This window comes from Mobula hypostoma, chromosome 13, assembly GCF_963921235.1.
Source record: "Mobula hypostoma chromosome 13, sMobHyp1.1, whole genome shotgun sequence".
Classification (NCBI taxonomy): Eukaryota; Metazoa; Chordata; class Chondrichthyes; order Myliobatiformes; family Myliobatidae; genus Mobula; species Mobula hypostoma.
Genome location: NC_086109.1, coordinates 32,702,479 through 32,843,065, shown reverse-complemented (window position 1 = coordinate 32,843,065; position 140,587 = coordinate 32,702,479). Strand labels below are relative to the sequence as shown.

At 41.4% G+C, this 140,587-nt stretch overlaps 1 protein-coding gene across 3 annotated transcripts; it reads right to left on the bottom strand.

Moving 5' to 3' along the window:
- Positions 1–36,406: 36,406 nt before the first annotated feature.
- Positions 36,407–127,820, bottom strand: inavab (innate immunity activator b). 3 transcript variants are annotated; one of them, XM_063065521.1, is made up of 10 exons: positions 127,676–127,820; positions 93,528–93,621; positions 74,613–74,737; positions 74,171–74,293; positions 72,497–72,722; positions 65,028–65,063; positions 63,542–63,803; positions 53,231–53,383; positions 49,117–49,843; positions 36,407–39,472 (listed from the first exon to the last, which is right to left on the bottom strand). In XM_063065521.1, exons 1-10 carry the CDS (start codon positions 127,709–127,711, stop codon positions 39,389–39,391), a joined length of 1,866 nt encoding a protein of 621 aa, XP_062921591.1. In that variant the 5' UTR covers positions 127,712–127,820; the 3' UTR covers positions 36,407–39,388. The 3 variants fall into 3 exon arrangements, with proteins under 3 accessions (XP_062921591.1, XP_062921593.1, XP_062921592.1); XM_063065523.1 differs by lacking the exon at positions 127,676–127,820 and adding an exon at positions 121,713–121,789; XM_063065522.1 differs by lacking the exon at positions 127,676–127,820 and adding an exon at positions 108,953–109,188.
- Positions 127,821–140,587: the final 12,767 nt, after the last annotated feature.

The following is a 140,587-nucleotide window of genomic DNA, read 5'->3' as shown; positions in this document are numbered from 1 at the left end:
GAAGGAGTCACAAGGGTCTGAAGAAACCACGAGGGCCAACTAGAGATTGAAGTTTGTGTGAATTGGAAAGTTGAGGTCAAACCCACGATCAGCAGCCTGATGTGAAATCGAAGTTGAAACTCAATACCTGCGAGACTGAGAATCTGGGGACAAGGATTGGAGGCCCAGAAAGGGCATGTCTGAGTGTATGAGTAGGTAGGAGGTGAGGGACTGGAAAGGGGCTTGTTTTGCTGTTGTTGTCTTGTTTTGTCGATATTGTTCTTGTTGCTGCTGGTGCTGTTCTGTGGAATATTGTTGGCATGCTATTTTGGCGATGGAATGTGTAGTGAAAATTGTGGGCTGCCCCCAACACATCCATGGGTGCACTGGCTGTTAACACATTTCACTCTGTGTTTTGACAAATAAATTGGAATCTGAATAGAAAGCAGAGAGAAGAGGCAGGAACTACAGTCAAGGAGTTGGGGAGTGAAGGGTCTTTGTGATGGAGAGGGGCTAGAAGGAGAAGAGATAGGTTTCTTGGGTGCTGGATGGGGCCACAAGGAGAAGGGGCAGAGGTACTTTGCAGGGGCCAATAAAAGAAGCGATGCGTAAGTGGAGAGGCTATTGTGTGAGTGGACAGTGTTAGACTGGTCAGGCTTTGGCTCAGCAGGCTGAGGCAAGCACAGGGTGGAGGCTCTAAGTAAGTTTCTAGTAAGTTTTTTTTTCTGATAGTACATAGCTAGCGCACTGAGAACGGGTCCAGAGTTAGTGGTATCTTCCTTGTGTGAGACATGGGAATTTTGGGAGACCTCCAGGCTCCCTGAAAACTACGTATGCATAAAGTGCACCAGGCTGCAGCTCCTTACAGACCATATTAAAGATCTGGAGCTGTAGCTGGATGACTTTTAGCTCGTAAGGGAAAATGAGGAGGTGATAGATAAGAGCTACAGGGAGGTAGTCACTCCTGAGTTGCAGGAGGCAGGTGGCTGGGTGTGACTCTCAGGAGAGGGAAAGAGAATAGGCAGAGAGCACAGAGTAACCCTGTGGCCGTTCTCCTCAATAATAAGTATACCGCCTTGGATACTGTTGGGAGTGGGGAGTGGGCGGTGTGGGGGAAACGAACTATCAGGGAGAAGCAGCAATGACCTGATCTGTCTCTGTGGTTCAAAGTGAAGAGGGAGGGGGAGAAGTGGAGTGCATTAGTAATAGAGGAGGAGTGCATTAGTGATAGGAGATTTCATAAATAGAGGACAAGACAGCAGATTCTGTGAAGGTGAGAGAGATGGCTTGGATGACATGTTGCCTCCCAGATGCTAGGGTCAGGAATGTCTTGGATCAGGCGCTCAGCATTCTAAAGGGGAAGTGTGAACAGCTGAAGATGTGGTAAATTTAATGCTACCAACAACATAGGTAGGAAAAGGGAGGAGGCCCTGAAGAGAGAATATAGGGAATTAGGTAGAAAGCTGAAAAGCAGGACCTCCAGTGTAGTAATCCTTGGATTGCTGCCTATGCTACATGCCAGTGAAGGTAAAAATAGGATGATTTGGCAGACGAATGCATCTACAAATATGTATAGACTTTACAAAGTCAGTCTCTGCATCTTCACTCCCTATCCTTTTACCATTTGCCTACTCATTCCAGCTTCTTCAGTCTGAGTCCTGGCTGATTTCTTTCTTCTCCTTCCTACAACTGTACTCCATTCTTACATTTCCATATTTCCATTCTTGTTATATTCCTTGTCACTTCACTCCCTACAACCTACCTCAAAATGCTCTCACAGTGCAGATTTAGTGGTGCTGTGGAAAAGAAGCTTAATTTTCCTGGCTCTGAGCAAACATTCAAACTAGTTGAAGTTTCACAGTAATCCCTGACAGCCTAAGAAAGCTGATAGCCTTTTATATCTTCTGTAATTTAAGCTGAATGTGCTTCCCTGCAAGTCACAGATTGAAAAAATACACTAAGGGACTGATGAAAACAAATTTCTTGACATGGTCTATTATAATGAATTATTCGGCTTTGTTTAGGTTGACCAGGGGTTAATAGAAAAGAAACATATACTCCAATGAAAGTAAAAGGCTCATGGTTAGCAACTTCAGAGACGATGTTTATGTTACGCCCTTTTCCGCACCATAGGAAATGGCTGCAGTAAAGCATGGAGTCTGCTTTTAGAAGATTTGTGATCATGCTTCATACAAGAGGAACCTATTCCAGATGAAAGGCCTGTGTTTCCAAAGAAATAGAACTGACTAGACTGGGTGTATTAATTTATTTCTGTACGGGACAACTTAAATGAATTTAGAAGGAGGTGAGCACCGGGATGAAACATTTGAGAGGAGCAGCTAGATGCTAGTCAGCTAGCTAATGAGGCCAATACACAAACTGCAGACTCTTTCACAGAAGGGGCAGGAGGTGCCTGAAGAATAGATAGCTTGTGAAGTGGTCAAGTTCACCCGCTGCGTGTGCAAGGGATTTACTGCTGCATAGACCTTCCTGAATGCCCCTTCTCTATTTCGAGCAGCCAAGGCCCAGGGATTCCAGGAGGGTGTTTAACTGAATTTCCTCAATCTGCCTTGTAATCTCGTTCCTTAAATAAAATGTCTATTTAGGAAATCTAGAGCCCAGCATGTCAACAATAGCCTTCAAACTGAGCCTTTAGCACTAAAGATATTGGTAAGGGTGAGAACACCAGCTTAGGTTAATTTATGCCATCAGTGAATATGGAGGATTTTGAAGAGAGAATATTAATTGGTGTTGTGCCTGTGATTGAAGTCTTCAGAGAGACACTGGAGCTTGGATATGAAAGTCTATTTATCATGACACATAGACATTCCTGGTACATGGTAGAGTCCCACAAACTCAAAGGGCACCACATGCTAATACCTTTAAGATCAAAGGTAATGGTAGGTGATTCAATATGATTACAATGACATTGCTTACTTCAATACTTTGGGTTGACAACGCTTCCTTTGAATTGCATATCTACTGTGGGAGAAAATTTTAAATATTCAAATACTAATTTCAGCTTTCTTGTACTTCTTTACGATGGTGCAATCAAACCCTGGATTGATGCAGGTCAATTAACATGACCCCATTGTCTTAACGTTTGGCTGATGCCTATGTGAAGTCTCATGGTCACCATTTTACAAACTATATCTCGTAGTCTCTGCTTCACAGACAGAGGTGTTTATTTGCAAAGCTGTGCTTTTAATTTCAATATACTACTAGCAATTTACAATTTGCATTAAGAACTGAAGACTGTTGTGTCCAGTAATCTGCTAGGGTTGTCTATTGTCTCCCGATGTGGCTTCCTCTGCACTGGTGAGACCCATTGTAAATTGATGGACCACTGTGTCGAGCACCTCCCCTCCATCTGCCAAAAGCGGAACTTCCCAGTGGCCAAATATTTAAATTCTGATTCCCATTCCCATTCTGACATGTCAGTCCATGGCCTTCTCTTGTGCCACGATGAGGCCACCCTCAGTGTGGAGGAGTAACACCCTATATTCCTTCTGGGTAAACTCCAAACTGTTGGCACGAATATCAATTTCTCCTTCTGGTAAAAAAAAAGTTTTTCCCTCCCCCTTGCCTTTTCTATTCTCACTGTGGACTCTTAGCATGTCTCAGTTCTCTATCAACTCTCCCAGGGTCCCCTCCTCCTCCCCTTTTTTATGGTCCACTCTCCTCTCCTATCAGATTCCTTCCTTTCCGCCCTTTATCTTTCCTACCCACCTATCACCTTCTAGTTAGCCCCCTTCCCCTCCCCCCTCCTTATATTGTGGTGTCTTCCCCTTCACTTCCAGTCCTGAAGAAGGGTCAGCCCAAAAAGTCGACTGTTTATTCATTTCCATAGATGCTGCCTGACCTGCTGAGTTCCTCCAGCATTTTGTGTGTGTTACTGAAGACTGGTTCTTGCTTGAATAAATATATGCTATATTCACATATCTCCAAAAGACTCCCAAACAATGGGTACTTCCAGTGCGTTGTTTGCTGTAGGTTGTCTAGGTCTCAGGAGTAGAGCAGTGGATAGGGATCACGGTTGAAAAATGGACTATAAGGCTGTGCTAGCACATTGAACGCGGTGGTGAATTTCATCACTGATGCCTACCTTTGCCAAGTGGTGGCTTGCAAGAAATTGGAAGTGGTCAACGTTATCCAGGGCTTCACGTGAACCTTCATTGTCAGAGACCAGGTGGTACAACAGGAGCAAGTTGGCTGAGGGCTTCTGTTTTGCTGATATCGTGCGGAAAGCCTATTTTCTCAGAGAAGCCTGTATTCTCATTTGAACAAATTGACATTGGCCTGCAGTTTGGGCGCTGAGCATATGCAAATACAAAGTTCTATTCCATGCTGCATCTCAACTATAGAAGCCTGGGTGTAATGAGTGTTAGCTTAACATGCTAATGATAAGTTTCATTCCTCCAGGAAGTTTGTGGAGGTGAGCTGTAACTTTTTGGTGAAAAAAACTGAGAAAAGTATAGGGGCAATGATGCAGCCTGGTTTGAGACTCTTTTTTTAACTGAGATTAGAGATCTCCGAAGATAAAGCCTAAAAATAAAGATAAATTTAAAAAATAGCTTTATGTGTCACATGTGCATGGAAGGATACAGTGAAATGCATCATTGGTGTCAAATCAAATCAGTGAGGTTTGTGCAAGTGTCACCAACAGAGTATACCTACATTTCCAACCGTAACCATACAAATTTGGAATGTGGGAGGAAAACGGAGCACCCGGAAGACATGGGGAGAACATACAAATTCTCTAAAGATAGTGGCAGGAACCAAACCTCGATCTTACAGCTGGCACAGTGAAGCATGGCACTAATCACTATGCTAATGTTTTTTTTATATATAGGCATCCATTAGTCTCATGGGACCACGGATTTGCGCCTTGGAAGGTTTCTAGGGTGCAGGCCTGAGCAAGGTTGTATGGAAGACCAGCAGTTGCCCATGCTGCAATTCTCCCCTCTCCACACCACCGATGTTGTCCAAGGGAAGGGCATTAGGACCCATACAGGCACCGGCATCGTCACAGAGCAATGTGTGGTTAAGTGCCTTGCTCAAGGACACACACGCTGCCTCAACCAAGGCTCAAACTAGCGACCTTCAAATCACTAGACGAACATCTTAACCACTTGGCCACGTGTCAACACATGCTAACGTAGATATCAGAGGAAGCAGATAATGGAATCTCGAGCAAGCTACAAACAGTTGGAGGACTCAATAGGTTAAGTAGTCCCTGCAGAGATTATCCCCTTACCTTCACAAGTTCAGCTTCACCCACTGAGTTCCTCCAGCAGTTTCTTGCTCAATTCTAATGGAGGTGCATTGAGCCAGCTATTCCCCATTCTCACCCAACTGATAGAGTCAAGACTTTAGAAAGGTTAGCAGCCATATGCAAGGCTGCTGCTACTCCCACCATTGAAGGTAGATCTTCCCCTGCATGAGGTGCAAATTATCCACATTGCCTGAGCTGCTCTGAGGTCTACCATAGCTGAATCAGTCCTGCAGGTACCTGAAGGCAGAGGTCCTGCAGAAAACCCGTGATCTGAAGAACAGATGATGGATTGAGAAGGTACAGAATGATCAGCAACTAACCGACAGCCATGACCACTGTGCTGTCAAGATCATTGCAGGCTTCATCCCACTGACAGCAAATAATGGGATAGAGGGAGTCAAATCTTGCTGGAAGGAACAATCCGAAGGCTTCCTCAATCACTCTTGTCCTGGACGTGAACATCTTTGACATCCCACAACAGCCTATCCTGTCCTGAACAATAAGAATTTGAAAATGCCATGTCCTAACTAAAATTTTTTTCCAATGAATTCCAAAATCCTGGCAGTAAGTGCTTCAGTTACAACTTTGCAACCTTATTCCCTGCATCAGGGAAGAAGGGGATACCCCAGATTTGCCATAACCATGTCAATAAGAAAGGGTACAGCTGAAAGTGGTAATTCCTTCTGACTGCTATGTGGGAATTCATCACTAGGGTTCTCTCCTGGATGAAGATCTGCTCCCTGAATAGCAGTGTGGACTTTGTCCTTCTTGAGATATTGTGGACATGATCTTCACTGTTTACCAGACTTCCAAAAGGATCTTGACAACACCTCTTATCGCCAAATTATGTTACGTAGTTACATGTTAAAACATTAGAATTCCATTTTTTTCATAAATAACTGTTCCCACAGACTTTCTTAATGAAGTGCTTGGGCTGCTAAAGTAACTCTATTTGACTAAACAGGTGTTTGAAGTGTTACATACCTCAAGGAGATCTTGTGACTTTCTTGTGAGAATGATGTAATGGTGTTTTGGAGGTCACCTGATGTAATTTTCTGGCAAATGTGAGGTCACGTGATGACATGTTCATCACGGGTATAAAAGGGAAGACCTCTGGTGACGCAGTTAGTTTTCCAGCTAGAATGTTCGTCAGTGTCTCCGTTCCATTGCGTATTTGTTTTATGACCCAGTTTCATTTTTAAAATGGAGTGTTATGTTCTGTTGCAAGGTACAATAGTGCTGAACTGGCAATTTCTGCTAGATTTGTTGATGTACCTTTTCAGTAGTATTGGAGAGTGAAGACTTCATCGAAGTACAGGACCTGAAGGATTAAGAGAAGTTGGTATCGTTCGACAGTTTAATAAAGTTTCGACCTTATTGAGTCTTCGTTGAAGAAGTAGCGACCTGCATCGAAGATAACTCTTGCCGAAAGAGAATGGTAGTTCATGCAGGATTTGCTCTCTAGAAATTAAGGTCAGTTGATTTAAGCCGTTTATTTTCTTCCTCATGAATCCTTTGGACAGAACCAGCAGAGAAGTCGCGTCTATGAAGAAATCCTTCTCCAGAAAAGTCTCTCCCAAATGAATGTATAAATTTGTTGGACTTTCGAATTTACCATTTTAAGAACTGTATTTGACTTTACCGCTTTAAGAACTGATTTTGCATTTATCGCTTTAAGAACCAGTACCGAGTGATGATTTGTTGAACGGTCGCATAGCAGTTAACTTCCGGTTAAGGTTTTTGTTTGTTTTTTATTGTTTATCCATGTTTAATAATTGTTTAGTTGTTTTTATATAACCTGACTGGATTGATATTCATTGTTGCCGGTTATGTAACAGAAGGAAAGCAATTGGGCCTGTGCTATGGTGGTGGGGACATTGGACTGTTGTAGGGTTAGGGGAGCAGACAGCTTGCTGTATCTGAAGCAAGCTGTGAAGATGAGACTGGTGTTGTTTGTGGTCAGTTCAAACTTTTGGAATATCAGTGAGGGGATTACAGGTATAGAAAAGCAAGTCGCTTGGTTTTAGGGCGGCTGGGCTGGTCAGTACAGTCTGATGGGGATGGGAAGTAACTTAATTCTCTTTGGTCAGAGTTCTGATAGAGGGTCGCTAACCTGAAGTGCTAACCCCTTTTCTCTTCCTACAGTTGTGACCTGACCTGCTGAGGATTTCCAAAATTTTCTGTTTTATTATAGATTTCCAGCATCTGCAGTTTTCTTTTCACCTTAACATATTTATCTAGCAAGCATCCCAGTCTGGCACTGTGCTGTTAAGAGCTTGTCTTTGAGGTAGATGTTCGAAATGTACATTTGGAGGAAATATTTTGGAGGTTTACTCGTACTTGGCACTAGATGGTGCCATTGGCTATATATGACAAACAAAGGAATGTTTAATTGTATTCTCACCAATGAAAGACGTAAAGAAGGAGGGACTGCATAATTCAATCATACTTTCAACCTTGTACATGTTGAAATACCCTACAAGCAAATTGTACAGTACAGATAAAAGGGCCGATCGGCCTACCGTGTCACTGCCAAGAGCATTAACAACCCATGTGTAATACACTAATCACATTTTACAACACTTACTCTGTAATCTTCTTGATGAAATAAGTACTTGCCTAGATACTTAAATGTTGTGAGACTTCCTGCCTTTACCTCCCTCACAGGCAGTGCATTCTGTAGAGCGCCACGGTGGCGTAGTGGTTAGCGTGACGCTGTTACAGCTTGGAATGTCAGAGTTCAATTCCGGCACCCTCTGTAAGGAAGTTTGTATGTTCTTCCCTTGTGCGTGTTTGTTTCCTCCAAGTGCTCTGATTTCCTCCCATAGTCCAAAGATGTACCACTTAGCAGGTTAATTGGTCATTGTAAATTGTCTTGTGGTTAACCTAGGGGTGAATTGGTGGGTTATTGGTGGCACAGCTCAGTGGGCTGAAAAGGCCTGTTGTGCACTGTACCTCTAAAAAAAAATTCCAGCTACTCTCTTGGTGAAAAATTTCTTTCTCACATCTTTTACCTATTACCTTAAATTTGTGCTCACTGATTTTATATATCTCCTATCCATAAAGTTTCTTACTATTTCGTCTATCCATACATGCCCTTATACCTCAATCAGTCCCTCTGCTGAAATGAAAACAATCCCTGCTTATCCAAACTCTCTTCATAACTGAAACACTCCTTCCCAGGCCACATCTGAGCAAGTCTGCTCTTCAGTTCAATCACATCCATCTTATGGTGCCGTGACCACAGTATCTAGTTGTGACTTAATCTGTCTTCTAAATTTGTACCATAACCTCCCTGCTCTTATATTCTGCGTCCCAGCTAACGAAGACAAGTATCACCATCTTACCCACCAGTGCAATAACTCTGAGGATCTTTGGATTTATGCACCAAGATTTTTCTGTTCCCGCATACTCTTTAGGATCTTTCTACTTGTTGTATATATCCTGGCCTTGTCATTTCTCACAGAATCATAAGTAAATTCCAACAGCTTTTATTATGCCTAGCTTAACATCTGTTCAATACCTCCCCTGGAACCTAGGACTGCCATCTGTTTTTGTCCTAGTTGCACCCTTCACTCCTTATACCTTGCTAGACATTCATATCATTAATATAAATAACAAACAGTAAGGTAACTAATAGTATAGTATAAATAACAAAGAGCACCGAATCCTGTGGTACACCTCAGATTATATTCTTCCAGTCACAATGATAAAGCTCCACCGTCACCCTTTGTCTTTTACTACAAACCAGTTTTGGACCCATTTTGCCAACTTTCCAGGGATCTTTCCTTTAGACCAGTCTCCCATGTAGGGCTTTCTTATAAAGGTCCTTATGATAGCCATGTTGTATCTCAAAGCAAAGAGTTGACTTGCACTAATGAAAGTAGGAGACAATTTAGGAATAGATTTAGCAGAGACAAAATTGAAAGTAGTATTTCCAGGCACAATGACTGCAGACAGCAGTTTGATGTCTAGTTGTTTGTAATAAGAAAAAAAAAGATTTCAAGTTTTTAGGCTATGCTGCTATTTTGTTGTCAATTTTCTTCTAAATTTTCCCTGATCACTTAATGACCTTGCTTCATAAATCAGTATCTTCTCTATTTCAATACTTCACTTTACTTACTGGACTTCACTTCGAGTAATGTGCCCAACACTATCACACTTCATTTTGTTCTTTTTTTCTGAATTTCCTTCCAATGATCTTAGATTGAACAAGGTAGGTTTAGCTTGTTTGGATTTCCCTATTTGAAGAACGGGTCATTCTTAACAATTCTCTTCAATGATCAGCATACCCCATCATTTCACCTCATAAACCTGACTGCGCATTGCCTCTGCCTGCTCCTGCTTCACTGAACTACTGTCTGCATACCTCCACTCCGTTCTATTCCTCTTAGTTCAGTCCCTTTCCACAAATATCTGCAATATTTCACATGGTCTCTATCTCAACAACTTTCAATTCCCTGGCCCAGACCGCCTCATTTTCAATATGGATGTCCAGAATCTATACACTTCTATCCCCCCATCAAGAAAGCCTTAAAGCTTTCTGCTTCTTTCTCAACAAAAGATCCAACCAGTTCCCCTCCATCACCACCCTCCTCCATCTCAACAATTTCTCCTTCAGCTCCTCCCACTTTCTCATGACTCAAGGGGTAGCCATGTGCACTCGCATGGGCCCCAGATATGCCTGCCTTTTTTTTGGCTCTGTAGAACAGTCCATGTTTCAAGCCTTCCATGGTCGTGCTCCCCAACTCTTCCTGTGCTACACTGTCAACTGCATTAGTGCTGCTTCATTGCTGAGCTCAACAATTTCACCTCCGACTTCTACCCTGCCCTCAAGTTCACTTGGTCCATTTCTGATACCTCCCTCCCCTTTCTCATTTACTGTGTCTCCATCTCAGGAAACAAACTCTTTATTCCTCTTCATTATTGGGCCTGATCTGCTGAATTCCTCCAGCATTTTGAGGTGTACTGCTCTGCATTTCCAGCAGAATCTCTTACGTTCCCATCGGTTCAAACTTTCAGCTCACCTCACATTGCCAGGGAAGTTAATAGAACCTTATCCACTCACTTCCCAGGATCATTCCCAGTATTCTGATAAATCACTTCTGCTCAATTATTGTATATATGCACCCTCCACCCTGCCCCCCCCCATAACAGGTGGAGTCCTTCTATTGAAATTATCAAGAATAATTTCATGAAATCATATGCTAGGAATGCACTTCATATGAGAGCAAACTGCTATTATGTATAGTAGTTCCAGTGATATTTTACTTTTAAATTTATAGAGTGAAAAAGCTTAATTACTACTTAGATATTTGTGCAATTGTGCTATACCTCCTTGTGCAATTGGTTCCTGGACTTCCTCACTTGTAGACCCCAGTCAGTTCAGATTGGCAATAACATCTCCTCCACGATGTCCATCAGCACAGGGCCACCACATCCCTGTGTACATAGCCCACTGCTCTATTCACCTTACACTTACAAGTGTGTAGCTAAGTGCAGCTCCAATGCAAAACAACTGCGCTGCTCCAAAGAGTGCTATATGAGGTCATTCTTACCCTCAGCCATTAGGCTCTATAATGAGTCAACCTATTGCCAGGGAAGTGATGAACCCCTCCCGTTAGACTGTTTTAGGTAACTTATTTTTTATTCTTTTTACTTCTGTTTGTCATAGTCCGGTCCGTGAAGTCCGTGTTCCGGTTCACGGTCCGGTCCATGGTTCCTTGTTCTGGGGTTTCTGGTTTTCCCCAGTTTCTGCTGTGGGCACATGTTTCTCGTTTTGGGGCTGAGACATAAATACCTTGGCAAACCAGGGATTCCCTGCTGGACTGTCTTGTTCCCCTCCCTGTCTTTTCCCCCCTTGCCTGATTCTGTGTCCGGATGCCTCGCCTGAGTGTCTGCCTACTCACCTAGCCTGGATACCCTGCCTGTATACCCCACCTGTATTGCTGAAGTCTTACCGCTGTAGCAAGACTGGAGCCTTGTTAGGTCCAGATAAGGAGCAGTCTTTCGTTGTGTGGAATTTTCTCTCTGTGTCCAAGCCTTTGCTAGGTGGGTCTGGCCGTTTGCTGCCACCTAATGTTGGGATCTGTCTCTGTGTCCATGCCTTTGCTAGGTGGGTTCAGCCATTTGCCGCCACCTTGTGTTGGGATCCGTCTCTTCATGTTCAGTGTTCTGTGTATGAGTTCCAGCCCTACATCCTTTTCCCAAGGGGGGGGTCCTGGCTCTGTGTTATGTGTGTGAGTTCCGGCCCTATGTCCTGTTCCCAAGGAGGGGTCCTGGCTCTGTGTTCCATGCTCCTGAAGGCCCTCGTCCAGTCCATGCCTAGTCCAGTCCTATCTGAGTCCTGTCCATGTGCCTTTACCTGTGCTTGTGTCTCGCCCTACCCAGGAGTTCCTCACTCAAGCCATGTCCAGACCTGTAGCCTCGTCTTGTCCTCGCCTAGTTCTGGAGTCTGAGCCCAAGTCAAGTCCCAGGTTCTGGGTCCTTGCCCAGTGTCTAGCTCGGAGTCCATACCCAAGCCTCAAGCCTCAAGACCAAGACCCCAGCCTGTCTCCAAGCTCAAACCTCAAGACCCCAGCCTGTCTCCAAGCTCAAACCTCAAGACCAAGACCCCAGCCTGTCTCCAAGCTCAAGCCTCAAGACCAAGACCCCAGCCTGTCTCCAAGCTCAAGCCTCAAGTCCAAGATCCCAGCCTCCAGTCCTGCAGTCATGTCAGGTCCATGCCTGATTCTGGGGCCCAAGCCCGGGGGCAAGACCCAGGTTCTGTGTCCTTGTCCAGTCTCTGGCTTGGGGTCCTAGACCAAGTCTGCGTTCTTGTCCCTGCTCCTTGTCTGTATCCTGTCACGTCCCTACTCTAGTCAAGTCCTGTTCCTTGTACTTCAGTGTTTGTGTCTTGCATTTGGGTCCATTCCCAACACCCTGATTGTGACACTCCTCTAATACTTATATCTGTGCACTTGTAATGCTACTGTGACACTGCAATTTTCTTCGGGATCAATGAAATATCTATCTATCTATCATATTCAAATTTGCTGATGAGACCATTGTTGTTGGCCAAATCACAGGTAGAGATGAATCAGCATATAAGAGGGAGATTGAAAATCTGGCTGACTGCTGTCATAACAACAACCTCTCACTCAATGTTAGCAAGACCAAGGAACTGATTATAGACTTCAGGAGAAGGAAACCAGTGGTTCATGAGCCAGTCCACATTGGAGATCAGAGATGCAGAGGATTAACAACTTTAAATTCCTAGATATTATTATTTCATAGGCCTTGTCCTGAGCCTAGCACATAAGTGCAACTGCAAAGAAAGCATGGCAGTGCCTCTGCTTCCTTTGGAGTTTGTGGAGATCTGACATGAGATCTAAAACTTTGACAAACTTCTATAGATGCGTAGTGGAAAGTATATTGACTAGCTGCATCACAGCCTGGTAAGGAAATACCAATGCCCTTGAACGGAAAGTCCTACAAAACGTGGTGAATAAGGCCCAGTCCATCACGATGAATCCCTTCCAACTATTGAGCACATCTAACATGAAATGCTGGTGCAGGAAAGCAACATCAATCACCACGACACCCATCTCTTAGGACGTGCTCTCTTTTCACGGCTTCCATCAGGAATAAGGCAGAAGAGCCTTAGGACGTGCACCATCAGGTTCAGGGGCAGTCACTGCCCCTCCTCCGTCAAGCTCTTGAACAAAAGGGGATAACTTCACTCAACTTCACTTGCCCCCCCCCCATCATTGAAATGTTCCCACAAGCTAGGACTCTTCATCTCATGTTCTCAATATTTATTGTTTATTTATTTATATTATTGTTTCTTCTTTTTTTGCATTTGTACAGTTTTTTTTGTACTTGGGTTGAATGCCCAAGTTGGAACATCTTTCACTGATTCTGTTATAGTTACTATTCTATAGATTTGTTGAGGGTGCCCACAAGAAAATGACTCTCAGGGTTGTATATGGTAACATATATGTACTCTGATAATAAAATTTATTTTGAACTTTGAACTTTGGATGACATTTTACATTTGCAGGAGATCTTTTACTGATGAGCCTTGTTCCCTTTTGGCCATTTAGTCTTCCTATATATTGGGTTTTAATTTCTGTAGGTTCTTTGAAAAATCATTGCACAGAAAGGATGAAAACGAAGCTTGCAGTAAATTTTGTGCATAACGCACAACAGCCACTTTGCATCCTGGTGGGGGGAGTGAATACAGTGACTGATAGATTGCCAATCAAACTGGGCTGATTTGCTGAGTTTCTGCAAGCCATTTAGTACCTCCTGAACCTAATAAAGTGATCACTGAGTGTATACTTGTGGACTTCTGCTGCTGTAGCCCATCCACTTCAAGGTTCAATGTGTTGTGCACACCACCATTGTAACTTGTGGCTATTTGAGTTACGGTCACCTTTCTGTCAACTTGAACCAGTCTGGCCATTCTCCTCTGACCTCCCTCATTAACAAAGTGGTTTTGACCACAGAACTGCCACTCACAGAATGTTTTTCTTTATGGCATAAATTTCTGTAAACTCTGAAGACTGTTGTGTGAGAAAATCCCCAGAGATCAGCAGTTTCTGAGATACCAAAACCATCTAGCGCCAACAATCATTCCACAGTCAAAGTCACTTAGATCACATTCTTTCCCCGTTCTGATGTTGGGTCTGAACAATAACTGAATCTCAACCCTGTCTGCATGCTTTTATGCATGGAGTAGCTGCCATATGATGGGCTCATTAAAATAGCCATGGAGCGTATCTTCGCATTCTTGATCTGTGCCTCGTAAAACATGGAATGACCATAGAGACCCAGGAGGCAAGTATCTCACTGCAAGATATCCAGCCTCTGGTCTGCCCTTGTAGCTGTGGTATCAACAGGAATTCTGCAGATGCTGGAAATTCAAGCAACACACATCAAAGTTGCTGGTGAACGCAGCTGTGGTATCATGTGGCTTGTGTAACGTACAAAACTAGACAAACTCGGCAGATCAGGAGCATCTATGGAGAGGAATAAACAGTCGATGTTTCGTGCCTGGACCCTTCATCAGATCCTGATGCAGGATCTTGGTGCAAAATGTCGACTGTTTATTCCTCTCTATAGCCCTGCTGAGTTCCTCCAGCATTTTGTGTGTTCCTCTGGATTTTGAACATCTCCAGAATCCCTTGTGTTTATGTGGCTGGTGCAGTTGAGTTTCAGGTCAATTATGTGGGTGAGGAGGGGAGGGCTATAATAGAACTGGATATTGACAAGCGATGGTTGGATTTCCTCTTGTTGGCAATGGCCACTGTTTGGCATTTTCATATTGTAAATCTCCCTTGCTGTCTGTCTGTCAGTCCATCCTGAATGTTGTCTAGGCTATTCTGCATACATTGATTGCATAATTTTCAGAGGAGTAGTGAATACAAATGAATAATGTGCAATTGTCAATGAAAATCCCCATTTCTGAAACTGTGTCACAGATGAAGAAGTTGAACTTGGTTGGATTCAAGATGCTGCTCTGAGGAATTGTTGCAGTGATACTTAGAGACTGAGGTGATTATCGTTCGACATGCACCACTCTCATCCTATGTCTCAAGCCATATGCCTCCAGTCTGGTGCCCGCTATCTCTAGTTTTAGCAGGACACCTTGATGCCACAATTGGTAAAAAGCTGCCTTGATGTGAAATGTGGACACTCTCACCTCTTCTCTGGAACCATTCTCTGTTCTATGTTTGGATAAAGCCAACTTGTTCAGACAAAACCCATCTGGGCAAAGGTCAGTGGGTTATCAATGAATATGTGCTGTTTGATGACAGCTTTCATCATCATGCTGATGACTGAGAGTAAGCTGATTAAGCAGTGATTAATCAGCCTGGATTTGTCCTGATTGTTGTGAACAGGAAATACCTGGGCAATGTTCAAATTCTTGGATGGATGCTGATGCTGTAACTGTCTGGAACAACTTGTCTTTGGCACAGCTTTTTGTGGACCACAGGTCACCAGTACTGCCGCTGGAATGTCGTCTAGTACAGTTTTGGGAGGGTGTACAAAGTTTTGAGACGGTGTACAAAGTTTTGAGACATACATGGTGAATGTTGCCTTTGCTCTATCCAGCTCACTGAGCCATTTCTTGATGTCAGGTACGATGAATAAAATTGGTTAGAGACTGGTTTCTGGATGGATGCCAAAGAGAAAACTGATAAGATAGTTAGATACACCAAACAGTCCTTCCAGGTGTATCTGTTGGGGTCATCTACTCTTTCTGATGCTCCCGATGTGGCCTCCTCCACATTGATGAGACCCAAAGTAGACTGAGGGACCACTTTATTGAGCACCTTCACGCCATCCGCAAAAAGCAGGAATTCCTGGTGGCCAACCATTTTGATTCCAATCTCTATGCATATTTTGACATATCAGTCCATGGCATCTCTGCTGCTTCAATGAGGCCACTCTCAGGTTGAAGGAGCAACACTTCATATTCTGATTGGATAGCCTCCAACCTGATGGCATGAATATTCACTTCTCCAACTTCCAGTAATTCTCTCCCTCCCCGTTCCCTTTTCTTTAATACCCACTCTGTCCCCCCACCACTTACCTCTTCTCTTCTCCTCCCTTGCCTATCACATCCCGTGGTGCCCCTTCTTCTCCCCTTTCTCCCATGGTCCACACTCCTGTCCAATCAGATTCCTTCTTCTCCAGTCCTTTACCTTTTCCACCCACCTAGCTTCACCTATCACTTTCTATCTTGGGCACTCTCCCCTCCTCCACCTTCTTAATCTGGCTTCTTCTCCCTTTCTTTCCAGACCAGATCAAGGGTCTCGACCCAAAATATTGACTGTTTATTTAATGCTGCTCATAATCAAATAAATCAAAGTAAAATAACTGGGCTCAGAACACCTGCACTCTTATGACTCAACCACACTTTATTTTACTTCTGCTCATGGAGACAGCAAAAAGTTTCAAAGTTTCAAAGGTTCACTTATTATCGTTGCATTTATCCGTATTCAACTCTGAAATTTGTCTTCTCCAGATAGCCACAAAATAAAGCAGGAACATGAAAGTTTTTCAGAGAGAAACATTAATCCCGCCCCCCCCCCCGGCACATAAAAGTATGGCATCCTGATCATCAACCTCCCCCCGCACAAAACAGATCAGGAACATTGACCCCCAAATAACGACCCCCTCCCTCACACAACAAAAACTATCAAAACATCAGCCCCCAAACACCCTCCCCTTGCACAACAAAACAGAAAAGGAATGGGCGATGAAAAACACAGAATAAAAAAACCACAAGTCTGAAGAAGTCCTCAGTCTATAAACGTAATATTCCAATCTATAAATGCAAAACCACGGTAACACCCTACGATATCACTGACTTTCATCAAAAGAGAGGGACACCATACGAGTGCAGAGGCCTACCCATCTGCCACAGCGAGCCACAGAGCGATAGGCCACTCACAGATTCCTTCTCCGGCAGCGATCGAAAGGAAGGCAGTTGGTGCTGAACTCTCACTCACCTTATACATTTGCCTCTCTTTCTCAATCTTCCTCGATGCTTCACTCGCCGATTAATGGACGTTTTAACCAGTGAAATGGGGTCGTATGTCAGCTCATGCCCTGTCTCGAAGTTTTTTCCGGAATCTTCCTGCATGGTTTCACCATTTGAAACCTGGACAGAAAACTACTATTTTTATACAGAATTGGCTTATCAGTTATGGATATTGACCATATGGTAAAATGTATATGTTTGAATTCCTTGCTTGCAAGATGAACCAATATTCACTATAGAGGAGTTAAAAGTCAATAGAAACTACAACTGCAACTGATGATACTTAGTTGGTGTGTGTGTCTTGCATGGCTTATCTTGTCCCCAGACCAGCAGTGTGCAAAGGAAAGCTATGCTCTTCAAAGAACTTTCTTGCCTGGGCTGTCTGCACTCTATTTTCATCAATCCTTGCATGGACATTATGTTAATCCTTGCCTTACCCCTACTTCCACACTTCCTTATTTTTTGTCCTGTGAAAGACAAAGCAGTCTTACTGAATTTCAATAGCACAGAGTCTGTAACTCTGTGATAGTTTTATTGTTTGATGTCAGGGACGTACGTGCGACACTCATGGAAAATAATGGTATAGTTTTTTTTGTGTGTGCCATACTCTGCCAGAGCCTCGGCGACCACTTTTCAAGTGGTTGTCTTGGAGGAAAGATTCTGTGAGTGGTCCCCCAAGTCCTTCTCACAGCACAGTCTTCTTTTTAACGAGGCTGAGTTGCGAGCTCGACACTCAACCTGGCATGGATGGAAAGCGTGCCTGGGAGCGGCCCGACTGGGTTTGAACTCGGGAACCTTCGCTCCGGAGTCCGGCGCCGGTGTCACTGTGCCACCAGCCAGCTAATGGCATCAGTGCCACCTCTCTTAGACAACTTCTTAAAGATCCAGAGTTCAGTCTATCAGTCCTTACCATCAAAGCCCTTCTGGCCGCTTGTTCCCTGGTCCAGTGGCACAGCTGGATTAATGTGTGAGGTATATATCCACATTGCTTTCCTTGAACCTTTATATGTGGTCAGCAACATTTAGAGTAATGGACCTCCCCAAACAAGGTTTCAGACAGTTTTTCCTTGGCTAGCTCTCACCGGTACCCACTCTCCCTGTACATGCAGACACCTCCCAATCTCCACCCTGCTGATTGGAATCACCTGGCACTCATTCCTAATTCATCACCTGCAGCCTATTTAAACCCACCTATCATCCGCAGTCCTTGTTCACGCATCGAACCAGCAGGTCTCAACCAGTTGCTCATAGACCAGTTACCTTGTTGCCTGTTTTGTTTAATACATGTTCTCTCATATGTTGTGGCCCCTCAAGGCTTGTTATTTTGCAATCTATTATTAAAGTTATTGCTCACAGCTAAATCATCTCCACTGCTCTGCTTTTGGGTCTGACCTCCTCCTCTACATCGCATGACAGAATGAGTGAACCGGCAGAGAATGTTTGCCTGAAGGAACTCATCCGTCAACGTGAGCATACAATCTAGAAGCAACAGGAAAACATTGATCATCTGCTCCCCATTCTCTTCCAACTCCCTGTTTTGATACAGCAACCTCATACCAGTCAACCTCCTCCCTCCGAGTCTCGGATTTCCATGCCTGAACGCTTCAACGGATCCCCAACTCAATCCTGCAACTTCCTGTCACGGCGCATCTTAATCTTCAAGCTCCTGCCATCTTTGTGCTCTACGGACTGAGCCAAGATCGCCTTCCTCATCTCTCTTCTGACTGGGAGAGAGCTGACCAGCGCTGCCACTAAATGGGACAATAAAACTACTACCTGCAACTAATGTGAGGACTTTGCCGCTGAGATACGACAAGTTTTCATCCATTCAGCAAGTGGAAGGGAGGCAGCAGTTCAGATACTTCAACTGTGTCAAGGCTCACGCTACGTGTTGGATTACATGCTAGAATTTAGGGCCCTTGCAGCGGAGTGTGGCTGGAATGCGGAAATGCTGCTGGGTATTTACCATCATGGTCTCTTGGAGTGCTTGAAAGACAAGCTGTCTACCTTGAAGATGCCCACCAACCTCGCAAACCTCATCACTCTGGGCCTCCGTATTCAAAAGATTCTCATGGAATGACCCTCCAGGTCATTAGCTAGAACTCCAGTTCTGTTCCCAGAACCATTTCAGGCTGCAGGACCCTCATCGATGATGCCTCCAGAGCACATACAGGTAGGGAGAGCTCCTTTCACCCTCAAGAGCACGAGTGTTGGTGGAGAAAAAACTTCTGTACTTACTGTGGAGCAGCCAATCACCAATACATCGAATGCCCACCCATGTCCAGGAAACGGTGCCACCAGATCTAGATGAAGGGCCTTCTATCTGGTAAGTTCTCCCCTGCCAACTCACTCTCTCTGACCTGCTCCACTCGCCAATGGCTCTATGTGCACAGCAGGCTCCGGTGAATTCCGGCACAGCAGACAATTTTATGGACCGGACTCTGTGTGTACATCTTGGACTCCCTACGCTTTCTACGCCACAGCCAGTGATGGGCATCCCCTGGGGTCTGGGATAGTCAGAACACGCACGCTGACTGACACACGGGTTCCTTCAGGCACATGAGCATCAGAGCACTGCGGGTCCATCCAGTTCCTCCTGATCGACTCTCCCAACACTGCCCCCATCTTGGGTTACCCCCACCCCCCGCCCACAGCTGCATGTATGTGCCAGCAGCCTGAACTCCTCACCCCTCTCTGGCCATCCAGGCACACAAAATAATCTGGATTTTCTGTTACACTGGTTCTGGTGACCCACAATGGTGCTAGATGGTCAAAAGTTCAATGCCGCCAACCTTCAATGTGCCGAGTCTAATACCTCCAACTAGCAGTCCTCTGGTCTCCTGCAGCCCTATCAGAACCTCAATGCCCATGGTCCCACATCAACATGGATTTCATCATGGTTTTATCATCTTTTGATGGGGCCACAGTTACATGGTTATCATGACAATGGTGGATTAGTTCTCCAAGGCCACCCACTTCATTGCCCCCCTCAAACCTCCATCAGCCACAGAGGTGGTGGACAAGGTTCTCCAACATGTAGTTCACCTCCACAGCTTCTGTCAGGACATTGTGTCAGACCTGGGCCCACAATTCATCTCCCACTTCTGGTGAGCCTCCTGCTCCCTGCTCTGCAACTCAGTGAGTTTGTCCTCTGGCTATCATCCACAGACCAGGGGTCAGTCAGAAAGAGCCAATCAGCAAATGGAGAAGTTTCTTCGATGCCTTGCCAGCTCCAACTCTTCCACGTGGAAGAAGCATCTGCTCTGGGCCGTGCTGTTCCTCAATCTATAACCTTCCTCTGTCATGGGTATGTCACCCTTTGAAGTGCTTCATGGCTTCAAGCCCCCATTGTTCCCCATGGAAGAGTCAAAGATGGAGATCCCATCTGCCAGGGCTCTCGTTCGCCACTGCTGGAATCCTTGGAAGAGGGCATGGAGAGCATCCTAGCTGCCAACCAAACCTACAGCCACCAGGCCAACCACTATCAGCACCCAGTCAGACTACTTTGGCCCAGGGACCATGTCTGTCCGTCCACCGGAGATATGCCCCAGTGATCCAGTGTACACAGTTTGCTGCTTGATGGAACCACTTTGTCATGGATGGTGTGTACAGTACCTGATCGATTAGGAATGGTACGGCCCTGAGGAGAGATCTTGGGTGCCATCTAGTAACAACTTGGATCCATCACTCATCAAGGAGTTCCCACCCTGATTGTCCTGGCTCATCATAGGTGTGATGTAGTGGCAGGGAGGGGGCTATCAGTCCTGCACATGTACACACCTCCCAGTCTCCACCCAGCTCATAGGAGACACCTGCCCCTCATTACTAACTTATCACCTGCAGCCTATTTAACCCTAGTTCTCATCCACAGTCTTTGTTCACTCATCAAATAGTTGGTCTCAACCAGTTGCTCCTAGCCTTCAGTTACCTTGCTTTCTGTTGTGTTTAGTTTCTCTTCTCTCTTGTTTTGTGGCTCCTCGTGGCTTGTTATTTTGCAGTCTATTTAAGTTATCGTAAATAGTCTCCATTGCTCTGTTTTTGGTTTAAGGCTCCTCTACGTTTCCTGACACTCTGATAGGCATGGCACTTTGCAGCCAGGTTGATCTTCAGGTCTTCAAGTACCTGTTGATGGGAACTTTTAAGAGCTTGTGGTAATGATATACAATAATGCAATAAGCTTTCACTCATAATATGGACGTCGATCTGTTTAACCAAAAAAGGTGGAAGCGACTCATGTAGAGATAGGTCTGTTATGCACTGTGGAGTGCACCGCATTATCATGAGGGCTGGTTGAAGCGCCCTTGTCCACTTTAGCTCGGTCTCATCATGCACTTTTGCTAAACTGCATTTCAGGGCCTCATTCTGTCTTTGAGCTGCCTCATGAAGTTGAAGGTGATAAGGGCAGGTGAAATGATGCTTATACTGCAAGGCTTTTGTCAACTCTTATATAACTTTACCGATAAAGTGAGGACCATTATCACTTGAGGTTTTCCCAGGGATCCCAAAAATGAGAAAAAATTCTGGTACTCAGATATTTAGTAAGTTACAGCATCATTTCAGAGCGTTTAATAAGCTTCTACACATGGAGAAAACAAACACAATAACAAATGCATAATCACAACCCATACACTTAAGTAACTGCACAAAGTCCATTTGGAGATGCACAATAACTTCCTGGGCAACGGCCCAGCGACGTCAAAAACTGGATTGTCTCTAGCAAATCATACAATTGCTGCTGCTTTTCGTGCTATGGTCCAGAATCTCTCATTTTCAATTATACCCATTGTCTGTGCTTTTAGTCCATAAACTCCTTTCAGCCACCGATGAATCAAGCTGTAATTGTACTAGTTCATCAGTTGAATTTATAAAGTATTGGCAGCCTGATTACACTGGAGTGCTACGTAGCCATACAGACCTGCTGTTGCTGCTTTAGCAAAGGAGTCATCTCATTTGTCCCTCTGCTTATTTTATCCTTCCTGTAAGTATGAGCTGCAAAGTTTATGACAGCAATTGCAGGAAGTAATTGAAAAGCAGGAAAAGGTACATAGTTAATTCGTTGTGTTTTACTGGAGTTCCAAAGTCCCACGTAGTTTCCATAATTGTCCATTACCATGTGCTACTTGTATAACGAGATTCAGTATAAATGTTTCAGCAGCACTGGCTGCAAGGATGCAGGCTTTCGTTCGGGTAAAAAAGGTTCAGTAGCTTGAGCAGAACAGGAGGGATGGTAGCTGTGCCATCTCAGCTTCTATATGAGGTGCCCAGACCAGGTATCCACTAGGGTTTTTTCCCAGTATAAAATTGAGAGGGAAAACCATGGTAAATGACATATGAGTTCACATCATAATTAAAATTGGCATAATTAACCAGGCGTAATTAAATTTGTACAAATTCTTAAGTACAGTTCAGGAACGGATTGTTTAAACTAAACTGCATAGTCTATGGTGTTGGTGGCAGTGGAGGCAGACACTTCTATTCAAGTTGCTTTATCCTGAAGGCATTTTCGCGCCCTTGGCCAGGCTGTCTTTTTTATAGAAAACATACCCCAGGCAGACATCCCCAGGTTTCACCCCTACCTTGCCCATATTGGAAAATGTAAACGCATACATTGTATTTTCTATGTATTACAGTATTTACAATATTTACTCAACAGTATTTCAGTATTTACTCAAAGGGACATTGTATTTTCTATATTTACTATGTAACTGCTACTAGCTCAGTGGAAAGTATTCACTATGTAGCCATGACTTTTGACCTAATCACTATTAATTCAGGAAGAGAACTAGAATGAAACCAAGTAGGAAGATAACGGTGGCGAGTAAGGTAATGAAATATGTGGCAGTATGTCAAAACAAGACCAATTAAGAGATAAACAACAGGAATTCTGCAGATGCTGGAAATTTAAGAGATAACTGTGGTTAGGGATGAGGGGACACCTGGTCTAAAAAGTAAACTAGGACATAATTAAATTGGGGAGTAAAACAATAATGGAAGGTTGAGAGCGGATGTATTGATGATATGTGATCACAGGCCGTCTGGATATGATAATGTAGCTAAGATAGGAGATTGCTATAAAAAATGCTGTGTACAAGCCTCGAGGGGCAGTCAGCTACTAACTTTCTGATTGTCTCAGCTTTGATTTGCAAATTAAAGTTTAAAACTTTTTGAAGGATTTTCTGCGTCTCCTTGTTGTTTGTAAGAAACGAGAAACCACGACACCCACCATCCCATTTCTGATGAAGGGTCTCAGCTCAAAACGTCAATGTCATGTTTTCCATAGATGCTGGGTTCCTCCGGCATTATGTTACTTTGGATTTCGAGTATCTGCAGATTTTCTCTTGTGAAACATTTCAATGTTTGCTATGTGAATCAAAGAACCACAATCATACATTTAGAATAGCATTATCTAAAATATAAGTCTACCAATTTCAAAACAAAAAGTACCAGTCACAAGCGGGTCACATGAACCATATATGTATAAAGCAGGTTCTTACAGAAACACCTGTATGATGCTAAGCTAGGGTACATCATCAGTGATGTTACCCGGGGGTCGTCAGGTGTTTCGATTCTTTCAACATCATACACTCTTGCCCAGGCGACCCGACGGGGGTTGATCAGACCCCGGCCTGTGCCCAAGCAGCAACCCATGGATCTGCCCTCTTTATCCAGAACCGTCTTGACGCCTTCTCTGCTGCATCTGTGATGGTAGAAATGGCTCTCCTTCTCCTCTCTCCCGTGATTCCAAGTGCAGTGTATACTTTGCAGAGCGACTGGCCTGCAAAGTCACGACACCCGACCTCCACGGGCCAACGCTTTGCTCTCCAGCCTCTTCTTTGACAGTTGTTAAAAACAAAAATTATAATGGAAATTTTAAGCAGAAGTTAACCTAGTAATGATTCGACAAAATTTGGTCACAAATCTCTAAGTTAAAATAACACTCAAATTGTATGGGACAGCTGCTTTTAAGACCATGTACAATATTGCGTGAAAGCTCCAGTGAAGCAGCCAGGAAGCCGCACACAAATATTGTTCCCACAGCCCACACATCACGCTTCTACCTCCTACCTAAGATCCACAAACCTGCCTGTCCAGGTAGACCTATTGTCTCAGCTTGCTCCTGCCCCACCGAACTCATTTCTGCATACCTTGACACGGTTTTATTCCCCCCTTGTTCAATCCCTTCCCACCTATGTTCGTGACACTTCTCACGCTCTGAATCTTTTCAATGATTTTACGTTCCCTGGCACTCACTGTCTTATTTTCACCATGGATGTCCAGTCCCTATATACCTCCATCCCCCACCAGGAAGGTCTCAAAGCTCTCCGCTTCTTTTTGGATTCCATACCTAACCAGTTCCCCTCTACCACCACTCTCCTCCATCTAGCGGAATTAGTCCTTCCTCCAAATAATTTCTCCTTTGGCTCCTCCCACTTCCTCCAAACCAAAGGTGTAGCCATGGGCACCCGTATGAGTCCCAGCTATGCCTGCCTTTTTGTTGGAACAGTCCACGTTCCAAGCCTATACCGATATCTGTCCCCCACTTTTCCTTTGCTACATCGACGATTGCATTGGTGCTGCTTCCTGCATGCATGCTGAGCTCGTTGATGTCATTGCCTCCAACTTTCACCCTGCCTTCAAATTTACCTGGTCCATTTCTGACCCCTCCCTCCCTTTTCTTGATCTTTCTGTCTCTGTCTCTGGAGACAGTTTATCCACTGATGTCTACTATAAGCCTACTGATTCTCACAGCTACCTGGACAGCTACCCTGTCTCTTGCAAAAATGCCATCCCCTTCTCACAATTCCTCCGTCTCCATTGCATCTGCTCTCAGGATGAGGCTTTCATTCCAGGACGAGGGAGATGTCCTCCTTTTTTAAATAAAGGGGCTTCTCATCCTCCACCATCAACTCTGCTCTCAAACACATCTCTTCCATTTCACGCACATCTGCTCTCACCCCATCCTCCTGCCAACCCACTAGGGATAGGGTTCCCCTTGTCCTCACCTGCCACCCCACCAGCCTCCGGGTCCAACATACAATTCTCCGTAACTTCCGCCACCTCCAACGGGATCCCACCACGAAGCACATCTTTCCCTCCCCCCCCCCACCGCTTTCCACAGGGATAGCTCCCTATGTGACTCCCTTGTCCATTCATCCCACCGATCTCCCTCCTGGCACTTATCCTTGTAAGCGGAACAAGTGCTACATATGCCCTTACACTTCCTCCCTCACCACCATTCAGGGCCCCAGACAGTCCTTCCAGGTGAGGCGACACTTCACCTGTGAGTCGGCTGGGGTGATATACTGTGTCCGGTGTTCCTGATGCGGCCTTCTATATATTGGTGAGACCCGATGCAGACTGGGAGACCATTTCACTGAACACCTAGGCTCTGTCCGCCAGAGAAAGCAGGATCTCCCAGTGGCCACACACTTTAGTTCCACGTCCCATTCCCATTCTGATATGTCTATCCACGGCTTCCTTTACTGTCGAGATGAAAAGGATAGAATCAGAGAGGACAGGAAAATTTTTAATTGGGGAGGGGCAAATTATGAGGCTATAAGGCTAGAACTTGCGGGTGTGAATTGGGATGATGTTTTTGCAGGGAAATGTACTATGGACATGTGGTCGATGTTTACAGATCTCTTGCAGGACGTTAGGGATAAATTTGTCCCGGTGAGGAAGATAAAGAATGGTAGGGTGAAGGAACCATGGGTGACAAGTGAGGTGGAAAATCAGGTGGAAGAAGGCAGCATACATGAGGTTTAGGAAGCAAGGATCAGATGGGTCTATTGAGGAATATAGGGAAGCAAGAAAGGAGGTTAAGAAGGGGCTGAGAAGAGCAAGAAGGGGGCATGAGAAGGCCTTGGCTAGTAGGGTAAAGGAAAACCCCAAGGCATTCTTCAATTTTGTGAAGAAAAAAGGATGACAGGAGTGAAGGTAGGACCAATTAGAGATAAAGGTGGGAAGATGTGCCTGGAGGCTGTGGAAGTGAGCGAGGTCCTCAGTGAATACTTCTCTTCGGTATTCACCAATGAGAGGGAACTTGATGATGGTGAGGACAATATGAGTGAGGTTGATGTTCTGGAGCATGTTGATATTAAGGGAGAGGAGGTGTTGGAGTTGTTAAAGTACATTAGGACGGATAAGTCCCCGGGGTCTGACGGAATATTCCCCAGGCTGCTCCACGAGGCGAGGGAAGAGATTGCTGAGCCTCTGGCTAGGATCTTTATGTCCTCGTTGTCCACGGGAATGGTACCAGAGGATTGGAGGGAGGCGAATGTTGTCCCCTTGTTCAAAAAAGGTAGTAGGGATAGTCTGGGTAATTATAGACCAGCGAGCCTTACGTCTGTGGTGGGAAAGCTGTTGGAAAAGATTCTTAGAGATAGGATCTCTGGGCATTTAGAGAACCATGTTCTGATCAGGGACAGTCAGCATGGCTTTGTGAAGGGCAGATCGTGTCTAACAAGCCTGATAGAGTTCTTTGAGGAGGTGACCAGGTATATAGATGAGGATAGTGCAGTGGATGTGATCTATATGGATTTTAGTAAGGCATTTGACAAGGTTCCACATGGTAGGCTTATTCAGAAAGTCAGAAAACATGGGATCCAAGGAAGTTTGGCCAGGTGGATTCAGAATTGGCTTGCCTGCAGAAGGCAGAGGGTGGTGGTGGAGGGAGTACATTCAGATTGGAGGATTGTGACTAGTGGTGTCCCACAAGGATCTGTTCTGGGACCTCTACTTTTCGTGATTTTTATTAACGACCTGGATGTGGGGGTAGAAGGGTGGGTTGGCAAGTTTGCAGACGACACAAAGGTTGGTGGTGTTGTAGGTAGTGTAGAGGATTGTCAAAGATTGCAGTGAGACATTGATAGGATGCAGGAATGGGCTGAGAAGTGGCAGATGGAGTTCAACCCGGAGTAGTGTGAGGTGGTACACTTTGGAAGGACAAACTCCAAGGTAGAGTACAAAGTAAATGGCAGGATACTTGGTAGTGTGGAGGAGCAGAGGGATCTGGGGGTACATGTCCACAGATCCCTGAAAGTTGCCTCACAGGTCGATAGGGTAGTTAAGAAAGCTTATATTAGCTTTCATAAATCGAGGGATAGAGTTTAAGAGTCGCGATGTAATGATGCAGCTCTATAAAACTCTGGTTAGGCCACACTTGGAGTACTGTGTCCAGTTCTGGTCGCCTCACTATAGGAAGGATGTGGAAGCATTGGAAAGGGTACGGAGGAGATTTACCAGGATGCTGCATGGTTTAGAGAGTATGCATTATGATCAGAGATTAAGGGAGCTAGGGCTTTACTCTTTGGAGAGAAGGAGAATGAGAGGAGACATGATAGAGGTGTACAAGATAATAAGAGGAATAGATAGAGTGGATAGCCAGCGCCTCTTCCCCAGGGCACCACTGCTCAATACAAGAGGACATGGCTTTAAGGTAAAGCGTGGGAAGTTCAAGGGGGATATTAGAGGAAGGTTTTTTACTCAGAGAGTGGTTGATGCAAGGAATACACTGCCTGAGTCAGTGGTGGAGGCAGATACACCAGTGAAGTTTAAGAGACCACTAGACAGGTATATGGAGGAATTTAAGGTGGGGGCTTATATGGGAGGCAGGGTTTGAGGGTTGGCACCGAAGGGCCTGTACTGCGCTGAAATATTCTATGTTCTATGTTCTATGAAGCCACACTCAGGTTGGAGGAACAACACGTTATATTCCATCTGGGTAGCCTCCAACCTGATGGCATGAACATTGATTTCTCTAACTTCTGCTAATGCCCCTCCTCACCTTCTTACCCAATCCGCTATTTTATTTATTTATTCATTTATTATTTCCGCCCTTTTTTTTCTCTCTCTCCCTCTCACAATCACTCCTTGCCTGCTCTCCATCTTCCTCTGGTGCTCTCCTCTCCCTTTCTTTCTCCAGTGTCTCCAGCTTTGTTTCCCTTTAGCCAATCAACTTCCTAGATCTTAGCTTCATCCCTTCCACTCCTGTCTTCACCTATCATTTCGGATCTCCCCCTCCCCCTCCCTATTTCAAATCTCTTACTATCTCTTCTTTCAGTTAGTCCTGACGAAGGGTCTCGGACCGAAACGTCGACTGTACCTCTTCCTATAGATGCTGCTTGGCCTGCTGTGTTCTACCAGCATTTTGTGTGTGTTCCTATTCCCCTTAACTGCTTTAATCCAAAGCAACACACACAAAATGCTGAAGGAACTCAGAAGGCCGGGCAGCATCCATGGGAAAGAGTAAGCAGTCAATTTTCTGGCTGAGTTCCTCCAGCATTTTGTATGTGTTGCTTTGGACTTCCAACATCAGCAGATTTTCTCATGTTTATGAACTTTAATCCTTTGATGTTGTAATTGCTGCTGGCAATATTGTAAAACGCCTGCAATATTAATTAACTCCCTCATCTCACGCAAATAACAGTACATGTTTTTCCTTAACCTAGGTTGCAACTTATATACAATAACATTTATTATGACTGGCGTCCCTGCTCCTAGAGTTAATTTAGAATACTTCTGAAAACGTTTACGCACGCATTCTGCATATTCATTAGCATCATTGTATTCTGTCCGACACTGAGTTTTCCATGCCAATTTACAGAGTGAGGGAAACAATTTTTAAGTTTAAATCAACATTTTGCTCATCCCCTCTGCACTCCTCTGCACTCCTCTGCCTCCCATCTCTTAATGCTATTGGGAAACTGGGGCAAATGCCGGCATTCGCTGAGTACGTAAGGGGTGCCACTTGGATAGGCGGTGTTGAAACTATATTTGGGGAAGGCAGGAGTAAAGCATCTGCTTCAACCTCAGGGTCTGGTGTTAATTGTTCCCTTTCAAACACTATTATCATTTGCCTGTTCTTTCTGTGTCTTTTCCTTTAACTTTTGTTCATTTTCTTTGCTTTTTTGCATGATTCATCTAACCGTTTCACATCTACACTGAACAATCACAGACCATCCTAGTCTTCTCACATACGAGGAAATCTGCAGATGCTGGAAATTCAAGCAACACACACAAAATGCTGGTGGAACGCAGCAGGCCAGGCAGCATCCATAGGAAGAAGCACGGTCAACGTTTCGGGCCGAGACGCTTCGTCAGGACTAACTGAAAGAAGAGATAGTAAGAGATTTGAAAGAGGGAGGGGGAGGGGGAGATCTGAAATGATAGGAGAAGACAGGAGGGGGAGGGATAGAGCTAAGAGCTGGAAGGTTGATTGGCAAAAGGGATACAAAGCTGGAGAAGGGAGAGGATAATGGGATGGGAGGCCTAGGGAGAAAGAAAGGGGGAGGGGAGCACCAGAGGAAGATGGACAGCAGGCAAGGAGTCATTGTGAGAGGGACAGAGAGAGAAAAAAGAGAGAGAGAGAAAAAAAGGGAAAAAATAAAAAATAATAAATAAATAAGGGATGGGATAAGAATGGGAGGAGGGACATTAACGGAAGTTAGAGAAATCAGTGAGGCTACCCACATGGAATATAAGGTAAACAACAGGAATTCTGCAGATGCTGGAAATTCAAGCAACATACATCAAAGTTGCTGGTGAACGCAGCAGACCAAGCAGCATCTATAGGAAGAGGCGCAGTCGACGTTTCAGGCCGAGACCCTTCGTCAGGACTAACTGAAGGAAGAGTAAGGATCGTTCCTCCAACCTGAGTGTGGCTTCTTCTTGAAAGTAGAGGAGGTCATGGATAGATATATCAGAATGGGAATGGGACGTGGAATTAAAATGTGTGGCCACTGGGAGATCCTGCTTTCTCTGGCAGACAGAGCGTAGATGTTCAGCGAAATGGTCTCCCACCTTATATTCTGTCTGGGTAGCCTCCAACCTGATGGCATGAACATTGACTTCTCTAACTTCCATTAATGCCTCTCCTCCCATTCTTATCCCATCCCTTATTTATTTATTATTTTTTATTTTTTCCTTTTTTTCCTCTCTTTTTTCTCTCTCTGTCCCTCTCACAATCACTTCTTACCTGATCTCCATCTTCCTCCGGCGCTCCCCTCCCCCTTTCTTTCTCCCTAGGCCTCCTGTCCCATGATCCTCTCCCTTCTACAGCCTTGTATCCCTTTTGCCAATCAACCTTCCAGCTCTTAGCTCTATCCCTCCCCCTCTTGTCTTCTCCTATCATTTCAGATCTCCCCTTCCTCCTCCCACTTTCAAATCTCTGACTATCTCTTCTTTCAGTTAGTCCTGACGAAGGGTCTCGGCTCGAAACTTCAACTGTGCTTCTTCCTATGGATGCTGTCTGGCCTGCTGCGTTCCACCAGCATTTTGTGTGTGTTGCTAGTCTTCTCACATGTTCCTTTCTCTAACAACCCATCTACAAACACTCTCATGGTCCACTCTGCACATACAACATACTTCTCAATATACTTAATGCTTTCTGGTCTACAATGTACGCTACTGGAGCCCTTTAGGGTCCGAGACGGGACTTTCATGCCACCATTCACGTACACACAATCAGGGTTCTCACACGCATGCATACAGACGCACACATTTCAGAAGTCTTTTTTTTTGCCACTTATTTACCTGAATTCCTTTTCCTGTGCTTCCTGCAGGACCTGGCCCAGGCCAGGGCACCTGTTTTTAACATTGCAATATTCTGCGACTAAGGTATTGGCGTAGCTTGACTACTCCACACAGGAGGAAATTTTTGTTCCAGCAGCGGAGTCAGTCTGCTCAAGTATCAGCAGCCTAGGATTTAGGACCGATCAGCTACTGGGGCTGAATTCCTTTCTCGTAAAACAAAGCTGAGGATTAGCCATTTCCGTGGGACGTCCAAGTAACTGTTGTTGCCAATAATAAAATAACTGAACCCAGGAAGGATGCATGATTCAACCCACATTCATTTCCATACATGCTGCCTGACCTGAGATCCTCCAGCACTTTGTGCTGCTCTGGATTTCCTGTGTCTGCAGAATCTTATGTTCCTGATACTTCTGGTTCTTCAAATGATTAACACACTTAATTTCACAACAGAATCCTTAGCTAAATGCCCTTGTTGATATTTTTGAAGTTTTACAAATAATTGTTTCTTCTTCTGAGCTGACAGGAACGTGCCCCAAATACAGGATTCATATCCTTAGGAATAGCCAATATCCAGACAAAGTTGAAAAAATTGGACTGATTTTATTTAGATATTGAATATTTTTACTGAATTTATTAGAGCAGTATTTAATGCTTCAGCATGATTTATCCCTTCACCTTATTTGTTATTAATTTTGCTCTTCCTTTCAAGCCACTAGAAAAGAACAATTCCCTGGAGATTTTTCCACATTGTCTTAATGTCAGAATTAATGTATTAAGTCACAGCATTTACGTACATATTCGAAGAAGTAAGGGTTTATTTATAAACAGCATACTTAATCTACAAAAACAAGAGAAAATCTACAGATGCTGGAAATCCAAGCAACACACATAAAATGCTGGAGGAACTCAGCAGGGTAGGCAGCATCCATGGAAAAGAGAAGAGTCAACATTTCAAGCTGAAACCTTCAGCAGGAGAAAAACCTACTGGCAGTCGACTTAAAAGGTGGGCTCCTCATCTTTTTTTTCTCCAGTCCTGCTGAAGGATCCTGATTGTAAATACAAAATAATCTGCAGATGCTGTAAAAGATCAAAGCAACACTTTCAGTACGCTGGATGAACCCAGCAGGTTGGGCAGCATCAGTCAGAAACGATGAGTCGACGTTTCGGGCCGGAACCCTTCGTCAGGACTGAAGAATGAAAGGTGGGGAAGGATTTGAAGAATGCTTGTAGCGTCAGTTGATAGGCCAGTAATTTGAAAGACAAAGGGGTGGGGGAGGGGAAGCATTGACGTCATAGCACTGAAAACAATGGGTGGTAGAAGAAGGAGACGGAACCATGAGGGAGCTGGGGGAGGGGTAGAGTGAAATAGGGATAGAGGAAGGGAGGGGGAGGGAATTACCGGAAGTTGGAGAATTCTATGTTCATACCAAGGGACTGGAGACTACCTAGACGGTATATGAAGTGTTGCTCCTCCAACCTGAGTTTAGCCTCATCATGGCAGTAGAGGAGGCCATGTATGGACATATCTGAATGGGAGTGGGAGGCAGAGTTGAAGTGGGTGGCTACCGGGAGATCTTGTCTGTTGTGGCAGACGGAGTGGAGGTGCTCGATGAAGTGGTCCCCCAATCTGCGTCGGGTTTCACCGATGTAGAGGAGGCCGCACCGGGAGCACCGGATGCAATAGATGACCCCAACAGCCTCACAAATGAAGTGTTGTCTCACCTGGAAGGACTGTTTGGGGCCCTGAATGGTTGCAAGAAATGAGGTGTAGGGACAGGTGTAGCATTTACGCTTACGCTTTCACTCTACCCCCTCCCCCAGCTCCCTCATGGTTCCGCCTCCTTCTTCTACCACCCATTGTTTTCAGGGCTATGACGTCAATGCTTCCCCTCCCCCACCCCTTTGTCTTTCAAATTACTGGTCTATCAACTGACACTACAAGCCTTCTTCAAATCCTTCCCCATCTTTCATTCTTCAGTCCTGACGAAGGGTTCTGGCCCGAAACGTCGACTCATCGTTTCTGACGAATGCTGCCTGGCCTGCTGAGCTCCTCCAGCACTTTTTGTGTGTTTGTTAATTAATCTATAGTATGTAGAGACTTTAAGTTGTTGGTGCAGACTGAATCTCTGAGACGATGTGTATTGTTGAAAATGTGACTCTCCTGCCCAAGAGGTTCACAATTTGAGCATAAATAGACAGACGGAGAATTGCATTCCCATACGTAAAGACACAGTATAATCACAGAAGGCAAGTAGGCTATGAACACTGGGCCAACATATGTTTCTGTAGGGTCAGGGATGCATGAGTCCTGCTCTGCAGAACTGGCTTTTTCATGGTCAATGTGTACAAAGTCCTTTCCACGGTTCACTCAGCCTTTGATTGGAAGGGGTCAGGGCCTGAGGTCAGTTGTTGGGGCATTTAGATAGAGAGGAAGCTGAAGGCTGGTGTATTGGAGGGGTCGTGACTGGCACGTGACAGCACTGTCCATTTACCTGGTCAAAAGACACGCCACCTGCCAATCAAGGTTTGACCCTTCCTCGCCCATCAATGCACGCCTAACCATTGGCCCCTTTAATTAGCCTTGTAATTGACCTTGGGGAATTGGCCTTTGTAATCAGCTTAACCCTGCTGGCACTGAGCCATTGGCTTCCCTGTGAATCACCTGGGCTGGACTCATCAGCTGTGCTGCACTATAAAGGAAGCCACGTGCGCTTGACCCTTTCTCGTTTTGCTACCTCCGAGGGACCACCCTGCCGTTAGTGAGTTGTGCATTGGATAGGGTTAGGGGTGTGGGTATCATCCATAATATCATAAGAGCCATGCCCGCACAGAGTCAAGAGTGTCAGGTATTGTATTGACTTTTCCCTTGGTTGTGTGTGTGTGTGTGTGTGTGTGTGTGTGTGTGTGTGTACTTTGCTCCCACATGATTTTCTTAATTGTCCGCGTGTTTTATTGCTGATCCGACTACTGCAAATTTTGTGCTTGTGCGTGTTCCTTCTGTTGCCATTTCCCTACTTTTGCCTTCTGTAGATAGAATCCTTTTCTACCAAGACTGTGTCTAGAGTCCTTGCCTTTGAGACCTAGCGAATTTGTTTCCTCACTTACAACAGCTGGGATGTGCTAATAAAACTGCTAGGTGAGAAGGATCAGAAATACAGCTGCATACACCTTCAGGGATTGAGTCTGTGTGTTTTCATGGATTTCCTCCGGGTGCCCTAATTTCTAAAATATCAAGTCATTGAGTATGTGTAAAGTGTAGGCTGATAGGTTCTTGATTAGTCAGGGCATTAAATATTACGGGGAGAAGGCAGGAGAATGGGGTTGAGAGGGATAATAAATCAGCCATGATGGAACGGTAGAGCAGGCGCAATGGGCCAAACGGCCTAATTTTGCTCCCATGTCTTGTTAAAATTAAGATTAAACTTTATTTATTCCAAAGAAAATTATTGTTGCAAGGTTGTCCAGTCAGAAATATGTACTTTAAAATACAAAAAAATGTAAGCATTGAGATACAAAAAAAACAAAATGTGCATTAAAAAGTGATGAAAAGATGTGCAATGAAACCATGTACTTATGTACTTAAGGAGGAGGAGTTGTAGAGTCCTATAGCCGCGGGGAGAAAGGATCTCCTGTGGTGTTCAGTGGAGCACCTCGGTGGAATCGGTCTGTTACTAAAGGTGCTCCTCTGTTTGTCCAGTATGTCATGGAGGGGGCAGAGGGATTGTCCATAATGCTCTGTAGCTTCTGCAGCATCCTCCTCTCAAACACGTCACTCGGGAGTCCAGTTCCACCCCCAGAACAGAACCAGCCTTCCTGACGAACTTATCGATCTTCTTGGCATCAGCTGCTCTCATCCTGCTGCTCCGGCAGACTACAGCGTAGAATGGAACGCTGGCCACCACTGAGTCATAGAACACCTGCAGCAGAGTACTGCAGACATTCAATGACCGGAGGCCTCCTCAGGAAATACGGTCAGCTCAGTCCCTTCTTGTACTGAACCCCTATATTTTTAGTGGGTCCTGTTTATTGTCCAGGTGAGTTCCCAGTTATGGTCTTATTATAAAGACCTGCTGTTTTGTGTGTTAACTTACCTTCTGTTGTAGGATGGTAATTGGAGTGTTATGGTGGAGTTAATGACAATGTGAATGTAACCCGTAGGTTCAGCTAGCAGTTTAATCTAGGGGCAGACAGCCTCTGGCCTGGCCAAACTTGAGAAATCTTGTTTGGGTGATGTGTTCCTCTGTTACAAATCAGTACCATGAAATAACAAACAGAACACAATATGTAATTAAACCATTGAGCTTTATAATTCTTAATTTGACTATAGGGTTAGCAAAGAAAAAAAAGAAAAAGGGCCCATTCTCTTGAAACAGTCTAATGCGCGACATTGGAGCTCACAGTTTTCCCATCGGTTCGTTCTCCATTGATCTCCCCCTGGGCGTCGTCAACTCCCGGCCCCATTCCAATTCCATTCCATCCTTCAGTCTACGACTTCCCCGTTCTGGCATCCTTTCTCTCCATCTTCCGCTGAACAAAAGACAGCAAAACCTTCTCTTGGGCACACAAGAAAGTAAGGCAGCTCTCCTCATCAGGACGGCACACATTCCAAAGCCCCTGTTATCTCTAGTCATAACCCAAACACTGCTGCTACAGAGAAACCATTCCATTAGCAGTGAAACTTTCCCAGGTCGTTACATGAAGGAGAATGGATTCCAGGAAAATAGTGGGGAATTGATTGTCATGTGATTGCTCTCAGAGCCAGAATGAATTTGATGGGTCAAATGTCATAAGGAAAAATGAATTGACAATATAAGAACTTTTAAACTCAGTTGCTGATGTAAACCGGCACTACCCCTCCATATACTCAATAAAAAGAGCACCTATCAAAATAATACCCAAGTCACTAATATTTTAACTTGCCTGTTAGGGATTATTGAGAGATTATGGAATTATGTGAATATATCAGATATTAATTCAAATGATAACAAGTCTTCAGTTCTTAATGTAAATTCTAAGCAGTAATCAGTTTTAAGTTAAAGGGACATCTTTCCAAATAAGCAATATTGTCTGTGTAGCACAGGCTGGCCCACAACAGGGGGTTGGCTAGTAAGAGCTGTGGTTTGCAAAGTGAAGTGACTACAGCAGACGTTTTCATGCATCAGCCAAATGTTATATGTTAAACTGGCCTGCATTACCCAGCAACTGTGGGCTGGTAATTTACACCATTGTAAACAAGTTCAAAGAAACTTGCAGACCAGACTGATATTATCATTTAGCACATCATGTAGCAAGGTACTGTTCGGGACACCAGAGGGTGGGGCACGTATACCTGTTTGGGGAATTGCTTCAAAGATTCGAAGTACATTTATTATGAAAGTATGTATGCAGTATACAACCATGAGATTTGCCTTCTAACAGACAGTCATGAAACAAAGGACACCCTGGAACCCGTTCAGAGAGTCCACCCTCCCTCCCCAACCATGCAAAAAAAACAAATTGCACAAATGGCAATGAAGAACAAATAGGGCATAAAACACAGAATATAAAACACAAAATCAAAAGACTTCAGGCTTGTGTGTGCATCTGACTGTGTTGGAAAACCTGAAAGTCAAAGCCTAAGAGGGATGATTGTGCAGGAAAGTCTGCATAAAAGGGGTAAAGCAATGTCATGGGACAAGGGCAGAACTCACAGAGTATATATTCCATAAACTTGAGAAGGCTGAACAGGAAGTGGATAAAGCCAGGTGGGTTATGAAATGGTTAAGACTGTGAGGGATAACTTCTTTGTTCAGGGGATAGTGAGTGCCTAGAATGAGCTGCCAGAGGAAGAGGTCAAGGCAGATACAAGTGCAACATGTAAGAGGCATTTGAATAGACATATAGAGAAGAGGGGCTTGGAAGTTTATAGGCTAAATGTGGCCAAAGGCATCTCATGGGGAGGATGCTGTGGCTGACACAGACCTCTTTGGCCAAAGAGCCTGCTTTTTGTGCTGTACCTTTTGATGACTCATCAGCTTTAAAAGGTCTTTGCTGATGTGGAAGAGATTCAAAGTGTTATAATAATTCACCAGGCTGTTGCTTTGGTCAATAGATATATTTTACTTGCATGTTAATAGAAAAATGTTTATTACAGCCAGCTGACCCAAACTACATGAAATAACTTTCATATTTCAAAGTATTTTTGTACAAAATATGACTGACATTGTTAATTTTTGGATAAATTTGAAGCATTTAATATTGCTTCTACTATATATTCTTTTGAAAAATATTTCATCCTAGATAATTAAAACAATCTTTTATACATTGAAATCATTTTTTTTTCCTGTAGGTTACATGTTATGCAACACATGGCAAGCTGCATCAGGTTTGAACCTTCTTGGACCTAGCAGGGGTTCACAATAGACCAGGGTCTCCTGAAGCTGGGGAAAATTGGCAGAGAGCTTGCCCCTGACAATTGCTGGAGTTCACCAAAAGTAAATAGCATTTGAAAATCAGATGGGACCAGCAGAGATGATAAGAAGTATAGGCACATAGGTAGGGTGTTGGAGGAACCCCTCTCAACCAAGAAGCCATATTCTGCCAAGGCACCTCATCTCCGGGGAGAAATGCAAAATCTGCAAACTGTAAAGGATAATAAAACTTTTTCATCTGGAATTCTATATTCAACAAAACTCTGATCCTGTGTTCCAACCAGGCTTGTTTCCAAACTTAACTATAGTTTATTACCTCAGCCTTCCTCACTTGCAGCAATCTTAGTGTTCTGCAGGTACAGTATAATCCAATCTCCGAGTTGCAAGCAGAGTGAGAATTGTTGAAAACATTAGATAAAGGAATACTCCCACCATCAAACATGAATGGTATTTAATGCATTTTAATCACCCATGAAAACCTTTTTTTTTGAACTTCTAGAAAACCTTGCAAAAAAAATTGTTCATTCCACCATGAAAATAAGTTAACTTTCTTATTGGTATGGTCACATTGCTAAAATTACAGATTGAGCCTATTAGTACCGATTTCATTGACTTGCTTAATGGCATTTTCCCCAGGCCTGTGCTGGCCTACATTCATATCCCAAACTGATCCATTCCCAAACTTTAAAGCCTCATCTTTCCTCTATATCCCTACCCTTCCCTTTTTTCTGTAAACGATTCCATTTATACTGATAAGATTACCCAACTCTCCAATCACCTTCTATTTGCCTTTTCACTCCCAATTACTGTACTTCCTTTCATTCATATTGATAGTTGTGTCTTCAATTGCATGGCTACCGTAATTTGTTTGGGAGGCGAGGAGGAGATACATCTCTACCAAAGGAGGTGTAAGGCCTGCAGGTCACCGTTGGGCAAGGTGTAGCATCTGCTTAGCCTCTCGACCAGGGTCACATGAGACCATGGGATGAGATGGTGGATGGTCGTATGAGCAGCTGGTTTATATCACAAGTGCTGGTTATGCACCCACTGACACCAGGCAGACAATCTCTGAAGTGTTTTGATAATGGCTGGGGGTCACCCAAGTTGTAAAGACACTGCCCAGAAGAAGGCAATGGTAAACCACTTCTGTGGAAAAAATTGCTAACAATCATGGGCAAGACCATGGTCAACCATTTCATACAACATGGCACATAATGATGATGACCATGTTTTGTAATTTCATCCCTCACCTCCCCATCAATCTTTCTCTTTCCCTTACTTAGAACTCTTACAATCCATGGTTTTTACAAAAACTACAGACAACTTCCTGGCATTTTCTCCTTGGCTTGGTGTCTATTTCTTCATCTGACCCCAATGAGCCACGTTGAGTCTCATTTCTGGTTCAGGATTCCATATGAATCGAAATTTCTAATGCACCAGTTAAACTTTCCATCAACAGTGTCACTTTAAGTACAATAAACTACAAAAAAAATCCTTCTTTCTCTATTGGGATGGGATTTTGAAAAGACTCTTTCAATATTTGGGTTTATATTAGCTCTTAATGTTACAAATAAATAACTGTTCTTGTGTTGTGGAGCCTAATTTTCCCTGTACTTAATAAAAACTTCAACTTTTAGTTTGTTGGAAGATGGTTAACATTTATTAAATTCTAATCTGGAAGCAAAAGTTGCTTCGAAAGATTTCAATGCGCAATGATAGAATTCACAGTAGCTTTAACAAAAACATTAAGCTTTCCATATTCCTCAGTGATTAAATTTGGCTGCACTGACTAAATTCAGGTTACATTCAGGTTCCATGTTTTACTTCATTGCTGCACCCCCCCCCCAAAAAATGGGAAATCAAATCTGTCCCTTAACTCAGAGCAAGAGCATGTTCAATTGAGAGCAGTGAAAGGACTCGGTGTAAATCCATGCCTATTATGAATTCTACAGTGGTTCTCAGTTAAAAATAAGTTGTCTTTGGCAAACTCTGCAAGGCTTTTGATGAGATATTGTTTTCTGTGGTGAAATTATAAATTTATAGCAGTTTTGACACTGCACACTTACGAGTAGTATTGTATTGGTCAATTATCTATTGTTAAACTTATTTGTATTTCTATCTATAGAATATTTCACTGTTGTTTCAATATATTTCATAAAATGAATAGCAACTTTATGAAAGAAATGTGTCATACATTAAATTTAAACTGTCGTAAATAAGGTAATAAAGAAAACCAAAAATAAGAATAATTCTAAGAAGTGTTAGCATGCACAGAGAATGAATCATATAATCCGTGTTGATGGCCAGAAGGTGCTGCCTCTATCTGCTGAATATCTCAGTACCAAATAGCACCAAACTGGAATGCAGTACAACTATAAATGAAAACAGCAACACCATTCCAGTGGGAAAGCTATGCTATTTAAATAATTGCAAATGTTCACAGTTAGAGCAAAACCCATTTGCAATCTTGACATTTAGCCGAGAAGTCAGAAAGTGAAGTTTTACCACTGAAGCAGTATGTGAGAAAAAAAAGCAAATTTTTGACGAATGTGGTCAACAGATAGTTTCTTCACCAAGAAGCACAATTGTTCTATTGATTATTATGGAAAATCCGGCTCATTGTGATGATCAGGAATTTCAACCTGCAAAATTCCAGCTTCAAAATTGGCTCGCAACTTCTGATTCTTCCGCCATATACCACTGATTCGGTGCTCGTTCTATGAACCAGTGAGGCATGGGTCTCTGCAAAACCAAGAACAAAATGATAGACGTGTGACATCTCCTTTATTGTAAAGCAGATACAGTGAGTCCTACTCCACAGTTTCAGTTCATTTCATGATTCGTATGTTGTAAAAGTGACTTTGAGATGCAGTGCTTCAGAAGGCTGGAGTGTTCTGTAATGAGAATGTTCTGTCAAAGTGAAGCATTCTTTTTCTGCAAATCTCCAATACTAATTTGCATATTCCTTTAAATTGTTGTGGCATGCTCCATTGAATCTTTACCTGGTCATTGTGGATCAGTCCTGGCAGAATCATTCCCCAATTCTCACACAATCCTCTCAAACTGACTTTTCTTCATATGCCAATCTAGCTGCTTTTGAAAGTCCTGATTAACTTTGCTTCCATCACCTTTCCAGAATTGTATTTAAGACCACAACCATTCTGCATGTTTAAATAAAATACTTTATGCACGGGTCTATGCTTCTTCTGTCCATTGCTTTGAAATTCATGTCCTTAGCGCTTGTGTTATGGTTTCATACACCTAACTTTGAGCCAGACGTCATGCACAGCTTTTCTAGAGTTTGGATATTTTCTCTACGAGTGCAGTGTCCTAAGGTGTGCTTTAGGTAAATTTGCTACTAAAAATTATCCCTTGCAGTGTTAAGCACTATACCACCTGGCTGGAATCGCAAAGGTGCAAGGAATACTGAAGATAGCCAACAAACTTCTCAGAAATTTTCAGATGGACAGATTTTGAGCTCCTGATATTGGATTCAGATTAATTTATCACATGAACATCTAAACATACAGTGATATGCGTCATTTGTGTTAATAACCACTACATCCGAGGAAGTTATGGGGGCAGCCCCCAAGGGTCACCACACTTCCGGCAGCAAAAATTGCATACCCACAAAGCTCAACACAACAGCAACATGATACATAATGCACAGCACAGAACATCACAAGCGGAAACAACAACGGGACAAAACAAGACAGCAATAGCAAATCAAGTCCCATTCCCACCCGCCCAATTCCTCATATACACACAAGCTGCCAGCCTAGGACAGACCACCTCTGGGCCTCCAGTCCTTGGCCCCAGACTCTCAAACTCACAGATATCGGACCTTTAAACTCCAGTCTCTGGCCCAAATACACAGACTCAACCTCCAGGCCTCTGTCTCTGGACTCGACCATATTGGGCCTTCATCATTTTGGGCTTTCTACCTCCATACTCGTGAGCTCTGGACTTTGACCTTCGGCTGGCCCTCTGGACTTTGACCTTCGGCTGGCCCTCTGGACTTTAATGAAGCAGTGGAGGCTACCTCAGTAAATATATTTAAGACAAGGTTGGATAGATTTTTGCATAGTAGGGAATTAAAGATTATAGAGAAAAGATAGGTAGGTGGAGATGAGTCCATGGCCAGATCAGGCATGATCTTATTGAATGGCGAAGCAGGCTTGATGGGCCAAGTGGCCTACTCCTGCTCCTATTTCTTATGTCCACGGCCCTCTGGGTATTGACCCCCAGCTTCACTGACCATGGGCTTAGCCTTCAGGCCTCAGTCTCAGGACTCACCAGTCAGAATTGGGTTTAATATCATTGGCAAATATCATGAAATTTGGTGTTTTATGGCAGAGGAATTTTGCAATACATAATACTAATAAATCTATAAAATACAGTAAGAATATATTAAAGATTAAATTAAATAAGTAGCACAAGAAGAGAGATGAAATAGTGAGGTAGTGTTATGGATTCATTATCTCTTCAGAAATCTGATAGCGGAGGGAAGGAAGATGATCCTGAAACACTGAGTGGAAGTGCAGCCAGGTGATCGGATTTCCACGGTGTGGACATGGAATGGCACATTAACTGTTCTTGATGGTGGTATAACAGAGGTCAATTTGACCTTAAGGCTTCGACTGACCTAATCTTCAGGATCGTTGACCTTCAACCACAAAGCGTCTCTAACTTCTACTTCTGAATTCAAATGGACCACTGATCTCAGTGGCTGGAGGAGAGGTCGGGGGGTGGGGTGGACACCAGCCCTCATGACTCCTGCTTCTACGGACATCTGACTCAGGATTCACTGAGGTTGGAATGATTAGTCTCCTCACCACCCATTGACCTGACCTGAGATCCTATCTCCAGATTGCTGACCTTTGACAGCAGAGCGTTCCATCCTGGCCTCTGAATGTTTCTGGTTCACCCTCATCCCTGTTCCTAACCTGACTCACTAACTCCCTGCCCAGTTCCCCAATCCATCCCCGTTCCTAACCAGACCCCCTAACTTCCTGCCCAGTTCCCCAACCCATTCCTGTTCCTAATCTGACCCCTAACTCCCTGCCCAGTTCCCCAAACCATTCCAGTTCCTAACTTGACCCACTAACTCCCTGCATTGTTCCCCAACCCATCTCTCTTCCTAAACTGACCCCCTAACTCCCTGCACAGTTCCCCAACCCATCCCTCTTCCTAAACTGACCCCCTAACTCCCTGCCCAGTTCCTCAGTCCATCCTGGTTCCACACCAGACCCCCTAACTCCCTGCACAGTTCCCCAAACCATCCCTGTTTCTAAACTGACCCCTAACTCCTTGCCCAGTTCCACAATCCATCCCTGCTCTTAACCTGATCCCTAACTCCCTTCACAGTTCCCCAATCCTTCCCTGTTCCTAATCTGACCCCTAACTCCCTGCCCAGTTCCCCAATCCATCCCTGTTCCTCACCAGACCCCCTAACTCCCTGCATTGTTCCCCAACCCATCCCTGTTTCTAACCTGACCCCCAACCCCCTGCCCAGTTCCCCAATCCATCCCTGTTCCTAAACTGACCTAGTATCTCCCTGCCCAGTTCCCCAGTCCATCCCTGTTCCTCACCGGACTCCCTAACTCCCTGCCCAGTTCCCCAGTCCATCCCCGTTCCTCACCGGACTCCCTAACTCCCTGCACAGTTCCCCAGTCCATCCCTGTTCCTCTCCGGACTCCCTAACTCCCTGCCCAGTTCCCCAACCCATCCTTGTTCCTAACCTGACCCCCTAACTCCCTGCACAGTTCCCCAACCCATTCCTGTTCCTAACCTGACCCCCTAACTCCCTGTCCAGTTCTCCAACCCATCTCTATGAACCTAAATAAGCAACTGAGTCAGAGACACAACATCGACAGACATTACAGTTCCTGCACCAGACTCTTCATTTACTGCCCCCAGCCTCTAATTCTCCCTCATTCCTGTCGCTAACCCCTTGATTCATTAATTCTAGGCACTACTATTGCAGGATATGAGTCTTTATTTAGTGCTGTTCTATATGAGGCTTCCTATCAGAAAGCCAGACTTGGAAATTCTTCTTGCTACATGTTGACTAAGGATACGTTCTAGATTAATTTGGAAAATGCTGATCTCACTGGTTAAGTGCTGAGTCAACAGTGATTCCAAATCTTTCTTCTTGCCTCTCGATGCTGCCAGACCTTGCCGGATTCACAGACAAGTCTTTTCCCCCTCTAAGCTGCCTCTCAGAGATGTCATCTGTTGCCATGGGCACAAAAAACAGGATGTGGTTGACACAAGGACAGATATCAAGCGTTATTATGTTCAGAATGCTGCGAGCACACATCTAGGTAATTAAAATTTGTAGAGATAATTTACTGATAATAAACTGCTACTGCTACAATTCAGTCTTGATCAGCACAAAAGCTCAATGAAGAACCCCAGCATGAATAAGGCATATTGGGTATGTTAGAATCTAATGCAAGCAAGGTAAAACTAAATGATTGGTTCTACTATTAAACATGTAGCTATTCGGTACAGAATTTAAAATGGTATCGTCCTTGGTTTGTTCCCTAAAGAGCAGGAGTGCAGTATGATGCTTCACTGCTGGAATTCTGTGTGGACTTTCTGAGTTGATTTAGGGTGATTGCAATTTAATGCTCTAGTCAAAAATTTGAACCTGGTGGTCAGCTATTAGTAGTGTTGCCTGATTATTGCTGAGAAAGGATCGAACTGAATGAGTTACAGCTTCAACAGTTTGCATTGCTTTGAACCCCAACAACCGCTGGGGCAGCACAGTAGCACAGCTGCTAACGCAGTCACCACACTGCACCAGTGATCACTGACCGGGGTTCGATTCCGGCCACTCATTGTACACTCTTCCCGTGATGGCGTGGGTTTCCTCTGGGTGCTCGGGTTTCCACCAACATTTCAAAGACCGTCCATGGTCACATGGATGTAATTGGGCAGTGTGGGCTCATTGTGGGTCCTGTTTCTATGCTATATCTCTAAATTATAAAATTAAATAATAAACTGTGAAAATCTGGAGAACACAAATTAGATTACTGGTCTGAAAATTGTAGCAGTGAATAATGATCATATTGATTCTGAGGAATTTAAAAGTACGTTAAGACCTTATTCGGTGGGGTGAGGGGAGGAAGTGCTTACAGCTGTACATCCAGTTAGGGTGGGGTAAAACAAAAGCATGTGCTGTGGTTGAGTGAGAAGGGAAAATGTAATCAGAGAGTGGTTGTAGCTTTAGGGAAAAAATAGCACTCAAGACCGGTTGTCACCAGGTGAAAAGGATAGTCATTACGACTGATGTTTTAAACAGGGATGGGTTAGGTGTAGAAGACTCAGAGGTCTAGATTTCACAGTGCTCGTGGGCAAACCAAAACCTGGGAAGATCAGACCTGAAGTTGTGCTCAAATTTCAGGGATGGTGATCCAGTAACAGGCAAAGGATTGTGATTAGAAAACAGTTTCCTTCATTGGGAGTCAGGAGGATCCAAAGTTCAAATTTATTATCAAGTACATATATGCCACCCTGAAGTTTATTTTCTTGTGGGCATTTACAGTAGATACAAAGAAACACAGTATAATCAATGGAAAACTACACTTGAAGACTAACAAGCAACCAATGTACATAAGAGCACTAATTGCATACTTACAAAAAAAAGTACTGTAATAAAAAATATTGAGAACATGAGTTGTACAGTCCACAAAAGCGAGTCCATAGGTTGTAGAAGTATTGAGGTGGGTGAAGCCCTCCATGCTAGTTCAGGAGCCGGATGGTTGGAGGGTGGTATTTCCAGATGGGCTTCAGAGAGTCAGGGATTTGAAGGGACTTCAGGTGTTTGGGAAGCTGGAGAAGTTGAGGGAACTGGTGGGGATGGGGGTCTGGGAGCCACATTAGATGTTGGTTGGTTGCTTGGTTCAATGTAATAAGAATCAGAGTTAAGTGAAGCACTAAATATATAGGAGACCCAATCTAGTATTGCAAAGACCTAGTTGCCCTGGGAATGTCATCCCCAAAGATGGAGTGGTTTTTCTTCAATGCTGCAAAAGTAGTTTTGCATGGGGAATGGCTTCATCCAACAGAATCCTGATCTGATGCAAAACGCAGGAAGGATGAATGCAAGGTTCCAGCCAGGAAGTATCCGGCTAAATTTCAAAAATGGTGCTTATGATCTGGAAACAGTCACTATTGTATTTCACTCTAAAAATGACTTTCAATTGCATTTTACAACAAAAATTGTCATACAATTTAATTTCATTGCAAATGAATTTTCTCACATGGTCAAAGACAGTCCAAGTACATTAACATTGTCATCGTACAGATATTGTTCCGAAGTGACAAGCCCGATTGACAAAAAAAAAATCAAAGGCTGTTTATTGCACAATCTTAATGAAACAAAGTTTCTCTAATCTAAGTCCAAAAGTTTTAATGATTAACCTATTGTGATCAACATTTATATCAGAAGATTTAATAATGTTTTCAATACTAGAGGCAAATTCTGTATTGGAGGATCTTTCATCAATTGGTTAGTGATCTTCCAACAAAAAAGTGCATTGACACACATAGCACAAGGGAGTAAATAAGCTTAAAAACTTTGAAAGAGAGTATGCTCTTCAAATTCAATCATATTAACATAGGTGAGCGGCTTTCTAATATGAAGTAATTGATTATTTCCTACTTAAGTGTACAGGCACGGGACTGTAAATAATAGTTATTCAGGACTGACTGAAAACAGAGCAGCTAAGACAAGGTTAAAAATAAGTAGAAAAATTGGATAGAAGAGAGTGCATTGTGAAAGAGTAGAGATTTCTTGAGAGGCTTTTGAAACCAGCTGCACATAAAGAGGAAGGCCACAGCACTGAAATCAAAACCATCACAGATGGTTTGAAGAACAAGGAGGAACTTGTAGTTTGGGAAACAGTGAGTGTTTGCAAGAATACAAACCTGAAGATGATCACCAAGGCAGATTGTGGAAAGATTTTAAAGTTTAAAAAAAAGTATTTTCAATTGAAATAAGATTAGAGATCATGGTGGTGTTCAACCTTACTAGTTACATGTTTAAGTAGTGGCCACAAAGCAAGAATGAACTCAAGTGACCCTTGAACTGTAATGTGACCTATGGAATTTAGAAATGGTTGGTACTGATATTTCTATTGAACACGTTATCTCCACACAATCTCCTTATCAAGAGTAAAGTTACACTCCTTCAGTAAGCATGTTGGCACTGTGCATATTGTTAGTCATATAATCAATGTTTCAAGTTCATCTAGCTCTGAATTTTTTCTTTGAAGTTTTTTTCTCGGTGACTGAAGTATGAATTAACTTTGCTCTGACTACCTCGCCACATTTCTCTCCCACACCCCTACTTCTCAGTACCTTGTTTATATGACCACACTTGTGAACCCAGTCCCTGAGCATCAGGAGTCTTTCTCAAACATGGATCGTTGCCTAGCCTGTTCCTCTTTGCAGCCATACCTTCATACACATTAGGCTCAATTGTCAACATTCCAGAATTGAATGCATAAATGATTTCCCATCCATTCATCTGAAAAATGAGGTTAATGGTCACTCCCTAGTAACTGGCCTGGCAATGTTTGTACAACTCCTGTGGAATCTTGTTTGTTTCAGCAGTCGCTTGACAACTACGAATGCATTCGATGTATCAGTTCCTGCCATGCCTTGCAGGTTCAGACCTTCATACCATTTGATCTAGTTACATTTGTAACAATCAACATCATGGGAAGTAATATGGCCACAGTGCAAAATTGTGAAAATGGTGGTGATCACATTTGTTTGACTTCTAATTTAATTGGGATGAGTATCTGTCCTGACATGCTTTGTGTTCTACCTGTTTAGGCAGCTAAGCAACACAGCAATGTCTAAGCATGTAACAAAATCCACGTGAACTGTGAAGAGATGATAATCTGATCTAATACTAACTTGCCTGAACAGAAAGTAGATATTCAACTGGAATTAAATAGGAATTGTTCAATTGCAAGCTTCAATCTGGGATTGTAATAACACGCAAAATTCTGTCAACCAATTGAACATCTATGTGTTAAATATTTCTCTGCAAGTCTTTACATTGAACCTGGAAATACAAAATAACTCTTCAATTTCAGTTTCATCTGATGCTTTTGCCTTGTAATCAATCAGTCAGGCATAGTTTGTGAATATGGTTTATGAAAGCTAGTTCTCTGAGAAGATAATCAATATTTGACAAAATTGACTTAAAATTAAAACTCTGAGTTGCTGCTTAAAGACATACCATGGTTATTAACACAGACAATATGTTTCACTGTATGCTTTGAAGTACATGTGATAAATAAACTTGAGTCACACTCTCTTATTTAGACATTTGAACATGTAGACTGGGGGAGCACTAACTGGAATGTGCATTGTTTCAGCTGCCTTTTTGTGGATGTTGCCCTTTAAGATGGATAATTAAGTGCATTATTGAAAGACAGTATGTACCTTCTTTCTAGCGCTATCTTCTCCCACCTTCCAACCCCGTTGACCACTATTTATTCATTCACCAACATCACCCAAGCTGATTATTGCTGATTGACTGTTATGTCTTTGTGTAGCCTCTTGCTTCATTCAATTAATTGCCACATTTCCTCGCAATAGTGGCAAATCCAGCTTTAATGTCAAAAGTACTTTGGAATGTGGATGCTATAATAGGTTATCACTATATGTATGTAGATAGGATTAGTTTGATTGTTGTCACAGATGATATGGGCTGAAGGAGTTTCATGTGTTGCACTGTTCAGTGTTCTTTGTTATGGCTCTTTCACATGGAGCTCTCCATTGGGAGCACCACTATACAACATTCATCAAGAGGACAGAACAAAATTATAAAACAATATAGTTATTTGTCAACTGTGCTGAATTTCTCAGGTAATATACTATCTGTGATTTGCTGTAATTTGTCACGATTAAAAAGAAAATCCTGAACATATAAAATAATCAGATTCTATAATTTTAGATGATAAGAAAAGGACTAATACCTTTTATTGAATTTCAACTCCTACTTATTGACTGTATATCATAGCCAACTGGATAACGTGAGTTCCTGAATGAAGTTCAGGGGCGTCATGGTAACGTGACACTATAACAGCTCGGGGCGTTGGAGTTTGGAATTCAATTACATTGCCATCTGTAAGGAGCTTGTACGTTCTCTCCGTGCCCACGTGGGTTTCCTCTGGGTGCTCTGGTTTTCTTCCACAGTCCAAAGACACACCGGTTAGTAGGTTCATCAGTCATTGTAAATTGCCTTGTGATTAGCTAGTGTTACATAAGTGGGTTCTTCCAGTAGGAATACAACTTGTCGTTGGGTTTGGGGGCTTGCATGCCTCAATGACCCAGAGAGCTATGTTGGAGTCTGGAGTCAGGGCCTTGTGCTTTGGCTCTTGGCATGGTCACCCATGCCAAACGGGTCAAAGGGTAGAGGCCGGGCTAAGAGAGGTCCATCGGTCCTCCAGGTTCAGGGGTTCAGCTCAGGGCTAACAACCCTGACTGGTCAGAAGAAATTGTTACAGAAACAGCAATGAAGAATCCTTCTACATCTGAGTGCGACGGTGTTCCATTCGGGACCTACATGACTGACAGTAGTGAAAACCGGGAGGAAACTACTGACATGATGAAGGAAGCCCTGAACACCGGTAGAGATAGAGGACCTTCATTGCTGCCCGCAATGCCAATAGTGTAACAGGCAGTAACCAAGTAAGTAACTAAGTGGGTTGCTGTGCCATGTGGCTCACTGTGCCAGAAGGACCTGTGCCAGCCTCAATACTGAGTTCAAAAATGAGAAATAATGAACATTTCCAATATGTTTAGTTTCTCTTTCCAAGTTTCCAGCACTACAGTAATTCCCTTGGGTAACTTCAGTTCTGCTTTTCAAGTTTATATTTTCTTGACACTAATCTTTATGTTCCATTACCAGCTCTGTCAACTTGACTAATCATTGCCTTCCTCGTCTACCTGCTTGTCAACATATCATAAACATACCCTTTTGTATTCTAAATTTGTTCAGTTTCAAAAATGATCATGTTCCCCAATCTGAAATATTGCTTCCCTCGCTGCAGATATCCAGCTGAGTATTTCCATAATATTTTTTTTGTTTCTATTTCAGATGTCTAGCTTCTGCAGTTAGAATATTTTATCTATACAGTATGCTCTGCCCAGTTCAGATCAAAGTTGAAGTATTTGGTTAGCTTCCGCAAAATGTTATGTCCTTTTCAGATGTAGTCAACACCTCGTGTAAGCTCAAAATTTTACTCTGTGTGAACTCATTATTGATTTTACACATTATATTTGGCTTTGCCCATTTCCTTTAATTCATTTACCAGATCTGCTCTGTACTTTGAAAGTATATTCAGATGGTCTCTCACCTGCAAAGTGAGTGCTGGCCAACGCATGTACTGCGCCTGATTTCTGCCCTGAGCACGTGGTCCATGGAAGGCACACTGCCTGTCCAGAGAGTGAGGCCGTCCATTCCTCTGCCTGGTTCTCTCATGCCATGACTGTAACTCTTCTGATACAACATCCCTTAGCAAGCCTCTGTTAGGGTATTCTTTTAGTGAGGGAGTCCGTACGATCCTGCAGTGAGATGGAGTAATTCGCTGCACTGTCAGTGAATTTTTCTCATCGCTGTATTGGTAGTCTTTGTACAGTGGTGAGTTGAAGTACTGTACACCACTATATTGTTGATTAGGGTGATTTTCCCACATATGACCCATTGCATTTCCCTCTCTGTGATCAATTGCTCTATAATGTGAGAAAGGTTGGCTTGGATTATACCGGTAAAATCCTTTACCTGGTAAGACAGGTGTTTCCATGTTTTCAACCAAATTATACATTTGCCAATATCTGGGTACTGCAGCATTATAGTTAAGATGTGATGGTCTATATGTTGGAGTTGAGGTTCCAGAGCAATTAGGCTCTGGGCTGGCATATCCACTCAAAGAATAGGGCCTCATGTGTAAACTCCCATTGGCTTTATTCCCACCAGCACGATAATCTGGCACAATAATAGTATAATTTGACGTTCTCCTCTGGGGATGCATGCTGCGACCTCTTTGATCAGGAGTTGCTGGAACAGGGCTCACATCCATATATCTGTTTGGCATCAAACAAGGCAAAATAGAATCAGTTATTAACTCAGTATTGGCCTGAGTTAAATACTCCAGCCATTCAGCTATCAGATATTTATGAATACAAAATATTAAAATATTATCTACAAATTAAGGAATAAACAAGAATAAATTGGTGTAGAAATGGTTTAATTGCTGTAGCCTCAGGCTACAAGTGATAGTAAATAATCATTGTAATGCTGACATAATTCACATGATTAGAACACATGTTGACTTCAGATTATAAATTTTAAAAGATTGGAAGTGGAGTGGCCTTTGTTCATTTGTTTTCAGACTACATTTCACCTAACAAACTTATCTGTAATTTTGCAAAATTTCTCAGTAATCCCCAAATGAAATGAATAAAACTCTAGATTATTCATTGTTTTTTTTTGTATTTTAACAAGATTTGGCAGTAAATGATTTATGTTTCCATGAAGTACTTAATGGATCTAACTAATCAAGTTCAGAATCTCAGTTCACAGATGCTACAAAAGGTTCTGTGATATGAAATTCTATTCCTCCGAAGTAGTGACAGCATGACTTCCCAGGTGAGCTGAAGATCTCAACTTTGATGCAAATAACTAAACAAGACTTAGATTTTCACTGGAGGACAATTAGTTGTGCTCTGTTGGTCCAAGTGAGGGAGGCAAGGGGTCTTCAAAGATATCATAAATAACATATTATACTCAGTCAGGGATATTCATGTAGTAATTGTCACATGATGTATGACAGGAGCATTGTCATAGAAAAAAAATAGATGCTCAGTCACATGATGGGATATTAGAAAAGATAAGCATGGTTAGTATGTTATATTATAAGGAGCATTTTAAACAATGGGGATAGATCTAGCAAGATTTAAGGAGAAAATTTCAGATCATAGGCAGCTAAAGGCAAGGTTGAAGTAAGTTTAATACCTGACTAACAAGGGGCCAGTAATCTCAAATGATTATATGCCTGAAGAAGATTATGAGGAGCCTTACAGGGATTTAGGGATCATATAGTGCCCAAACAATACTGACCATGTAGATATTCTGCTGAACTAGCAAAGTTGACTGGGATATTTAGGAACGGTTCAGGGAAATGAAATAAAAGAGTAGGGAGCTTATGCTTAAATATTATAAATCAGTCCGACCTCATCTGAAGTACTGTGTGTAGTTCTAGCCACTATAAAATAGGAAAGGTGTAACTGCTCTGGAGAGGTTGCCAAGGAGATTCACCAGAGAGTTACCTCGGATAAAGCATTTTAGTTATGAGGGGAGAATGGATTGGTAATGTTTTCCCTGGAGCAGAGAAACAAGTGAGAAAATAATTGAGGTATTGAGAATAACAGATAAATGAGGAGCATGGATCAGATAGATCACAGAAATCCTTTCCCCTTAGCAGCAGTGAATAAATCTAGAGGACATAGATTTATGGTCAGGGGTGAGAGGTGTAGAGGATTCCAAAGGGGATTGTTTTCACTTAGAGTGTGGCGAAAGAAGAGTCACTGACGATATTAATGAGTCTGAATTACAACTTGGATCACCAAGCCATAGAAAATCATGGGGCAAGTGCTGGAAGATAAGACTAATACAGAAGAGGGCTGACTGGCCAACATTGACCTGATGGACTGAGTAGCTTGTTTCCAAGCTAAATGACTCTATGACTTTATTATTTCAAAGTCTAAGTGCAGATATGGGAAACAAGAGCAATACTTGGTCCAACATACACACAGCTTGGAGATCCAGATAACTTTCCATTCCAAATAATCTTTACCTAGTCCCTCCTTTGGTTTAAGATCTATCTTCTATTCACTATACATCATCTATCACACTTCTAGAATGATACAATTTAAAATGCATCATGTTCTTTTATTTGGGCCTGGATGTTGAACTCCCATTATATACCATATGCACACAGAAGGTACCAGGCACTACCAAGATGTCAAAAACTTTTGTTGTCACTGTATGTATTGGGTGCCCTCTGTATTGGTATACTATTTTGACAATGTTTGCTCAAAATTCACTTGCAATACTGAGGCCCTGTTTGCTGAGGCAGGCCTAAACAAGATCTGTGTTGGTTGCAAGGGATCAGCCTTTCCTATTCCATGGCTATTGATTCCAATGCATGAATATTTCCCAAAGTAATTTTTTTTCTGAGTTTTTGTCAGTCCCAGCCCTCCTCCCTTCAGTGCTGTTCTCATTCTGGCCTCTGATCGTGTTGTGTTCCTAAACCCCTGCTTCGCAAGTTGCTCCATCCTGACCGTCAGTGCTGTGACCTGTCCTACCCTACCTGTCACCTTCACAAGTGTGTGTGTCTCAGTCTCTGTATCATTCACCCACCACATTCGTTTTACATTGTTTCATCATTGCAGAGTTTTTGAAGGACAGGCCTTTTGGTCCATTTGTAGACAATTTTATCTACAATGTGTCTTGTGTAAGATCAGACAGTGTAGGGGGTTAGGACAGACACAAAGTATGTGTGTGTCCCAAGACACCACTGGTTTAATGTGTGAAGAATTTATAAACTTCAAAACTTGCTCAAATTAGTGACCCTAGTCAGAGGGAGTGTTAGAGTAGATGGATCAGAAAACATTCCATTTATGGGTTGAGGAGAATTGCCTTAATTATGTCAACGTTCCAATACTGAAAAAGAATCACATTCCAGTCTACCATAGTTGACCTGGAAAACTTGAATATAATTGTGAGTCTTTACTTTGCTCTGTTCCACCCAATCTGATTAACACAAGAAAATCATAAAGCAAAATTTATAATGAAAGATTATCTTCCAAAGCATGTCATAATGACTGACAGGAACATGGAATTATTTATGTAACACCATCTGGAATCTAAACTGCAAATAATGTTCTACATTGCTGATCAAGTTTGTCTTGAACATTTTTATCTCCCAGACCAAGGAATAGTCTAAGTCAGACTAAGTTTGATTGCTTCAGGACGTTTTGGTTTCAATATGTTGAACTTTTTATTAGTACTCTTTTGAAATGTTATGAATATTTTAAATTAATCCTCTAATTGATGGGTGGTGATGACAATCCATTTTATGGTTTGTTTGAAGTCCCTTTGTATCTAATCCTTTGTTGTGGTGTAAATGCAATGTTTGAGACTGGCTAGATTAATATTGCATGCCAAAAGTAATCTGCAGGCATTAAGAACTGAGTCAAATTTCACACACAAGCATTTGCCACTCTAGAATTTCAGTTCTGAGGAAGGGATTTACTGGTAAATCATATAATATATATTCCATAGATGGGTTCTGTAGCTCTTAAAGAGTTTGAGGATATCTTTGCATGCAGTGTTAGTCAGATTAGAACCAATTCCCATTAGCAGATAAAATATATGTATATATTACGATTTCTCTTATTCCTTCCTACCTGCCTGCTGGATGGGGGATACGTCCTCTCATTTCTGGTGTTGCTGGTGCACTTGCTGAGATGTGATTCTGATAGGGACTGCTCCTCATTTGAAAATGCTGGAAAGGGGAGATATCACTCAGACCAGATTCTGATGGGGTCACCACTGGACTGCTGAAAGGTTTATCAAGAAAAGGAAAATAAGTGACAACAGAAACAGACAGAATTGCATTAAATATCAGAGATTCTTTTGTGAATGGCAATAATAGAAATAAGGGGTAAAACAGAACACCAGTCAAAATATCCATGAGTTTAGTAATATGTCCAGCTTTTAAGGTAAAGGTAGACAGCAGAGCAGATTGTTCTGTCTGAAGTTTGACTCATATTTGTAGCTCTCTTTATGCCACAGAAACATCAGACACTCATACCTTCTTCGATACTTTTACTGAAATAATGTGAAAGCCTTAATGTGTTAAATTTAATTGTCTCTATTCTTGATTTGAAAACAGACGTGATCTGTGAATACTTCAAACTGCTACTGTGTAAAAAATTTCACCCAATACCCTGGATACCAAATTCTAAAATGAAAGATCCAAGTTCCTCAGATTGGATTGTTCTGATTACACCCAGAAGTTGAGTTGTTTGACAATGAAGTAGGACTGTGACACACCTAATCATCCACAAGGCTAAGCAAGTATGTTTTAGAAATACCACAATGTGCATTTGAGTCTGTCATGTTCTTCCAAATATTGAAATCTCTTCCCCACTCACCCACATAGACTTTTATAGACAGGTTCAAGCAGATAAGTAGATTAAAACAGTGAGTAAATGAAAAGACAATCAAGTTATTTCAATTTGAAGCAACTCTGCAGATCTGTATATACACATAAGTTTCAGGGGAAACTAGAGCAGCTTTATAAGCCAGACAGAAAGAATAAATTGGCATTTAATTCACTTAAGTTAGACCAAACTAGAAATATGAGGGGTGGGGGAGAGATCATGTGAGCTGGTCCTTGTAATTAACATCGGAGAATCTCGTGCTTTGATTGAATACAGCTGCAAAGATGGTTCCTTGTAACCAATTCAGATATTCCATTAGAAGAGAACCACTCTCCTCGTGGGCCATAGTGACAATGAACAATTGATGTGAAACCATAGGTTTCACTAGAACTTGGGTAAACAAAAGTGAGGAACTCTGGCCGAAGTTTTTACTCAACTGTAGTGATGTGGAGAATATAATCTCTCTTACAAATAATTTGTATTTGCACGGTTTGCTGTCTTTTGCATATTGGTTGTGTGTCTGTGTTGTTGTGTGTGGTTTTCCATTGATTCTATTGTATTTACTGTCACTGTCTGCAAGAAAATGCATCTCAGGGTAATATATGGTGACATATATGTTTACTTTGATAATAAATTTATTTTGAATTTTGAAGTTATCGGGCCAGCCTGATTTAATATGTTGGGGGGATAAACAATTAGTTACTGGAGAGATATGAATGAAGGAAAAAAAATGGGTAACAGAGCTAAATGATGAAATATTTACTTGGATTTGATGGTCTTTCTCCTGCTCTTGAACATTATGTTTAAAACTACAACTCTGTACAAAATTGTAATATACAGATTTTGGCCTGATGTTTTGTTACGGAAAACATAAACACAAAAGACTCTGCAGATGCTGGAAATCCAGAGCAACACACACAAGATGCTGGAGGAACTCAGCAGGTCAGGCAGCATCTATGGAGAAAAATAAAAGAGTCGATGTTTCAGGCTGAGACCCTTCATCAGGACTGCAAAGGAAGGGGGCAGAAGCCAGAATAAGGCATGGGGAGGGAAAGGAGATAGGTGACACCCGGTGAGGAGGAAGGTAGGTGGGTGGGGGATGGGGGTGTGATGAAAAGCTGAGGTGATAGGCGGAAGAGATAAAGGACTGAAGAAGGAATCTCATTGGAGGGGAGAGAGGACTATGGCAGAAAGTTAAGGAGGGGGCACTAGAGGGAAGTGATAGGCAGGTGAGGATGATACAAAGTATAAGATGAGAGCCAGAATGGGGAATGGAAAAAGAGAGGTGAGGAAAGGGAGAGAAACTTCTAGTGCTGTAGAAATTCCGGATAGATGGAGATCTGGAACTTTGTTGCCACTTCTTTCGGGGATTTCCACTGCTCCTCTGCCAAAATCAGAAATTATTGACATACTGTATATTTTTGATCGGGCGGGGGGGGGTGGTGGTGGGGAACTACTACACTTGAAGCAAGTCACTGCAAGTTCTGAATCGTATATTGCAAAAACTTAATTCATACCGCAAAATTGTCTGTAATGTCAAACTGGAGAATGGAGTCATGATATGAATCAATAAATACTGAGCCTCAAATGACTTGTGCAGCAATGCCAGGCCCAAAAAAAGACTAATAATTCAATGGAAAAATAAATACTAAGTAACTGCTTAGGTAAAGTTGTTACTGAGGTACTTTCCACGTTAGCACAGCAGCATAGTTGTTAGCATAACACTTTACATTACAGGTGACCTGTGTTCAATTCCCACCACTGCCTGTAAGGAGTTTGTACGTTCTCCCTGTGACTGTGTGTGCTTCCTCTGGGTGCTCCGGTTTCGTCCCACAGTCCAAAGACGTACTGGTTGGTAGGTTAATTGGTTATTGTACATTGTTCCCTGATTAGGCTAGGGTTAAATCAGGGGATTGTTGAGCACTGTGGCTCAAAGGGCCAGAGGGCCCATTCCACACTGTATCTCAAAAAATAAGTTAATAAGTTAATTAACTTAATCTATACGTCTGCTGAACTGACTTCAGAGCTATATTCCATGCTCAACCTAGTTTTCTGGTTCACAATTCACAAGTATGCTTCTCACAGGTTCCACTAGAATATATGATGACAAGTCATGCTGTCAAACATGCAAAACTGGTTCACGTTTAAAGAACAAGTAGACGTTGTCAGTTCAGACATAAACTAAGAATATGCCTTAGTTTCTATTTTGGTTTTGTCTGTTGTCAGACAAATTTGATGCAGTTCCTCCAGCACCTGGGCATTTATTTCTGATTTCAAAAGTGTGGTCTAACTGAACTATCAGTGAACATTCATGGGTAAGAGTAACAAGTATGAACAGTAGGTTATCACCTCGAAGAGGAGGGCACATCAGAGCTTCAATTTTTGAAAATATTTGTTCTATCTAATGTCATAGTAGTTGTTAGATAGATTAAGTTTAAAGTTGCGAAATTGAGAGTTTCAAAAGTAATGTGTTAATCTGAAGTCTAAAGTATCAAGCTACAGATATAAAAGAAAAGTGCTAAAAGTAGTAGTCTAGTTCACAGATAATTAATTCAGGTAGTGTAGACAGTGGTGTATTTATGGCAATAATAAGGGGAGAAGGAAAAGTTATTTGCAACAAAGAAATGAAAGCAAAGTAAGACTGTAGCTAGTAATAATCCACAATAAGACCTAGGCTAAGATAATTAGCTTTTAGATAGAAACAAGTGTTTTTACCAACCACTTGTCAGTGGTTCTCATGCGTTTTCGGCTCGTGACCCACTTGTGACTTTCATTTACCACTGAGCCCCCACCCTCCATGGTTTCTGTTAATTGCTGATTTTTTTTCAGTTAACTGCACTAATAATTCAAATATACAATCAATACTTATGTTTTAACAGGCTATTATATGTTATATATAATGTTACAGGTGTATATGAAAAATAAAACTATTTCAAAGCTCTGAATAGGATACATTATTCATAATATACATACTGATAAAGAATCTAGTGCATTCCCAGCGTGGATGATGAATAAACTCTTATCAAAGTTCTAGCCGGGTACAGGTATTGATTTTAACCGACGTTTCAATGACAAACTCTGCCATCTTCATCAGGGATGACGTTTGGGCATGTCTAGTCCAGTGGTGTTTATAGCCCCGTCGTCCATCCCTCCTGGATGGTTAGTCCACATCAAATGCTTCTTCAGTTATGTCGGTGACACCTTTGTAGTGTGGCCTTATGGACTCCAGGCACTCCAACAGTTCAACAACCATCTGAACAGCCTACATCCCAAACATTCGATTTAGAATGGAGATGTAGAAGAAAGATTGACTCCCATTCCTAGATGTTCTAATATGATAGAAACTGGACAAGGTGTCTATCGGAAACCCATTCACATGGACTTATACCTCAACAATAACAACCACCTTCATGCCTCCCAACATAGAGCAGTTCTTTCTACTTTGACTAACCGTATGAAAACTATTTCAGACACAGAGGATCTCCACGAGGAAATAAAATGATTATGTACAACGTTCCTACAGAATGGCTACAAAGTGGAGTAAATCAATTGGGCCCTTAAAGGGGCCGACAGAAAAACGGGGAAACCTAACAATGAGGAGGAACCCGTCGCTACTCCTTGTTTTCTATATATTTCCTTGGTTTTTGGAAGGATTCTGAAGAAATATCGGATTAATATCATCCACAAACCCATAAGAAAGCTCAGTCCACAGCTTATGCGGTCCAAAGATGACCAGGGACTCAGGTCGGCTAGCGTTTACAGGATTCCCTGTGAATGCGGAGCAGTGTATATTGGCCAGATGGGATGCACGGTGGAAACACGCATCAACGAGAACAGGAGGTGTATCAATTTGGGTTACCTGGAAAATTGGCAGTAGTAGAACACTGGATTCGCAATGGCTAGAGGATGGATTTTGACCGCACAAAACTACTGTGCCATGCAATTGGCTTTTGGGACTACCCGGTGAAGGAAGCCATTGAAATAAAGCTAGAGGAAAAGAATTTTAACAAAGATGAAAGTCTCGCTTTAAGTAAGAACTGGAATTTGATTGTGAACAAGGTGGGACAGCAGAAACCTGATTGGATGAGGACTAACCAATCAGGAGGGATGAATGAAAGGGGTATAAATACCACCGGACTAGACAAGCCAAGTCATCATTACTGATGAAGATGGTAGAGTTCGCCATCGAAACATTGGTTAAAATCAATACCTGTACCAGACTGGAAGCCCGAGAAGAGTTTATTCATCATATACGTACTATTCTTCCAACCAGCAATGAAAAAGCCTACTTTAGGTTGTTACTTTCGGTATTTAATGAGATCCTTGTGACTGATGCAAACTAGCAAGTTTTTGAATATCTAGTTACAACTTGGTTAAAGATAACTGAAGATAACCTCTCTTCACAACATCAAGACCGGTTTGATAGCAGTTGAAGAGCTTGACTAAAACCATATTCAACTAGGTAACAGATGGGAAATCTAATTAAAAACAACTTTGCTTTCTCCCAGAAACTTATTTTGAATATCACTAGTTATTAAAAGTTAACCAGAAATTTTGCTTGAAGTGGTTATAACCCCTGCAGCTCAATAGGACATTCTTGCAATGTGGTGTCAACAGCATTCACATTCACCACAAATGGATCCACCATCCAATCTCGAATATGTATCTCCAGCAGGACTCTGACCAAAATTCCATATCAGCGTGAAATTGTTTCAAATGAATCAAGATATACAATCAGATCACCATCTTGCAATTCTATTTTAAGAGTGGCCAGAGAAGCCATTATTACATTATTAGGGATAGTATCAATTCCAAAGAAGTAGCATACAAATTAGCCAGAGAAAGTGGCTCACCTGAGGACTGGGAGAAATTCAGAGTTCAGCAGAGGAGGACAAAGGGCTTAATTAGGAAGGGGAAAAAAGATTATGAGAGAAAACTGGCAGAGAACATAAAAACGGACTGTAAAAGCTTTTATAGATATGTAAAAAGGAAAAGACTGGTAAAGACAAATGTAGGTCCCCTGCAGACAGAAACAGGTGAATTGATTATGGGGAGCAAGAACATGGCAGACCAATTGAATAATTACTTTGGTTCTGTCTTCACTAAGGAGGACATAAATAATCTTCCAGAAATAGTAAGGGACAGAGGGTCCAGTGAGATGGAGGAACTGAGTGAAATACATGTTAGTAGGGAAGTGGTGTTAGGTAAATTGAAGGGATTGAAGGCAGATAAATCCCCAGGGCCAGATGGTCTGCATCCTAGAGTGCTTAAGGAAGTAGCCCAAGAAATAGTGGATGCATTAGTGATAATTTTTCAAAACTCGTTAGATTCTGGACTAGTTCTTGAGGATTGGAGGGTGGCTAATGTAACCCCAATTTTTAAAAAAGGAGGGAGAGAGAATCCGGGGAATTATAGGCCGGTTAGCCTAACGTCGGTGGTGGGGAAACTGCTGGAGTCAGTTATCAAGGATGTGATAACAGCACATTTGGAAAGCGGAGAAATGATCGGACAAAGTCAGCATGGATTTGTGAAAGGAAAATCATGTCTGACGAATCTCATAGAATTTTTTGAGGATGTAACTAGTAGAGTGGATAGGGGAGAACCAGTGGATGTGGTATATTTGGATTTTCAAAAGGCTTTTGACAAGGTCCCACACAGGAGATTAGTGTGCAAACTTAAAGCACACGGTATTGGGGGTAAGGTATTGGTGTGGGTGGAGAATTGGTTAGCAGACAGGAAGCAAAGAGTGGGAATAAACGGGACCTTTTCAGAATGGCAGGCGGTGACTAGTGGGGTACCGCAAGGCTCAGTGCTGGGACCCCAGTTGTTTACAATATATATTAATGACTTGGATGAGGGAATTAAATGCAGCATTTCCAAGTTTGCGGATGACACGAAGCTGGGCGGCAGTGTTAGCAGTGAGGAGGATGCTAAGAGGATGCAGGGTGACTTGGATAGGTTGGGTGAGTGGGCAAACTCATGGCAGATGCAATTTAATGTGGATAAATGTGAAGTTATCCACTTTAGTGGCAAAAATAGGAAAACAGATTATTATCTGAATGGTGGCCGATTAGGAAAAGGGGAGGTGCAACGAGACCTGGGTGTCATTATACACCAGTCATTGAAAGTGGGCATGCAGGTACAGCAGGGGGTGAAAAAGGCGAATGGTATGCTGGCATTTATAGCGAGAGGATTCGAGTACAGGAGCAGGGAGGTACTACTGCAGTTGTACAAGGCCTTGGTGAGACCACACCTGGAGTATTGTGTGCAGTTTTGGTCCCCTAAACTGAGGAAAGACATCTTTGCCATAGAGGGAGTACAAAGAAGGTTCACCAGATTGATTCCTGGGATGGCAGGACTTTCATATGTAGAAAGACTGGATGAACTGGGCTTGTACTCATTGGAATTTAGAAGATTGAGGGGGGATCTGATTGAAACGTATAAGATCCTAAAGGGATTGGACAGGCTAGATGCAGGAAGATTGTTCCTGATGTTGGGGAAGTCCAGAACGAGGGGTCACAGTTTGAGGATAGAGGGGAAGCCTTTTAGGACCGAGATTAGGAAAAACTTCTTCACACAGAGAGTGGTGAATCTGTGGAATTCTCTGCCACAGCAAACTGTTGAGGCCAGTTCATTGGCTATGTTTAAGAGGGAGTTAGATATGGCCCTTGTGGCTACAGGGGTCAGAGGGTATGGAGGGAAGGCTGGGGCGGGGTTCTGAGTTGGATAATCAGCCATGATCATAATAAATGGCGGTGCAGGCTCGAAGGGCCGAATGGCCTACTCCTGCACCTATTTTCTATGTTTCTATGAAATCGTATAAACCCCCCATGTCCAATATTGCTGCTGAAAAGTTTGAGTTTTCCAAGGAAAGCGGTAGCAGGCTCTTTACATGATATGAGATTATAGTTTTCTTTCTAGTAACTGTTTGCTTAATAAATCAGTTTTTCAAATATATATGACAGGTAAAATGTGTCTGACTTAGCAGCGATAATCTGTTCTCAAAGCTGCTTATCGCTTAGAAGTGCTACAATACTATCCCAAAGTACAACAAAGTGATGAAATCAAAAACCATCTGCCCACTGTATGCATTTAGTAGCCATTCAAAATCTTCTTCGTTTTCCTCACAAAGTTGTTGAAAAAGACTATCTTGAAGTGCATTTGATTTGATAAGTTGACATCCAGGGTCACATGCAAACGTCCTCCCAATTTTTTTGCAACAAGTGCGGATGGTGGATGCCACAGTGTATGCAAATAAGTGTCAGACACAGCATTTTTTAAACGAGCAATGAATCCCCTGTATCTTCCTACCATCGAAGCAGCACCACCAGATACACAAGCCAATATATTTCGCAGTGGAATATTGTTTTCCAAGAAATAGCTCTTGACTTCTTCAAAAGTAATTTCACCCTCGGTACCTCGCTGCAGAAAGCATTTTCTCACTGGCCTGATCATTATACAAAGACTTAACATACGTCATCAGAAGTGCTTACTCTATAATCAGTATATTGAGGTGGATGTGGAGCGGGGTTAGCAGGCTGTCCTGCAGAGTGTGAACGGTGATTCGTGTGAGGCCAAGCAGGAGCAGAGATAACAACTGACGTGCCGCACCCCCCTCCCACACGCACAGCTGTTTTGCTTCCTCATTTGCATCTTCTAGCATATATTCCCATTCATTTCATTGAGGGTTCCAATTAAATTGCACACATACAGTTTATTCACTTATTTTCACTTATCATGGCCCGTTTAGAAAATCCAGTGGCCCCCAATTCCTTGCTTTTTACTTGTGACCTCTACAAAATTCAGTTTAGCTGCCCCAGGGGACCATATGGCCAACACTGAGAATTACTGATCTAGAGAATATAGAATCTAGAAGTATATTTGTGTCACAAGATAATAAAGGGATGGTATGGGTGATCTTAATGGAAAAAAATGTGACAAGAGAAAGTAAGGTAAGGAATTCAATGATATTGTTACTAAAAGTAAGTGTGTGTATGTGTGAGAGAGTGTGACAGAGAGAGAGTGTGTGTGTGTGAGAGAGAGAGATGAAGCATTCAATGCATTAAGTGTTATTCAAGCAGTTCAAAGTCATTTTTACTTTCAATAGAAGAAAGCCTTTCAACCCATTGAACCTGTGTTGACTCATTGCAATTCCATCAGACCCATTATCCTAATGCTTCACATTGCCCTGTTATGTATATTCTCTCTGGATTGATTGTCTTTCCACCACCTCAACAGGTGATTTCCAAATCAACATGCTCTCTGCGTAATAAAAGTTTTCTCTCGTGTCTTGCTTGTACCTATATCTAAAATTTTAAACCTGTGCCCCCGATGCCTAGAACCATCTGCCAAAGGAACAAAGTTTCTCTCTGTTTACCCTCTCGAAACAAGCGATAATCTTACACATCTGTATTCAATCTCCCCTCAGTTGTTTTTGTTGCAAGTAAGACAACATCAAGGAGCATCTGAAGTTTTCACTCTGAGAGACAAAGAGAACAAATCATACTACAATGGTAAGGGAAAACCAGAAGACTGTCTTGAATGATACTGGGGCATGTTACAGACAGTTGATAAGGATGTAGTGTCTCAGAGGAAAAGACATAATAGTTCAGATTACTTCAGGTACTACTGTTAAGGAAAGGTTACATAACTTACTAATTTAGAGTCATGGAGTCAAAGAGTCATATGCTACAAAGAATTATACATCTATGCTGACCATCAAGCATCTATTGTTGCTAATCTGATTATTAATATTACTTATTTATGTAAATAAAATACTTATTTCATTTGATATTGTGCTAATAATTTCCAAAACAACTGAAAGGAAAAATATTTCATTAAAAAATTAAAAATTCCAATTTGTAGATGATGGACAGCTCCAGATAGACATTGAACATTACAAAACAAAAAGCTAGAGGCCTTTGGGGGATATTTTAGCTATTTTCCAGATCTTTGATAAGACATAGAAGCAGGGATTTGGCACTTCGTAATATTCGTAACATGGATATGTTTTTTTTACATAAGCACCATTTTTCTGCTCTGACCCCAGATCACTTGATTTGCATGCAAACCAAAAATCTGTTGATCTCTTTCCCAAGTACTTTCACTGATTGAACATCCATGGGGAAGAGAACTCCAAAGAGTGCAGCCATCTCCTGGCTAGAGAAATTTGTTCTCATCTCAGTTTGGCAAGGCTGACCTCTTCTGGAGACGGTGATCTCTGGTTCTGTAAATGCTACGCGGGGTAACAGTTAATCTGCATCTAACCATCAAGCCCTGTAAGCATTTTGAATGTTTCAATGAGATAACATCTCATTATTCTGCACTATAAAGAAAAAAACGCTGTGCCCGCTTAATCTTTTTATCAGCCAATCCCTCATCCCAGGAATCAATCCAGCGACCCAGTTTGATATGGGATTTTCAATTCATGTTCCAATGTTTCTCTTGCACAATCAGAAAATCAAAAGTGTTGATAATTTGAGGAACTCTGCCAAAAACTTTAAAAGCACTCACATTGAGATGACTGGCAAATAAATACAAGCTACTGTATACCTTGTCTTGCAATTTAAAGATGAACGTCTTTTCATTTTCTCATATGGTTCATCCAGATTAGATTCTGCCCAGGCTCTGTCCATGATGGGCGATCTGTCATAGTCACTGCCCTGATAACAGCCTGGAGCAAGTCCTTCCAGACTTTGGGGTGGAGCTGGTCTGCTGGACTGTAGAAGAGCCAGTGGTGAGTTACTCCTCTGCACTTCATGAGTAGCTGACAAGAATTCTGTCGATGAACAACGGCTGTGGATCTGTCTTACATCTGCAGAAATCAAACAATGGAGAGAAAAAAAACAGATATTTAAAAAAATATTCCCTTCTGGTCAAATGATTTGTATTTATTGATTCATGAGATGTTGACATTAACAGCAAGTTCTGAATTTAATGTCCACCCTGATTACTCCTAGGTTGAATTACTATTTAGGACAACTTCAAGGATGGGTCAAGTGAAGCATGGATTGGACGAGGTAAGTATGGTAGGTCGTACGAGGGGTGATTGATAAGTTTGTGGCTTAAGGTAGAAGGACAATTTTAGAAAATCTAGCACATTTATTTTTCAACATAGTCCCCTCCTACATGTACGCACTTAGTCCAGTGGTCGTGGAGCATATGGATCCCTTCTTTGTAGAAGTGGTCCGCAGCAGGGGTGATTGAAAAGTTCGTGGCCTAGGGTAGAAGGAGATGAGTTATACAGCTCTCGTTACATGCAAGTGCAGTTCAACTCTTTGAGTGAAAATGCAGAAAGTTTGAAGTTAATAACTCATCTCTACCCTAGGCCACAAACTTCTCTATCACCCCTGCTGCGGACCACTTCTACAAAGAAGGGATCCATATGCTCCACGACCACTGGACTAAGTGTGTACATGTAGGAGGGGACTATGTTGAAAGTGTATAAATGTAAGAAAAGTAAACATGCTAGGTTTTCTAAAAGTGACTCCTTCTATCTTAGGCCACGAACTTATCAATCACCCCCATACAAAACCCTGGCAACTTGATTATCACCACGTGATAGACATGCAAAACTACTGGCAAAAACTGATCTTCACATTAAGGACCTTTGCATCTTCCAAAGGTGATAGCTCAAAAACAACATCCATCATTAACATCATCACCCTGGACATGCCCTGTTCTCATGCTACCATCATGAAGTTGGTACAGGAAACTGAAGACACACACTCAACGTTTCAGGAACAGCTTCTTCCCCTCTGTCATCATATTTGTGAACGGACAATGAACCAACAATGATTCTGATTCTAATTTAGTTTAATTTGCAATAAATTGTTTTCAGTCTGGGAGCAAATTTTTAGACCTTTTGTGAGTTACCAGCTTGAAAAACATTCACAAAGTCACTTTCAAAAATGTTTCTTATGGTGGCAAATGAGTGATGGTGAATTAGCAGTTTGTATTACATTTTGCTCACTTTCCCATTCCTCTGTTTTACTTCACAATTTGTCATCTATTTTTTCCCTTTATGTTGAGAACTTACCATCTTCCAGAGAGCTGTCATCAGATGCACTCTGTTCTAAAAATAAAACATGCATTGAGAAATGAAAATCTGACACAAGTGAATAAACTATGTAATCTTTGAATTTCTAATTTAGTCAAACAATGGAGTTAATCTGGCTGTAATCTTGTAAAGCAATTCCTTCCTCACTTTTAAATAATTTTCCTCTTGTCATGTATTAGATTCACTAGAATAAACTGAATCCAATAGACACCCTACCACCATCATATTCAAACGATTGCAGGAATTGTGCTAAATTGGTGCTGCTACTTTATTATAATAAATGTCTTTGTGCTATTAGTTTGTGCATTGGTTGTGAGACACAAAACTTGGTGGCCAAGCAGCTGTGTTTATGGTCACAAATGGAGAAGCCATGAGCATTGTTATCTTGCTTACATTCATTACATGGATTTTCATCACACAAATGATGCGTTTTGATTAGGTTCTGCCACAAAAGCACAGAATCTATTTTTCAATGTTTCCACAGATTTCCCTTTGTGGTTGATCCTAATCAAATGACAACTGGAGAGCTACGAGGATAACCTTAGTTTCCCCTCAAGTCAACCAGTTCACAGTTACCCATCATTCACCTAAATGATTTGGAGTTGGGTCAGTGAAGCTTAACTTCAAAATTCTGTGGACAGTCTCAAAATAGGGGAAGGATTTACCAAGAGGCAATTCATGACATATATAAGAATCAATAATCAACTTCAGGTTGGGTGTATCACTGGAAATCAACTTCAGAGTCGATCTGTGAAGTTCAAAATTACAATTGCAAGTATAAACAGGTCATAAATTCATTGAAAATTAAGTGGCTTAATGGGTAAAGGGGTCTGAAAGTGTATACAGAAAGTGTGAGAAGTAATGACATTAATAAAAATTAACAAACTTTGAGATTCTTTTCTGTAGTGATGCATTTGAAAACAGCAGAGACTTTTTAATTTATATAGAACATTGGCAAGACCACATGAAAGTCTTAATCATTGTATTGTAATATGAATGTAGGAACACTTGAGAAGGTGAAAGGAAATTTAATTAGAAGGGTGTCAGGATTAAATGATTTTTCTTGTCAGGGAAGATTGAATAAGCAAGAGTGAGTGGTGACATGATAATGAATTATAATTTTTAAAAGGCAGAGCATTTTTTGCTTTTGACATTGGTTCACATCACACAATGAAATGAAGATACACATTTAATTACAGAATATGCATTGGACCTTACAATTTTAGCTTCAATAATAACCTTAACTTCTCCTAAAGTCGCTAAGTTCAGTTATCCATCATTCACATTAATGATTTGGACTTGAGACAGTGCAGCATAACTTCAAAATAGGGGAATGCTTTACCGAGAGGCTTTGTACCAAAAGACTCTTTGAAATGAGATAACAAGGAAATGTTGTGAGGTACTTATAAGTTCATTTTTGGTCATTAGTGTAAACATAATATACAGTATTTTGGTGTTAGCATGTTGTACTCTGCTACCAAAATCCACTCCTTTGAACACAAGGCAGAAGCAGGGATGCCACTACGATTTAATGTATTTAGCACCACTGATTAGGGATAAACTTTTATGCAGAGACATTTCCACTAGCACAGTAGTTTAGTACTGAGGCTGGGTATAAATGGAAGATTATCACAAGAAACTTATTTATTCAACAAACACATGAAAATCATTGCCACAGAGAGTAATTAAAAGGATAAAGACAAGTGCATTTAATGTGAAACTGAGACTTATGAGGGAGAAAGGTATATAATTATGTATGGAACGTTAACATTATCATGAATATGTTGTCCAGAATGGTCAGTTTCAGTGTTGTAATACTATGTAAAATTTCTTTGTGTGTTCCTTTGCTACTTTGGGAAATATTGTTTTTCCAGCTGCCAGTTCCTTGAAGAATGGGCAGAAAAATTTTCATTCATCACAACCATCAGTAGAATGAATGAAGTATAAAGAAATAATTTATGTCCTCTGCTATGATCTCTGAATGTGTGTGAATCTCTGCAAGTGATCTCCTCATGATCTTTTTAGATGTTCTTTTTAGTACCTGCTATCTAATTATGATATATATCGAGAGATTTGCTACTACTTTCAATGCTCGGTATGATACTGTGTATGAATGACAATCTGATTATTATTTTGAAAGGAAAAACATAAAATAACCATTGGAGCACCAATTTTGGAATTTCAAAGCATACACTACAAAGTAGAACAATGGATAAAGTAATACTGTTTCAGAAATTATATTGGTTGTTTGAAATTGAAGCAATCACTTTGGTCAATGACAGTGGCATGTGAGCTTCTATTTGTGAAAATGGTGTTGTATTTCAGATTAATCCACTGTATTTAACTTATTGTTAGAACTAGAATTATTGAAAAGGTTCACTTCATTACAATGCTGAATTTTATTCTAAAATGCCGCTAAATATTTGAAATCAGGTGTAACCTTCTGTTGTAATATCATTAGTTTGTATAATATATTGCTGGATGTGCAACTATTAGGAACTGTAGCATTTAACCAAGCAATCTTTGCAAGTGTCTTGGTATTGAACTGGGCATAACCAGTCTGGCTGTGCCTAAGAGCAGTAGAAATGTTGTTTGTCTCATGTTTACACTAACCAGCTATTCTCTGGTAGCTTACTGAGTTAAGGAGAGAAGGATACTGAGATATATCGGAGGTGGTTGTTAGTGAAAGTAGGAAATTTGGACTCCATGGGTGAATTTGAATACTGAATGTCAGACACAATCCCTTCCAGTTTAGAAACAACACTGGTGTGCACCATGAGATGAACTGTTGGGTGATTCCATTTAGATCATGTACAGTGGGGTAAATAGAGCTGCCCAAACTCCTGGATACCCAGTCTGAAGAATAGAAGCAGAGAAGAGAAAATTTTACAGAATGCATTCAGCTGGCAATAGAGAATGAATGGGAGAAAGGAAATTTTAAGATAATGTTGTATTTCATTTTTCAGAAAGGAAAGAATTGGAACAAAAAGTTCATAAATGAGACCCTAAGGATTCATTAGAAGTACTAAAAGACAATGCTGTCTTCTGGGTGGGAATCATGTCTTTATTAGCAGTTGTACAAGGCCTTGGTGAGACCACACCTGGAGTATTGTGTGCAGTTTTGGTCCCCTAATCTGAGGAAAGATATCTTTGCCATAGAGGGAGTACAAAGAAGGTTCACCAGATTGATTCCTGGGATGGCAGGACTTTCATATGAAGAAAGACTGGATGAACTGGGCTTGTACTCGTTGGAATTTAGAAGATTGAGGGGGCATCAAATTGAAACGTATAAGATCCTAAAGGGATTGGACAGACTAGATGCAGGAAGATTGTTCCCGATGTTGGGGAAGTCCAGAACGAGGGGTCACAGTTTGAGGATAGAGGGGAAGCCTTTTAGGACCGAGATTAGGAAAAACTTCTTCACACAGAGAGTGGTGAATCTGTGGAATTCTCTGCCACAGGAGACTGTTGAGGCCAGTTCATTGGCTATGTTTAAGAGGGAGTTAGATATGGCCCTTGTGGCTACAGGGGTCAGGGGGTATGGAGGGAAGGCTGGGGCGGGGTTCTGAGTTGGATGATCAGCCCTGATCATAATAAATGGCGGTGCAGGCTCGAAGGGCCGAATGGCCTACTCCTGCACCTATTTTCTATGTTTTTATGTTTCTAACTATTCCACTTCTCAGAAGATTGCATTGTCTTTCAATGCTTCTCTCACAATCAGGAGGAAGGAAAATCCTGATAACATGAGAGAGGGATGGGTAGAATAGTGTTATTAGGTGTGTACATAACAAAGAACTTCAGTTCCCAGTGTGCAATGGGGGTGGATCTCTTGGAACTGGAAGTCATGTTGGTGAGCAGGTGGCACACGCTGTTGTCGGACTGGAGCCATTACTGTAAATAATAAAATATGCTAGTGTTTTTACCCTCGCAAGTTTGTCTTTACTAAGAACAAACATAACAAGAACAAAGATAGTTGTCTTCGTTATTCTACCCATTCCTCCCCACCTTCTCTGTTACTGAATATTAACTTGTTTACTTCCTTTCTGATGAATGATCCCAGATCTGAAACACAGTCTGTGTCTTTGTTCAAAAATATTCCCTAACTTGCTGAGTGTCTCTAGTATTTTCTGTTTATGTTTCAGAGTTCCGGCGTCTACGAATTTTGGAATGTTGGGTGGCAAACGGAAGGAACTATGAGCAGTGAAAGCAGAGGTAAAAGGTGGAAAAGGGAAAGGTATAATGAGCAACAACAAGAATGGCTGAAAGAGAAAAGCATGCATCTGTGGAGTGGAAAATCGTTGCTGCAAACGGACATGATGAAGGGGACAAGAACTGTGGATGAGATGAGCCGCATGGTGACCGGGGCAGATTCAGATACCAGCTGAATATGTTGTACCTGGGGCCAAACGGGATCAGTTCTGCAGATTTGCTCTACCTGGGAATGCCAAGATGCTGGTGCAAACGTTGCAAGAGACACTTCAACTTGACCTCAATGTGCGATGTCCTTGCAAAGACCTTATATTCCAAGGTGAACATAGAACCTAGTACATTACAGCATAACACAATGTAATGCCAACCTTTAAAGGTGATGCGGTTAAACCTACAAGTCATGTATTTTTGATGTCTAAGATGGGGAACTTAAAAAATCAAAGCCATTATAATATGAGTATTGTTATTGTAGATCAGAAACAAGTCACACCTATGTGGGACAGATCACCAGCTCGGATTGCTAATTGTTCATCATGATAGGATCATTAAATTTGCTTCAACATAAGCAATTGCTCTAACCACAGGCTTATAGACCATTAGACATAAGACATAGGAGCAGAATTAGCATTCGGCCATTTGAAACTTCTCCAGTGGCGCAGCTAGTGGGGCTGCTGCTTCACAGTTCCAGAGGCCCTAGTTCAGTCCTTACCTCAGGTGCTGCTAGTTGTGTGGAGCTGACAAGACACCCTCCCCATGATTCATAAGAACATAAGAAATAGGAGCAGGAGTAGGCCATCCGGCCCATCGAGCCTGCCCTGACATTCAATAAGATCATGGCTGATCTGTCCGTAAACTCAGCTCCATCTACCTGCCTTTTCCCCATAACCCTTAATTCCCTTACTATGTAAAAACCTATCTAACCGTATGTTAAATATATTTAGTGAAGAAGCTTCAACAGCTTCCCTGGACAGAGAATTCCACAGATTCACCACTCTCTGGGAAAAACAGTTTCTCCTCATCTCCGTACTAAATCTTCTCCCCTGAATCTTGAGGCAATGTCCCCTAGTTCTAGTCTCACCTACCAATGGAAAAAAACTTTCCTACTTTTATCTTATCTATCCCTTGCAAAATTTTGTATGTTTCTATAAGATCCCCTCTCATTCTTCTGAATTCCAGAGACTATAGTCCCAGACGACTCAATCTCTCCTCATAGGTTAACCCCTTCATCCCTGGAATCAGGGTGCTCTAGCTTCCTTCAACATAATTGATAGGTTGATTGGCCACTGTAAGTTGACTGTGATGTGCAGGTGAGAGGTCAAATCTGAGGAGGGGCTGGCAAGTGGCGAGGGGGAGAGGTTTGAAAGAATAAATCAGGATTAGAGTAAATGAGTAGTTAGATGGTCAGTGAGGACTCCAGGGCTGACAGGCCTGTTTTGGTGTTGTGTGGCCTATGACTCTAACATTAGAAACATGTAAAAAGTCAACTCACAGTGGAGAAAAGAAGACAAAACAACCCCAAGCATGGTTTCAGATACCCAACACTAGCCAGGAAAGACAGTAATATTTCTTGGTTCACAGGAGTAGCTGGGACTTCTGGGCATCAAAAATTCTTCTGTCTGTCTTTGCACATCCTTGAATTTGCCTTCCTGAAATTCATCAACACCCAACTTTTCCCCTTAAAAGTGTGGATGTCTCATTAATCGGGCCCTTCTCAGAACTACATGACCAGACTTAGAGAATCATGAGTCATTTAAAACATCACTAAACAAATATTTATAATTATTGTCAGCTATATGAATAACAAAAAGTCCTCAAAGTGGTTTCATTAGTCGATTACCTTACTAAGTCCCCACTGTCTGCAAAATGGACCCTACATCTAAATAAAGAATAACTATATGAGTTGAAAATTAAGTAATCAGGACCTGGTTGACTACATATGTGCACTGAAAAAAATAAATTCTCTTCGTTTATACACCAGTTATCCTGAACAGTGTGAAAAATGAAGACTTTGGCTAAGCATAGAATAAAGTTCATAATGTGACAACTGTTTAATAACTAGAAAACAAAAATACTGGACACAAAGACTGCCTTGGCACCTGAATCTATATATAGCAGACAATGACAGAAGGCATTCCTTGAGGTGAAATATCAGCTTCCATTGTGTTTTATTTCTGATTGTGGGATTTGTTGATTTTGCCTTGTATCTCTAGTCAGATGTTTTCCTTTGCAAGTCAATTACAAACTAAACTGTTAATAAGCAGCTAGCAAAATATTCTAACTAGCAAGTGTAGCAATTGGCAGATATAGGACCAATTAGTTAATTGCTAGATTAATGATCATATTAACCCTGGTATGATTACTCCTATTGGAAAGCAGTTGCGTTGCAGTTGAGTTTGACTTTGGTGGGGTGAGGTACCAGAAGAATGCCATGCTTACTGAACCAAATCCCTTCCAAAGTTCAAAGACTTGAAAGGAAAAAGTGAAATTAAATTGTGTTTCCAGTAGATAAAATCAGTGTTTCGGGGAATCCGTTGCTTCACGACAGAAGAAGAAATCATGTGCTTTCCAAATCTTGACCCTTGAATCCAAACATTCACATGGATAATGTGACGGGTATTAACATTAACTTTTTTTGATAAAGTCATAAATACCAGCTGACATCATTTTTTTTTTGCATAAAGTTTATCCAAGAGGAGCTTTGGGCATCCCTGCCTCTTAACACAAGCCAGTTTGTATTACTATTGCCTGAGGAAAAAGCCATTCTACTGGAATGAAGGAACGCTCTTCATCATATTTGTGGTGAGGGGGGATCTGATTGAAACGTATAAGATCCTAAAGGGATGGGACAGGCTAGATGCAGGAAGATTGTTCCCGATGTTGGGGAAGTCCAGAACGAGGGGTCACAGTTTGAGGATAGAGGGGAAGCCTTTTAGGACCGAGATTAGGAAAAACTTCTTCACACAGAGAGTGGTGAATCTGTGGAATTCTCTGCCACAGGAAACAGTTGAGGCCAGTTCATTGGCTATATTTAAGAGGGAGTTAGATATGGCCCTTGTGGCTACGGGGGTCAGGGGGTATGGAAGGAAGGCTGGGGCGGGGTTTTGAGTTGGATGATCAGCCATGATCATAATAAATGGTGGTGCAGGCTCGAAGGGCCGAATGGCCTACTCCTGCACCTATTTTCTATGTTTCTATGTTTCTATGTAACATATTAGAGACAAGTTAAAATTGTAACTTACCGTCAACCATATTACTTAACTGTGCTGTTCTTCCACCAATTATAGCTTTACGATTATTTATAGCATTTTTGATTGCATTAAGTTTAATTTGTTCTTTTTTATAGGCATGTTTTCTTTGTTTTCTTATGTGCCTGCTTAAATTTCCTTCTTGAGAAAGGCGCTTGGCTGCCTCCACAAACTGTAATTGCAAGGCAAAATCTCGCTCCAGACAGTCAAGTTCAGAGTCCTAGTAAGTAATAAGCAGAATTAAAATGAACTACAGTCCAAAAATACTGTTTCCACATGAAAAACACACATGCTTTATCCCGGAAGAAAACTGCTCCTTTACCTCTTTTCATCACACTATTCATGGACCGAAACAGTTCTTCCAGATGAAAAATACTTCTGTGAATTTGTATATCCTAGTCGATGTGATATTGTGTGCATAGGATTGTTACTATAGAAACATGAAGAATTGTTTGGTATTTTCTCTAACTAAGCTGTGTTCTGATTTTCTGATAACGTTGGCCTTAAGAGGTACAACCATTTGCAAAAATTTTAAGTTTAAGTTACAATCTGGCATCAGAACAACCAAGATGAAAATGAAAATGCGGGTGAGTATTACAATATTAATAACTGGACAACATGTTAATGAACCAGTGGAATCTCTTGTTATTCTCCCAACCTCATCTTAGCCTCACCATGGCTCCGAACTGTGTTGGAAAACCTGACATATTTTGTACTTTTCTATGAAGTAGGAAAGCACCTACAGATAAAAACTGTTTTCCTTTGCAAACTACTTAGAGATAAACAGAGCCAAAGAAAGATATAGCTAAATTGTAATTGTACAAATTCTCATTACATCAATGAAATTAATTGGGATCTTGGCTTTATATACATCAGACACAAGGTCCAATTTTGTTGACCAACATTCTGTTCCTTAAGAAAGACTGTGGAAGTCAAATAGGAATTTGTTATATATATAGCCAGCAAAGCCCTGACCCTCATCTTTGCCAGTTGTAAAAGGTATAAAGTCATTCAGTGGTTTGTAGGTATCTCTGACCTTTGGAGATATTTAATAATAATTAGGAAGTTTTTCAAAATATAAACAAGGTTAACTAGGAATTCTTAAAATGCATATTAATAATTAAAAACATTAAAGTAAAACAATAAATTTAAACAAGCAATCTACCTTTACCTTTGAATTTCAAGCTAATACAGGAATTATTCTTTCAAATATGTCAATAAGATTTGGACTCTTTAAGTTTGACAGAACTTACATTGCAGAACAATGTATTTAAGTGGTTAAGTAGGAAAACTAGTAAGAACTGTCTGTGGGTTTCCTTGCTTTTGCATGTTACATAGATATGTTTTCAATAAAGTTAAAGCAAACTCTTGAAGTCAAAAATTTGTAAACTGATTAATTAATGCCTGGATTTGACCATTGCATTTAGTTAGTTTTATCGTGCATCCTTATGCCATAACAAAGATACAAAATGGAAATCATTTCTCAAACAAACTAGGCCAATTTATGCAGACCATTTGTACTTCCAAAACAACATTAGCATTGGTATTAAAGTGCAAGAGAATTTTCTTTATTTGAACCACCCCGCAATTTTTCACAAGAGGACAGCATATAATGTAATGCAGTTTTGTGAAGAAATAGCAGCTGATCTTAAGCGGAATGCAGTCTACCTCTCCTTTGCAAGCAATTGTCTGTTCATCCAGCTGAAAGGCTGTACCAATACGTCGGCGGACAGTGGGTGGTTTTTCTCCTTCGGCTAAAGGATACTCTTTTGGCAAATATCCTGTCAACTCCTAACGACAAAGCAAAATGAAGCATACATTGATGAAGTTAGCTGCTAATGACTAGTACTTATATCATTAATAAACATTGAATATAAAAAGTCCTCAATAAAAGATGTTCAATAAAATGCATTCTTGTCTTTAGCTAATAACAATGGAGATTAATGCTTTCTTTGCTAATATGCTGTACTACTTTTTTTTAAAATTTTTATGATATTTATTGCACAACATAATTCATTAATGAGATGGATGCTGCTACCAACTATAAAAATATTTATCATTGCTAAATCTGGAGATGAAAACCAACAGGAACCCCTTTAATAATACTCACAGATTCACGTAAGCAGAGTTGCTTCAGTTCATTTAAACAGGCCTCAAGTGATTCTTCCAGCATCTGCTTACGTAACATAACCGAACAACACCGATCTTTCATCGTTGATTGAGGACTGTCTGACCCTATGAATACAAAATCAACATTATGAGCAAAGAACCACATGGATTAAAATCTAAAATTCCAACATGAAGTGATGATTATATTACAGAAGAAAATACAATATGTGCCGAGTTATTTTACCAATTCTAGAACATGTTTGTTTTTCTTCTTGGTCTTTTCTTTCCTTCTTTTATCTCCGGATGTGCCACAACTGGTTTCTTCTGCAACATTTCATCCACGCTGAACCAACACAATTCTCTTGGCCTTTTTCTCTCCATCACCATACAAGACCTAACCTTCCTCGACTGAGTCCATGACTACTTTCAGAGAATATTTGAACCATTAATTGCTATCTCTTTAAGAACTGCCCAATCCTTCTCTCAGTGAGATTCCTCTTTAACACCGCCTCACGCAGAGATTCCTTATGAGCTGATTCTGTACTGATCACCTCAGCCACCACTGCATCATGGTCAGATCAAGTGTGTGGATAGTCAATGTCTCCCTCTGCGTTTTCCTTTAGCATATATATAAAAGCTCATGGACAAGGAGCTAGCTGTAAGAGTTTTATGCTAATGATTCCATTGACTTTTTAATTTGGCTAAAAATCATAATGTAGGGTTACCAGTCTAACAATTGTTTCCACCTGCTGATAAGGTGCTGTCAACAAGTCACTATTTCCCTACCAGTGTCTATTTCTCCTTTTATACTTCACCTTATTCCACTTTTTAAACACTCCTTTAAGATTGCCCTCTCTACAAATCCACAGAGCATGTCAAGCTTCTCCTCAAATTTCTTGTTAAACTTCCTAACGGTACAGTGACAATTCATCATTTGATGTTGCCATTGTGAAGCAAATTAAGATATTATTCCACAACAAAGAGCAATGGAGTTTACTGTCATTTAGAGTAGTGGTCCCCAACATCCAGGCCGCGGACCGATACTGGGCCGTGAAGCATGCAGGGGTGCAGCGGTAGCTGGAACGCATCCAGTAGATCTTTAAGAAGAAAGTCGAAATAAACAAGCTAATTAATTAGGTGCCGCCCGGCACGTAAATGTCGGCCCAGATTGGAGGCAATTGCTGATTTCACTTGCTCTACACGATGTTCACTCCTCTTTCCAGGGCGCTGGAGCCTTTAGCTGTTCCATTGTTTGGTCAATTTAAACACCAGCCAGACAGGCTGAAAAGACAGGGCTGTCAGGATCGAGGTGACATGTTGAATCTACACAAACTCCTAATAAAGTATAGGTGCTACCGTGCTTTCTTTGTAATGACTGTTATGTGCTGGTCCCAGGACAGATCCTCTGACACTTTTCAGAGAGAGAAACGTCGACCCTTAACGCCGAAGAATTTAAAGTTATTGACCCTCTCCACCTCAGTTCCTCTAATGAAGACTGGCTACTGGGCAGCACCTAATTAATTAATTTGTTTATTTAGGCTTTTTTCTTAAAGATGTGCCAGATGCGCTCCGGCTACCGCTGCACCCCTGCATGCTTCGCGACCCAGTATCAATCTGTGGCCCGGAGGTTGGGGACCACTGATTTAGAGGACCTTCCACAAACTAAAGTTCCCAAAGCAGCTGCTGAGACTCTTGAAGAATATGCTTTAAATCAACAAATAAAACAAATAAAAAGCAGTGAAAAAATACTTTTTCTCAAATGTTACACTTCTAATAAAGTGTATGCACTTTTTTTGAAGTTTGAAATTAATTCCCATATAACTCCTGAGTTTTGCCAATTTTTGAGTTCACTTTCACGTTATATCTTTCATCTGTACTACTTTAATTAAACCCAGTGAAGGAAATTACGGCAGGCAAAATAATTTGCCTTGATGCAAGCAGTTAATCAGATAGGGCACTTTACTGTAGCTAATATTAATTTAATAACTACACACTGAATGCTTCCAAAAATGGAATAATCTTCTGACCCTTATTACTTTATGAGGTCTTATCAACAGAAGTTCCATCTCTGGACTTGCATCCTAACCTGACCCAACTTTTGCTCATCTACTGTCCCTATCCTCAATGGTATTCTAGTTTGTCAACAGAGGACATTGATTACAAAATTCTCTTGTGCTCCATGACTCTCCAGATTCTTCCAGCTCTATGCCTTACTCAGTCTCTAGTACAAGTGACTGCATGTTCCTGCCGCACCTCCCATTCTTTCCCTTTTAGTCATCACTTACTTGAACTTTGTAATTTTCCTCTTGAGATATTCCGATGCGCTGCATTTCCCAGAGCTCCAGAAGTACACTGTGAGCCTACATGATTAACATATTTAGTCATGCCTTCCTTCAACATTTCCCTGCTCCAAATAAGTGATCAACTCTACCTCCTCTTGGAGGCATTGTGTAAATGTTAATGCCACAGCTACTGCAAGTCAGATTCTGGAAGTCTGTTAAGGTTTAATGAATCATATTTCAGCACTGCCTCCACGTGAAGAGTGAAAAAAAAAGAAGACAAATAAGAAACTTTAAAACAATGGTCATCAAAATCACTGACAAAGGCAGTAGTCGTATCCGGTGACGTTAAGGTATTCTGAAATGACTCATTGTCTTTATGCCCATCCCATCTGTCTGTACAATTCTGGAAGTTGTCGTGTCTGGACATCCTAATGACAGTTCTCCTTCATGTCATTGGATGGTTACAATGTCATTGGAAAAATTAAGCTTTCTCTATCACAGTCACCACAATATTCATCTGTTCATTCATCTCTCCTGATCAAGTGATTCAAGGATTTATGAATCAGAATTCAGGAAGGACCACGGATCGAAAGGATTAAAGAACCTACCCTTTATGTTAGTTAATCATCTATAACAATTTGACTCTTCTTTTCCATTTTATAAATTAATATTAACTTTGCCTTGTTAAAGATTGGCTGATTTCTTATGGAAGTTTCATTTGTTTTTAGTCAAACCTTATAACAATGGAACTATATTGATCAGCTGATAAGACAGGCAAAGAAAGGACAGATGTAATTTAATCTTGACAAATGTAAAGTCATGCATTCTGGGAGGAATAATAAAATTAGAATAAACAGAAGGTGATACTGTATGAGGAAGTACTGAAGAATAGAGGACTTTGGTGTGCATGTCACTGTAAACAATGGCACAGTTTAAGGAGGTGTACAGGGTCCTTGCCGTTGTTAGCCGGTGCATATGGATGTGGTAGAATTATATCAACCACTTTTGAGTCCCATCTGATGTGTTTTGTGCAATTACAGATGCCATACTATAGGAAAGACATGATTGTTCAGAGGAGATTCACCAAGATATTGTTTGGAATGGTATAGTTCATCTATGATGAGAGACTGAGTAGAGGTGCCTGTATCAGGATGGAAAGGTTTAAGATAAGTGGTGGAAGATATAAAAAGGATTTGAAGAAGATTTTGTTTCATTCAAAAAGTAGTATTTCTGGAAGAAGTGATGGATGCATGTATACTCATATTATTTAAGAAGTATTTACTTCAACACCGGAAGTTCAAAGTTTTGGGCAAGAGCTGGAAAATGGGGTAAATTTAAGCTGATGCTTGGTGGCCAGTACATTGACACAATAGGCCATTGGGTCAGTTTCTGTGAGTTTTGACTGCAAGACTGCATGGCTCTATAACTCTAGGATAGAACTTTACAGCAAAGTATTTTTGCAATTGTGAACATGGAAGGACATGTTACAGAACATAATTTATATCTGGAATGCAGTGAAATTTTCGGCAATCTCTACTGACAATTACCTGCCAAATTAAGAGTACAGTTATCACGTGACAGGCTCAGTCAATAAAGTCATGAATTGTGATATATGGAATGTTATGCCACCGCAGAGGGTAGGCAGGTTCCATGACGTTTGCAAAGATGGAACCCAGTTGCTCTAAGAAAGCAGTACGCCTTTGTTCTCACTTCCAGTATGGCTGCTACAGAACTTTGCTGCAACTTTTGTATTGGCTTCCCGATTTAGAGTCAAGTTCCAGATTCTGACTGATGTAAGACCCTGATGCAAATTTAAATAATCAATGGAATATGCAAAGGCTGGAGTGATTAATCAGTAATCTCTTTGCATTTTGGAATGAAAGGTTGATCCATAGTTATTCGTATTAATGTTATTTGTGTGGACAATGAATGCATATCTTGGTTCTATAGTTAAATTTTGGACTGCTATAAATCCAGTTCTGTTTATTATTCCCCTCTCCATGTCTAAACATCTCTACTGGCCGCTCCTTTAGAAGTCATTATTCTGGTTCACCCTTACGACGATGTTGGATTTGTCACCCAATTGCTCCAGGAGCTCCCAAACTGAATACGAGTTAGATTGGTCCCTCAAAAGGGAATCACAGTTCATGCCAAATACATGATCAAAGATGCTCAATTCTCTCACCCACCACTGTCCGCTATACCCACTTGTTCATTGTTATTAAACTGTGTTTTGCAAATGTTTTTTGAGAACCGGTTATTGGTCCAGAAGCAAAGTGTGACTATTTGTGACCAGTGGGGTACTACAAAGTTTGGTTTTCAGTCCAGCTATTCACTAGCTAGATCAAAATTTTAGATGAGGGTCCAAATGCTGTATTTCCAAACCTGATGGTGTTAGTAAATGGCTTGGACTGTGAGTAGAGAGGAGGATGTAAAGAAGGTTCAAGGGGACACAAGCAGGGAGAGTCAAAGGTGAAAGCACATTAGATGGAAGATAATGTACAAAATTACGAGATCATCCACTTCTGGGCACAGAGTAGCAAAACAAAACATGGTATCTGTGATTGGGTAATGTTGATCTTAAAAGGAACAGAGTACTTGTACACAAATCAGTGAAAGTCAATATATTTCAACCAGCAAATAGGATGCAAATGATAGTTTAGCCTTTATTACAAGAGGATTTGAAAACTGAAAGGAAGGAATAGAACAGAGCCTTAATGATACGGCACAGCAGAAACCTGGGAACACCACCACTCGGAAATCCCTTCCAAGTCACTTGCCTTCCTGACTTGGAAACATATCACCATTTCTTCATTGTTGTTGGGTCAAAATCATGGAATTCCCTCCCTAACAGCACTGTGGGTGTACCTACACCTCAGGGACTCCAATGGTTCAACAAGGCAGGTCATCACCACCTTCTCAATGGCAACTAGGGATGGGCAATAAATGCTGGCATAGCTGGCGACACCCACACCCCATAAATGAATAAATAAAAAAAAATAGAAGACTGTGCACAGTTTTGGTCTCCTGGCTTAAGAAAGGCGGGAAACATGCCTTGGAGGGACAGAAGATTCACTTGTCTGGGTCCAAGCAAAGTGGTCTTGCCATATGAGGAGAGATTGAGTAGTCTAGGCCTAGATTCCTTACGGTTCAGAAGAAAGGACAAGATTCCATTGAAGCCTACACATTTCCTACAGGGTAAATGCAGGGAAAGTGATTCCCCTGGATGAAGATTCTGGAACTAGGAATTACAATTTCAGGATACAGACAGGCAGCCTACACCCTAGACAAGAAAAACTATCTTCACTCACAGGATACTGAGTCTTTGGGTTAATTTTTCACTAAGTATGATAGTTTGCTGGAGATACCAAGAAGACAAGGGTATGGGGACAGGGCTGGAAACTGGCTCAGCCACATTTGTGATGAAAGCTTTCTTTACTGCTCTGCCGAAAATAAGGTCACTCAGCAACTCCCAGCGATCAATCTCATCTGTCCTCTGTTATGTTTAATTAATTTTATTTCAGAGACACAAGGTGAAATAGGACCTTCCAGAAGTTTGAGCCACTCCTCCCAGCAACCCCTAATTTAACCCTAGTCTAATCACAGAACTAGTTACAATGACCAATTAATCTACCAACCAGTCCATCTTTGGACTGTGAGAGGAAACCAGAGGACCCAAAGAAAACCCACACGTTCCACAGGGAGGACAAACAGTCCTCTTACAGATGATGTCAAAATTGAACTCAGAGCTTCAACACCAAGAGCTATAATAGTGTCATAATAAACCACTATGTCCCAACCCATTTCCCCATATTCTCTTTAACCTGCCTATCCAGTGCCCTTAGATTATTTTACCATTTTCCTACACTAGGAGCCAATTCATCACCAATTGACTTCACAACAGTTTTTTGGGATGTGGAAGAACACCAGAGCCCCCGATGTGGTCACAGCAAGAATGTGGAAATTTTACAGAGGCAGCACGCCTGATCAGGATCGAATCTGTGCCCCTAGATCTATGATGCACTGGTGCTGACTATTGTGCCATTTTGTCACCCAAATGACAGAGAATACCTGAAGGGACAAATGGCCTACTCCTGCCCGTATTTCATATAGACTCAGAGTTGCAGAGCACTGCAACACAGAAACGGGTCCTTCAACCCATCTAGTCTATGCTGGACTATTATTCTGTCTAGTCCCATTGACCTCCATACACTGCCCATCCATGTGCAGTACGTATCCAAATTTTTCTTAAATGTGAAATCAAACCTGCATCCATCACACCTACTGGCAGCTTGTTCCACATTCTCACCGCCCTCTGAGTGAAGTTCTCCTTCAGGTTCCCCTTAAATATTTCAATTTCACCCAGCCTATAATCTCTAGATTTAGTCTCACCCTGCCTCAGTGGAAAAAGCCTGCTTGCACTTGCACTATCAAAGGAGGCCCCTCTCTTGGTCAGAGTTTGACCATAGATGTTGCCTCTCAGTTGTCTAGGCACAGAAGCCAGGGCAGTACGATTAGGAGAGCAAGCTGTTGCCCATGTAACAGGCTCCCCCTCTTCATGCAACTGATGAATCCAAAGGAATGGCAGTGACTGATACAGTTTGGTACCAGCAGCATCACAGGAGTTGCCAGTCAGTGTTGAACTCAACGTACGACTGCCTTAGGGACTGCCAATTCAGATTTTTCCCTGGGGTTTACTCCTGAGGACTGCCCCATGAGTTGGCATACCTGCCAGGCAGCAGTGGTTTGAGACCAGGGTTTTCCTTCTCCTAGATGAGCTGCCAACCACAGCTAAGGAGTCCCACCTGCCCAAAGTGATTGGTTTTACAGCACCAGTAATCCGCCTTTGTCCCTTCTGCTGTCAGTAGAAATGGTACCACCGGGCTTAGTAGCTAAGCCACATGTGATGGCCAGGAGCTGGACTTGGTTGTCAGAAGCTTTTTGAGATGTACACCATTAGCAGCATTTGATAGGTAGTGGGAGCTTATCACCACTACCTCCCCCCAGCTATAACAAACTTAAGGAACCTATGCTATCTACACCCCTCATAACTTAATATTGTTTGTTCGTTATGTGCCGTGCCGTATGACGTAGACGATCGCAGTCTTTCTATGACCATAAATGTTCTTGGCAAATTTTTCTACAGAAGTGGTTTGCTATTGCCTTCTGGGTGGTGTCTTTACAAGACAGGTGACACCAGCCATTATCAGCACACTTCAGAGATTGTCTACCTGGCATCAGTGGTTGCATAACCTGGACTTGTGATATGCACCAGCTGCTCATACGATCGTCCAGCACCTGCTTCACATGACCCTGATTGGGCAGGGCTAAGCAGGTGCTACACCTTGCCCAAGGGTGACCTGCAGGCTAGCAAAGGGAAGGAGTGTCTCACACCGCCTATGGTAGAGATGTATCTCCACCCTGCCACCCAATTTTTGTATACATCTGTCATATCTCCCCTGATTTTCTTACGCTCCAAGGAATAATGCCCTAAGTCCTATATTTTCTCAAGTTCTTAATTCAAAAATAATTAATATGTTCATGAAAATCATGCTGTCCCAAGTTAAGAAGCTGTAATGGGTTAAAACAACTGCTAAACAGTAGAAACTTATGCATTCTTATATTAACATTTGCAACATATGCCTTTGTTAAATTAAATCCAAGTTGCAATTTCACAATCAAAATATGACTAACAATGAGAAAGCAATTATTGTGCAGTCAAAAATCTAGTAGGTGTCAATCATAACATATTTTTGTAGATGCACCCGCAAGTCACAACACAGAACTGAAATAAATAGGACACTGCGAGCTGGTCAGTTGATGGTTCGAACTGTCTTTAATATTACATATGATTGTAAAAGTAAAGACGTGTTCTGACATGTGTATAATGCAAATCAGTTGAAGTGATTAGAAGCTTTAAAACTGACAAATGAATTAACAAATTAGTTAATTTAAGGAAGAACTGGGCATTATTTTTGGCATGGGATTTATCATTGAAATTTTACATGTGTGACTGATTGTTTTATTAATACAATATCGGGAATCAGATTTTCTTTGCAAGTTGTTAATTTCCTTGTAATATTGTTTCAAACAGATCATTTTTTATGAGATGTAGTAAGAAAGGCAACATCTATTTTAACACGACAATATCTAAAATACAGAAGATATCTTCCATTTGCTTGTTTTACTTCTGTTAATGTTTACCATCATTGATTTTGTGGATCTACTAGACAACAGGATGACCCGTTGGGGCACCCTTTGAGAGAAGAGTAGTGCAGTCTGATGTGACCAGAATGAACATTAAATTTTTCTGAATGCTATTGGTATCGCTTTGCTTTGAAGTAGAAAACCTCAGATTATTAAAGAAGAACGACACGTAGCAAAGCAAATATAGCTCCTCCTCATTTAACGAAGGACACTTTTGATGGCATCATTTCTGGGTTATCTGCCACCTTCATGCCTTTTGTTGTCATTCTGGAGACGTGCAGTCCTTTCATCCCCCGTCTCTTCATCTTCTCTGCTGTTTGTTCTTTGTCTCTGATCCTGGAGATGTGAATTTCTCAGCTCCTTTGTCTCTTCCTCTCTCCTCCTTCTGTGCCTGTTTTTGTCATTCTGGAGATGTGCAGCCCTTTCATCCCCCGTCTCTTCATCTCTTCTGCTGTTTGTTCTCTGTCTCTGATCCTGGAGATGTGCATGCCTCTCCTCCTCTGTCTCTTCTTCTCTCATCTTTTTTTGTCCTGACTCTTTGACTCTGGAGTCGTGCGGCCCTGGCCTCATCTGATTCTTGTTCTCTTCCTTTCCTTGCCGCTTCCCAATGACATTTGGCGTCATCTCTTGACCATAATGTCCACCTTCCCTTTCCACACAGCATAATTAGGCTGACCATTTTTTTTTTACCTTAATGCTGGATAGTAGATATGAAGCAGTAACACCAAAGGATGCTGATTATTCTTGATGATGTGGTTGGCACTCTCCTAAATGGACGTGATATAGTCACCGCTGTCCTTTGACTGCAGCAAATGGTTTTATGGTTGTCTCGAAGTATGTTATTACAATAAGATTTAATTATCTCTTATTAATGGGTGGCAGTTAGATCTGTCCCAATCCTGCTCATGCTGATGGTGATTAGCAGAATGTGACCCCTCGAAATAGAGCTGCCCTGCCCTTCTGCTCCAGTAGGTGTCGCTGCTGAGGCTGGACGTACGCATGTGTCGGGCTGTCGTGTCCCAATTTCCATGATGGCGGATCGGCTCTCAGGTTAAAAGGAAGCCTGTTAATTTTTGCAAATGAGCAATTTTATACGAATATATAACCCTGAACTTTGCCTGCATTCTGTAAGTTAGCGCATTTTAATTTGATTTAGCCAAAAAAGGCCCAGCTGTAATGCATCATTTGCACTAATTGGAGGTCACAAACAGACAAACAGAGCATGAGAGTTTTAGTAGTATATAGATGTTAATGAGGAAACATTACTTTATGCTCATACCCTCCCACTAATAGTAGCATTCTAGTTCATTAGTTCTGTAATTTACAGAGACATTATTGTGCTCCAACTGCAATACCTGTACTGAGCATTTTTCACACATACTTCTTTTTAACTAATATTATTAACACAAAATATGGAATAATCAGAAAAGCTTTTTATCAGAACATGATTTCGAGAAATAGTTCTACGCTGCCTATTTTATTTTTATATTCATCTTTTAAAGAATGTTCTTAAAGAGGTGGCTCAGTAGTGTGGTTGTTACCACATTGCTTTACAACGCTAATTTTCAATGAAAGCAGTTCAATTCCTACTGCTGCCTGTAAAGAATTTGTACCTTCTCCCCGTAACCGTGTAGGTTTCCCCTAGTTCTCCGGTTTCCTCCCACATTCCAAAGAGGTGTAGATTAGGGTTAGTGAGTTGAGGGCATGCTATATTGGTGGCAACACTGCAGGCTGCCTAGCACAACCCTCAATGATGTGGTTTGATGCAAAACGATGCATTTCACTGTATTTTCCGATGTTTTGATCAACATATGACAAATAAGACAAATCTTTAATCTTTGGGTCTTTTATCTCTGCTGTCTATCAGGTGAAGACACTCCATTGCTCTTCTTGTGAAGGAGTTTCACGATATGGATCTAACAATGATGAAGAGCCAATGATAAATTTCCAAATCAGGATGGTCTTTAGCTTGGAGAAGAACCTGCTCGTGTGCCATCTATCTTCTGTCCTTAGCCTTCTTGGTGGTTCAGGAGTGCGGTCAGATTTGCTTATCTGAGCAACTGCAGTGCAATGGCAATGCCCTTGTGGTACTGAGGATAAATGCTTAAGGTCATCAATGGGGTGCTGATGTAGTGGACTGCTTTTTCCTGGATATAGTCACACTCCTGACTTGTGATTTGATTTTTCAGTGTCAAGAGATGAATCACTCACCAAAAGCTACCCAACTTTTGACTTGTCCTTGCAGCTCCTGTATTTATCTGGCCTGTCCAGTTTAATTTCTGGAAAATGGTGACTCCCGGGGTACAGATGGTGGAAGTTCAGCAAAAATAATGCTATTGATGATCACTTTCCTACTGAAACTAGACAATGTCTAGCACTTGTGTGGCAAGAGTATTACTTACCATGTGTCAACCTGTGAATGAATTTTGTCTTTGTCTAAGTATATGCAGACATGGACTGATTCATGTGCTGAGGAAATGTGAATGGAATTGAACATTGTGATAAAGAGTGAGTGTCTACCTTATGACCCATGACCTTATGATGGAAAGAAGTGTTAAATGCTCAGTGTTCCCATATTGGATAATTATGCTAATTCAACATTCTACAATGAACCGTCATTCCATTAAATAAATAAGGCAGCTTGAAACTAATTTTGATATGATGCGGTCATCAGGATATAAAAGAGAAGGACAAATTTATTCCAATCGGCTAATCAGTCATCTGTTAAGTGTTGGTTGCGATTGATTATGCTACCAAGCTACACCTGCTGAGTGACAACCTATTCACCAATGTCTTGTTTGCTTTTTATCAGGACCAATTGACCTCTGAACCGTTCTTGGTCTAAACATCAGCTAACAAACTGAGTACCACAGATTATGTTCTGATATTTACATATGGTGTAGAACGAGGCCATTCAGCCCGTTGAGATCATACTAGTTTTCAGAGCAATGCCACCTTTCAGCCCCTTCGTTCACTGTAGCCTACTGTCCTTCACATGCTCATCAATGTCATTCTGGTTCTTCTACCGCCCACCTACACAATGGGTAATTTATAGTTGCCAAATAGACCACCAGATCATGCATCTTTGGGATGCATGTACTCTAGTGAATACCATACAGTTACAGGGAGACCATGCACACTGCCCAGTATTAGCTCCATTGACTCAGAATTGACCCCAGGCTATTGGAGCTCTGAGGCAACAGCTCTACAGATTACTCTACGAGTACAGAATGATTACCCTTGACAACTAAGCCACATTTGACTGAGAGTGGCATTGAAGATCTTAGTAAAATTAAAATTGATGGTCATCAAAGGTAGCAGTCCAGTTTTTGGTCATGCCTACACAACAGAAGATGCTCACAGCATCTCTTTATTGATTTATTGATTGATTGATACAGCGAAGAACAGATCCTTCTGGCTAACGAGCCACACTACCTAGAAACCCACCTATTTAACTCTAGCATCATCACAGGACAAGTAAAATGACCAATTAACCTGTATATCTTTGGACTATGGGAGGAAACTGGAGCACCTGGAGGAAACCCACACACTAATAGAGTTACTAGAAGTCAATCATCCTAATCCAAGGCATCACTGTAGGAATTCCACTGGGTAGTGTCAAAAACCAGATTATCTTCATCTAATTCATCTATAGCTTTCAAGATGTAGGAATGTTTGCTGCTAATTTCACAATGTGCATTTTCATTCGCAACTCCTCACCAAAATGAAGCAGTCCATACCCTCATGTAACAAGACCAAGACAACATTCGGGCATGGAAATCTGATCAGTCCCACCTGGCAAATAATATAATGCCCTTGGCAAATGTCAAGAATTGACCTTCTTTAGCAAGGAAAGTCCAACCATATACTCTTGTTACTCAACAGCATTACCATCACCATGTCACCCACCAGCAATGATATGGGGAGTACCTATTCATCAGAAAGTCAACCTGATCAGCCACTGAAGTGCTAGAGTTACAATAACTGTCCAAAAGCAGAATATCCTGCAGGAAGTGACTCACCTCCTGATGCTGCAAATCTTTTCTACCATCTACTCTTTACTTTCATGAATGAGTACAAAATCAACAACTGTCAGGAAACTTGGCACCCTCCAGGACAAAGCAGCCTACTTAAGCAGTATCAATTCATCATCCTAAACATCACCATTGGGATACAGTGAGAACAGTATGTACCATCTGTAAAAGGCACATAGTATAAGGGCAGCAGGTGAATGGGAACACAAGCACTTCCAAGTAGGACATCATCCTGACCTGGAATATAATGCAAGCACTTCAGCCTTATTGCCTTTAACTTCTGGGACAACCTAACCAAATCAGGATAGACATGGGGCTTGGAGCAGATCTTCTAGCTGATGATATTTCCATAGATCTGCATTCCTTGTCCTTCTTGCTGGTGGAAGTCATGTACTTGGGAGCTGTTAATGAAAATGCCTTGTTGAAATGCTGCAGGCATTTTACACTCTGTGGGAAACGAATGGGTCAGGATGGGTGCCACTTCATCCCGTAATGGTGCAGGGCTTTTCATCACAGCTTGGACCACTGAATTTGGAAGAGGAAGACTGAAAGTTTCCTTTCTTGATCCTGATTTGTGTCAAACGGATGAGTGTGTAAAGTCCAGATTCCACACTGCATTGGAGACACGAGATATGAAAACCATAGGATCTAGAGCAAGAAAAGCGAGCTGCATGGGAGACTCAGTGGGCCAGGCAGCATCTGTAGAGGCATAAGGATCATCGACATTTTGGGATAAGGCATTGCATCAGGACTGTTCTATGTTCCACTCTGCATTGACTCTGACACCACATGGGAGCACTTTGTCAGTTCTGAACACCACAGTATTACAAAGCATGGACTGGCTTGGGCAGGAATACAATGTGGGACAAAGTGTTGAGATTCTGCAGATGCTGGAAATCCAGAACAGCACACACAAAATGCTGGAGAAATTCAGCAGCTCAGGCAACATCTATGGAAATGAATAAAGAGTCAACATTTTGGGCCGAGACCATTCTTCAGGACTAGAAAGGAAGGGGGAGTTCGCCAGAATATAAAGGTGGGGGAGAGTGGAAAGAGGACTAGCTAGAAAGTTATAGGTGAAGCCAGGTAAATGTAAACGGATGGAGAAGGAGGAATCTGACAGAAGAGGAGAGTGGACCATAGGAGAAAGTGAAGGAGGGGCACCAGGGGGAGGTGAAGAGAAGAAGCAAGAGGCCAGAGTGGGGAATAGAAGAAGAGAAGGGGGAGGGAAAAAAATTACCAGAAGGACAAATCGATGTTCATGACATCATGTTGAAGGCTACCTAGATGGAATATGAGGTGTTGCTTCTCCACCCTGAAGATGGCCTCATGGACCAACATGTTGGAATGGGAATGGGTAAAAGGAATTAAAATGGCTGGCCACTGGAAAATGTCACTTTTGGTGGATAGAGTAGATGTGCTCAACAAAGAGATTCCCCAATCACAAGTGTGTTGTATTCCTTTGAACTTGCAAGATTAAAATAATAAAGTGGAATTACGAGTGAAACTAATTTTGTTCACTGAAAAATATTCCAGAGTAGGCTTTTCTTGCCCCTTATAAATGTGTTGCGGAATCAGGAACTTGGTCAACTGCCACAGGGCGTGGCTAAAATGTTTCAGTTTAAACTGATGTTCCCAAGTCCTGAACGTTTGACTCTTGAACTAGTGACGACACCACCATTTGCTCTTTCAAGTGAGTTTTGTTGTGAATTAAACAGATGGTGCAGTTGGGCAAATTGTCAAGGGAGGGCAGCCAGCCATTCTCAGTCTATTGCAGACTTAGAAAGGAGTGTGTTAGTCCTTCAAGTATGCTCCACCAGACAATGAAATCATGTCTCATTTCCTCCTTTGAAATCTTTTCCCTTTTTAAAGTCGCTTATTGATTTTGATTAGTCAATTATTTTAAGTTAAAAAACAACAGTTAACCCCAGGTCAATCATCATTTTCAGAAGAAATTCCAATTTTCCAACATAATTTTGACGCAGCCTGGTTTCCAGACTTTGCTCCTTGATCTCCTTTGCAGGCCATATTTCACACTCCTAGATTCTCTAACCAGCAAAAATAGGTATCCTCTATCAACCCCATTACGAGCTTGAGAAATTTGACCAAATCAGTTTTTAATCTTTCACTTCCACTGGAGATACAACTCAGTCTTGTGAAATTCCTCCTTATGATTTCATCAACCATTACTGTAGCAATCTGCACCACATTCCTTCTAAAACCAATGTGAATGTTGAATAAGGTGTGGTGCCCATAATCCAGAACTTCAGGTGTGGTCAAGGCTTAGTTTACTGCAGTTGTAACATGACCTTAAGTTTAAAGCAACACACAAAAAATGCTGCAGGGACTCAGCAGGTCAGGAAGTATCTATGGAAATGTTTCAGGCTGAAACCCTTCTTCAGGACTGAGTAGGATGGGGGAAGATGCCAGAATAAAAAGGTGGGGGAAGGAAAAGGAGTCTAGCTGGAAAGTGATTGGTGAAGCCAGATGGGTGGGAAAGGTCAAGGCCTGGAGAAAAAGGAATCTGATAGGAGGAGAAAGGAGAAAGTAATTTCTTCTCATCTCTGCCTTGAATGACTGATTTCTCATTTTGAAATGGTGACCCTTAGGCCTAGGCTCCCCAGTCAAAGGGAACATCAACTCCATATCTACCCTGTTGACTCCTTTAAGGACTTCGCACATTTTAACGAGATTACCTTTCACTCTTCTAAATTCAGTTCAATTAAGGACCAGTCCACTTAAACTCTCCTTATATGGCATCCGCCATCCAATCAATCCTGCTTCTTCCAGGATTCAATATAACTGGAGCAATCGTGTACTCAATTCCTCAAATCACAAAAGCCTTTTTGACTGTTTGCTAATATTTTAGCCACAACTTAACTTCAAACTTTGCATGGAAATCCCAAAGTTGTATCAATTAGGCAAAATATGTGGAACTATAATCAGCAATGCTTGCTTCCTTATTTGTTACAAACATACATATTCTGCATGTTTTCCTTTCTATATATAAAAAAACTTCATCTTTTTGACATTTTACTGATGAAGTATACTACTTTTTTTGTAACAACTATTACTAAACCAAGATCAGCTATACCATAAATTGGTTGCAAATAAGGCTTGTGCTTTGATTCCAAAGGAAAGTAAACATCCCCCACATAATCGGTGTACTATTTCTACTTCTTAACACTAATGCAATACAATGTTGTGTAAAATAAAGAATAATCCTCCCCACAGTTAAGCTGATGGGCGTGCACCCAGTGAGTACTTTATTAGGCACAGGAGTGGACCCAGTATGATCTTCTGTTGCTGTAGCCAATCCACTTAAAGGTTTGACATGAGATGCATTCAGCGATGCTCTTCCGCACACCGCTGTTGCAACATGTGGTTATTTGAGTTAGTCACCTTCCTGTCAGCTTGAACAAGTCTGGCCATTCTCCTCTCTTATTAAGAAAGCATTCTCGCCCACAGAACTACCGCTCACTGGGTTTTGTTTGGTTTACGCACCATTCTCTATAAACCCTGGAGATGACTGTGTGATAAAATCCCAGGAGATTAACAATACTCAAACCATGCGATCTGGCACCAACAATCATTCCACAGACACTTATATCACATTTCTTCCCCATTCTGATGTTTGGCCTGAGCAATAAATGAACCTCTTGACCATGTCTGCATGCTTTTATACATTGAATTCTTTCCTCGGGATTGGCTGAAAACCAACAAGTGCACAGGTGTACCTGATAAAGTGGCAACTAAGTGTAATATTTAACTCAGTAATAGTTAGCACAATAGTTTTAAAACAGTAGAGCTTCTAGCTAAAACAAAATGTCATTTTGTGCAGAGCTGGAGGAGTAATTCTGAATATTGGCAGCTATTCCATCTTCAATCCACACTAATCACAAAGTTTGCAACTACTGTACTCTAACCTATCTGATTATCCCTGCACCATGGGATACATTGTGGACACAAAGAAGTCATTGTTGCTACTCTCCCTGCTGAAGATAAATTAGACTTCACTACTCCAACTATTTACAGAAAAAAAATGTTCTGTACCAATACCATAAATTGTTAGTTATGGAAATATGGAAACAATTTTAATTTTTACATCCCTCATCTAGAATAATATGCTCTCCTGCATGCCTTCATTGATAAATACTTTGAAATTATAAAGTAGCCTCTTCATATCTGAACGTTTGAAATTCTGCAATTTTTTTGATGAAACTGGGACCTTCATCATGATAGAAATAATCTGAAAACTTCAAACCAAAGCTTTAAAAATAACTATGTCGAATTGGATACAATGCAATGGAACAGCTGTTAAAAACCATTCTTGCTAAGGAATAGCTGTTGAATGAAATTTTTGAGTAGGTGCTAATTTATCCACTACGTTCAGCGTTGTTGTATTATTCAAAGGAAAACAAGACCTCTGCAGTGACGCATTAACAGTACTAAATCTACTATACACTGATCACAAGAGGAATTTTCTATAATGTTTACAGTTCTGATGTATAGAGTGAATAGCATTTTGACTTGGAGAACCAGAGGACATACTTTAATGCATTAGCTTTGACTTTTCAACAATTTTCTTTCAGTAATATTACACTCCTCTCTGCAAAGGATCAAATGACACTGGGTGTTAACATCTCGGAGGATCTACTATGAGCCCAACACATTGAAAAACTCAAGAAGTAGGCACAGCATTGACTCTACTTCATATGGAGTCTGAGGAGATTTGAGATGTCACCGGACCATTGCAGATTTACCCTGGAGAGCACTCAGACTAATTGTGTCACAGTCTGGCTTGAAGGCTGCAATACAAAGGATCACAAGAGGCTGCTCACAAGGAGCTGGTAGATTCAACCAGCTCCATCAAGGGCAGAACCCTCCCCAACACTGAAGACATTTTCAGGAGGTAGTGCCTCAGAAAAGTGGCAGTCGTCATTAAGGACTTTCACCATTTGGGATATACGCCCTTTTCATTACTCCCATCAGGGTGGATGGACAGGAGCCTGAAGACCCACACTCAATGATTCAGAAAAAGCTTCTTCCCCTGCACCATCAAATATCTGAATGATGCGTGAACTCATGAACATTACATTGCACTTTTATTTCGCTCTATTTATTTAGTTTATAACTTACTGTAACTTTATCCACTGTATTCCTACCAAAAAAACTATTTCACATCATATAAACCCGGTTCTGATTCTGATAGAATCCGGTAATCAGGTTTCCACCTTGCTTTAATATTTCTGGAGAAAGTTTCACAATATCTAACCAAAACCACAACCAAGTGGAATTTGCAGCACTCTGCACTGAAAGTAAATGTTGTAAAATAGAAATTACATATTTGCTATTGATAACAGCTATTGAAATGCTTCCTTAACTTTGAATTCATATGATTAACACTGTGAATACAATGCTGACCATTTGTATTCATTACAGATATGACTGGTTATGTTTTACACAATCTCAGCATACCAGCATACCAAATGAATAGCCAACAATTCATAGTAAACTAGACCTGTATCTTTTCTAAAATTAGCAACTCCAGCATTTTCTATAACCTTGTTATAATTGGTCTTCACAACAATTCTCCCTTCCTGGCAAATCTCAAGATTTCCTATCTGTGTTCAACCATTCCTATTGATAATATACTTCCATTGCACTAATTGCACATCTAAAAAATAAAAATGTGGTAGTTGAGCTCTGAATCAAACTCAAAGTAAAGCTATTTCATCCTTTCCATACATTCACAGTAAGCAATAGTTCTACTTGCTATAGTGACACCTGATAACAAAAAGGAAGTGAAATTCACCAACTAAGTCTCAGACCATTTTGATGACTGCTGATAGATATTGGTAGAGACAGTGCAATATTGTTTTAAAAAAAATCAATGTGTAAGTGAGATTAGGAACACTAATAGTTTTACATGGACAATCTCAATTTAAGTGCAAATTTCAAAATTGATGAAAATTGTATCAAAATTCCGATTAAAACCAAAGAAAATTGACTTGCTTTGATAATCTTATGTGAAGAGAGAATAATGGAGTTACCAGGAATATTATTTGAGAGCAACATTCATAATTAAAATAAAGAAGAAACAACTAGTAATTAATGTAACAAACTTGAGGTATAGTAATATATACATATTGAAGTCCAATCTTGAAATTTGGCTCCACTTAAGTCAAACCAAAAGAGTTCACAATGTACTGTATACTTTGCACATCTAGCACATAAAGCAAATGGATATGTTATTCCTCTCCTTCAAATGCATTCACATGTTAGATCATAAACTAAATAGGGAAAAATAGTAAAATCCAAAAGTACACTAAAGAAATGAGTTGATCTGATCAAAATCGAATAATATTACAAGAAAAATTAAAAGAAATTTACCTGACTGGAGAATGACTCCACTATCAGAATCACTGACTTCATCTTTGCTTTCCATCTCCAATGGAATGGAGTATTTCCTATTGTTTCTTTGGTCCTGCAATAATTAATTCCAGAAAGAATTTACTTTGTTATGTGTCAATTGCATACAAATAAATTGAAACAGTTTTTACGTTCAAAGTTTTTTTAGTATGAAACACACAATGATCGAACCATTTAAAAATAATGTACAGTGACATTTTTTCTTATTTATAATAATTTAAATCACCTCGTGTTGATCTGATTATCAACCTCAGTAACAAATACTGTACCTACAAATTAACAACCAGACAAATGTAACATTAGAGATCTCCCTCTTACTGGTGCTGTAGGACTTGCACCCAATCCAGGGGATTCTTAATATTGATTATGAAAATAAACAAATTTATATTAAACATTGAGGTAATGATTCCAAATGTGTACTTGCAATCAGAAAGGGAATATGGCCTGATATCTGGTAAATGAAAACAACAAATTGAGCAGCAGTCAACAGGAATTCTGCAGATGCTGGAAATTCAAGCAACACACATCAAAGTTGCTGGTGAACGCAGCAGACCAGACAGCATCTCTAGGAAGAGGTCCACATCCCATTCCCATTCTGACATGTCTATCCACGGCCTCCTCTACTGTAAAGATGAAGCCACACTCAGGTTGGAGGAACAACACGTTATATTCCGTCTGGGTAGCCTCCAACCTGATGGCATGAACATTGACTTCTCTAACTTCCGCTAATGCCCCACCTCCCCCTCGTACCCCATCTGTTATTTATTTTTATACACACATTCTTTCTCTCACTCTCTTTTTTCTCCCTCTGTCCCTCTGAATATACCTCTTGCCCATCATCTGGGTTCCCCCACCCCGTCTTTCTTCCCGGACCTCCTGTCCCATGATCCTCTCGTATCCCCTTTTGCCAATCACCTGTCCAGCTCTTGGCTCCATCCCCTCCCCCTCCTGTCTTCTCCTATCATTTTGGATCTCCCCCTCCCCCTCCCACTTTCAAATCTCTTACTAACTCTTCCTTCAGTTAGTCCTGACGAAGGGTCTTGGCCTGAAACGTCGACTGCACCTCTTCCTAAAGATGCTGCCTGGCCTGCTGCATTCACCAGCAACTTTGATGTGTGTTAATTGAGCAGCAGTGCTTTCTTTCTATAATATGTAGTTGCTTAACCTATTTGCTCTTAGGTAGTTATTGTGCATGCTTCACATTCATATATATTAATTCACCAATTCCAGAGCAAAATTCTTATTTTATTTATTCAAAAAAATTTTCATTGACTTTGTATCATCTTTGTATCATATCCTTTAACTAACAATGTAATTTATAAGTCATTTCTTGTCTGTTTCTACCACATCCATATACGTTCAGTGCTACTCATCTGCCTTCAGGCTTCTTCTTGCCAAAGCAGAGAAACATTGGAATTTCCAGAAATCTTCTATTTTCAGAGATTGGTCACTATATTAATTATAAGCAAAAAACTTCCTGCCAGTGTATGTGATGGGTCAGAACTTACTTCAATGTACTACAGAATTCCTTTTTTTGATGATGCCTTTATGCCAAATAGGTTTTTGCATTTAAATAACGTGCCTCTACTGCCCCAGTAGCAGAGTACAGCAAGCAAGATCCGAAAGAGATGGTGTGGGCAAGGCTCTAGGAAAGGAGGATTTGCAGATAAGAGACTGATACATGTGGAAAGGTGCAGAGAGATGTTGGAGGGAAGAGAAACAATGATCTGTAATCATTGAATGGAGAATGCAGGCCAGTAATTATAGGGAGAGAATGCTTCCCAGACTGAGTGTAATGTACCATGGCCGGATAATTAGTAGGTACAGTTCTTATTGTCAGTAGTAAATTATACTTAACTTCATCACTAACAACTTATTCCTGCAATCATCTCCTAAATGTTTGTAATTGTTATATTTGTAACCACTTGCATGCAATATTATTGTGATAACGATACTAGACTATGACTCCAGTCTCATGCTAGTGAAATTACCAGCTCAAAAGACTTGACTAGTGACCTATAATAGTGAAGTGAGCTGCAAAATTGTAATTCTATTAATAATGCAAAGTATCAATCTACCGAACAGGTGTAAATGCCTGACAGGTTCACTAATATTGATAGTGGAAGAAATGCTGCCATCCTTATCTGGTCTGGGTTTTTTTCTGTGACTCCTGACACTAGTTTCACACTTTCTTTATGTACTTGCACTAAAAAAAACATGTTGGGCCCATCATAAATCAAAGCCAAAAAATGCTCCATAAACAACACACATCAAAGTTGCTGGTGAACGCAGCAGGCCAGGCAGCATCTCTAGGAAGAGGTACAGTCGATGTTTCAGGCCGAGACCCTTCGTCAGGTTAGTCCTGACGAGGGGTCTCTGCCTGAAACGTCGACTGTACCTCTTCCTAGAGATGCTGTCTGGCCTGCTGCGTTCACCAGCAACTTTGATGTGTGTTGCTTGAATTTCCAGCATCTGCAGAATTCCTGTCGTTTGCGTTTTTAGAAATGCTCCATAAATCACTTTTATATAATGGTGGGTATGAACATGAAGCTGTGACCAATTCAAGAGCTGAATCTATTTAATTAACTCCCATAATACCAGCAGATTTGCCCCACCGTGTCTAAAAGTGCCCATTTGAAGTGTCTGTGATAACAAGCAATTCATTAATAAAATATGGTTGTAACCAAAATGTAAATCTACACATCTGATTTTGCTTTTGCAACGAAGAATTCAGCATGATGTTAATTATTTAGCTTTGTCATACTTTAAGGTACATTTGTTTTGCTCTATCCAAGTAGAATGTTTCATTCTCAGCATTAATTTATAGAATTTGAATTGAATTGAATTGACGTTATTTCTTACATCCTTCACATACATGAGGAGTAAAAATCTTTATGTTACATCTCCATCTAAATATGCAATGTGCAATCATAGTAATTTATAATAATTTATAATAAGTAGAAGAGTCAATGTAACATAAAGTACACTCAAGTCAGTGTGAGTTCATCAGTCTGATGGCCTGGTGGAAGAAGCTGTCCCAGAGCCTGCTGATCCTGGCTTTTTTGCTGCGGTACCGCTTCCCAGATGGTAGCAGTTGGAATAGATTGTGGTTGGGATGGCTTGGGTCCCCAGTGATCCTACGGGCACTTTTTACACACATGTCCTTGTAAATGTCCTGAATCATGATGAAGACGGAAAGAGTAATTATAGGAGTTGTGTGATTTCTTGTGGGCAATGTAATTGTATAATTAGTGAGAAGATAATGGTAAATGCTCAGTCGCCTGGTGTGAATTGAATACACAACAATGTCATGGACTGAAGAGATTCAAATAATGAGTTTGCTTGTGACAATGACACATGTCAAAAAATGTTTCTAAAATACAAATAATAGATTTCAGAACCTCATGGTCTTATAAAGCTCCAGCAGCAGATCAAGCAATACCAATGAGTTGCTCTGTTTTAACACATTGCTTATGTATGAGAAGTGGTCATTCGATGCACTGAACACAATTGATCTACTTTAAAATAGAGTCATGGAAACTTCATGTGCATTTGGAATAGTAGTCTGGGTTCTGCAATCATCCAGAGTGCAGTATAATATCCCACAAAGTTTAGGGCAATACAGCATGATCACTTAAATTTTGTATCAGTCTCAGGAATGAGACTTGAACCCTGCAAACTTGTCAGTGCTGAGAATTCTGTCAGTGAGCTGAAGCCCTATCATTTAAACCAATTAACCGAAAATGCAAATGAAATTCCAAAATAGTCTTTGTTATGATAGTAAAAAAAAGCTTACTAACAACTGCAGAAAATGTGGTACAGAGATTGACATCACTGCACCGGCAATAGAACAGACACCTCATTCATGACCTCGGTGCTTAATTGTGTAAGGTTTCCTTTGTACAGTCACCCAAGAAGATAAGACATATGGAAGCGTTGGAATATTCGTCAGGGAAACAAAACATAATCCATCTTGGTCCCCAAAGCTAATAAATTCTCGGGATGAATTATAACTCATGCGAGAGTTGTTAACTAGGACTTCTGAATTAGAGCAATTCACTAGATCTATGAATGTAGGAAATACTGCATAGTTTAATTTGTAGATGATTTTTTGGTACATTAAAATAAAATGGTAACATCTGGATGCAGGTTATTGATTTGAATGTATAGAGTTTTTATATTCACGATACTGCTTGAACTGTTGCAGATTTCCTGTGGTTTCTGTTTTAGTTTAGGATGGTATTATTTCTCCATTGACTATCAGCTACAGAAGATGTTCTTAATTATAACAAACATGAGGATCATAATGGAAGAATTTAATACTCTTGATTTCTGACACAGTGTTCAACTTGAAGGGAAAATAGATTCATCGACAGGTTTACATCGACATATACCTCAGAAAGCTGAACGGTAAATTCTTCTACCGTAACAAGCAATGAACCATTTTTCTTAAATTTGTAATTCCGATGCATGCAATTGTCAAATGATTTGGAGAAGGTCACTAATTAAGTGAGCAGTATATTTCCTATTTTAGCAAAGAAAAGCGAAGAAAAAGCTGCAGGTGTTGAAGCTAAAACTAAATTACTGGCTAGTCAATCAACACCTGTATAGATGTACAACATCCTCTGGTAATAAAGATTCATTGGAAAATATGGACAATATAGAGCTCAGTCATGTAGAAAGTAGTACAACAGGGTCTTCAGTACAATCCTAGCTGCTTATCCAAGTTCCACATCATGTTTCTGCTTTCTCCCCATATTCATTAATCTCTTTACCCATAAGAACTATTTCTAACTCTTTCTTAAAATATGCCTAACACTTTAAGTTCTCCTTAATACCTTCAAGAATCAAATCACACTTAGCTTTCCAAATTACAAGAAACATAACTCTGTAGTATACTAATTGTTGGAATTGTTGGAACTATTATTCTGGTTGATCATATTTGGTGTAACTCTTCTTCCCAAAGGCATAGTGCCCAGATCTATTCACAGTGTCCCTTTGTTCTACTGCACTCCTCAGTGCCCTAACACTCACGGTGTAAGACCTATCCTGGTTGGTCCTCTCAAAGTGTAACACCTCACAGTAGTCTGCTTTAAAATCCATCTGCCATTTTTCAGCCCATTTTTCCTGCTGCTCTAGATCCCCTTAAGCTTTGATAGTCTTCCTTGCTGTCCACTACAACCCCAATTTGCTGATCCAGTTAACCACATTATCATCCAGATCATTGATATAGATGACAAATAACAATGGACCCAGCACCAATCTCTGGTGCACTCCACTGCTCACTGGCCTCCAGTCAGAGAGGCAACCAAGTACTACCACTCTCTGGCTTCTTCCATGAAACCAATTTCTAATCCAGTTTATTACCTTATCCTGAATTTACTGAACCTTCTTGACTAACCTCCCATGTGGGACCTTGTCAAGTGCCTGGCTGAAGTCCATGTAGACAACATCCACTGCCTTGCCTTCATCAGCTTTCCTGGTAACATCCTCTAAAAGCTCTATAAGATTGGTTAAATATAACCTACCACGCACAAAGCCATGCTGACTATCCCTAATCAGTCCCTTTCTATCCAAATACTCAAATCTAGTCCCTTGGAATACCTTCCAATAAATTTCCTACTACTAATAGCAGGCTCACTGGCCTCCTGGTTTATTTTTAGAGACTTTCTTAAACAACAGAACAACATTAGCTATCCTTCAATCCTCCGGTACCTCATCTGTTCCTCAGGATGATTTAAGCTTCTCTGCTAGGGCCCCTGCAGTTTCTGCACTTGTCTTCCACATGGTCCAAGGGCACACCTTGTAAGGGGGTTTGTCCACCCTAATTTGCCTCAAGACAGCAAACACCTCCTCCTCTTTAATTTCTATAGGGTCCACGACCTTGCTGCTGCTTTGCCTCACATCTATAGACTCTTTGTCTAACTCCCAAGTAAAAACAGATGCAAAAAAATCTATTTAAGATTTCCCCCATCTCTTTTGGCTCCACACATAGATTACCATTCTGATCTTCCAGAGGACCAATTTTGTCCTTTGCATTCCTTTTGCTCTTAACATACCTGCAGAAGCTCATAAGATTTTCCTTCACCTTGTGTGCCAGAGCAACCTCATGCCTTCCTTTAGCCCTCCTGATTTGTTTATTGTGTTCTCTTGCATTTCTTATACTCCACAAGTACTTCATTTGTTCCTACCCACTAATAACTGCTAAGCACCTTCTTTTTTTCCTTAATTAAGGCCTCAATATCTCTTGAAAACCAAAGTTCCTTGAAACTGTTATCCTTGGTTTTTATTCTGACAGGCACATACAAGCTTCGTATTCTCAAAATGTCACTCTTGAAGGTCTCCCACTTCCCAAGTATGCCTTTGCCAGAAAACAACCTATTTCAATCCACAATTCCCAGATCCTTTCTGATGCCATCAAAATGTGCTTTTCTCCAATTTAGAATCGCAACCTGAGGACCAGACCTATCCTTTTCCATATTCACCTTGAAACTAACGGCATTATGATCACTAGATTCAATGTGTTCATCCACACAAACTATTGAGAATTTCCTTGTGTCGTTCCCTAATAGATCAAATATCACACACTCTCTCGTTGGGACTTCTATGCACTAATTAAGGAAACTTTCCTGAACACATATCACAAATTCTATCCTATCTAGTCCTTTTACAGTATGGGAATCCCAGTCAATAAATCTCTCTACAAAGTTGTTCTAAATCCTGTGGACTGTTGGGTAGTCTAAAATATAGCCCCACTAACATGGTCATAACTCTCTTTTCCTCACTAGACAAGTTCTCCAGTTTGTCCTGACTAAGCATTGCCACAACATTTTCCCTGACTAGAATTGCTACCCCTCCACCTGTAATCCCTCCTGCTCTATCAGGTCTAAAACAACAGAACCCTGGAATATTGAGCTGCTAGTCCCGTCCCTCCTGCAACCAAGCCTGACTAATGACCACATATCATAATTCTCTGTTAATCCATGCCCTGAGTTCATCTGTGTTTCCTACAATACTTCTTGCATTGAAATAAGCAACTTAGAACATTAGTCCCACCATACTCAACCTTTTGATTCTTGATTTTGTCTGAGGTCTTAAAATCTGTCCCCACAACTGTTTCACTATCGGCTCTGGCACTCTGGTACCTATCTCTCCACAACTCTAGTTTAAAACCCTACCCCCATGCAGTACTAGCAAACCTTCCCACAAGGGTATTAGTCCCCTTCAAGTTCAGGTGCAAAACATCTCTTCTGTACAGGTCCCACCTTCCCTGGAAGAGAACCAGATGATCCTAAAATCTGATGCCCTCTCTCCTACATCAACTCCTTAGCTACATGTTAAACTGTGTGATCTTTCCATTTCTGGCCTCACTAGTACATGGCATGGGTAGCAATCCTGATATCACAACTCTGAAGGTCATGTCCTTTAACATAGCACCTAACTCCCTGAACTCATTTTGCAGGACCTCTTCCTTCCTATGGTACCTGCATGGACCACGACCTCTGGCTACTCACTCCGTCACTTAAGAACGCTAAGGATTTGAGGCAAAATATCCCAGACCCGGGCCCCCAGGAGGCAACACACCATCTGGGAATCTCGTTCTCATCCACAGGATCTCCCTTCTGTTTCCTTAACGAGTAAATCCCTTATCTCCACAGCGTGCCTCTTCTCCCCGCTTCCCTTCTGAATCACAGAGCCAGACTCAGTGCCAGAGCCCTGACCGCTGTATCTTTCCTCTGCTAGGCCAACCCTCCATTTTTGGTAATCTACAGTACCGTGCAAAAGTCTTAGACACGTACAGCACCTATAAAAAGTATTCATCTCCCCCCCCCCCGGGAAGTTTTCATAAGACCATAAGACATAGGAGCACAATTAGGCTATTGACACCTTCGAGTTTGCTCTGCCATTTCAACATGGCTGATCCTGGAGCAGACTCAATCGGCTGAATAACCCAATTCTGCTCCTATGTCTTATGGTCTCATGATCTCATGTTTTATTGTTTTACAACACTGAATCACGGTGGATGTAATTTGGCTTTTTTTGACACTGATCAACAGAAAAAGATTCTTTCGTGTCAAAGTGGAAACAGATCTCTACAAAGTGATCTAAATTAATTGCAAATATAAAACACAAAGTGAAACACATAACTGTCACCCCCCTTTAACATGACACACCAAATCATCACTGGTGCAGCCAGTTGGTCTTAGAGGTCAAATAATTAGTTAAGGAAAGATCACCTGTGTACAGTCAAGATGTTTCAATTGATTGTAGTAAAAATATACCTGTATCTGGAAAGACCAGCTGCTGGTGAGTCAGTATCCTGGCAAAAACTACACCATGAAGACAAAAAGAACTCTCCAAGTAACTCCACAAAAAGGTTATTGAATAGCACAAGTCTGGAGATGGTTACAAGAAAATTTCCAAGTCACTGACTATCCCTTGGAGTACAGTTCAGTTGATCATTAAGAAATGGAAAGAATATTGCACAGCTGTAAATCTGCCTAGAGCAGGCCGTCCTCAAAAACTGAGTGACCGTACAAGAAGGAGACTAATGAGGGAAACGACCAAGAAACCTATGACAACTCTGGAGGAGCTACAAGCTTCAGTGGCTGAGATGGGAGATACTGTGCATGCAACAACTGTTGCCCGGGGCCTTCACCAGTCACAGCTTTATGGAAAAGCGGCAAAGAAAGAAAGCCACAGTTGAAATAAAGTCACATGTAATCTTGGCTGGGGTTTGCCAGAAGGCACATGGGAGGCTCTGAAGTCAGCTGAAGAAGGTTTTATGGTCTGATGAAACCTAAATTGAGCTTTATGGACATCAGACTAAACACAGTTTAGTGTAAGCCAAACAGCATACAACATCAAAAACACACCATCCCTACCATGAAGCATGGTGGTGGCTGCATCATGCTGTGGGGATGCTTCACTGCAGCAGGTCCTGGAAGACTTGTGAAGGTAGAGGGTAAAATGAATGCAGCAAAACACAGGGAAATGCTGGAAGAAAACCTGATGCAGTCTGCAAGTCAACTGCAACTTGGAAGAAGATTTATTTTCTAGCAAGACGATGACCCCAAGCATAAAGCCAAAGCTACAGAGGAATGGTTTAAAAACAACAAAGTTAATATCCTGGAATGGCCAAGTCAGAGTCCAGGCCTCAATCCAATTGAGAATTTGTGTCTGGACTTGAAAAGATCTGTTTATTCATAATCCCCATGTGATCTGACAGAGTTTGAGCAGTTTTATAAAGAATGGGGAAAAATTGCAGTACCCAGATGTGCAAAACTGATAGATATCTATCCACACAGACTCAAAGCTGTAACTGCTGCCAAAGGTACATATTCTAAATACTGACGAAGGGGTGAATACTTAACAATAAAACTTGAAAACTTCCAGGGGGGTGGGTGAACACTTTTTATAGGAACTATATATATAGTTAGGGTGTCTAAGAATTTTGCACAGTACTGTAGTAACTTTATGTATTGCACAGTACTGATAAGACAAAAAAAGAAATTCCATGACATATGCGAGTGATGATTAACCTGATTCTCATATGGGTGTCTATTGTGGACTGAGAGTAGGAAGGGGACAGGGAGAGGGCAATCATGGTTGGGAAGAGGAGAAAGAAGAGGAGAGGGAGTGGGAATCAACAGAGAGGCATTCTGTAATAATTAATAAACCAGATGTTTGGAAACAAATGACCTTGCCTGGTGTCTCAGGGCTGGGAGTGTGTGTCTACACCCGTGCCACCGGCTCTCCTCTGCACCTTGTCCCACACCCTTCCCTCTGCACTCCACCCTCACCATTCCCAACATCTTATGCTCCTGCCAGATTTACAAACTCGCTGTCCGCTTCACGTTGACAAATGTAGTAAATATAGTACTGTGCAAAAGCCTTAGGCACATATATAGCTAGGGCACCTAAGACTTTTACGCAGTACTGTATCTTTCCCTCCTCCCCTCATTCTGCTTTCCACAGGGATTGCTCCCTACGTGACTCCCTTGTCCATTCGTCCCCCCCATCTCTTCCCACTGATCTCCCTCCTGGCACTTATCCTTGTAAGCGGAACAAGTGCTAGACATGCCCTTACACTTCCTCCCTCACCACCATTCAGGGCCCCAGACAGTCCTTCCAGGTGAGGCAACACTTCCCCTGTGAGTCGGCTGGGGTAATATACTGCGTCCGGTGCTCCCGATGTGGCCTTCTATATATTGGCGAGACCCAACGCAGACTGGGAGACCGTTTTGCTGAACACCCACGCTCTGTCCGCCAGAGAAAGCAGGATCTCCCAGTGGCCACACATTTTAATTCTGCATCCCATTCCCATTCTGACATGTCTATCCATGGCCTCCTCTACTGTAAAGATGAAGCCACACTCAGGTTGGAGGAACAACACCTTATATTCCGTCTGGGTAGCCTCCAACCTGATGGCATGAACATTGACTTCTCTAACTTCCGTTAATGCCCTCCTCCCTTTCGTACCCCATCTCTTATCAATCTATCTATTTATTTACCCTTTTTTGGTCTCGGCCCAAAACATCGACGGTACCTCTTCCTATAGATGCTGCCTGGCCTGCTGTGTTCCACCAGCATTTTGTGTGTGTTGCTTGAATTTCCAGCATCTGCAGATTTCCTTGTGCTTACTATATCTACTTATCATTTTCTTTAACTTTGTCACAACGTTTTGTGTAATTTTATTAAGATGAGATTAATGGATAAATGTGGGTTTTTGTGAACTTGTCACATTTAAACTTAATAATTGATTTTTAACAAAATAAACTTTTTTCATAATAAAATATTACGATATTTACAATACACACAAATAACTCATCTCCTTCTACCTTAGGCCATGAACCTATCAATCTTCCCGATGAGTTATTAACTGATGAGTTATTAACCTCAAACTTCCTGCATAATCACTCAAAGAGTTGAATTGCATGTGTATGTAACAGGAGCTGTATAACTCATCTCCTTCTACCTTAGGCCACGAACTTATCGATCACCCCTGCTGTGGACACTTTCTGGAAGTCCAAGATTCGTATGCTCCACGACCGCTGGACTAAGTCTGTAAATGTAGGAGGGGCAACACACATCAAAGTTGCTGGTGAACACAGCAGGCCAGGCAGCATCTGTAGGAAGAGGTGCAGTTGACGTTTCAGGCCGAGACCCTTCGTCAGGACTAACTGAAAGAAGAGTGAGTAAGGGACTTGAAAGTTGGAGAGGGAGGGGGAGATCCAAAATGATAGGAGAAGACAGGAGGGGGAGGGATAGAGCCAAGAGCTGGACAGGTGATTAGCAAAAGGGGATACGAGAGGATCATGGGACAGGAGGTCCAGGAAGAAAGACAAGGGGTGGGGGGGGACCCAGAGGATGGGCAAGAGGTATATTCAGAGGGACAGAGGGAGAAAAAGGAGAGTGAGAGAAAGAATGTGTGCATAAAAATAAGTAACAGATGGGGTACGAGGGGGAGGTGGGGTCTTAGTGGAAGTTAGAGAAGTCGATGTTCATGCCATCAGGTTGGAGGCTACCCAGACGGAATGTAAGGTGTTGTTCCTCCAACCTGAGTGTGGATTCATCTTTACAGTAGAGGAGGCCGTGGATAGACATGTCAGAATAGGAATGGGATGTGGAATTAAAATGTGTGACCATGGGAGATCCTGCTTTCTCTGGCGGACAGAGCGTAGATGCAGCAAAGCGGTACTGCACCTCTTCCTACAGATGCTGCCTGGCCTGCTGCGTTCACCAGCAGACCGCTTTGCTGAACATCTACGCTCTGTCGGCCAGAGAAAGCAGGATCTCCCAGTGGCCACACATTTTAATTCCACATCCCATTCCTATTCTGACATGTCTATCCACGGCCTCCTCTACTGTAAAGATGAATCCACACTCAGGTTGGAGGAACAACACCTTACATTCCGTCTGGGTAGCCTCCAACCTGATGGCATGAACATCGACTTCTCTAACTTCCGCTAAGGCCCCACCTCCCCCTCGTACCCCATCTGTTACTTATTTTTATGCACACATTCTTTCTCTCACTCTCCTTTTTCTCCCTCTGTCCCTCTGAATATACCTCTTGCCCATCCTCTGGGTCCCCCCCCCCGCCCCTTGTCTTTCTTCCCGGACCTCTTGTCCCATGATCCTCTCGTATCCCCTTTTGGCTATCACCTGTCCAGCTCTCGGCTCTATCCCTCCCCCTCCTGTCTTCTCCTATCATTTTGGATCTCCCCCTCCCCCTCCAACTTTCAAATCCCTTACTCACTCTTCCTTCAGTTAGTTCTGACGAAGGGTCTCGGCCTGAAACGTCGACTGCACCTCTTCCTACAGATGCTGCCTGGCCTGCTGTGTTCACCAGCAACTATGATGTGTGTTGCTTGCATTTCCAGCATCTGCAGAATTCCTGTTGTTTGCGTTAAAATGTAGGAGGGGACTATGTTGAAAAATAAATGCGCTAGGTTTTCTAAAATTGACTCCTTCTACCTTAGGACATGAATTTATCAATTACCCCTCGTATTTACAAGAATAAACCATTCAATGCCTTTTCACACTTTACGGTCATAATCAATGCTTTTCATTCTGTTCTGCTGCATTCCAATGCATCAGTAGGGCTGCCACAATAATCAAGTGGCCTCCTCCCCCAACCCGGCCCCTCCCCCTCCAGTAGGAGAAGATACCAGTCCACAAAGATCAATGTTCCTCAGATGTCATATCAGAACTCACTTATATCACAGCAGGGCTCACAAAGTTACAAAATCCCCTGAAGAATATAGAGAGCTAATTTGTGATTTCACTGCTAAACTATCGTCCCACTTCACTTAATCTCCCAGCACAGCCCATTCTAAGCACACCACTGCCCGCCAAAAGAAAGCACATGCCCATGTTGAAGTTTAAACACTTATAAACTTTAATGAGGCTTCTGACACAAATGTTATTCCTGGTGAGTTATCACCTTTTATGTGCTGCCTTATTAACAGCGAAAGGGTCGGTCACAGCGAGAACCTTGGTGGCAGGAAGTGAGTGAGTTGTGGTGACACTGCCCTACTGCAGTAGCAACCTGCTCATCAGCGAGACAAAAGCTCGCAAAGAGGTCTGCTCCTTTTGCAGACTATTCCTTGCTGAGCCCATACGAGAAACTATCTATTTGAACTTGTGCGAAACAATAAACAGTAGGTGACAGACACATAGCCAACACGCGTACTTCCATGGTAAGAATTTATCAATAATTAGCCATAAAAATTGCAAATGTTTGCTAGATGCCGTGTGTTTAGTTTGTTTATTGTCTTGCTGAAAAACACTAATCAACAGACTTAACAACATTCATTATCGCTGTAAGTGTGAGACACCAACAACCATACCTTACTGGTCCTGTCTGACACTTTGCAGCTGCTAAACTGTTCCACCCTCACTTTTTAAAAAAACAATTACTGTTAGTAACAGGATACAATGATAGAACATTACCTTGCAAACAGTTCAGTGTCAGCAGTTCAAACTATTCATCTGTGATTACCCTATGAACATTCCAAAGTGTTCCGAAGTACAATTCTAACAGTATTTACTCAATCACTTTGAATCATTGTTTAGTCACTGACAGGACAAATTCAATGGGAAATATCACACAGATACTTGTCTTGATTGAGTAATTTAGTCCAGTTTTTTTGAGAGTCTGTCCATTAAAACACAGTATTAGACCCAAGAGGTACTGCAGATGCTGGAAATCTAGAGCAACACACACAAAGTGCTGGAGGAGCTCAGCAGGCCAGGCAGCATCAATGGATGGATGAATGAACAGGCAACGTTTTGGGCCTAGACCTTTCATCAGGACTTGTTATTAGAATTGTGTAATTTTTGCCACTATAAGAGGCACAAAATATCAGCAGAAATAATGAAGAACCCAAATATTTCCATTTGATATTTCAAATTGCAGTCCTATGCTATGCTGTGCTATTTCTGTATCGAAAGACAACTGGACTGAAATCATTTTTCCGGAGAAAAAAGTAACATAATTTATTTTTTTAAATTTATTACAATCTCTAGTTCATTGTGGTGGTCAGACCGCACCTGGAGTATTGTGAGCAGTTTTGGGCACCTAGTCTAAAAAGAGACGTGCTGGCATTGGAGAGGGTCCAGAGGAGGTTCACGAGAATGACTGAAGGAATGAAAGGGTTTACATATGAGGAGCGTTTGATAATTCTGGGCCTGTACTCACTGGAGTTTAGAAGAATGAGGAGGGGGTGGTTTCATTGAAACCTATTGAATATTTAAAGACCTCGATAGGGTGGATGTGGAGAAGATGTGTTCCCTGTAGCTGGGGAGTCTGAGACCAGGTGGCACCACTCAGAATAGAAGGACATCCCTTCAGAACAGACATGAGGAGGAATTTCTCCAGACAGAGGAAGGTGAATCTGTGGAATTCATTGCCACAGATTGTTGTGGAGGCCAAGTCATTGGGTATATTTAAAGTGCAGTTGATAGGTTCTTGATTCGTAAGAGTGTCAAAGGTTACAGGGAGAGGTAAGAGAATGGGGTTCAGAGGGACAATAAATCAGCCATAACGGAATGGTAGAGCAGATTTGATGGGCCAAGTGGTCTAATTCTGCTCCTATGACTTATGGTCTTATAAGTCAGGTATTGATTAAATTAAGAATTTATGTTCTTTGGCTTTTCTCTGAAGATGAAGGCTTGTGGCAACTTATAGTTTGTGGACAGTGAAAGCCATTGAGTAACGCAGCCAGGAGGACAGTTACTTTTTGTGATTAAGGTTACCTACAGTAAATGCAGTCAGGTTAATTAGTACCAGGGTTTTATGAATCAAGTATGCTTCTGATTAAAAGTAATATTTAAATAAATGTGAACATCTCCAGTACAAATCCAATGGCATGAATGTCAAATTCCCAAGAATGGAAACTGCTCGATTGAAATTCAACCGATTAGCTCAAAAATACTGAAAACAGGCCAATCTTAAATCCAGTCATTGTCCTGGCACTGAGTATCACTCCTTAAATAATAATTCTACTTTAGTTTGTCCCATTTTCAAAGCACAAAAGCAAACCATTAAGATTTTCCTCAATTAACACAAGATCCCCACACTTACTCTTAAATCTTGTCAGTGTAAATTTCTTTGCTACAAATCAGATTTATAATAAATTCAGAAACATTTTGCTATTGTTTTAACATGGAAATTAAGGACTAGAACTGCCACAAACTATTGATCTTCTAAACTGTTCTTCCATTAAAATACCTAATGATATTTTATCAGCTTCAGTTTGAAGTACTAAAGTGAACTGGCAGAGACATAATACAGCGACTCCCTGAAGGTGTGCCCGATCTGTGAAAGCAAACAGTCTCTGGAAACCAAAGTGTATAGAAATGTGAAGAATAAATATCCTTACCTGTTTATGTAAATTGTGTCCTTAAGTTAAAAAAGCTTCAAATGAAGTATTCAGGCAGGGGAAATATAAACTATTTTTAGAGCAGTTCCACAGTAATCCTTGGCAAATAGACAGCGGAGTTGTTCTAATTCACTGTCTCCAGTATGTACACTCCTGAATATACTAACCTGTTTCAACTTGAGTGTGAGGGAGGAGCAAAATACAAAACCTTATCAGCACTAAATCATCCAACTAAAACTGCAGGATTGAGCAAACACCAATGATGGAATCAGCCAGAAATATTGAAGGACTCCTTCCATCCCTTTTCCACTGACTATACCTTTTTGTTGAACAGCACAGTTCCAACAAGCTCTTTATTATGTTATCCGTTTGCATTTCACAAATGTAGCTATAAGGTGGAAAGAAATCCAACCAATAGGTTCAGCACCATGTGGTGTGTCATACATTCCAAACTCTAAATCTCTCCCACACAACCCAGCACAAAGCAAACTTGCGCAATTTCATTATATGATTGCAGCTGGCAAACCAGGACACTCAAGTTATACTTTTCTTAATTTTTCCCCACTACATTCTACAATAGATACACAGCATATTTACTGAACTTTTTGTTTAGCTTCAGGTGTGTTTCTACACAGATGGTAGCCAGTCTCAAAATGAGCAGTATGTTGCCACACCCAAAGCCAGAAAGATAATGGGAAAAAAGACACTGAGAGAAGGACCCAGTCCATGAGTCACTGAAGATCCATGAGCAATGCTGTGACGCTATTGAGACAGCAAATAGTATGTAATGCCAGTATAGTTAAGTATTAAATCATACTCGTAACTTATGGAAAATAAAACTAACTTACATGAGACTAACGAATATCCTGCCACCACTGAGATCCCATCACTAGGACAACAAGCTGTTCACTGTTGACCATACTGGTTCTGTGCACCTGTGCTGTGTACTTCACACATATTTTGAACTATGCTTTATTATCTTATTTGTGGTGATAATTAGTTTTATGTGCCATGTGTGATAAATGCATTGTGGGTGCACGGTGGGATGGAAGAAAGTTATTTCACTTGGTTGCATATATGTACAATCAGGTGACAATAAACTCAATCTTGAACTTGAAAGGTACAGGAGTAAGCCATTCAGCCCCTCCATAGCATTCCACCATTCAATAAGATCATGGCTGGCTTTCAACCACAAGTCCATTGTTTTCTGCTGGCCCTCTTTATCTAGTGCTCCATCAATATCCGTCTTGAATATACTTATTCATTGTGACCTTTAGCCCACTAGCTTCAGACAATTCCAAAACTTCATAACCTATGAAGTAAAGCAACTTCCTTTTATAGAGTCATGGAAAGTTTATGATCCATTCCCGTGCTGTTCAAATTGATGCTTCCAAGTTCAGCTCCACACCTCAGCCCTACAACTGTAGCTCTCAGTTCATAACTCTTCAAGTACATGTCCAAGCAGCTAACTAGAATGAAGGTTTCTGTTTCCAACTCCCTTTCAATCTGTAAATTTTTCTTCTTCACCCTTATTTTCCTTCTACGAATTAGTTTAAATTATGATCTCTATCTTTTGACCCATATATTTTGGAAAGTAGATTGAATCTTCAAAACGTTATATTCCTTCACTAAATCGCCCCACAGGCTCCTCTGCTCAGAGGAAAATAACAGAGCCTTTCTTTGAAATGTTCTCGTCCTGGCAACATCATCAAAAATCTCCTCTGAATTCTCTCCAGTTTGATTACTCCCATTGTCTAACATGGGAATAACATTGTCTCCCATTGTCTACAACCATATTTAAATTTGCTAATGACTCTGCAGTCTTTGGTCAAATCATTGGTTGCTTGTCTGTCCTGGTGGGTACAGTCTTTCATTATTTCTATTATGATTGTTGGATTTACTGAGTATGCCTGCAAGAAAATCAGTCTCAGGGTTGTAAATGGTGACATACATGTACATTGATTATAAAGTTATTTTGAACTTTGAACTTTGAACCACAATGCTCATAAACTGATCTCACAGGCTGTCCCTGGGTTCTGAATGCCTGACTTACGGGCATCCTCAAATACAAACAAGCTCTCATATTATTAATAAATTCAGAAGCATGGCTACCATATTGAGTGATTTTTCTGTATTTTCTGATTTATGGACAAAATCAATAACTGTAAAAAATGAACCAGTTCATTACTGAGGGATGGCCTGCATTCAGTTCTCGCATAAGCTCCCTACTCTTATATAGTGAGCCTTGGTAAAAGAAATCAAGAATTGCATATGCTTTTTTAACCACCTTATTTACCTTTCTTGTGACCTATTACAATATATAGACATGCACATCAAGGTCTCTTTGTTCTTCCACACACTCAATATACTTCTGTTATTATTATATATTCCATTATCTGGTGCATCTTCTCACATATATTGCTTCTCTCTGCTCTGGATTAAACTTTAATTATCACTTCTAAATTAACTGATCAGATTTTCCATTCTGTACTTTAAATTTATCTTCCTCTCGGTAAATCACATTGATTTCTTCAGTTATTAATAGCTTTCATTATCATGACTCAATACAACTGATAAGACGTCATTGCCAAAGGAAAAACAAGACTTGGGGAGCAGGTGGTATTCATGCTAATACTGCAAATCTTGTCTCTGCAAAATCCTCCAATGCACTCAGAGTAGGTTGATGAATGTCAGTCTCTTCTCCAATGTTGACATCCCCAGCTTTGAAGCAACAGTTACACCCAGTTGGCCATAATGAGTACACCGTGTCACTCACACTGACTCAGGGGAATCTCTGACCCATCACCACTCAAAATAGAGGTGTACTCAGGAGAACAATGACAGGCTCAAGACCATGTTATAGGAGCACAGAGAAGCCCAGGGTGAGAGGCAGAGGAAACACACCAGATCTTAAATAACCCACCAATTTGTCTTGTCAAGCATATTTCCTATCTCTCTGTCTGCAAGTCCCAAATTGGCCTCAGCACCATCTCATGACCCACAGAACTGGAGTTGAAGAACGACTGCCAAAGACATTTGAGTGTAAATCATTAACATACATTTCAAAATGAAAGGGCCCGAATATTGAGTACTCAGCTGCTAAGCTTCCATTTAAAGACTTTGACCTTTAAGTACATTGAGTAGATTTAACTCTCATTTATGCTCGACAGTGCTAAAATTAACTATAATCTTATTCAAAATTTTTTGCAATTCCTTTCTTATTCTGGGATAGTAAACATTAGTTCTAAACTCTTAATTGGAAAGTTATGTTTTTGTCATTTATCCTGTCACTCTCCTCATAAATTTAAGGTATCAACTGTGCATTATTTATAAAATGTCCGTTATATGATAGAAACATAGAAAACCTACAGCAAAATACAGGCCCTTTGGCCCACAAAGTTGTGCTGAACATGACCCTACCTTAGAAATTACTAGGGTTACCCATAGACTTCTATTTTTCTAAGCTTCATGTACCTATCCAAAAGTCTCTTAAAAGACCCTGTTGTTTCCGACTCCACCACTGCTGCCGGCAGCCCATTTCACGCACTCAACACTCTCTGCGTAAAAAACTTACCCCTGACATCTCCTCTGTACCTACTCACAAGCACCTTAAACCTGTGCCCTCTTGTGGCAGCCATTACAGCCCTGGGAAAAAGCCTCTGACAATCCACATGATCAATACCTCTCATCATCTTATACACCTCTATCAGGTCACCTCTCATCCTCCGTTGCTCCAAGGAGAAAAGGCTGAGTTCACTCAATCTGTTTTCACAAGGCATGCTCCCCAATCCAGGATCTCCTCTGCACCCATACTATGGTTTCCACATCCTTCCTGTGGTGAGGCGACCAGAACTGAGCACAGTACTCCAAGTGGGGTCTGACCAGGGTCCTATATTAGATTAGATCATGAGGACACTCAGTCCTCATTTATTGTCATTTAGAAATGCATGCATTAAGAAATGATACAATGTTCCTCCAGAGTGATATCACAAAAAATACAAGACAAACCAAAGACTAACACTGACAAGACCACATAATTATAACATATAGTTACAGCAGTGCAAAGCAATACTATAATTTGATAAAGAGCAGACCATGGGAACAGTAAAAAAAAGTCTCAAAGTTACGATCGACTCCCAGTAGTCCCTGATAGCAGGTGGGAAGGGAGAAGGGAGAAACTCTCTCTGCCATAAACCTCCAGGCACTGACAACTGTCAATGCATTGGTAGCACCCGACCACAGTTGACTCTGAGTCCATCCGAAAACTCTGAGCCTCCGACCAGCCCTTCGACACTGAGTACCATCTCTGCCGAGTGCTTTGATCCCATCCTGGCCGCCGAGCACAAGCAAAGCTGAGGACTCGTGACCTTCCCCTCCAGAGATTCTAGATCACACAGTAACAGCTGCAGCGAAAAAGACATTTCAGAAGTTTCTCCAGATGATCCTTCGTTCTCTCACATCTGTCTCCATCAAATCAGGATTGTGCACGGCACCCTACTTGACAGATTACAGATATCATTCACCGGAGTGGCCGTGCAAGCTGCGTTGTGCTGCCATCTTCTCCTCCTCCTCCTATTTATATTTGGCTACAACATTACCTCTTGGCTCTTAAATTCAATTCCACAATTGATGAAAGCCAATACACCATATTCCTTCTTAACCACAGAGTCAACCTACGCAGCTGCTTTGAGCGTCATATGGACTCGGACCCCAAGATCCCTCTGATCCTCCACACTGCCAAGAGTCTTACCATTAATGCTGTATTCTGCCATCATATTTGACCAACCAAAATGAACCACCTCACACTTACCTGGTTGAACTCCATCTACCACTTCTCAGCCTAGTTTTGTATCCTATCAAAGTCCCGCTGTAACCTCTGACAGCCCTCCACACTATCCACAACACCCCCAACCTTTGTGTCATCAGCTAACTTACTAACCCATCCGTCCACTTCCTCATCCAGATCATTTATAAAAATCATGAAGAGTAAGGGTCCCAGAACAGATCCCTGAGGCACTCCACTGGTCACTGACCTCCATGCAGAATATGGCCCGTCTACACCACTCTTTGCCTTCTGTGGGCAAGCCAGTTCTGGATCCACAAAGCAATATCCCCTTGGATCCCATATCTCCTTACTTTCTCAATAAGCCTTGCATGGGGTACCTTATGAAATGCCTTTTTGAAATCCATATACACTACATCTACTGCTCTTCCTTCATCAATGTGCTTAGTCACATCCTCAAATATTCAATCAGGCTCGTAAGGCACAACCTGCCCTTGACAAAGCCATGCTGACTATTCCTAGTCATATTATACCTCTCCAAATGTTCATTAATCCTGCCTCTCAGGATCTTCTCCATCAACTTACCAACCACTGAAGTAAGACTCACTGGTCTATAATTTCCTGGGCTATCTCTACTCCCTTTCTTGAATAAGGGAACAACATCCACAATCCTCCAATCCTCCGGAACCTCTCCCGTCCCCATTGATAATGCAAGGATCATCGCCAGAGGCTCAGCAATCTCCTCCCTCACCTCCCACAGTAGCCTGGGGTACATCTCATCCGGTCCCAGTGACTTATCCAACTTGATGCTTTCCAAAAGCTCCAGCACATCCTCTTTCTTAATATCTACATGCTCAAGCTTTTCAGTCCGCTGCAAGTCATCACTAAAATTACCAAGATCTTTTTCCATAGTGAATACCGAAGTCAAGTATTCATCAAGTACCTCTGCTATTTCCTCCGGTTCCATACATACTTTCCCACTGTCACACTTGATAGGTCCTATTCTTTCACATCTTATCCTCTTGCTCTTCACATACTTGTAGAATGCCTTGGAGTTTTCCTTAATCCTGTCACCAAGGCCTTCTCATGGCCCCTTCTGGTTCTCCTAATTTCCTTCTTAAGCTCCTTCTTGTTAGCCTTATAATCTTCTAGATCTCTAACATTACCTAGCTCTCTGAACCTTTCGTAAGCCTCCCTTTTCTTCTTGACTAGATTTACTACAGCCTTTGTACACCATGGTTCCTCTACTCTACCATAACTTCCCTGTCTCATTGGAACATACTTATGCAGAACTCCACTCAAATATCCCCTGAACATTTGCCACATTTCTTCCGTACCTTTCCCTGAGAACACCTGTTCCCAATTTAAGCTTCCAAGTTCTTGCCTGATAGCCTCATAATTCCTCTTACTCCAATTAAACGCTTTTCTAACTTGTCTGTTCCTACCTCTCTCCAATGCCATTGTAAAGGAGATAGAATTATGATCACTATCTCCAAAATGCTCTCCTACTGAGAGATCTGACACCTGACTAGGTTCATTTCCCAATACCAGATCAAGTACAGTCCCTCCTCTTGTAGGCTTATCTACATATTGTGTCAAGAAACCTTCCTGAACACACCTAACAAACTCCACCCCATCTAAACCCCTCACTCTAGGGAGATGCCAATTGATATTTGGGAAACTAAAATCTCCCACCATGACAACTCTGTTATTATTACACCTTTCCAGGATCTGTTTCCCTATCTGCTCTTTGATATCCCTGTTCCTATTGGGCGGCCTATAAAAAACACCCGTTAGAGTTATTGACCCCTTTCTGTCCCTAACCTCCACCCACAGAGACAATCCCTCCATGACGTCCACCTTTTCTGCAGCTGTGACACTATCTCTGATCAATAGTGCCATGCCCCCACCTCTTCTGCCTCCCTCCCTGTCCTTTCTGAAACATCTAAAACCCGGCAATTGAAGTAACCATTCCTGTCCTTGAGACATCCAAGTCTCTGTAATGGCTACCACATCATATCTCCAAGTACTGATCCATGCTCTAAGCTCATCCGCTTTGTTCACAATACTCCTTGTGTTAAAATAGACACACCTGAAACCGTTAGTCTGAGCACGTCCCTTCTCCATCACCTGCCTATCCTCCCTCACACACTGCCTCCAAGCTTTCTCTATTTGTAAGCCAACCGCCTCTTCCCCAATCTCTTCAGTTCAGTTCCCACCCCCCAACAATTCTAGTTTAAACTCTCCTCAGTAGCCTTTGCAAACCTCCCCGCCAGGGGATTCAAGTGCAACCCGTCTTTTTTGTACATTGATTTTGAAACATTCTTGTACCAGAGAATATGTGTTTTATTTATGTATTTATCTCTGTATTTGCAAGAAGCAACGCAAAAGATCCTGACAGACATTCCAAATCAGTTGAATTCTTTTCTGTGAGCTTGAAGCTTGGTAAACTTGAGAACAAAGCTCCCAGCTAATTTTCCCGTATGTCATGGCCAAAATGTCTTTTTTTGAGACGTTAAGGTCTTTGCTCAGGTGGGTGCAAAACATCTATGTCATATATTACTTCAAAGAAGATGGGATCTTATCCTCATTTTCCTGGGAAATTTGTATCTGTCTCTCAGCATTATTTAACAGATTACCTGGTCATTACTACATTGATACTTGGGACATACTGTGAGGTGAAAACTTGCTTCTGAAAATACTTTTGGCTCTGAAGTATTTTGGGATATCCTAAATGGTTTATTAAGGAAATCATGCAATCAAGCAAGATTCCATACCATCACAACAGTAAATCGGTCCTGGTTTAATGAAGAGAGAAGAAGGGCATGGCAGGAACTGCACTTGTGTGTTTAGAATTGAGGTGCCAATCCGGTGAAGCTGCAGTATACAACGATTTGAGTGCTAAACAATAAAAAATAGCATGCAATATGCAGGGCTGAAAAATCCCAGCACCAACAGATCAGATTAAAGTTCTGCAGTCCTGCCATATTCAGTGGGAAGTTTATTGGTGACGTGGTGTAGAAGTATGAGAATGATAGATATATTGTAAATATCTTTTCTCAGTACTGCCATGAAGGAGGAGGTACAGCAAATTGAACAGTTCAGGAATGGTTTCTTTCCATTTATGAACAGGCCATGAGCTCAGGAACCTTAAAGGCATCCATTAGTCTTGCGAGACCATGGATCTGCGCCTGGAAAGTCTTCACTCTCCAGGGCGCAGGCCTGGGCAAGTTTGTATGGAAGACCAGCAGTTGCCCATGCTGCAAGTCTCCCCTCTCCACGACACCAATGTTGTCCAAGGGAAGGGCATTAGGGCCCATACAGCTTGGCACCAGTGTCGTCGCAGAGCAATGTGTGATTAAGTGCCTTGCTCAAGGACACAGCACATGTTGCCTCGGCTGGGGCTTGAACTCATGACCTTCAGGTCGCTAGTCCAATGCCTTAACCACTTGGCCACATGTCCATTACTTCATTATTCTTCTTTTGCAATATTTATTTATTTATTTTTGCAACCTGGAGCAAATTGTTATGCCTGCATTTTACTGCTGCCATAATCCACCAGATTTCACAACTGACAGGATGTCAGTGACAATAAACCTGATCCTGGACAACAAAGCAGCCTTGCTTGAGACAGGTCTTCACTGGGGATCGACTTGCGAGCAGCACAGCTTGCATGCCGCAGCAAAGCAAACATAAAATGGAGATAAATTTCCTGTATTCCTCTGGAAGTTGTGTGGTGAAGTTCATGACCACTGTGTTTTGCCATTAGGAGGGGCCAGCTAAGGAGGACCCTAACCCATGCATTTGCCTCTGCAGCCCCTCCCCAATTTCCAGGATGTTGATGGCGAGGTTATAGCAATGGCACTTCTTGTCTTAGTGGCTTCATGCTACTTGTACGAATGTTTGAATATTATTTACGTCTTCCAAATCATTGAGTTAAAGCTGAAAGAAAATTATAATTGGGAGTTTAATATCCAAGGATACACATTGTATCCAAATGGCAGGTAGGTAGGCAAAGACAAATGGTGTAGCTCTGTTGGTTAAAAAAATAGATCAAATCCATAGAAAGAGGTGACATAGAATCAGAAGATGCAAAATCGTTGTGGTTAGAGTTAAGGAATTGCAAGACTAAAAGGACCCTGAAGGGAGTTATGTACAGGCCTCCAAACAGCATGCAGGACATGGGCTACAAATTACAATGAGAGATAGAAAATGCTTGTCAAAAAGGGCAATGTTTCGATATTCCTGGGGGATTTCAATATGCAGCTAGATTGGGAAAATCAGGTTGGTGCTGATTTTGGATTCCAAGAGAGAGAATTTGTAGAATGCAAATGCTTTTTTAGAGCAGCTTGTGATTGAGCCCACTAGGGGATCAGCTATTCTGGATTGGTTGAAGCATAATGAGCCAGATTTAAGTAGGGAGCTTAAGGTAAAGGAATTCTTAGGAGGCAGTGATCATATGATGATAGAATTCACCCTGAAGTTTGACAGGGAGAAGCTAAAATCAAATGTATCAGTATTACAGTGGAGTAAAAGGAATTACAGGGGCACATGACAGGATCTGGCCAAAGTTAATTGGAAGGGGACACAAGCAGGGATGACAGCAGAACAGCAATGGCTGGAGTTTCTGGGAGAAATTTGAAAGGTGCATCCCAAAGAAGTAGTAGTATTCTAAAGGAAGGCTGTCACAACAGGGCTGACATGAAAAGTCAAAGCCAACAGAAAAGCAAAAGAGAGGGCTTATAATAGAGCAAAAAAAAAGCAGGAAGTTGGACGATTGGGAAGATTTAAAAAACAACAGAAGACATGTAAAAAAGCCATAAGGAGGGAAGATGAAATATGAAGGTAAGCTAGCCAATAATATTAAAGTGGATACCAACAGTTTTTTTAGATAAGTAAAGATTAAAAGAGAGGCAAGAGTAGATATCAGGCTACTGGAAGATGACACTGGAGTGATAGTAATGGAGTACAAGGAAATGGTGGATGAACTGAATAAATATTTTGCATCAGTCTGCTCTGTGGACGACACTAGCAATATGCTGGATGTTCGAGAGTGTCAGAGGGCAGAAGTGAGTGCAGTTGCTATGAATAGGGAGTATGTGCTTGGGATGTTAAAACGTCGGAAGATAGACAAGTCACCTGGACCAAATGGTATACACCCCAGAGTTGTGAAAGAGGTAGCTGAAGAGATTTTGGAGACATTAGTAATGATCTTTCAAGAATCAATAGATTCAGACATGGTTCCAGAGTACTGGAAAATTGCAAGTATCACTCCATTCTTTAAGAAAAGGAGGCAGAAGAAAGGAAATTATAGGCCATTTAGCCTGCCCTCAGTGGTTGGGAAGATGTTGGAGTCAATTGTAAAAGACGAGGTTTCAGGGTACTAGGAGGCACATAATAAAATAGGCCAAAGTCAGCATGGTTTCTTTAACAGAAAATCTTGCCTGACAAATCTGTTGGAATTCTTTGAGGAAACCACAGGCAGGATAGACAAAGAGAATCGCTGGATGTTTTGTACTTGCATTTTCAGCGGCCCTTTGACAAGATGCCGCACAAGATAAAAGCCTATGGCATTACAGGAAAGATACTAGCATTGTTAGATCTTTGGCTGATTGGCAGGAGGCAAAGAGCGGAAATAAAGGAAGCCTTTTCTGATCGACTGCCAGTGACTAGTGGTTTTCCACAAGTGTCTGTGTTGGGACATATTCTTTTTACATTGTATGTATGGAATTGATGGTTTTGTGGCCAAGTTTGCGGATGATCCAAAGATAGGTAGAGGAGCATGTCGTGCTGAGGAAGCAAGGAGGTTGCAGAAGGACTTAGACAGATTAGGAGAATGGGCAAAAAGCTGGCAGATGGAAAACAGTGTCAGGAAATGTATGGTCATGTTCTTTAGTCGAAAGAATAAAAGCAAAGACTATTTTCTAAATGAAATTACAAATGGACTTGGGAGTCCTCATGCAGGATTCCCTAAATGTTAACTTGCAGGTTGAGTCAGTAGTGAGGAAGGCAAATGCAATGTTAGCATTTATTCTGAGAGGACTAGAATATAACAAAGAGTATATAGTACTGAGGCTTTAAAAGGTTCTGGTGAGGCCTCACTTGGAGTATTGTAAGCAGATTTGGGCCCCTTATCTAAGATGACATTGGAGAGGGTTCAAAGGAGGTTCACGAAAATTGATTCTGGGAATGAAAGGCTTATCATATGAGGAGCATTTCATGGCTCTGGGCCTGTATTCACTGGATTTAGAAGTGTGAGGGAAGATGTCATTGAAACCTATCGAATGTTGAAAGGCCGAGACAGAGTGGATTTAGAGAGGATGTTTCCTATCATGGGGGAGTCTAGGACCAGAGTGAACAACCTCAGGATAGAAGGACATCCATTTAAAACAGAAGAGGAGGAATTTCTTTAGCCAAAGGGTTGTGAATCTGAAATTCATTGCCACAGGTGGCTGTGGAGGACAGATCGTTGGGTGTATGTGAGGCAGCTGCTGACAGGTTCTTGGCTAGTCAGGGTATGAAAGGTTATGGAGAAAACGCAAGAGAATGAGGTTGAGTGGTAATAGCAAAGCAGACCTCGATAGGTCAAATGGTCTAATTCTGCTCCTATGTCTTATGGTCTAATGCCATGACTTATGGCATGAAACTGGGCATTCTTCTGTCAAAAAGGACTATCCCCATTTCTGATCTTCCAACAAAATGAAAGCAATTGATGACACAGCTGAAGGTGGTTGGTCCGAAATGCAACCTGGAGGAACTCCTGCACTGAGGTCCTTGGAATGGGATAAAAGATGTTATCAATGCATATGATCTTATTAGGTCCCATTCATCCTTCCAGTTTACAATAACTTCACAAAGGCTGAAGGTTTGGCTGGGGATTAGCTGGTTAAAGCCACTTGGTCCAAGAACACATGGAATATTGGCAGGCTCAACATTCACTCTTTCTATCTATAGGTTATTTTAATCAAATTCTTTACTGCTAGGGATGGTGGTAGAGGCAGATACTTTAAGGACACTTAGGAGTCTCTTAGATAGGCACATGGATGATGTAAAAATGGAGGACTATGTGGGAAGAAAAAGTTAGATGATTGATCTTAGAGTAGGTTAAAAGGGCAGCACAAAATCATGGGCTGAAAGGCCTGTACTGTGCTCTCATGTTCTATATTTTAACTAACTGCAAGCTGGTAATTTGCATTAGCAATAACAATTTGAATGAGATTTACCTTTATTTATTGACTCAAAATTATGAAATAAGTGATTTATTTATCAAAATACAAACTGAAAGGGTATAATTGTGGCATGGCTCACATCAAAATGCCAAGTACTCCATAAGTTTTGAGGCATAGCTTTCTGATTTGTTAGTCACCAGGCCAAAGTACATAACTACTTTAGTCACAAATAATTAAGCATCTACTCATTTGATTAAAGAAATCCCCTACTTGAACTGACTCAAAAATGTTTCATGTTATCATTATTAAGCAAGTTATGTCTCATGTGTCTCCTGTTAACAGCTGAACTGGGAATTTTGATACAACAGCAAATCACAAAGGAAACTTTGTTCCAAATTCACATTTATCTTCTCCGAAGGTCAAATGGACAATAAATGACTCAAGATAACCAACATAATCTGTATTTCTGTGTGCTATAAATACAAGACCCCTTTGTTCAGTCATTGAAACACAGAGAAACATTATTTTTTTCTGCAGCAACCCAAAGACACATACAATTTTACCTTGGTGACTCGTACATAATCAATGCTACCAACTTATAAGAGGGAAATAGGTAAAGTGATCACCTTTATTCTGTCACTGCCAAAATTGTAAAAGAGAATTCATTATCGTACGCTTAAGAAAATGCACATAGAATTCTATGCATTTTAAGAGATAATCTTTTGATTTATTATTCAAGGAATCTAAAATAAACAGCCACCCACGAGATTGTAAGAAATCAATAACGGTCTGCTCAGTGAGTACTTACTCAAAATAAAACCACACCTCTCAGAGCTGAAGAATGTCAATGCTATCACAGGTCATTTCTCAGGCTGACACTATCCTGCAGTAATTGGAAGGCGAGAGTTATTAAAAAATTAGGATAAATTTAGTTAGTTTGGTAAATTAAATGTTAGTTTAACGACTGATAAAATATATTTTAAATTTTAAGTTTTCTTAGAATCAAGTAAACAATTTTGTTAATGATTGTCTATTTTGGAAAATTATCATAATACAGAGAAGCCTTTAAAATTTGTTTATACCTGCCTTTTTCAAATAAGGCATGGTCATCACACTGCAAGTTTACAAGGAACCAAATTTAACTTTATTGATGAGGAAGCATTTACATTACCAAACGTTGTAGGTATTTCACCAAATTTCTCAATTCCATATTAAACATTATGCATTTTTCCACTTTCACATAACTAGTGTCGGGGTAAAGTAATGGCAAGTCGGTAAGAATAGAAAAAATCTGAAAATTCATATCAATATTCAGTTGTTTAATTTTGCAATCAAAGTTGTACAAAGTAATGTCTTTTTCAACATCAGCACATCCCAAAATGCTTTAGTTAACGAATCACTTCCCCGAGTATTACCATTGTTGTAGTGTAGGCAAATATTACAGCCAATTTGGGCGTAGCAACATCATACAAACAGCAATAAAATATTTAACCAGATCATGAGATAGGCATTGCTCATAGTTCATTTGTTGCATTCTTAACCAATAGTGATAGCTCTAGAAAATCGAAGTCCTTCTGAGCTTACGGTTCGTGACTCTGCTTCACTGGGCCCATCTATCTACACATACGGCTCTCCCATTTACTCCCATGAATGCTGGACACATTGCCTTCGTAATAGTGGGCTCGTGGGGTAATAGCAATGGGAGCAAAAGTGGAGTGATTGTGATCATGAATGCTATGTAGTTAGGGTATAAAACAGATTTAAAATTGAAATCGATAAAAAATCACGTGGTAAATTCCCTAGTAGTTAGAGTTAAATCTAGCACAAATGGTTACTGTTGTCGGATGCTAGTCATCTCAGCCCCAGTACATCATATGTTTCTGGCTCCAGCTATATTCAATTGTTAAAGCAATGACCTTCCCTTTCTCAGAAGACGAACTGGTCACTGTTGCTTTCAGGCACACAGCTTCATCAAAAATCCCTTATATAATGAAGCATTCCATCCCAACGCAAAGCGAGGTCTGGCCAGAATCCTAGGTTAGGCAGATTAATGAGGAATATTGGTCATGTCATCCCCAACAAAAAAAGAGTCTTTCTGCCACATTCATTTGCCTATCACCAAGTTTTTCACAATCGTTGTCAACGTTTAATAACAAGAGTGTTCAAGATTGATCAGATATGTAGCCAAGTAGCCACATTGCTATTAGAGAATGTTTGAGGCTTAATATTTAGTGGCTCAGGTCCTGATTTCTCTCTCTCGTTATCACCGTCGGTAAAACAATTCAAGAATATGGCAGAATCCCCTGCATTGGCTTAGGTAGTTTGGTCGTTATGTGCTGTGTCATATGACATCGGTTATTATTGTCTTTCCATGACAATGACTGTTTTTGAAAATTTTTCTACAGAAGTGATTTGCCATTGCATTCTTCCGGTCGATGTCTTTACAAGATGTGTGACCCCAACCATTATCAATACTCTTCAGAGATTGTCTGCTTGGCGTCAGTGGTCACATAACCTGGACTTCTGATATGCACCAGCTGCTCATACGACCATCCAGCACCTGCTCCCATGGCTTCAAGTGACCCTGATTGGGGGCTAAGCAGGTGCTACACCTTGCCCAAGGGTGACCTGCAGGCTAGCAGAGGGAAGGAACACCTTTCACCTCCTTTGGTAGAGATGTATCTCCACTCTGTCACCTTGCTTGGATGGTAGCAGCTGCAAAACTGCTCAAAGAGCTCACCAACATCAAGAAACATTGAGCTTGGTTGGAATGTTTCTACTGGATTTAATATCCAGCCTATCCACCAGCAGTGCACCAGACCACAGTCAATGGTGGCTGCACAATCTTCTGCATCATTTCTGCTGAGCCTTTTCAGTATAGTCTCCAAAACTCTGTTTCATCACTTAGAAAGGCAGACATAGCGGACACATGGGCAACAATCCTTTCAAATTCCTGAGCAAGTAATGTTATTCTGATTTAAAGAAAAGAAACAATCAGAATTAATCTAGAATCTTCCACATCCTACAAAGTGCATACCAGACCACATTGTACATTAGGAATGTAGCAATTAGCCAAGTGTTTCTGCCTTAGGGGCCTTCCACTAACCAAGCACGTTATGCTCAGACTTAGACCAGTTTTAAAAAGTCTTTCATTTGCTGAAGTTTAAATTCAAGCTTGTTTCTATCAGGTAGAATTTCAGATTTTTTTTAGTTCTGATTGGAACATCTTCCTTGAACTATGTAAGATAGGTAATCTGGTGAGGACTTGATATATTTGAAAATGAATGTATTATGAAAAGTAAGCTTTATTAAATCAATAATTTCTGAAACCCCAGTTATGAGTTATTTCTGGGTGTGTATACATGTTTCTGTGTACGTGTGTCTGTTTTTGTGTATGTGTGTGTACATGTGTGTGTTTCTGTGTATGCTTGTGTACATGAAAGAAATATTACTGTTTTAATTTCTCACCTGCTGTAACTACTAATTAAAAGCATGCCAGGCCTGCACAGATAAGAATCTCTCAGTCTTCACCCAGCTAACAGGAGCCACCTGCCACTCATTTCCAACTCATAACCTGCAGCCTATTTAAACCCAGCTCTTGGCACAGTCCTTGTTCACTCATTGAACCAGTCAGTCTCAACCAGTTGCTTGTTGTCTTCAGTTAACTAGCTACCTTGTCATGTTAAGTATCTGTTCTCTGGTGTTTTGTCACTCTTCGTGGCTTGTTGTTTTGCAGTTTATCACTTACCACTAAATTGTCTCTGTATTTGGGTCAAGCCTCCTCTACATTTTTTGACAGGATGAGTGAACAAGGACTGTGGATAACAGCCGGGTTTAAATAGGGTGCAGGTGATGAGTTGAAAACTAGTGGCAGGTGGCTCCTGTTAATTTGGTGGAGGTGGGAGGTGCCTGCTCGTGTAGGCCTGAAATAATATATACATTTTTGAATATGTATTAATAACAATGATTCCTTAAGGTTGTTGTATCCAGGGATGGTAATGGGGACAAGCTTGCGCAACCTATTAAATGCTCCCAAACATGAGGAATTCTGCAGATGCTGGAAATGCAAGCAACACACATCAAAGTTGCTGGTGAACGCAGCAGGCCAGGCAGCATCTCTAGAAAGATGTCCAGTTGACGTTTCAGGCCGAGACCCTTCATCAGGACTAACTGAAGAAAGAGCTAGTAAGAGATTTAAAAGAGATTTTAAATCTCTTGTGGCTAAAGGGATCAGGGGGTATGGAGGGAAGGCTGGTGCAGGGTTCTGAGTTGGATGATCAGCCATGATCATACTGAATGGCGGTGCAGGCTCGAAGGGCCGAATGGCCTACTCCTGCACCTATTTTCTATGTTTCTATCTTTCTATGTCATCAATGACAGACAATTCAAAGAACTTCTAGAGGGACCAGAGAAAATTGCATGGAAGGCATTCAAGGATGTTGAAAATTTTCTTGGCACCTACAGAGTACCAAGCTATGTACAGCCAATTGACAACGTGTCTCAAGCATGAAGTGCAACATGTCACTAAAGATTCATTTTCTGCATTCCCATCTAGATTTCTTCCCTGCAAATCTTGGTGCTGTCAATAACGAGCATGGCAAAAGGTTTCACCAGGGCATTGTAGTCATGGAAGAACAGTATTTGCCTAACTGGAATCCATTATTGCTGGCTGATTACTGTTGGACACTTAAGTGAGAAGCCTCAGACACTTGAGTAGAAATGAAAATCATCAGCAAAATACCTTTAGCTTAGTTGAACTTTTGCAAAATATAAGCACCTTTATGCAATTAAACGCATTATATTCAATAAAAGTTAATTTCTTGTTTCTCCAAATTCCTATGCAATATAAGTGGTCTGAAATAATATTTGCGTTCACTTAAAGTGGTCTATCATAAACAAAGAAAAACTTCTGAGGAGGCAACAATTTTGAAAAAAATCGTTGTCCCGTGTGATAGCTTATCATGCTGATACTTGCCCACCCACTATAAATAAAAACCTGCTGAGTTTTAAAGCTTGCATCTGCGTTTTGTTTTCTTAAAGGATCATACATGTGAGGCAAAAATTCTATTTGGGACAGATAGATAATGAGAAAGGGAAAGAGTTTTTGTTTCTTCCTGTGAGTTAAACTGGACCTGTAGCTCACGCCCTAAATATCGACTCCATCTAAGAAAATACTGACAAGTGTCTTCCTCATTCCAATTGAATTAGTTTTAAAGATAATTAAGTAGGATAAGTTCTGCAAATTAACAAAACCTCTGGTAAACTAGATGAGAAAACAGGAAATAGTACCATAGTTTGAGCATCTGTCAGTCTCTGGACATCTAAATGCTTGATGCCCTCACTTTGGGAGAACACACAAGATACGGAAAATGCGTGGGTGTTTGAAGAGGAGAGAGGAGTAAATTGAGAGGAAGATGGGAATATCAAAGCAGAGAGCAGAGATAATAACGTGCATGCAGAACAAAAGAAAGGTTTACTGTTCATGGTTTTATAAACCTCAATAATGTCACCCCTCAGCCTCCAGGGGAGAATGCCCCAGCTTATCCTACAGGTAGCTATCCAACCTTTCCTTATAATGCAAACCATCCATTCCTGGTTACATCCCCACAACTCTTTGCAGACTCTCTCACATCTAAAAGGAAATGAGGGAGCAACTAGGTTATTTTAAAAAAAGCACTCAGAAAGTCACATATTCTGAATGGCAGGGCTGCAAAGAGCAACGTCCTGCTGGAAATGAACTATTGTTTGTTGGATTACTGGTTCAGCTGAACAAGCCATAATATAAACCAGAATTTATGAGTTGCTGGGAAAAGCATCAGTTCAGTGTTCTCCTGTACACATATTTTGTCTGACTTCCAGTAACCTCGATTGCACACAACTTGAATGTTCTTGTTATGCTAGGATCTGTCGGAAAATTGTGCTAATGTCATGCAGCTTACAAAGCGTATGTGAAGGACTTATGGGTGGAAAATGCTTGAAGTAATTGCCATTGAAAGTCAGAGGTTACAGAAGGGGGTGGAAGAGATTAGAAAATTGGAAGAAATTCAGGAAAGATAAGTGCATCCGAAAAATAAGAAGGGAAAATTAGAACCTATTGATTAGCAATAAGGAAACATGATAAGGAAAATGGCTAAGGAAACTAATAATGTGAAAGAAACAATGGTGTAGTCAAGATCTTGACCAGAGGAACAAGCTGCAGGTTCAATAACCAGGCTGTTTTGACACAAACATAACACTGGAAAATAATTATACTGCATGAACTAAGTATTTCACCTGAGGTAAGAAAAGAATGACCTTCTTTACCTCACTCCCCTGTGTGCATTGCACCCACATTGTGATATCACGCACAAACTGACATGTCTTCAAGGGATTTTCTAAGGTCAGGTTTATTGATATTCCTTCCAGTTGTATTGGAGGTCTGCCAAGCCAAATTTCAGCCAGCCCATCACCCATAAGTTAAAAAGACAAAAGGGTATTGTACTTGCACAAAATTTTGAATAACTAGTCAATAACTAAATCTCACTTTTATTTTAAGAAACATTGAAAAATCTGCTGTGGGTAAAACATCCCACCAAAATGTAAACTATTCTATTATTGTTTGAAAAGTTAGGTACAAGGTTTATAGTCAATTTTATAAAAGAGTCCATTCTATTCTATCATGCAGACATCATTATGGGTTCAATTGTTCTTTCTTTCTGACTTCAAAGCACTTTCTTTACAGGCAAGCACACCTTACTATGGAAAGTCTTTGGTATACTTGGTAGCACTTACCTTGACACACTTACGAAATAAGTTGAAGATTGTCATCGACTTACGTAAGTTTTGTGGAGAGGAGAAAGGCAGTCACATTACTGAGTCAAGATATTGTAATGCACAGTTGTTCATATGCTGCATCCCAACTGGTTTGCCACTAAGGACATCTGTCTCTGAAATGTACCGTGTCTCAGAAGAGGGGGGAGGGATCTTCAGTATGCGTTGCTGTGCATGTAAAGTTGTGTATGCTTACTATTGAAGAACAACAACCCCAAGGTCAACAGCACTGAATCACCTCATTAGCATTCAACATCTTGTCGGAAATCTATCCTTGCTTGAAACGGTGCCAGGGAAGATGTCCCTCCACACTATTAAAAATCTTCTGTTCCATAAGAACACGGCTTGCTGATTGAATGAGATCCTTCAAGCAGCACCGATGTCCCCTAGGGAGAATTTTATTCCATTTAAAGTTTGTGCAATACAAAAGAATGGCATCTAGCAAGATTATTGAAAGTTTTCCCTCTGTGTGCTGTGAGGTACGGTTGGGTGTACTATACTGAACATTGCATCAATGTTGTAAGCTACAAAAATTTCTGCTCCTTTGTATTATATTTCTGCATAAAAGGTTCACAAAACGTGGTGTGTGTTTGATTCAGACATAATGGAGGTGTCAACAGGCACTGATCATTCCAGCTGACATTCAGAAATCCAATACTGCACCTTTACTAAAATGTAATGTCACTGTATTTTATAGTTCAAAATGATGCCGTGGATCAGGGGAGTTCTGAGCACATTAAATAATTGCATTCCATTAGTTGTGGCAGCTAAACACCACAGCACTTTATCTGTTCTGACACAAGTGATTGTCACAACAGCCAGCAATCAAATGAGGTTCTGCTATAAGTAAAACTAAAAAAAAATCCAGAATATTCTGATAATTTTGTCACATTATTTAATCTATCTTTGTAGAGGGTGCAAATAAGTTCATTGTGAAAAATATTTATATGTCTAATTATATGTAAAACCTTCCAGTATGGTTTTTAATATGGAGATAGGGAGCGCAAGCTGATTAAGACATTTGGCTACATTTTGTGTCTTAATTGCTTTCCTACCCGGCCGGAAACATTATGAACCATACACATTGTACCCAGTACAATCATCTATTCAAAGGAGCGCCACATCAAAGGGAATAATAAACCAGCTTCAACTGAAAACAGAATATTCTAAACACATATTTAGTAAATCATGCTTAAAGTCAAGGTGTTAGCTAATGTACGCCAATTTTTTTGAAGTTCTAAACATTTTATAAATGGCCAGGGATTTTAAAAATACAAATTATTGAGACAAGTAGATGTAAATAGGCTCAAAGTTCCCTCTTTAAGTTAGGAATCATGTGCACAATATAATAGATTTTGACCAATCTACAAGTGAGCAGGTCAATGATGTAGCAGGAATTTCAGAAGCAAGTTGTTTAGGGAGGCTTTACAGAAATTTATGAAAACATTTGAACGCCCGGGAAAGGCTTAGTCAGTTCTGCACCTTATGTGTTCTTTGTTCTGAAGCGCCAGTCAATTTCATTTTCCAGCCATGTCGCAAGACAAGTGTGATGGTTTGGGGGAGGATAACTGGTTAGGTCTGTTATTAAGGGAAGCAAGTCTCAGAAGATTGCAGAGGCAGAGTCACACAGCATGGAAACAGGCCTTTCGGCTCAGGGAGTCCGTTGCTGAGCTTCACGCGCCAATTTACAAGGATCCTGCACCAGTCCCATTTTACCTCCCCATATTGCCATCGCCTCCCCCCCTAAATTCCACCAGTCACCAGCCAGGGCAGCACGGTAGCATGGTAGCTAGTGGAATGCTTTAGGTTCAATACCCGCTGCTGCCTTTCAGGGGATTGTATCTTCTCCCCATGCCCCCTGCGGGCTTTTTCAGAGTGCCCACATTCCAGTGATGCTCACCTTAGGGTAAGTAAGTTGCGGGCATGTTATGTTGGTGCTGGAAGCATGGCGACTTTTGTGGGCACATCCTCAGATTGTGTTGATCGTTGAGGCAAGCAACACATTTTGCTGTATGTTTTGATGCACGCGTGACAAATAAAGCCATTCTAATCCTCTCTGGACGCCGGATAACTTGCAGTTGCTAACTAATGTAGCATCCCTCATGTTCTTTGAGATGTGGGAGAGAACTAAAGAATGTGGGGAGGGTGGAGGGAGCTCCTGCTCTTACAGGAAGAAATCTGTAGGGATGACATTGGAGGTCAAGACTGAACCTGATTCACTGGAATTATGAGGAGACAGTGCCTTTGGCTGGACTGCTCCACCCAGTGGGATGTGGAAAGAGGAGAAAGGTGGTGCCAGAGCCACAGGGAATGGAGGTAAACCTTCTTCCACAACAATAACTCCAGACTCCATTTATTATCCAGCCTAATTTGAGGATGAGGAAATTAAATTAAGCTCGATAAATTTGATAAACCTTTGTTCAGTTGTACATAAGCACAAGAGATTCTGCAGCTGCTGGAAATCCAAAGTAACACATGCAAAATGCTGGAGAAACTCAGATGGTCAGACAGCATCTATGGAGAGGAATAAAGAGTCGATGATGAAGAGCCTTGGCCCAAAATGTCAACTCTTTATTCCTGCCTGTAGATGCTGCCTGACCTGCTGAATTCCTCTAGTGTGTATTGCTCTGCAAGTGGACATTTTGATTCTACACATGATCAATCTCCTTAAATTCTTTCAATGAATTGATTTCCTTCAGATCCTGCAGTCCTCCAATAGAGCTATACTTATGCTCTATTCTTGGTTGGTGCGGCTGTAACGAAACCCACTTTCTCTCGGGATCAATAAAGTATACCTATCTATCTATAATTTGCATTTTCTGATGTACAGTCACTGAATCATAGAACACCACACTACAGAAACTGACCCTTGGCTCATATTGCCTGTGTCTAGTCATTATTATTATTATTCTGCCTAGTCCCATTGCACTCAGACCATAACCCTCCATCTCTCTCCCATCCATGTACCTATCCAAATTTCTCTTAAGTTTTGAAATTGAACCAGTACCCACCACTTCTGCTGACAGTTTGTCCCACACTCTCAAAACCCTCTGACTGAACAAGTTCCCTCTCATGTTTCCCTTAAGCATTTCACATTTCACCCTTAACCTATGAGCTCTTGTTCTAGTCTGACCCGACCTCAGTGGAAAACCCAGCTTGCATTTAGGCTATCTATACCCCTTCTAATTTTGTAATTATGATGTGGTCCCTTTGTGTACGCCTTAGCAGTAGCTTAGTTGCAAAGGTGGTGTGGTTAAAATGGTATATTTATCAGTTCACTTTCACCACAGGGACGCTCAATTTCAGAGCTCCAATGACAGCATTTATGTGCATTTGGAGAGACAGCTAATGAAATGACAAGATTGGGAGCATTTGCACTGATGATGCAATTGGTAGTGGTGTGTTTGCTTTTTCCACCCCACAGACAGGTTTTTCCTTTCATTGAAGATGAAAGGAACCACCGAAAAGCCCTAACCCAGTCAGCCAAGGACACTGGTTTGTTTGTGAGTTCATTGTTCAATAAAAACATCAGTGATTCAATTTTGGGCTGAACACCACTTCCTCTTCTGTCTCCACACCGCTTGAGTCCTTTAAGTTCAGCTTCAGTTAGTATCGACCTATATTCTATCACTCTTCTGTTCAATTCTCTGACGTAAAGAAAAACAGTCACAAACCTCTGAGAAAAGCTGTTTCGCCTCACCTCTGTCTAAAATGGATGACTCCTTACTCTGAAACAATGTCTCCTAAATCTAGACATCCCCACTAGGAAAATTCCTCTCGATGTTCATCCTGTCAACTCTCATCTGAATCTTTTATGTTTCCAGAAGATCACTCACTTCTCATCTTAAATGCGGAGCATATTTAAGACTGGGGAGAGGAAGAGTTAATAACATAGAAACATAGAAAATAGGTGCAGGAGTAGGCCATTCGGCCCTTCGAGCCTGCACCGCCATTTATTATGATCATGGCTGATCATCCAACTCAGAACCCCGCCCCAGCCTTCCCTCCATACCCCCTGATCCCCGTAGCCACAAGGGCCATATCTAACTCCCTCTTAAATATAGCCAATGAACTGGCCTCAACTGTTTCCTGTGGCAGAGAATTCCACAGATTCACCACTCTCTGTGTGAAGAAATTTTTCCTAATCTCGGTCCTAAAAGGCTTCCCCTCTATCCTCAAACTGTGGCCCCTCGTTTTGGACTTCCCCAACATCGGGAACAATCTTCCTGCATCTAGCCTGTCCAATCCCTTTAGGATTTTATACGTTTCAATCAGATCCCCCCTCAATCTTCTAAATTCCAACGAGTACAAGCCCAGTTCATCCAATCTTTCTTCATATGAAAGTCCTGCCATCCCAGGAATCAATCTGGTGAACCTTCTTTGTACTCCCTCTATGGCAAGGATGTCTTTCCTCAGATTAGGGGACCAAAACTGCTCACAATACTCCAGGTGCGGTCTCACCAAGGCCTTGTACAACTGCAGTAGTACCTCCCTGCTCCTGTACTCGAATCCTCTCGCTATAAATGCCAGCATACCATTCGCCTTTTTCACCGCCTGCTGTACCTGCATGCCCACTTTCAATGACTGGTGTATAATGACACCCAGGTCTCGTTGCACCTCCCCTTTTCCTAATCGGCCACCATTCAGATAATAATCTGTTTTCCTATTTTTGCCACCAAAGTGGATAACTTCACATTTATCCACATTAAATTGCATCTGCCATGAGTTTGCCCACTCACCCAACCTATCCAAGTCACCCTGCATCCTCTTAGCATCCTCCTCACAGCGAACACTGCCACCCAACTTCGTGTCATCCGCAAACTTGGAGATGCTGCATTTAATTCCCTCATCCAAGTCATTAATATATATTGGAAACAACTGGGGTCCCAGCACTGAGCCTTGCGGTACCCCACTAGTCACCGCCTGCCATTCTGAAAAGGTCCCGTTTATTCCCACTCTTTGCTTCCTGTCTGCTAACCAATTCTCCACCCACACCAATACCTTACCCCCAATACCGTGTGCTTTAAGTTTGCACACTAATCTCCTGTGTGGGACCTTGTCAAAAGCCTTTTGAAAATCCAAATATACCACATCCATTGGTTCTCCCCTATCCACTCTACTAGTTACATCCTCAAAAAATTCTATGAGATTCGTCAGACATGATTTTCCTTTCACAAATCCATGCTGACTTTGTCCGATGATTTCACAGCTTTCCAAATGTGCTGTTATCACATCCTTGATAACTGACTCCAGCAGTTTCCCCACCACCGACGTTAGGCTAACCGGTCTATAATTCCCCGGTTTCTCTCTCCCTCCTTTTTTAAAAAGTGGAGTTACATTCCAATCCTCAGGAACTAGTCCAGAATCTAATGAGTTTGGAAAAATTATCACTAATGCATCCACTATTTCTTGGGCTACTTCCTTAAGCACTCTAGGATGCAGACCATCTGGCCCTGGGGATTTATCTGCCTTCAATCCCTTCAATTTACCTAACACCACTTCCCTACTAACATGTATTTCGCTCAGTTCCTCCATCTCACTGGACCCTCTGTCCCCTACTATTTCTGGAAGATTATTTATGTCTTCCTTAGTGAAGACAGAACCAAAGTAATTATTCAATTGGTCTGCCATGTCCTTGCTCCCCATAATCAATTCACCTGTTTCTGTCTGCAGGGGACCTACATTTGTCTTTACTAGTCTTTCCCTTTTTACAGATCTATAAAAGCTTTTACAGTCCGTTTTTATGTTCCCTGCCAGTTTTCTCTCATAATCTTTTTTCCCCTTCCTAATTAAGCCCTTTGTCCTCCTCTGCTGAACTCTGAATTTCTCCCAGTCCTCAGGTGAACCACTTTCTCTGGCTAATTTGTATGCTTCTTCTTTGGACTTGATACTAGCCCTAATTTCTCTTGTCAGCCACGGGTGCACTACCTTCCTTGATTTATTCTTTTGCCAAACTGGGATGAACAATTGTTGTAGTTCATCCATGCAACCTTTAAATGCTTGCCATTGCATATCAACCGTCAATCCTTTAAGCGTCATTTGCCAGTCTATCTTAGCTAATTCATGTCTCATACCTTCAAAGTTACCCCTCTTTAAGTTCAGAACCTTTGTTTCTGAATTAACTATGTCACTCTCCATCTTAATGAAGAATTCCACCATATTATGGTCACTCTTACCCAAAGGGCCTCTCACGACAAGATTGCTAATTAACCCTTCCTCATTGCTCAAAACCCAGTCCAGAATAGCCTGCTCTCTAGTTGGTTCCTCGACATGTTGGTTCCAAAAACCATCCCGCATACATTCCAAGAAATCCTCTTCCTCAGCACCTTTACCAATTTGGTTCACCCAATCTACATGTAGATTGAAGTCACCCATTATAACTGCTGTTCTTTTATTGCACACATTTCTAATTTCCTGTTTAATACCATCTCCGACCTCACTACTACTGTTAGGTGGCCTGCACACAACTCCCACCAGCGTCTTCTGCCCCTTAGTGTTACGCAGCTCTACCCATATCGATTCCACATCTTCCCGGCTTATGTCCTTCCTTTCTATTGCGTTAATCTCTTCTTTAACTAGCAACGCCACCCCACCTCCCCTTCCTTCACGTCTATCCCTCCTGAATATTGAATATCCCTGAACGTTGAGCTCCCATCCTTGGTCACCCTGGAGCCATGTCTCTGTGATCCCAACTATATCATAATCATTAATAACAATCTGCACTTTCAATTCATCCACCTTATTACGAATGCTCCTTGCATTGACACACAAAGCCTTCAGGCGCTCTTTTACAACTCTCTTAGCCCTTATACAATTATGTTATGACCATAATCAGAATCAGAATCAGAACCAGGTTTACTATCATTGAAGTTCATCACTAAATTGCTGCAAAATACAACGCTAAATAAATAAGACCAGTAACAAAGTTTATGTGTTCGTGGATGGTTCAGAAATCTGATGGTGGAGGAGAAGAAGCTATTCACAAATTATTAAGTGTTGGTCTTCAGGCTCCTGTATCTCTTCCCTGATGGTGGTAAATCTTCCGGTTTCATTTGCACTGGTGAATCTCAGCACCATCTGGCTGGAGGCTGATGAAACACGGAAAATGACTAAGTGCTTTGATAATCATTGTTTTTCTGCCAAATGATCATTGCAAGCAATAGTATGTAACTTCCCTTTGCACTTGGAAGCATTTATGCATAGCAGGAGCGAGGTGGAGAGAGGCAGTGGGCCCATCACCCAAAACAAAGAAGATCTGATGTTCGATCGATCTAAGTGCTGAGCCGTAACGGAATGGTTGGGTACAAGCGGAATCGAGGCCCCTGATCATATCAAAGTGACTGAACCCCAATGTTTGGATGATGATTTAAGTGCCTTGCTGAATCGGAAAGGTGGGTACAGGCCAAATTGAGGCAACAGGGGCCAGGTACCAGACCATATCGAGGCGACTGAGCCCAATGTTTGGACAATGATATTGGCGCCAGGCTAGATTGAAAAGGTCAGGGTGTTGGGGCCTGAGGCAAGGTACAGGCCAGTTCGGCTTGCTGCTCCATTCTGCCCTGAGCTAAGGGTCCTTGGATGGACACTATTTGTGGACTGACTCTCTTTGTGGACTTCAGTTCAGAACACTACTTGCTTGTGTTTATTGTTTGCATGATAGGCAGCATCTAAGGAGGGAAAGAAACAGTTTATGTTTCAGGCTGAGGCCAATCCTGACGAAGGCTCTTCATCAATCTTGGTCCGAAACATTGACTGTTTAATTCCCTCCACAGATATTGCCTGACCTGCTGAGCTCTTCAGTGTTTTGCATGTGTTAATCTTGTTTGTAGACTATTCCACCGTTTTATGTCCGAAAAGTAAGCGCAAATACTTCCAGTACATTTTCCCAGGGCATACGTTACATTTAATATTAAACCTGTTAACTTTTATGCAATATAATAGAGTGGCATTCAAAAGTTTGGGCACCCCTGGTCAAATTTCTGTTACTGTGAATAGTTAAATGAGTAGAAGATGAACTGATATCCAAAAGTCATAAAGTTAAAGATGAAACATTCTTTTCAACATTTTAAGCAAGATTAGTGTATTATTTTTGTTTTAACATAGAAACATAGAAAATAGGTGCAGGAGTAGGCCATTCGGCCCTTCAAGCCTGCACCGCCGTTCAGTATGATCATGGCTGATCATCCAACTCAGAACCCTATACCAGCCTTCCCTCCATACCCCCTGATCCCTTTAGCCGCAAGGGCCATATCTAACTCCCTCTTAAATATAGCCAATGAACTGGCCTCAACTGTTTCCTGTGGCAGCAAATTCCACAGATTCACCACTCTCTGTGTGAAGAAGTTTTTCCTAATCTCGGTCCTAAAAGGCTTCCCCTTTATCCTCAAACTGTGACCCCTCGTTCTGGACTTCCCCAACATCAGGAACAATCTTCCTGCATCGAGCTGTCCAATCCCTTTAGGATTTTATACGTTTCAATCAGATCCCCCCTCAATATTCTAAATTCCAACGAGTATAAGCCTAGTTCATCCAGTCTTTCATCATATGAAAGTCCTGCCATCCCAGGAATCAATCTGGTGAACCTTCTTTGTACTCCCTCTATGGCAAGGATGTCTTTCCTCAGATTAGGGGACCAAAACTACACACAATACTCCAGGTGTGTTCTCACCAAGGCCTTGTACAACTGCAGTAGTACCTCCCTGATCCTGTACTCGAATCCTCTTGCTATAAATGCCAGCATACCATTCGCCTTTTTCACTGCCTGCTGTACCTGCATGCCCACTTTCAATGACTGGTGTATAATGACACCCAGGTCTCATTGCACCTCCCCTTTTCCCAATCGGCCACCATTCAGGTAATAATCTGTTTTCCTGTTTTTGCCACCAAAGTGGATAACTTCACATTTATCCACATTAAATTGCATCTGCCATGAATTTGCCCACTCACCCAACCTATCCAAGTCACCCTGCATCCTCTTAGTATCCTCCTCACAGCTAACACTGCCGCCCAGCTTCGTGTCATCCGCTAACTTGGAGACGCTGCATTTAATTCCCTCATCCAAGTCATTAATATATATTGGAAACAACTGGGGTCCCAGCACTGAGCCTTGCGGTACTCCACTAGTCACTGCCTGCCATTCTGAAAAGGTCCCGTTTATTCCCACTCTTTGCTTCCTGTCTGCCAACCAATTCTCTATCCACATCAATACCTTACCCCCAGTACCGTGTGCTTTAAGTTTGCACACTAATCTCCTGTGTGGAACCTTGTCAAAAGCCTTTTGAAATTCCAAATATACCACATCCACTGGTTCTCCCCTATCCACTCTACTAGTTACATGCTCAAAAAATTCTATAAGATTCATCAGACATGATTTTCCTTTCACAAATCCATGCTGACTTTGTCTGATGAATTGTCTTGTACAATTTTAGAGTGAAAAAAAGGAAAGGAACACCATGCAAAAGTTTGGGCACCCCAAGAGATTTGAACTCTCAGATAACTTTTACCAAGGTCTCAGACCTTAATTAGCTTGTTAGGGCTATGGCTTGTTCACAGTCATCGTTAAGAAAGGCCAGGTGATGCAAATTTCAAGGCTTTATAAATACCCTGACTCCTCAAACCTTACCCCAACAATCAGCAGCCATGGGCTCCTCTAAGCAGCTGCCTAGCACTCTGAAAATTAAAATAAATGATGCCCACAAAGCAGGAGAAGGCTACAAGAAGATAGCAAAGCATTTTCAGGTAGCTGTTTTCTCAATTCATAGTGTAATTAAGAAATGGCAGTTAACAGGAACAGTGGAGGTCAAGTTGAGGTCTGGAAGACCAAGAAAACTTTCCAAGAGAACTGCTCGTAGGATTGCTAGAAAGGCAAATCAAAACCCTGTTTGACTGCAAAAGACCTTCAGGAAAATTTAGCAGACCCTGGAGTGGTGGTGCACTGTTCTACTATGCAGCGACACCTGCACAAATATGACCTTCATGGAAAAGTCATCAGAAGAAAATCTTTCCTGAGTCCTCACCACAAAATTCAACATCAGAGGTTTGCAAGGGAACAGCTAAACAAGATGACACATTTTGGAAACAAGTCTTGTGCACTGATGAAGTTAAAATAGAACTTTTTGGCTGCAATGAGCAAAGGTATGTTTGGAGAAAAAAGGGTGCAGAATTTCATGAAAAGAACCCCTCTCCAACTGTTAAGCATGGGGATGGATCGATCATGCTTTGGGCTTGTGTTGCAGCCAGTGGCATGGGGAACTTTTCACTGGTAGAGGGAAGAATGAATTCAATTAAATACCAGCTAATTCTGGAAGCAAACATCACACCGTCAGTAAGAAAGCTGAAGATGAATAGAGGATGGCTTCTACAACTGGATAATGAACCTAACACATCTCAAAATCCACAATGGACTACCTCAAGAGGTGCAAGCTGAACGTTTTGCCATGGCCCTCACAGTCCCCTGACCTTAACATCATCGAGAATCTGTGGATAGACCTCAAAAGAGCAGTGCATGCAAGACGGACCAAGAATCTCACAGAACTAGAAGCCTTTTGCAAGGAAGAATGGGTGAAGATCCCCCAAACAAGAATTGAAAGTCTCTTAGATGGCTACAGAAAGCGTTTACAAGCTGTGATACTTGCCAAAGGGGGTGTTACTAAGTACTGACCATGCAGGGTGCCCAAACCTTTGCTTCGGGCCCTTTTCCTTTTTTTGTTATTTTGAAACTATAAAAGATGGAAATAAAAAAGTAATCTTGCTTAAAGTATTAAAGAAATGTGTCATCTTTTATGCCTTTTGGAAATCAGGTCATCTTTTACTCGCTTAGCTATTCACAGTAAAAGAAATTTTGACCAGGGGTGCCCAAACATTTGCATGGCACTGTATATCTGTATGGATGAGGGATCAAATATAGTCATAAAGTTTAATAAAATCCTTCATTAGGATTATGAACATGTGGCTAAACTGCAAAGGCTCACTGCATATGTTGATATCCAATATTTTATTAACTGGAGCCTGATTACATTTTATCACAATGCAGACATTTATAACGTAGAACAGAACGCGCATCCTTAGCAACAGATGTATTCAGATACTGCAAAGTATACAAACTATTTCTTCACAACAGACTACAGTTCAGCAGTTGGCTAGTAACACTCTGCTTTCAGAATACTATCTTGCTTTGTTTGCTGCAATTTGATTGATCTGTTCGATGTTTTATTCATGCCGTTTGCAAGGATGGCAATCACATCCTCTTCTTAATATAACTGCGCTTCTCTCAATATTCTGTGTGGAGAATGATCAGCATGAAATGTGAATTGTGTTTCTTTCCCGAAGAATACTGGCTAGTTTGCTGGGCATTACCTCTGCTCTCCTCTTTTTTTACTTCAGATTTGCAGCATACACAATATTTTTGTCTTCATATTGTCCTTGTGTAGATATTTCCAAACTAAACAAGGGAAAAACTTGTAAAAACCGAATTCATGCCTAATTTAGCTGCACCTACTTTGTGCACTTGTCTAAATGCTCATCGTTCTTAGCTGCACCTCAGGTTGAAACTTGTGTTTGCATTGCAAAATAATGATAACGGGTCTCAATGTGACATGATTCACTTAATTACCTTTTTTTAAAAAAATGCTGCAACTAAGCCAATGGGGGAAGGGGAGGATTACTAACTACATCAGTCGTGATGCTTTAGATGATGAGGGGATGCTTTCCTCTAAAGCAGAAATGTAGAACTAGTAGGCCTGGTTTTAGAATAAGGAGCCACCCACATAAAACAGAGGTGAGGAAGACTTTTATCCTTCAAAGACCCAGAAATCTTTGGACTTCTTGTCTATAGCTATATAAGATCTTGGTCAGACCCCACTTAGTGTGCTCTTCATGTTCTGGTCACTTCTCTACAGGAATGATGTGGATACTATGGAGAGAGTGCAGAGGAGATTTACAAGGCTGTCGCCTGGATTGGAGAGTGTGTCTTATGAGAATAGGTTGAGTGAACTTGGCCTTTTCTCCTTGGAGTGACGGAGGATGAGAGGTGACCTGACAGAGGTATATAAGGTGATGAGAGGAATTGATTGTTTGGATAGCCAGAGGCTTTTTCCCAGGGCTGAAATGGCTAATATGAGGGGCATAGTTTTAAGCTGCTTGGAAGTAGGTACAAGGGGGAAGTTTTTCACACAAAGAGTAGTGGGTGCGTGGAATGCTCTGCTGGTGACAGTGGGGGAGGTGGATACAACAGGGTCTTTTAAGAGAGTCTTAGAAAAATAAAGGGCGAAGCAATCGGGTAATTCTAGGCAGTTTCTAGTGTAGGTTACATGGTCAGCACAACATTTAGGACCGAAGGGCCTGTAATGTGCTGTAGATTTCTATGCTCTACATTCTATAGCGAGCTATGATAGCTGACACTTTGAATGTATTCAACGCTTAGATAGGTATATTATTGGGCAATAGGGGAGTAATAAAAGCCAAGATCAGACAGGGTCAATTGCATCGTAGACAGGGTCAATGACACACGCGGCCCACTCCTGCTCTGCCTTATTAAGAACAGCAATGAAAGGAATGGAGACGTCACTCAGTGCCTTTGATAGGTGGTCAAGTGTATTTTGGAAATGGATATCATTTGAATGCAACTGGTAGCCAATGAATGTCAATGCAGGCCATTGTGGCTGCTTCCCTGACCTGGTATATTCCTCTGGTGAAACAATTATTGGATATAAATATGTTTGTAGCACTTGTATGAAATGATCCTTTTGAAGGTGACCAGTTAAACAGTTTGCAGCCTGAGGTAAGCAGACAGAACCGGAATGGAACACGTTCCTTCAAAAAACTGTATTCCAAGCAGGAGGTTTCTGTCACCTCTGCTGTTCCCTCTATTAAGTT

Excerpts from the sequence above, each read along its gene's own strand:
- inavab (XM_063065521.1), bottom strand. The coding sequence starts at position 127,711 with ATGACAATCTTCAACTTATTTCGTAAGTGTGTCAAG. Across the intron at positions 74,294-74,612 it reads AACTCTGCTTACGTGAATCT|GAGTTGACAGGATATTTGCC; the intron begins GTGAGTATTATT and ends CTTTGTCGTTAG. Across the intron at positions 63,804-65,027 it reads TGACAGCTCTCTGGAAGATG|ATGTAAGACAGATCCACAGC; the intron begins GTAAGTTCTCAA and ends TGATTTCTGCAG.